Source organism: Macaca thibetana, chromosome 5, assembly GCF_024542745.1.
Source record: "Macaca thibetana thibetana isolate TM-01 chromosome 5, ASM2454274v1, whole genome shotgun sequence".
Classification (NCBI taxonomy): Eukaryota; Metazoa; Chordata; class Mammalia; order Primates; family Cercopithecidae; genus Macaca; species Macaca thibetana.
The window spans coordinates 106535365-106672897 of NC_065582.1; the positions used below are offsets into that span (position 1 = coordinate 106535365).

Here is a 137533-nt window from a genome sequence, read left to right on the forward strand (position 1 = left end):
AGACGCATTTGGACAATTGGTGACCATAATACCAAGAGGATCCTCTGCTCACTCTGGGCTTATGTTCAGATTTAACGTTAGGAATCTGCCTTTCTTCTCCATCCACTGAAACCACCACTAACACCCAAACTCAGTGGGTTTTGTTGTGTTTCTTAGTTCTGCAGTATTTGATATTTGACTGGTGAACTTTTCCTTCTTGAAATTCCTTGGTTTCTTTCTTTACCCTCAGTAGCCCCACAACATTATAATTTTATTTCTTCTAGGCCAGGCGTGGTGGCTCACGCCTGTAATCCCAGCATTTTGGGAGGTTGAGGCAGGTGGATCACTTGAGGTCAGAAGTTCAAGACCAGCCTGGCCAACATGGCAAAACCCCGCCTCTACTAAAAATACAAAAATTGGCCGGGTATGGTGGGGTGCTTCTGTAATGGGTATGGTGTACAGTATGGCCAGGTATGGTGGGGTGTTTCTGTGCTACTCAGGAGGCTGAGACACGATAATTACTTGAACTTGGGAGGTGAAGGTTGCAGTAAGCCGAGATCACACTACTGCACTCTAGCCTGGATGAAAAAGTGAGACTCTTATCTCAATAAATAAATAAATAAGCAAATAAAATATATAAGCCAGGTGCGGTGGCTCACGCCTGTAATCTCAGCCCTTTGGGAGGCCGAGGTGGGTGGATCACGAGGTCAGGAGCTCAAGGGCAGCCTGACCAATATGGTGAAACCCGGTCTCTACTAAAAATACAAAAAAAAATTAGACAAGCATGGTGGCACACGCCTGTAGTCCCACCTACTCAGGAGGCTGAGACAGGAGAATCGCTTGAACCCAGGAGAGGGAGGTTGCAGTGAGCCAAGATTGCGCCACTGCATTCCAGCCTGGGCAACAGAGCAAGACTCCGTCTCAAAAAAATAAAAATAAAAATGAAATAAAATAAAAATAAATATATAATTTTCTTTCTCCTAACAATTGCTTCTCTGTCTCTTTCATTGACTCCTTTGACTACCAAATTCTGACATCAAACTACATGGGATCAGGCGGATCTGGGTTCAAGTTCTGGTTCTTTACTTGTGAGTTCTGTGAACACGACAAGTTATTTAATTCCCCTGAACCTTAGCTTTCTGGTCTGCAATACTGAGATAACAACACTTACTTACACTGTACCATAACGACTGGGAGAGAAATATTTAGAATATTTAAGGCAGCTGTTGGAAGAAAGCAAGTCTCATTAAAAGGAAGTTATAGTTACAACTGTGGTTCATCATATCTTAGGGTTTCAACTTTCATTTCCATGCAACTTGACAGACTGCCGCCTCAAGTGCCCTTTCTACTTCTATGGCCTAATTTCTAACTACTGCCTTTCCCAGGTTGTCTTCCAGGTCTATCAGTGAAAAATATTAGGGGACGAGGTGGCTGGCGTCTCTAATCCCAGCACTTCGGGAGGCCAAGGTGGAAGGATCGCTTGAGCTCAGGAGTTTGAGATTAGCCTGGGCAACATAATGAGACCTCATCTCTACAAAAAATTAAAAAATTAGCCAGGCATGGTGGCATACACCTGTTATTCCATGTACTCAGGTGGATAGGAGGATCGCATGAGACCAGTAAGTTGAGGCTGCAGTGGGCTGTGATCATGCCACTGCACTCCAGTATGGGTGACAGAGTGAGTTCCCATCTCAAAAACCAATTTAAAAAATTAAAATTAAAAATATTTAAGGCCAAGCGCAGTGGTTCACACCTGTGATCCCTGTATTTTGGGAGGCCGAGGCGGGTGAATCACTTGAGGTCAGGAGTTCCAGACTAGTCTGGCCAACATGGCGAAACCTCGTCTCTACTAAAAATGCAAAAAATTAGCTGGGTGTGGTGGTGTGCACCTGTAATCTCAGCTACTTGGGAGGCTGAGGCAGGAGAATTGCTTGAACCCAGGAGGTGGAGGTTACAATGAGCCAAGATGGCGCCACTGAACTTCTAGCCTGGGCAACAGAGCAAAACTCTGTCTCAAAAACAAACAAACAAAAAAATAATTTAAGGCCAGGTGCGGTGGCTCACGCCCGTAATCCCAGTATTCTGGGAGGCCAAGGTGGGTGGATCATGAGGTCAGGAGTTCGAGATCAGCCTGGTCAACATGGTGAAACCCCGTCTCTACTAAAAATACAAAAAGTTAGCCAGGCATGGTGGTATACGCCTGTAATCCCAGCTACTTAGGAGGCTGAGGCAGGAGAATGGCTTGAACCCAGGAAGTGGAGGTTGCAGTGAGCCGAGATCACGCCATTGAACTCCAGCCCAGGAGACAGAGCAAGACTCCGTCTCGAGAAAAAAACAAAAAACAAAAAAAACCCCAACAATTTAAGACCAAAGCCATCATCTTCCCCTGAAACCAAATCTAAGAAACAGTGTCTCCTGCTAGGTAACAAGATTCTCAGGAATCAGGTTGAAACACTCCTGGCTAGCTTTGACTCATTCTCTGATTCTCCTCTCTCCCCATCCACATCTAATCAGTTCCAAATCTGACTTATTTTCTATGGCATGTTTGTGGATTTTCCTTCCTTTTATTGTGATTCTCAGTGCCACTGTTCTCCCCGCTTCTGCCCACCCCCTAACCCCCAGCTCCCATCTCAGTGTCCCATAAGCTCGTACTTGGGCTATTCCAGTAGTCTTTTTATTGACTCCTCAACCCACAAGATCTTTTGTGCCTGCTTCTGCCAGATTAATTTCCTAAGGCAAGACTCAAAAAGACCTTCAGAAACAAATAAGGCACAAACTCATTAGTCCGACTTTCAAAGCTAAAGGTTCAAGACTTTTGAAAATGACTTAGCCCACATCATTTGATTGCTTAATAAGTGCTTCTTGAGTGTTCAGATTCAAGCAATTCCTTGAGAAATACTATGATTATTTCCTCAGTTCAAATCATGATTGGCTGATCATGCCTGTAATCCCAATACTTTGGGAGGCCAAGACAGGGAGGACTGTTTAAGGCCAGGAGTTCAAGACCAGTCTTGATAACACAGTGAGACCCCCATCTCCATAAACAATAAAAATTAGTCAGGTGTGGTGGTGTACCTATAGACCCTGTTACTCTGGAGGCTGAGGCAGGAGGATAGCTGGAGCCCAAAATTTTGAGGCTACAGTGAGCCATGATTGCACCACTGCACTCCAGCCTTAGTGGCAGACTGTCTCCAAAACATTAAAAAAATCAGGATTTTGTCCCCACCCTCCAACAACATTCCTGTTTGCAAGTTCACCTGTAACCTTTCACTCCCAAATCCAATGCTACTCTTTTTTTTTTTTTTTTTTTTTTTGTTTAAGATGGAGCCTCGCTCTGTCACCCAGGCTGGAGTACAGTGGTGTGATCTCAGCTCACTGCAACCTCCGCTTCCCAGGTTCAAGAGATTCTCCTGCCTCAGCCTCCTAAGTAGCTGGGATTACAGGTTGGAGCCACCATGCCTGGCTAATTTTTCTATTTTTAGTACAGATGGGGTTTCAACATGTTGGCCAGACTGGTCAGATGATCCGCATGCCTTGGCCTCTCAAAGTGCTGGGATTACAGGCATGAGCCACTGCAGCCAGCCCCAGTGCTACTCTTCTTTGCATTCATGCTATCCCAACTCTTGGCTGTAGGGCCTCACCCTCCTTTACACATTTCCTCTCCTCTGCCACAAGGAATGGATCAAGAATGGTTCCAAAGTATTTGGTCTGAGCAACCAGAAGAATGGAGGTCCGAATATGGGAAGGAATGAGCTGGAAATATAAAAATGGGATGCTTGATTGAGGCTATAGAAAAAGGCTTAAGAAAATGTTAAGAAAGACAAAATCTAGAGAAGGCCATGGGTGTGTATGGTTAAGATAGGGTAGAGACAAAATATTAAAGGTGAGGAGATTAAGAAAATGAGCCGCGTGTGGTAGTACATCCTTGCGGTCCCAGCTACTCCAGGGGCTGAGGTAGGAGGATCCCTTGAACCCAGGAGTTCAAACCCAGGAGTGTGAGGCCAGTCTGGACAACATAACCAAGCTTCCACCTCTTAAAAAAAAAAAAAAAAAAGAAAGAAAGAAAAGAAAAGAAAAGAAAAAATGAGGCTGGAGGCTGGGTCCAGTGGCTCACATCTGTAATCCCAGCAGTCAAGGTTAGGAGTTTGAGACCAGCCTGGCCAACATGGTGAAACTCTCTCTCTACCAAAAAATACAAAAATTAGTTGGGCATGGTGGCATGCACCTGTGGTCCCAGCTACTTGGGAGGCTGAGGCAGGAGGATCACGTGAGCCCAGAGGTGTGCAGTGAGCTGAGATTGCCCTGCTGCACACCAGCCTGGGTGACACAGCAAGACTCCATCTCAAATAAATAAATAGACCGGCTGTGTGGCTCATGTCTGTAACCCCAACACTTTGGGAGGCTGAGCTGGTGGATCACCTGAGGTCAAGAGTTCGAGACCAGCCTTGCTAACATGGAGAAACCCCATGTCTACTAAAAATGCAAAAATTAGCCAGGCATGGTAGCAGGCACCTGTAGTCATAGCTACTCGGAAGACTGAGGCAGGAGAATCAGTTGGACCCAGGAGGCAGAGATTGCAGTGAGCCAAAATCACACCACTGCACTCCAGCCTAAGTGACACAGTGAGACTCCATCATCAGAATACTAATAAAAAAAGATGAAATTAATATTAACATTGTTAGTTTCTCATCTTCACACCCCATTCAAGTTTTGCCACTTAGGTCAAAAGGATTCATTTCCAAATCGGCATTATGTTTAGTTTATCATGGTCCTTTAATCTACTCCATTATAGAAAGTTTCCTTGGTCAGTGCCTCTGCCAGGCGGCCAACCGTCTGAGAAGTGAGGAGCACCTCTGCCTGGCCGCCGCCTCATCTGGGAAGTGAGGAGCGCCTCTGCCAGGCCACCCCATATGGGAAGTGAGGAACACCTCTGCCTGGCCGCCCCACCGGTCTGGGAAGTAAGGAGCGCCTCTGCCTGGCCGCTGTGCAACCTTCCAAGTGTGAAGTGACAGCCTTGCGTGTGAGCATTTCTCTCTTCCCCAAGTTTGCATTTTCAACATTAAAGTTTACTTTTTAATTAAAAGTTTTAAATTGTAGAAAAAATATATATATATTTATAGAATATATATATATTTATAGAATATATATATATATAGGTTCCTTGGTCTTCTATTGACTTTTATGACCCTGATAGTTTTGAAGCTTGTAGTTAGCTTATTTTGTAAAATGTCCTTCAAATTTGGGTTTTTCTGATATTTCCTTGTGATTAGATTCATGTAGCAGGATGATCACAGAAGCAATGTCATGTACTTCTCATTGTATGGTATCAGATGGTGCACAATTTCAATTTGTCCCATTACTGATGTCAAAACACAAAATCATTAGTTTAGTTATAGACCTAATTGGCTTTTATTTGGAATTTATGAGTTGAGATAGCCTCTATTCTACAAAATGGAAGAATAGATTGGCAGGGGGCAATAGAGAAGTGGATTTTGTAAGGTGAGAACAAGGAAACAGAACAATAGAAATGAAGCTGATTGGCCAATGTTAAGTTACTTCAGGTTACTTTTTTTCTTTTTTCTTTTCTTTTCTTTTCTTTTTTTTTTTTTTTTTTTGAGACAAAATCTCACTCTATAGCCCAGGCTGGAGTGCAGTGGCATGATCTTGGCTCACTGCAACCTCCTCCTCCTGGGTTCCAGTGATTCTTGTGCCTCAGCCTCCCCAATAGCTGGGACTACAGGTGTGTGCCACCACACCTGGGTAATTTTTGCATTTTTAGTAGAGATGGGGCTTCGCCATGTTGGCCAGGCTGGTCTCAAACTCCTGGTCTCAAACAATATATCCACCTCAGCTTCCCAAAGTGCTGAAATTACAGGTGTGAGCCACCACACCCGGTCCAGGTTACCTTTTTGCAAGGGTTAAAGCAGAGGGAACTTCCTTATCGTGCTGGATGAAACTGGCCTGTTTAGGGATTTGGCTATTTTTCCTCCTGATTTCTTGGAAGGTCAGATAAACAACTTAGTTTTGGCTTGGTTTAACTCCATTTTGGTCTGTTGGGCCTAGGGTAGGAGCCCGGTCTAAACAATGCCCTCCTATTAAGTTTTATTTAATTAACACTGATGATGTTCATTTTGTATAATTTTTTTTAAACACACTCTAAGAAACCAGAATAATGTTGTTGTTTTAGAGATAAGGTCTTGCTCTGTCACTCAGTCTAGAGTCTAGTGACATGATCGCAGTTCACTGCAGGCTCAAACTCTTGGGCTCAAGCAACGATGGTGTTCAGCTGGATCACATGATTACTGTGGTGTCTGCCAGCTTCTTCACTGTAAAGATACTCTCTTTTCCTTTATAATGAATAACTGTGTAAATCTCCCATCCCTTCAAACTCTTAATTTACTCATGTTTTAATGTACATCTGCATGGGCTCATGATCTTTATTTTAGCAAATAGATTATAATTTGTTACTACCATTATTTATTTAATGTTCAAATCCTGACCACACTGGCCAGGGGAAGCCCATTCAAGTTCACTTCCGTGTCCTTTGACAGACCCTCATCACTGTTGGGATACTGTCTTGATTTCTAGTACAAGATGTTCCAAGCTCATCGTGTGCATTCTCAGTCCTAACTCTAGAATCAGCCAGCTCTCCAAGAAGTCCTCATTCCTTTTAGTGAAAAACAATATTTAGAAACCAGATCTGAGCACTAGGTGTGTTCACTGCTCTTCGGGTATTGCTGGTCTCAGCACACGGAGCTAGGGAATAGAAATATATATGCATATATACACATTTAAAACTATATTATTCATTGATCTCTATGTATGAAAAACTTTAAGTTTTCACCAAAGCATCTAATTCCAGTTCAACAGTTTAGAATTTATCCTAGTTTTCTCCCTTTCCATAGAGACTTGACTATCATTATCCTTATCACATTCATTTATTTGATCAATCTTCTGGAGTACAGCTAATCTCCCATCTCATTCTCCCATGTGACAGGCTTTCTCTCCTGTTTGAGCCCTGACTCCCCATGCCAGAGACTGCTCTGCTCACCTCTCCTGGGCACTGACATTCCACATCTCTTCACCTGGCATCCCACTTATGCGTCCTGCCCAGGCTCTGCTTCCTCATGCTGGACCACTGTGGATTCCTCTCTCTCCCAACTATGGAGGTCTACCATGCTCAATTTACCTAAAAAATAGAGGGAAAGGGAGAAGAGAGAAGGGAGGAAGCAGTGTAAGGAAAGTGAGAAGTGGAAGGCAGATGAAGGAGGGAGGGGAGGGAATGGAAGTGGGGTGCGTAGAAGGAGAAAGGAAGAAAGGAGGAAGAGGAGGGAAAAGAAAGAGAATGAAGAGGGAGGGAAGGGTCAAGAGAAGGGTGGAAGAGAGGAAAGGTGAGGAAAAATGTGTAATTTTTTATCTCTTTAAAAAAGGCAATGGCTAGGCTTGGCGTGGTGGCTCATGCCTGTAATCCCAGTACTTTGGGAGGCCAAGACAGGTGGATCACTTGAAGTTAAGAGTTCGAGTTCAACATGGTGAAACACTGTCTCTACTAAAAATACAAAAATTAGCTGGGCGTGGTGGCGCATGCCTGTAGTCCCAGCTACTGGAAAGGCTGAGGGAGGAGTGTCACTTGAACTAGGAAGGTGGAAGTTTCAGTGAGCCGAGATTGGGCCACCGCACTCCAGCCTGGGGGTGACAGAGCTAGACTCTGTCTCAAAAAAAAAAAAAAAAAAAGGCAATGTCCAAGTGCAGTGGCTCATGCCTATAATCCCAGCACATTGGGAGGTCAAGGTGGGAAGATCATATGAGTTTGAGACCAGCTTGGGCAACATAGTGAGATCCTGTCTCTAAAAAAAAAAAAATGTTTAATTAGACAAACATGGTGGCATGGGCTTTAGTCCCAGCTAATTGGGAAGCTGAGGTGTGAGGATCCCTTGAGCTCGGGAGGTTGAGGCTGCAGTGAGCCATGTGGGCCACTGTACTCTAGCCTGGGTAATAAAGTGAGAGTCTGTCTCAATCAATCAACCAATCAATAAAAATTAAGGCAAAGGCAAATATGGTAAAATGTTAAAGTTTTTTTTTTTTTTGAGACTGTTTCTTGCTCTGTCGCCCAGGCTGGAGTGCAGTGGTGCGATCTCGGCTCACTGCAACATGTACCCCCTGGGTTCAAGCAATTTTCCTGCCTCAGCCTCCTGAGTAGCTGGGATTACAGGCACACACCATCATGCCCGGCTAATTTTTTGTATTTTTAGTAGAGACGGGGTTTCACCATGTTAGCCAGGATGGTCTTGATCTCCTGACCTCGTGATCCGCCCGCCTCGGCCTCCCAAAGTGTTGGGATTACAGGTGTGAGCCACCGTGCCTGGCCAAAATGTTAAGTTTTGACAAAGCCTCAGTAATGGCTAAATGAGTGTTTGGTTTTTTTTTTTTTTTTTTTTTTTTCTTTCTTTCTTTCTTTCTTTCTTTTTTGTATTGTCTGTGGTTTGCTTTTCAAACCGTGTGTGATAAAGTTTCCTTCTTCTTGAATTATTTCCATTCCATTATGGACTGATATCCTTGTAAATATACTAAAAATGAATAACTAGAAAAGTGAAATAGCAAACCAAAGACATGTAAAACATAGGCTCTCCAATTTTTATTATTAGATTCAACAGACATAAGATTATTCTGTGAAAGTGCTCTGAAATTTTCTAAATGCATTCTCTCAATTTCTTCATTTCTCCATTGACCAATAGTAAGAGTCATGAGAAGCACTGTCTGCTAGCAACACACAGTTTGAGTAACACTGTAGTCTAGATTTTTTCATGCTCAACATATGACCTTTAAAAATAAGATAAAAAACAGGTCAGGTGTGGTGGCTCACACCTGTAGTCCCAGCACTTTGGGAGGCCAAGGTGAACAGATCACGAGGTCAGGAGTTCAAGACCAGCCTGGCCAAGATGCTGAAATCCCATCTCTACTAAAAATACAAAAATTAGCCAGGGGTGGTGGTGGGTGCCTGTAATCCCACCTACTCAGGAGGCTGAGGCAGGAGAACTGCTTGAACCCCAGAGGCGGAGTTTGCAGTGAGCCAAGATGGTATCACCGCATTCCAGCCTGGGCCATAGAGTGAGACTCTGTCTCAACAACAACAACAACAACAAAAAAAGATAAAAAACAAAGACTAAGAGCCTGGATTCTACTTTGAAAAGTCACACCAATGTTCATGAATTTGTGGGTGACTAGATGAGGCCTTCTGCAGGCATTGATTCCATTGCCAAAGCATCCTGCCAAAATAATGGTATTTAGGGACTGGTAAGTTGCCCTGACCTTGACTTCCTGGAATCTAGGGATGAAAGAAAGGAGAGACAGAGTAGACTGGGAGAACCAAAGGGACAGAAGCCCAGGCAGACAGAAGCCCATTAGAAAGCTCCTTACAGAATACAAAAACTTCTAAGCAGAGAGAGGAGATGAGCAGGCCGTTGTAAAGAGATTACTTTTAAAAAACTGTGTCTGTGTTTCTGGATCTTCCCCAGACAAGGCAGTCTCCTTTCCAGTCATTCCCGGTCCATGAGCCTGAGTAACTTGGAGTGTTGGCAGCTACTCTGAAAGCCTTTGGCTCCACTTTTTGCAGACAGTGACTACCCCCTGAGAGCCTTGTCTCCTGTCATCCATGTGGAGATTCTGCAGTCCCCGTTGTTCTGGGATCCTGTAAACAAAATCACAGTGGAAGAGGGGAGATAAGGAACAGATGTGACCAGCACATCTGAAATACAAAACAAAGCACAACAGAAAACAAGGGTGCTGCACAGTTTTTTCCACAGTGGGGATCAGGTTTCTACGGGGTTTGACTTTGCTTTGGCACAGGGCGCTCTGAGTGGGTAGTGAGCGTGCTCAGCACAGGAAGAAACGGGCTCTCTGTGGTGTTCATTTTGAAGGTTTATGTTTTTAGAGCAGCCATTTTGATTTGAAAAATGTGTCAGCTTAATGCCCTCTCCCCAGGGGCCTAAAAGGCCATTTCTCTAAGTGTGAATTTCCCAGCAAAATATTTACTAGATTTTTGGGCTTTTTTTTTTTTTTTTTTTTTTTTTTTTTTAAGTACAGTTAACCTGGAATTTTCCCTAATACTTACAAGTGGTTTTTTCTTTAAATGAACCCTTTAGCTCAGTCGGGTGGAAAATATTATTCTTTATATTTCCTCTGCTGGAAGGCTTTAGGTTGCATTTTCCTTCCCCCGATGGCATTTTTATTCATGCTTGACAAGTCACTTTGACAGGTGGCCCTGGGAATTCTCTAGAGGCCAGGATGAGGTCTGGATACCATTCCTGGGTGGTCTGAGAGCAGGGTATTTAAAGCTAACTTTTCACATTCTGGGTCTGGAATCATTTCTGAATCCATTCCTCAGAGCTCTGCTGCTTGTTCTATGAGACTTCTCCTTCCAGTGCATGAATTGGGATTTGGGCTGCATGTGCTCATTAAGAAAACCCATGTCACTTGTCACAAGCGTAAAAAGAGTGTTTCAAATGTTCCTGGAAAACTTTCAGCTGGTCCACATCCATGCCTAGGTCCTTCTTATAATTTCCCATATTCCTCCCTGCCTGGGTTGTCCTTCGGAGTTATTTCTGAGGCAGAATGACTGCCACGGGTCAGCCAGTCAGACTGGCTGCCTGTAGGTAATGGGTAAAGTCATTGATGTGGATGATTAACTGACATTGGGGAATGGGCTCGGGGATGAGGGAGGTGTTCCTAGGCTGGATTTCTATTAATATGGCCAAGACACAAGATTTATAACAACCCTTCAAGGATTTAATACCCTTTTGTGAATATGATCCCAGAGGATCTTATTAATACAGAGGCTCATTCTGAAGCGAAGAAACTCAATGGACGTAAAAAAGCAGAGGGGGAAAAAACCTAGCCTTTATTCCCAAACATTTACTTAGGATGGATTTTCTTTTTCTTTTTCTTTTTTTTTTGAGATGATGTCTCGCTTTTCCACCCAGGCTGGAGTGCAGTGGCATGATCTCAGCTCACTGCAACCTCCGCCTCCCGGGTTCAGGCAATTCTCTGCCTCAGCCTCCCGAGTATCTGGGATTACAGGCACCTGCCACCACGCCTGGCTAAGTTTTATATTTTCAGTAGAGATGGGGTTTCACCATCTTAGCCAGGCTGGTCTCGAACTCCTCACTTCAGGTGATCCGCTCGCCTTGGCCTCCCAAAGTGTTGGGATTATAGGCGTGAGCCGTCGCGCCTGGCTAGGATGGAATTTTTTTTTTTATGAAGCCCCATTCACATGTAATTTCTTAAATGTTTTGAGCTTATTTATCCTAATTATTTTTTATCTTCTATTTTTTAATTGACAAATACAAATTGTATGTATTTATGGTATACAACATAATGTTTTGAAATTTGGAGTGTCTAAATCAAGCTAATTAGCATATGTATTACATTATGTTATTTATTATAATTTTTAATTACAAAAAAATGTTTGATGTCATCAGTATGGCTATGAACATACATAAGTAAGCACTTTGAGACTGTTCTGAGATCTTTAGGATTTTTTTTCTTTCCTTCCTTCCTTCCTTCCTTCCCTCCCTCTCTCCCTCCCTGATGGAGTCTCACTCTGTTGCCCAGGCTAGAGTGCAATGGTGCAATCTCGGCTCACTGCAACCTCCGTCTCCCAGGTCTGAGTGATTCTCTTGCTTCAGCCTGCCAAGTAGCTGGGACTACAGACACCTGCTGCCATGCCTGGCTGATTTTTGTATTTTTAGTAGAGACAGGGTTTCACCATCTTGGCCAGGCTGGTCTTGAACTCCTGACCTCAAGTGATCCACCCGCCTCAGCCTCCCAAAATGCTGGGATTACAGGCATGAGACACTCTGTTTTTTCCTTTCTCATCTATTTTGTGAAAGAAGGTAGTCTTAAAGTTATGGCACTGGGCAACACCGACCTCAGGGGATTAAGGAATGTTAACCTGCATTCAAAACAATATCACTCTTCTTTAAAATAAATAAATAAATAAATTGAAACAGGGTCTCACTCTGTTGCCCAGTTTGGAGTGCAGTGGCATGATCATGACTCACTGCAGCCTAGACCTCCAGGGCTCAAACAATTCTCCCACCTCAGCCTCCCGAGTAGTTGGGATTACAGGCGTGTGCCACCATGCCCAGCCAATTTTTGTTTTTTGTTTTTGTCTTTTTTAATTTTTTTGGTAGAGACAGGGTTTTGCCATGTTGCCAAACGGGTCTTAAACACTTAGGCCTAAGCAATCCACCACCTCGGCCTCCCAAATTGCTGGGATTACAGGCGTGTCTGGCCACAGTATGACTCTTAAGGGAATGAAAAGACAAGACTGGAAGAAATTATTTGTAAAACATGTATCTGATAAAGAATTTAGGCCAGGCTCAGTGGCTCATGCCTGTAATCCCAGCACTTTGGGAGGCCAAGGTGGGTGGATCATGAAGTCAGGAGTTCAAGACCAGCCTGGCCAAGATGCTGAAACCCCATCTCTACTAAAAATACAAAAATTAGCCAGGCATATTGATGGGTGTCTGTAATCCCAGCTACTCAGGAAGCTGAGGCAGGAGAATTGTTTGAACCCGGGAGGTGGAGGTTGCAGTGAGCCTAGATGGTGCCACCGCACTCCAGTCTTGGCGACAGAGCAAGACTCCGTCTCAAAACATATACATATACATACACATATACATATACATATACATATACATATACATATACATAGAATGTAGATACATATACTTAGAATGAGCAAGACTCTGTCTCAAAACATATACATATACATATACATATACATATACATATACATATACTTAGAATGGTAAAAATATATTTAAAAAAACACTGACACCACCAAATGCTGGGTGAGGATGTGGAGCACCAGGAAATCTCATTCATTCCTGGTTGTAAATGCACAATAGTACAACCATTTTGGAGGACAGTCTGGCAGTTTCTTACAAAGTTAAACGTTCTTACTACATGATCTAGCAATTGTGCTCCTGGGTTTTTACCCAAATGAATTAAAAACTTATGTCTACTCAAAAAGTTGCACATTGATATTCATAGCAGCTTTATTCATAATTGCCCCAAACTGGAAACAATCAAGATGTCCTTTTAGAGATCAATGAGTAAATTGTAGTACATCCTTAAAATGGAATGTTATGCGGTGATAAAAAAGAAATGAGCTATCAACTCATGAAAAGACATGAAGGAAACTCAAATGCATATTTCTAAAAGTAGCTAGTCTGTAAAGGTTACTTTATGATTCCACATATACAACATTCTGGAGAAGGAAAATCTTTGAGGCAGTACAAAGATCAGTGGTTGCCAGGGGTTGGGGAAGAGGGAGGGAGGAGTGGATGGGTGAAGCATCACTGTTACAATGGTGGATATATGATGGTATGCATTTGTCAAAACCCATAGAACTGTACAACACAAAGAGTGAATCCTAATATAAACTATGGCCTTTGCCGAGTGTTGTGGCTCACACCTGTAATTTCAGCATTTTGGGAGGCTGAGGCAGGAGGATTACTTGAGGTCAGGAGTTTGAGACCAGCCTAGCCAACACGGTGAAACCCTGTCTCTACTAAAAATACAAAAATTAGTCAGGCATGGTGGCACACACCTGTAATCCCAGCTACTCGGGAGACTGAGGCAGGAGAATTGCTTGAGCCCGGAGGCGGAGGTTACAGTGAGCCGAGATCGCACCACTACACTCCAGGCTGGGTGACAGAGTGAGACTCCATTTAAAAAAAACAAACAACAACAACAACAAAAAAACTATGGCCTTTGTTAATAACAATATGTTCATATTGGTTCATCAATTGTAACAAATGTACCACATTAATTCAAGACATTAATAATAAGGAAAACTAGGGGAGATGGGAGTATATGGAAACTCTTTGTACTATCTGCTCAATTTTTATGTAAACCTAAAACTGCTCTAAAAAGTAAAGTGTAATAATTTTTTTTAAAAAGAGACTTAAAATGATCAGCTTTCGTGATGAAAGGAAACTCTATCTTCTACTATATCTCATATCTTTGCTGGTTCCTCAAGGGCCCTGGTCTAGCTTGTTCACCATTATATCCGCAATGACACATAGATGCTCAATAAAGACTGTTTAATCAGTATATTCAAAAGGCTTAGCCATTAAAACCTGCTCTTGGCTGGGAGCGGTGGCTCATGCCTGTAATCCTAACACTTTGGGAGGCTGAGGTGGGTGGATCGCTTGAGGTCAGGCGTTTAAGACCAGCCTGGCCAACATGGTGAAACACCATCTCTACAAAAAAAATACAGAAATTAGCCAGCAGTCTAATTTCTGGTGGCAGAAATTAGTGGTGGCAGTAACCTGTGGTCCCAGCTATTTGGGAGGCTGAGGTGGGAGGATCGCTTGTACCTGAGAGGTTGAGGCTGCAGTGAGCTGTGATAACACCATGATCAGCCTGGGTGACAAAGTGAGATCCTATCTCAAATAACAACAACACTTTTGTTCTCATCATTTTATACTCTGTTTGAACAGACAGAGCTTGACCAAGCACAAACCACTGTATTAATAGTTATTATGTATGGAACATTTAATGTGTAACAGCCATTTTTCTAGAACCTTGACATGAAGTACTTAATAATTCATTTACTCCTCATAAGAACCCCATGAAATGGTACTTGTTTTCCAGGTAAGGAAACTTGGCCATAAAGAGTTTAAATAGGCCGGGTGCAGTGGCTCACACTTGTAATCCCAACACTTTGGGAGTCTGAAGCAGGTTGATCACTTGAGATCCGGAGTTCGAGACCAACCTGGCCAACATGGTGAAACCCCATCTCTACTTAAAAACACACAGACACACATACACAACAAAAATTAGCCAAGTGTGGTAGTGCGCGCCTGTAATCCCAGCTACTTGGCAAGCTAAGGCACGAGACTCGCTTGAGCCTGGGAGGCAGAGGTTGCCATGAGCCGAGGTCACGCCACTGCCACTCTAGCCTGGTTGACAGAGCAAGACTCCGTCTCCAAAAAAAAAAAAAAAAAACAAAGAGTTTAAATAACTTGTTCAAGGTTACAGAATCTGTGAGTTACAGAGACAGGATTCAAACCCACAGAGTCTAGCTCCAGAGGCCACACTCTTTGACAACTCACTACAATAAAGCTGTGAGTATAAAGATGTGTACCTCCTCACTTAAGGAGATTTCAGTATAGGATAGTGAGGCATGAAGACTAGACTACTGTGCAGAGGGCTGATCTCTGTCCTCTGAAGGGCTCACTCAGCACAGCTCTAATGAATACACCTCAGCGGGGTGGCTTGTTTATCTACATCCTGAGCCTAGTTTTTCCTTCAGACACTATCACAGTTGACATTACTTACTGATTGTTTCTTCTGTGTTTATCATTTCCCCCAATTAGACTCAAACCCCTTCAGGTCAGGGATGACTTCTTATAATTGGCTCTCTTCCTGCATGGTGAATGGTTGTCTTAGTCAGTTCAGGTTGCTATAATAAAATACCTTAGACGGGGTAATTTATAAACAACAGAAATTTATTTTTCACAGTTCTAGAGGCTGAGAAGTCCAAGATCAAGGCACTGGCAGGATCCTTGTCTGGTGAGGGCTGCTGTCTGCTTCCAAGATGGCACTTGTTGCTCTGTCCTTACATGGTGGAAGGACAAAAGACCCAGGCAGCTTTCTGAAACCTTTTCTATAAGGGTATTAATCATATTCATGAGGGCTCCATCCTCATGGCCTCCTCACCTCCTAAAGTCTTTAGCTCTTAATACTATCACATTGGCAAATAAGTTTTGACATATGAATTTTGAGGGACATATTCAGACCCTAGTAGTGGTTAATAAATACTTTTGGATTGATTCACTGTTGGAATGACACTGAGTAAGAGAACAAATTCAAGTCCAGTTTTGAATAAAAATAGAATTCAAAAGTTATTGGGTTTGTTTCTTAGGATGTTTGGTAGCAGATTTCCGCTTTATTTACATTTGGTTAACTGTGAAATCATAGTTTTTGATGTTAGCCATACCTTTGATAGCCCATTAGGGGGCAAATGCTTGTGTAAACCATTCATACAAAAGCAGAGAGGGGTCCCGACTGGATCCCAGAGTTAAGGGGTCAGGAATCACCAGACTTAGTAGAAGGGGTCAATCTTCGGGGAGTTAGAGAGCTATGTTTTAGCCTAATATTGTTACTGGCACTGTGTCTGGGGTAGGTCATTTAACTTCTCTAAGCCTGTTTTCCCATCCATGACATGAAAGGTCACTTTTCTGGTGGGGGTGGACAGAGTCTCGCTCTGTCGCTCAGGATGGAGTGCAGTGGCGTGATCTCAGCTCACTGCAACCTCTGCCTCCCTGGTTCAAGCGATTCTCCTGCCTCAGCCTCCCGAGTAGCTGGGATTACAGGCACAAGTCATCATACCTGGCTAGTTTTTGTATTTGTGTAGAGATGGGGTTTCACCATGTTGGGCAGGCTGGTCTTGAACTCCTGACCTCAGGTGATCCGACCACCTTGGCTTCCCAGTGTTGGGATTACAGGTGTGAGCCACTGCACCCGGCCAACATGAAGATAATTTTACTTGCCCTTCATACTTCACAGGCTTTTTGTGTCAACTGAGATTTTGGTAAGTAAAAGATCAGGATGTTATGTAAATTGAGAGAGAACATGATAGTAAAGGATAGTGATTAAATATTTTGTACTTCATTTGACACTAATTCTGCATTAGAAGCTTATTGTTTGAAATGGGGCATTGGCATAAATCATTTTTTTGGTGTTGTAGGATATGTTAAGAGCTTCTGGAAGAGGGTTTTGGTCATCTGGGTTAGCTGTTGAAGAACACCAAGTGAATGTCCTCTTTTCTCTCTAAATAAATTTCCCTCTGCTGGACATGGTGGCTCATGCCTGTAATCCCAGCACTTTGGGAGGCAGAGATGGGAGGATTGCTTGAGGCCAGGAGTTTGAGACCAGCCTGGGCAACATAAGGAGACCCCCATCTCTACAAAAAATGAAAAGAAAAATTAGCTGGGCTTCATAGCACACATCTGTGGTCTCAGCTACTTGGGAAGCTGAGGTGGGAGGATCGCTTGAGTCCAGGAGGTCAAGGCTGCAGTGAGCCGTGATTGCACCACTGCACTCCAGCATGGGTGAAGAGGAAGACTTGTCACAAAAAATAAATAAATTAATTAATTAAATTAAATAACATATATAAAACATCTAGCCCAGTGTCTCGCATGTAGTAAGAGTTCGCTGGTTGCTGTTTCACATGACAGCCGTGTTAGGGTTATTTGCATGTATGCCAGTCAGTCCTATTTGGTTATAAGTCCCCTGGGGGCAGGCTCTGAGTGTGCTCATCTTTGTCTTTCTTCTTCTGGAACTGAGAACTCCCTGAAGGCAGAGACCATTTCTTTTCCTTTTTTTTTTTTTTTTTTTTTTTTTTTTTTTGAGAAGGAGTCTTGCTCTGTCACCCAGGCTGGAGTACAGTGGCACCATCTCAGCTCACTGCAACCTCCACCTCCCGAGTTCAAGTGATTCTCCTGCCTCAGCCTCCCTAGTAGCTGGGATAACAGGCATTTGCTGACATGCCCGGCTAATTTTTGTATTTTTAGTAGAAACGGGGTTTCACCATGTTGGCCAGGCTTGTCCTGAACACCTGACCTCAAGTGATCTGCCCGCTTCAGCCTCCCAAAGTGCTGGGATTACAGGCATAAACCACTGCACCCAGCCCATTTCTTATTCTTGTAGACATTGTTCTTAGCAAATGGCAGGCACATGATAAGCAACATAGAAACTAGGTTGAAGGAGTGAATGAATGAATGAAGGAGTAAATGAATGGACGGAAACCACACAAAAATAAAGCGAATGGAAACCCAGGAATAGAGTGTGATTCCATATGCCTGTTATTTTTGCTTGAAGTTAATTCTCAGATCTCTGCTGGGATCTTGGCTGACATGCATTTGCTGGAGTTGACTGGATTATATAATTGCTGTTTTCTGTCTCTACTGTGATTATGACTCAAACAGTGGATACATTTACGGTGCTACATAAATAATAATTATTTTAATTATGGTTTGACCTGTACAACATATTCTAGCAATGTAGCTGACTGTGCATTTGTGTATGTGCTCCTCTGAGAGTCCTGGAGAAGACTCCTATTATGAGGGTACGAAGGAATCTCCCCTCTATGCACATGGTAATTTTACAATTATAACATGGAGAAGTACAATACCACTGTAATTACAGCAAGTTTTTAGAACAAAATGGCTTTGAAATAATATATAATCTAACTGTATTGTACATATGTAGTATAAAGTTTAATTTGCTTAACAATGTTTTATTTTTGGTGCCAGGAAAAAATGGGTGTATGGCCATTTTTCAGGCTTCCTATAAGAGTACGAAAGTGACTTATAAATTTTAAGTGAGACTTAAGCAACATAATTTGTGTAACATGCTTAACTAAGTGCCCAGCATGTAGTAAGTGCTCAATAAGTATTAGGTAACTGAACTTAACTGACAACAAGGATAAAAAAAAAATAGGTATAATTTGGCCATAGTGTATCTAAGTAAGCGTTCGATATAAATGATGGTGTCTCTGCATTTTAAAAATGATCCCAGGGAACTCGGATTTGGTCCACATGTCACCTGTAGACCCTCATCAATTCAGTGAACTTTTTTTTTTATCCCACTTGTAGTGCATAGGGGACCATGCTAGACACTGGAGGGGTTGAAGAATGGTTTAGGCCCATGGGGTCCATGGGTAGGATACAAAGATAAATATGATAATAACTGCTGCTATGAAACTGACAATGTAGTGAAAGAGACAAGACAGTCATGGAATAATAGAACTCTCACTGAGCACTTAGTACATGCCAGGCAGTGCTCTATGATTTTACTCAGGAAAAATCGTTTAATCTTCATACAGATGAGGAAACTGAGGCATAGAGAGTTAAATAGGGTGTTACAGATAAGAAGCAGGTGAGATTCCAACTCAGGCTGTCTGATCAGAGTCTACACTCTTGACTGCTACATTATGGTTTCCCCTTTACACCTCACACCTTTAGTGTGCAAATAGCAGTGATATGAATATAATTTGCAGAGAGGGGTTAGAGAACTACCGTGGGAACATTACAGCCAAGATATTGGGACTACTTCTCCGAGGAGTGGCATTGAGTAAGAAAGAATAGCTGCTTAGAGGTTTTAACTGACAATCCCCATTTCCACCAAGTCTGGGGTAGACTACTCCTATGGGGTCCCACATCAACTATAATTACCCCTATTGGAGCCCTAAGTACATTTTACTGCAATTGCCTGTTTATCTGTCTCTTTGGCCATTAAATATATAAGCTCTTTGACCTGCTTGTACATATTTGTATCCTGAGCATCCAGGAGACCCTCAAGAGTTCACTGAGGGCTGGGCAGAGGGCCTTGCACCTTTAATCCCAGCACTTTGGGAGGCCCAGGTGGGAGGACCTCAAGCCCAGAAGTTTGAGGCTACAGTGAGAAATGATCATGCCACTGCACTCCAGCCTGGATGACATAATGAAACCTTGTCTCTTAAGAAAAAAAATTACTGATATGACCTGTCACCTTTTTTTCCCCTGAAATTAGATATTTTACACAATAAAATGAATACATTTAATTTAAAAGACCAGATGCCTTGCAGAAATGCTCATTTATATAGCGCTAAGATGTGCTGAGCATGTAACTCAGGATTTGAAACAGTTTTGTGGCTAAAAATCAGTAGGATTATTGGAGCAAAAAGTAAACCTTTTAAATGCATACTTCATGGAGGATGAATGTTTCCCAATTATCTGGAAAGTTAATATGGCATTTTAAATGAAAATAACAATAAATCCTGCTCCTGCTGTCATTTGAACGCTCTGTGCTTTGCTATTCTATTCACACATAGAGGATGTTCAGCCTTTCCAGTCCAGTAGGAAATACATAGCCGTAGTTGTCAGATGGGTGCTATTTAATTGAGCAGACAATAGAGGGAAACCAGGTTCACACAAGACAGGATGACCATACTTCAGAAATGAACAAAATTAACAATTTATGATAATTAATGTATTCTCAAATTCCTTCCCAGGAATACTGTTTTTCACATTATCAAATTCTGTCTCCATTGTTATTGAAATGTTAGAATATTAGAAGCATATTCTTTCTCACACCAAAGTTACTGGCTTCAGGATATAAGCCAGCTGGTTTCTAAGGGCTCTGTCTTCTGGAAAACATTAGGGTGCTTTTTGGAGACATGGAGGGCTATTTGTTTATTTTTAAAAATTCATTTCCTAGGCCACGTGTGATGGCTCGCACCTGGAATTGCAGCACTTCGGGAGGCTGACGTGAGTGGATCATCTGACGTCAGGAGTTCGACACCAGCCAGTCTGAAGTGGGAGAATCCCTTGAATTTGGGAGGTGGAGGTTGCAGTGAGCCTTGAGCCCACCACTGCACTCCAGCCCCAGCAACAGGGTTAAGACTCTGTCAAAAACAAACAAACAAACAAACAAACAATGTATTTCCTAGAAGACCCAAACCCTCCCCCAGGACTTAAGCCACACTCTCCTTCTTCAAGAACCCTCTTTGGGTTCCCCTCTGACGCTTTTTTCTCGAGGCTCCTGGCTCACAGACAAGCTCTGAGCTGCCTGTCTATTCATTGCTTGGTCTGCCACTCAGCCCCTCGCCAAGTCCACTTTCGGCCATGTTTTCCATGTATCTTCAGTGAGTGTCAAAATTCCATACCCAAAGGTGATATTTGACATTATTTTGGCTGGGCATGGTGGCTCATGTAATCCCAGCCCTTTAGGAAGGTGAGGAGGAAGGATCGCCTGAGGTCAGGAGTTTGAGACCAGCCTGGATGACATAGTGAGACTCCTGTTTCTACAAAAAATTAAAATTAAAATTAAATGGGCATGATCATTCATGCCCATAGTTCCAACTACTAGAGAAGCTAAGGTAAGAGGATCGCCTGAGCCCAGGAGGTCAAGGCTGTAGCAAGCCATGATCACACCATTGCACTCCAGCTTGGGTGACAGAGCAAGACCCTATCTCAAAAAGGGTCAATGTACACATTGTCTGAAATACACTGGATTCATTCATTCTTTCTTTCAAAAAACATTTGTTGAATGCCCAGTATATGCCAAGCACTGTCTGGCAGGCACAGGCACTAGAGTGGCTTATGAAGTAATGAGGCTCCTTGTTTTCATGAACTTTATACTCTAAAAAGAAGAACAAACAAATAAACCAAGAGATCAATATGTACCTATAAACTGTGGGTCAGTGCCATGTGGTAGTCCTATGATGAGAATAAGAACAGGAAGGAGGGGTCAAGGACTTCCCTCCTAAGGACAGATATTAAATCTGAGATAGGAGGGGTAGGGAGGAAGGCTAGCGAAGAGGTGGGAAAGAAGGTGGATGGAGGAAAGTTTTCCAGGCAGAGGAAAGCAGTCTGCAGATCCAGATGTGGGAAAGAGCTTGATAGATCTTAAGAAGGAAAAGACCATTGTAGAAAGGAAAAAGAGTGGTATGAGATGACATTGGAGAAGGTAGGCAGAGCCACATTTAGATGTCTGGGTTTTGTTTTAAATTCAATGGGAAGCCACTGATGGCCACTAAGTAGGAGGTGACATTAATCAGATTTACGAAAGAGCATGCTGCCCATGAGAATGGCTAAGATTAAAAAAACATCAAATCTTGGCAAAATACAGAGCAAATGGAACATTCATATCTTTCCAGTAAGAGTATACATTGGTATAAGTACTTGGGAAATTGGCAATATCTACTTAAGTATGCATACCCCATGCCCAACAATTTCATTCCTAGGTATATTTCAACAGAAATGCATACATACACTCACCAGAAGAAAGGCATGAGAATGCTCATCGCAATATTACTCATAATAGTCAAAAGCTGAAAATTACTCAAGTATCCATCAAGAGTAGAATGGGTAAATAAATTGTGGTAAATTCATACAATGAAATACTTCCCAGGAATAAGACTAAACAATCTGCAACTATAAGCCACAACATGGATGAATTTCATCAACAAAATGTTGAATAAAAGATGCCAGGTACAGAAGAGGATGCATGGGATGATTCTACTACATAACGTTTTAAAGCAGGAAAAAGCAATCTCATGGTGTTAGAAGTAAAGATAGTGGTTCCCCAACCCAAATGCTCATCAATGACAGACTGAATAAAGAAAATGTGGTACATATACACCATGAAATACTATGCAGCTATAAAAAAGGGTGAGTTCATGTCCTTTGCAGGGACATGGATGAAGCTGGAAATCATCATTCTCAGCAAACTACCACAGGAACAGAAAACCAAACACCGCATGTTCTGAACACATGGACACAGGGAGGGGAACATCACACACCAGGGCCTGTTGGGGTGTGGGGAGCTAGGGGAGGGATAGCATTAGGAGCAAATACCCAATGTAGATGACGGGTTGATGGGTGCAGCAAACCACCATGGCACGTGTATACCTATGTAACAAACCTGCATGTTCTGCACATGTATTCCAGAACTTAAAGTATAATAATAATAAAAAGAGAGTGGTTCCCTTGGAAAGAGGTAGCATGGAAGGGGCATGAGTGGATGTCTGGGATGCTGGTCATGTCTTATGTATTGATCTGGCATTGGTGACATGAGTATCCTCTTTTACGTAAAACCACTGAGTTATACAATATACGTTATATTTCAATAACCTACATATAACTTGCATAAAAAATAAGACTTTTTTTTTTTTTTTTTTTGAGATGGAGTTTCACTCTTGTTGCCCAGGCTGGAGTGCAATGGCGCAATCTCGGCTCACTGCAACCTCCACCTACTGGGGTCAAGCGATTCTCCTGCCTCAGCCTCCCGAGTAGCTGGTATTACAGGCATGCACCACCACGACCAGATAATTTTTGTATTTTTAGTAGATACAGGGTTTCAACATGTTGGTCAGGCTGGCCTTGAACTCCTGATCTCAGGTGATCCATCCTCCTCGGCCTTCCAAAGTGCTGGGATTACAGGCATGAGCCACCACACCAGGCCAAAAATAAGACTTTATGTTTTAATAAGGGTACCCTGATTGCTGTGTGGAGAATGAATGGACAAAGGCAGGAGTTGATGTAGGTAAGCAATTGGAAGGTGATTCCTGGAGAGAGGAACCTCTTGAGATTAGATTGACGCTGTGGAGCAACAGAGGAGTGGACAGACTTGAGAGACTCTTGGAAGGTAAAAATCAATAAAACTTGCCATTGACCAGGCATGGTGGCTCACGCCTGTAGTCCCAGCACTTTGGGAGGTCAAAGCAGGTGGATTGTTTGAGGTCAGGAGTTCGAGACCAGCCTGGCCAACATGGTGAAGCCCGGTCTCTACTAAAAATACGAAACTTAGCCAGGCATGGTGGTGCACACCTGTAATCCCAGCTACTTGGGAGGCTGAGGCAGGAGAATTGCTTGAAGCCAGGAGGTGGCAGTTGCAATGAGCCAAGATCATGCCGTTGTACTCTAGCCTGGGCCACAGAGTGATAATCCACCTCACACAAAAAATTAAAAATTAAAAAAAATTAAAGCTTGCTATTGGCCTGAATGGGAGTTAAGAGAAAAGGAAGAACAAAGTAGACTACTAGATCTGGGGCCTGGGCTACTGAGTGGTGGTGTTATTATTTGAGACAGGAAAGTCTAGGGGAGAATCAAGCTTGGGTGAGAATCTACAGTTCAGGACTCAAGGCTTCCCATCACGTCTATTGGTGCAAGGCTGATTTTAGAGGAAATGGAGAAAATCAAAATGACTCAGGACACCTATAGCTTTGCCAGCTTTGACAAGGACTCTCTGGACAAAAAGAGGGAACATTCACATTCCAAAGAATTTTCTTCCTAGGATTTCACAGTCTCTCCTCCAACTCTTCTCCACTCCTTTAGCTCTGGATCTGACAAGCAAACTCCTGCCACCAGAAAAGTGATGAGGATATCCTTGCATTCCTCTCTCTTGGCCAGAAAGTGAAACATTCCCATGTCTTCTTTTTAGGTCAGGGAGTGTTGCAATTAAAGAAAAGACTTTTCCTAGGATAAGAAGGAAAGGAAACAAAAGTACCAGCCAGAGAACACAAAGTGGACGGAAAACGAAGAGTGTTTTCTGAGCTGCCCAGGTTCTGACCCAAACAACACAATGTTGAAAGAGCTGCGATGCTGGAGCTGCAGGGTGCAGGTGGGGGTGTCTGGGGCAAGGCAGGAGAGGGCATCGGGGATCCTGTATTATATGGTAGGCATGGTAGGCTCTGCAGAGGATTCTGGCACTCAAGCTTATAGTCATTGAACACCTTTGAATAGCACAGTGTGGTTCACATTTCAGAAGGATCCTTATGGTAGGACTGTGGGGGGTGAGGAGAAGAGGTAAAAGATTGGAGTTGGGAGATGTAGTTAAGAGGCTGTGACCATAGTCTGGACAAGCGAAGGCAAGGACTTGAACTAAGGCCCTGGAGGCAAGAAGGAATGAAAGAAAGACCTGGTGCCAAGAATGATTTGGGAGGTCAGTCTGGAGATTTCCCAGTTTAGGGAACTGGGCAGATTCTCATGGGGAGGGGGATGGGTTAGTCAAGGACAATGTCCAGGCTGAAGGGACCCTTGGAACTGTGACATCGACAACTGAGATAATACAGGACAAGAAGGAGATTTACAGGAGCTTGAATAGGATTTGTTGACTCCTGTGATCTGGTGAGAATCTAAATCCTGTCTCGCAAAAGTTGTCATTGTTCTGGTCAATCGATGCCCCACCCAGGCACTGAGTCACTGGTTCCATGCATTTGTTCATATGCTAATTTGTTCATGAACTTCTGGGAAATTACTTTCTATTTCTTATCTCCTCGCTGTTTCTTCCTGGTCACCAAGTACTCAGCCTTGCATGTAGAAGGTACTGTATCCAAATTACCTTTTGAATTTAGTGGCATTTATACAGTGTGAACCATGATGCTAGGAAAAAGACACAGGAGACCAGTTGTGGTGGCTCACGCCTATAATCCCAGCACTTTGGGAAGTGGAGGCTGGCAGACTGCTTGAGCTCAGGAGCTAGAGACCAGCCTGGGCAACATGGCCAGACCCCATGTTTTCAAAAAACACAAAAATTAACCAGGTGTAGTGGCACACGCCTGTGGTCCAACTACCCAAGAGGCTGAGGTTGGAGGATTGCTTGAGCCCGGGGGTTGAGGCTGCAGTAAACTGTGATTGTGCCACTGCACTCCAGCCTGGGTGACAGAGCGAGACCTGTCTCAAAAAGAAAAAAAAATAAAAAGACAAAGGAACACTAAAAAGACAAAGGAACACTAAAGCCCACCCCATTTAGATGAAAGGAGAAAAAGAATGTTTTCCTTTGAGTTCTTTGGTTAGCAACTCTGTCCCCATTATGTGCACATAAATTATTTCAAATGGCAAAGAGCACAATGATGTTTGAGATATCATTGCTGGGAGCCAGGAGGGTCCCTGTTCTTTCCTTATCTGAGTATGACAGTAGCTTGAGTAAATCAGTGACCTCTCCTACTCAGTTTCTTTTTTTCTTTTTCTTTTCTTTCTTTTTCTTTTTTTTTTTTTTTTGGAGACAGAGTCTTGCTCCATCACCAGGCTGGAGTGCCCTCTGGGCTCACTGCAACCTCTGCCACTCAGGTTCAAGCGATTCTTATGCCTCAGTCTCTTGAGTAGCTAGGATTACAGGTGTGCACCACCATGCCTGGCTAATTTTTTTTATTTTTTTATTTTTTAGTAGAGATAGAGTTTCACCATGTTGGCCAGGCTAGTCTTGAACTCCTGGCTTCAAGTGATCTGCCCACCTCAGCCTCCCAAAGTACTGGGACCACAGGCATGAGCCAGTATGCCTGGCCTTCTACTCAGTTTCTGTGTGCAAATGGTGATAAATCACTGCCCTTTCTTTCCGTGGCTGTGAGGATCATCAAATAAGCTCATATATTCAGATATGCTTTGGAAGGAGTAAAATGGCATTGGAAATACCGGGCCATATAAAATGGAATAGCAAAACTAAACTGAAAGGAAATGACCTGTATACTTCTATTGGTCCATCGGAATTTTGGAAGTATCAGGGTAATTGAAATGTTTATTTTTCATTCAACTTTCAAGTAAAATGTAGACCCAGCGGGTGTTTATCCTCTAGGTGGTGTGTGTGATTGCACGTGTGACACAAGGATGAGGTACTTGTCACACAGCTTTAGAATGAAACTTGAAAAGGTTACAGAGAGGGCTGTGAATTTTAACCTGTGCTCCAAGATGGAGTACTAAGCAGCACCTATCAGAAAAGCTCTTCCTTCATCCTCCGGGTGCGGTGAAAAGGGAACTCCTGAATCTCCAATCCCACTTTCTCAGGTTCTATTAGTGGCTTTAGTGAAAGCAAACAGGACTCAGACAGGCAGATAAGATAACCACTATCTGAAGTGTGAGCCTGCAGTTTTAAATTGCCTATTATTTGGAAATACTTTCAGTCTCATTTGGATGCTAAGGGCAAAACTTAAATCTGTGACACATAGCCCTAGACAACTTGTTTATTAAATGTGCAGAATAAAGATTTGATGCAAACTTCTATGGCAATAAACTAGGTTCATGGGTGGGTATTAGGTTAAACCAAACGAATTGCTGACATTCAAGGGATTTTTGGCTGCAACAGTTACATAGGCCAGAACTGCCTAATCTAATCCAGATTCTGTCACTGGCAAATTCGAATCACCCACAGGAATCTTTGACAGAATTTATATTAGTCATTCCTTACTTTTTGTGTGTGTGATAGTCTGGTATGTCTCTAATTGTCTCAAAGAGTATTGAAGTATACCTTAAATCAAGTTTACTTTCATGTATCTTTATAAATAAAAATATGTCATTGCACTCTTATTTAGTACAATGTGTGTTAATGTTAGAGAATAAACACAAATCTTGGAAATCATCATGATCATGCCTGAATTTGACCAGAATAGAGGCAGGCATTAAATCTGAATTAGCAATATCTTGTGTGTATGTGTGTGTGTGTGTGTGTGTGTGTGTGTGTGTGTGTGTGTGTATGTGTGGTGCTACTGGTGGCTGTAGCAACATAACCACAAATACATGAATCTTGTAGTTGGATAAATCATTTTGATTCAGCCAACCTTTATTTTCTCAAGTGAACAAAATGCGGCTTTCCACAATAACAATAATATCAGGTTTTTCACAGGGCTGCCATAGCATAGTATTTGATAATAAATATTTTCTATAATGAATGCTTGTTTTAGAATGTTGTTTTTATGGAAAAACCTCAGAAAGTTAAATCTTTTAATTCCACGATGAAGACTAGTCTGTCAAAATACTGTTTTTGTGATAATAAATGCAAAACCTACTATGCCATTTCTTACCAGCAGCCAAGTTTTTTTTTTTAAATGTTTGAGAATTTCAGCAGTTGATGCAAAGTGGACATTATGAGCCACGGATCTATGTTACAGGAGTCAATTTTAGACATTTAATTTGAGTGGAATTTGAGTTTAGCTCCTCCCTTATCTCTTTGAAGTTGCTGGAGCCCTGTTGCATTTTAAATCTACTCAAAAGTGCCTATAGGAGCAAGACCCGCTGGTCGCAGCCACTGATGGAGTTCACAGCCAACCCTCTCCCCACTCCTGTCCCTATGCATTTGTTCATGCAGTTCCCTCTAGAAGAAACACACCTCTGGTCGTTTTTCTCTCTCTCTTTCTCTCTTTTTCTTTCCCTTTCTTTTTTTTTTTTTTTTTTTTTTTTTTTTTTGAGACAGTCTCACTCTGTCGCCCAGTCTGGAGTGCAGTGAAAAACGATCTCGGCTCACTGCAACTTCCATCTCTCAGGTTCAAGCGATTCTTGTGCCTCAACCTCCCGAGTAGCTGGGACTACAGGCATGCGACACCACGCCCGGCTAATTTTTATATATTTAGTAGAGACAGGGTTTTTCCATGTTGCCCAGGGTGGTCTCGAACTCCTAGCCTCAAGTGATTCGCCTGCCTCGGCCTCCCAAAGTGGTGGGAATACAGACGTGAGCCACCGCGCCCCGGCCCGTTCTTCTTCTTCTTCTTCTTTTTTTTTTTTTTTTTTTTTTTTTTTTTGAGACAGAGTCTCTCTCTGTCGCCAGGCTGGAATGCTGTGGCTCGATCTCGGCTCACGGCAACCTCTGATTCTCTGGTTCAAGCGATTCTCCTGCCTCAGCTTCCCGAGTAGCTGGGATTTACAGGCACGCGCCAGCACATCCAGTTAATTTTTGTATTTTTAATAGAGACGAGGTTTCACCATGTTGGCCAGGATGGTCTCGAACTTCTGATCTCCTCCCGCCTCGGCCTCGCAAAGTGCTGGGGTAACAGGCACGAGCCACCGCGCCAGGCCCGGTTCTTCTTACTCTTAAAGGCAGCCCAGACAGCAGCCCAAGAAGCCCCCCGCCCCGCCCCCCCAAACCTTAGTTTGCGTAAAGCGCCTTGATTCCGTGTGGTCATGGCTTTATATTTGTCCCTCTTCCAGCTGAAATAACTTGTGCGCCTATATAGGGCCTGGCCCGCGGTGGAATGGTCGCGGCTGCAGCTGGAATCGCATCACTTCCTCCTCCCCTCCCCCAGCACTGACACACGAGCCCCAGTGTCCTGAGGATGACTCCAAACAGCGTCGGGCCTTCAAGTGGAACCTCAGGCTTGTTGAGGAGTGGCCTGGAACTGCACCAGATTTCAGGGGTGCCTGGGGAGGCTTAGAGATGGGAGACGCCCTGACTTGGTTCCTTTCCAGAACATTTGGGAACACTTGGCTTGGTTTCAGGCACCAAAATGAGGACTCGCCCACGGTGGACTTAGTTCTGAGGTGGCCTCTTGCTCCCTCTAGTGGTTTAGAAATCACAGCCCTGCAGGAGGGTCAAAAACGGGTCCGGTTTTTCTCCGAGGAGGAATCCTCATTAACCATTTAGACATCTACTGCACAGTGAAGTCAATTCATGAATACGTTTCTGAGCAATCCAATAATTAACCAAATGCACACACAATAAGGACTTTGGACCGTCTTGTGGGATCCTTGGAGGACCTTGGATTCATTTTGTAATGCAAACCTAACATGCTGTTAAGTACCCAAGGAATAATTGAAAATATGCTTTAATCAAAGCCAATCACCCTGTCATTGTCAGCCTGTGAAACATTAGCTCATGGAGCGGGATGACAGCACGCAGTTCTCTTATCGCTCCAAGATAACTCCACCAGGATGACAGAGAAGCATCAGATTTGGAGATGTCACTAGTCTGGAGTCTCAGTTACATTCAAATTTCATGATAGCCTATCCTTGGGGAACTGAATTGTCTCTTTTGAACAAAGACAATTTCCTAGTTGGGTGAGTTCAGTCATTTTGTGATTCAATATCAGATCATTACAGTTCCTTTGGGACATAAAAACTATCGTTTCTAGAGACAGAGGAGTGTACTTTGCTATGTATGTTCCTGTCCTATACATACACTTCTTATGCGACATATATTTTCTGAATGACTTAAAAATAATAGCTGAATGTGGCATCTTTCTTCAGAATTGCACGAAGCTTTAAATATCACCTACTGTGGGGTGCAGCGGCGCATGCCTGTAATCCCAGCACTGGGGAGGTTGTGGTGGGAGAATTAGGCTTGATTTTCAGAGTTTGAAACCAGCCTGGGCGACATTGGGAGACACTGTCTCAATTATAAATAAATAAATCACCTCCTCAGGGAAGATTTCCTGAGGCACCAGACCAGCCTGGGCTTCCCACAGTGACGATGGCCTCCCACAGCACTGGCTGACCACAGAGCACTGGTCGTGCCTGCCATTTAATCAGGGCCTGGTTTGTTTTCCGTCTGCCTCCTCTGTCCAAAGCTGAGCTCCATGGTTGTTTGTCCATGACAGCATCCCAGAGTATAGCACGGTGCCTGGTATAGGCGGTGCTGAATAAATATTTGTCAACTGATACAATCTAGCGGGGGTAAATGCTGAGGAGACAGACTGCAGAGGTGAGCTGGTGCTGATTTTTTTTTTTTTTTTTTTTTTTTTTGAGACAGAGTCTCACTCTGTCACCCAGGCTGGAGTGCAGTGGTGCCATCTCAGCTCACTGCAACCTCCGCTTCCCAGGCTCAAGTGATTCTCCTGCCTCAGGCTCCCAAATCGCTGGGATTGCAGGGGGCCACCACACCTGGCTAATTTTTGTATTTTTAGTAGAGATGGGGTTTCCCTATGTTGACCAGGCTGGTCTCGAACTCCTGACCTCAGGTAATCCACCTGCCTCAGCCTCCCAAAGTACTAGGATTACAGGTGTGAGCCACTGTGCCTGGCCTGATTCTTATCTTAGGGCTGTGAGGGAACCCTTCATTCAAATTATCAGCAAAAAGAAATACCTTATTAAAGACTCAGGATAGTGAGGTGCAGGGCTGAGATTAGCACCCAGGTGGCCAGTGCACATCTGCAACCACAGTGCAGCGAGAGAAACCCAGAATTCTCCCACTCAACTCCCAAGACAAGCAGGAATCACCATCCCCTGGCTCGTGGAGCTGCATTTCTTTGCCAAGGGCCTGACGGAAACTGTCCTAAGCTCTGGGGGATGGTTTACCAGCAGGACTGTCCTACTATCTTAACATGTGTGGGATGTTTACCTTTCCAAAGGCATTTAAAAAAAAAAAAAACAAAACAGACTGGAGTGCAGTGACATGATCTCAGCTCACTGCAGCCTCAGCCTCCCGGGCTCAAGAGATCCTCCTGCCTCAGCCTCCTGGGTAGCAGAGATGGCAGGTACATGCCACCACACCCAGCTAATTTCTCTACTTGTAGGTGAAATGGGGTTTCATCATGTTGGCCAGGCTGGTCTTGAACTCTTGACCTCAAGTGAGCCACCCTCCTTGGCCTCCTAAAGTACTGGGATTACAGGTGTGAGCCACCGTGCCTGGCCTCTAAAGGCATATTTTTAAAGCACTGAAAATTAAACAATAACATAAATACCTGGAAGCTCTGGAGGCAGCAAAGACAGAGGCCAAAAGTGTGCAGACTGTAAGAATAGAATAAAGAGTAAGGGTAAGACTATAAAGAGGAATGAAAATATGAGGCCAGGTGAAAAGATAGGGAAAAGAGAATGAATGTGTTCCTTCTTATGTCCTTCAGTTTTCCTTCAGTATCACTGACTATCCGAAGAGAAATTTAGTTAAACAGGCAGCATGTATGAATTGAATGCTGGGAAAGAAACACATAAATTTAAAATCCCACAGGAAAATTATAAATGTGAGCAGGTCAGCAGGGAGGCACCCAGCCTTGGTAGGCCTCCTGGGATGTCATGTAGCTGAGTGTGTGTTTTCAGCCCCGCTATATCCCAGGTTTCATTTTTGAGTGAGGGTGATTGTATCTGGAGTTAGAATGAGTAAACCCTTTTTGACTTTATTAGGTAGGATTGTTAAGGTTGGCTGTAAATAATAGGAAAAAAAATCAAAATAAGTGGCTTAACAAGAGAGAGAGAGAAGGTAGAATTTTAGGCCAGGCACTGGCCTACATTTGTGGCTCATGCCTGTTATCCAAGCACTTTGGGAGGCCAGTGCAGGAGACCAGGAGGTCGAGGCTGCAGTGAACCATGATTTCACCAAGGCACTTCAGCCTGGGCAACAGAGTGAAACCTGGTCTCAAAAAAAAAAAAAAAAAAAAAAAAAAAAAGAGGCTGGGTGCAGTCGCTCACACCTGTAATCCCAGCACTTTGGGAGGCCAAGGTGGGTGGATCACCTGAGGTCAGGTGTTCGAGACCAGCCTGACCAACGTGGAGAAACCCCATCTCTACTAAAAATACAAAAAAAAAAAAAAAAAAAAAAAAATTAGCCAGGCATGGTGACGCATGCCTGTAATCTCAGCTACTCGGGAGGCTGAGGCAGGAGACTCGCTTGAACCCAGAAGGCGGAGGTTGCAGTGAGCCGAGATTGCGCCATTGTACTCCAGCCTGGGCGACAAGAGCAAAACTCCATCTCAAAAAAAAGAGAGAGACAATTTTCTCTCTGCTCGCGTGGCTGACTCGCAAGGGCGCTGCAGAAAGACAAGAAGCCCAAGAAGTCAACCTGGAAGTTTCATTTGGACCTTACTCATCCAGTAGAAGATGGAATTTTTGATTCTGGAAATTTTGAACAATTTCTATGGGAGAAGGTTAAAGTCAATGACAAAACTGGATATCTCGGGAATGTTGTTCACACTGAATGCTTCAAGAAAAAAATCACATTCTTTCTCAGAAACAGTTCTCTAAAAGGTATTTGAAATACCTTACCAAGAAATACCTTAAGAAGAGCAATCTTCATGATTGGCTTCGAGTGGTTGCATCTGACAGAAGACTTACGAACTTCATTACTTCCAGATTAGTCAAGAAGATGAATCAGAGTTGGAGGACTAGGCAAAGGCTTCCCTTGTAGGGCTTTGCTTATTAACAAAATAAATGAAGTATATGTGAGAAATACCAAGAAATTGGCTTTTAGTTTATCACTGAATAAGAAAAAAATTGCACTCTTTAAAAAAAAGAGACAATTTTCTTTCTGCTACATTTTCAAGAAAGCAGGAGGAAGATTATCAGGCTTTGTTTGGTGCTTAAGGGTGAGGGATCTTCTACTTGATAGTACCACAGTGCACAGTTTCCCTTTTCAAGGTGGCCTCGTAGTCTAAGTTGGCTGCTGAGGCCCCACTCACACACCTGCTTTCTATTCAGCACAAAAGACCAGACTGAGAAGGATGCATCCTTTATTTTAAAAGCGCTTTTTAGCAGTTGTACTCACAACTCGTGCTTACGTCCTGTTGGCTGGAACTTTTCTTCATGACACATTGACCTGCAAAAAAGTTGGTGAAAGGAAAACTTCTGTTCCAGGGCCGGGGCGGGGGTGGGGTGGGGAATAAACTGAAATTAAAAATCAAGGACTCTATTACTGAGAAGGAAAGGAGAATGATTATTGGAGGACAATATGCAATATGCAGTCTTCATCACTGGAATCGAATATATATTTTTTTGTTCCTGAAAATGAGTCCTGCCTCACTCTCTCCAGGGCATGGTGAGGGGCGGGAGTGGTAGCTGGTAGAAAGCTAGTGTCCTTAAGACAAGGATTGGCTTTAATCCTGCTTTGGGTTTTTGGGTGATCTGAAATCCAAATGTGGACACAAATGTCTATTTTTGTGTTTGTCTTTGAGACAGGGTCTCACTCTGTCACCCAGGCTGGAGTGCAGTGGCGCGATCTTGGCTCACTGCAGCCTTGACCTTCTGGGCTTGGGTGATTCTCCTACCTCAGCCACCCAGGTAGCTAGGACTACAGGCGCCCGTCACCATGCCCAGCTAATTTTTTGTATTTTTAGTAGAGATGTGGTTTCACTATGTCACCCAGGCTGGTCTCGAACACCTGGACTCAAGCAATCCACTCGCCTCAGCCTCCCAGAGTGCTGAGATTACAGGCATGAGCCACCGCACCCGGCCAAAAGTCTATTTAAGAGCACAAATGAGGGAAAAATAATCTAGCTTTGCCAATTATATTATCACTAAAGCTCTTACGTTGTAAAAAGTCACCAGACATGTTGTATAATGTCACTTCTTCCTTCCTTCCTTTTTCTTTCTTCTTTCCTTTCTTTTTTTCTTTCCTCCCTCCTTCCTTCCCTCCTTCCTTCTCTCTGTCTCTCTCTCTCTCTCTCTCTCTCCCCCCCCCTCTCTCTCTCTTTAGAGACAGGGTCTTACTCTGTCACCCAGAGCTGGAGTGCAGTGGTATGATCATAGCTTACTGCAGCCTTGAACTCCTGGGCTTAAGCCTCCTCCCACTTCAGCTTCCCAAATAATGTTGAATTTAGACGATAAGTTTACACAAGTCTTTAAATTCAACAACTCTCATCCTGTGGATTCAGAGACAACAGCTGACTATCCAGGAGATAAAGATTCCTGGCTGTTCCTTTTCACTATCTTCTTTGCTTATTGGAAAATGCTGGAGTTACCCCAAATTCTGTCCTGTTTTTTTTTCTCTCATTTTAATCCTTCTTGAGTTTTTTCCAATTTGTCATGTTTAAAAGTGGACTCATCTTTTCTTTTCTTTTCTTTTTTTTTTTTTTTTTTTTGGAGACAAAGTTTCGCTTTTATTGCCCAGGCTGGAGTGCAAAGGCGCGATTTTGGCTCACCGCAACCTCTGCCTCCAGGGTTCAAGATATTCTCCTGCCTCAGCCTCCCAAGTAACTGGGATTACAGGCTACTGGCTGATTTTGTATTTTTAGTAGAGACGGGGTTTCTCCATGTTGGTCAGGCTGGTCCAACTCCCGACCTCAGGTCATCCGCCTGCCTTGTTCTCCCAAAGTGCTGGGATTACAGGCGTGAGCCACCATGCCCGGCCGATCCTTTCCTTTCTAACCTTGTTCCTGGTTGTCCACCTACTGAGTAGACAGCACCAGCCATGGCCTCAGCCAGGTACCCCACTCTCCCTCACAGTTCACATTTAGCCAGTGAGTGCTAGGCTTTCTACTTCTTTCTCTCTAATTCACTTTTCACTTTCTCCAAGCTCCTGCCATCCGCCAGGAACAGGGAAGCATCCTCTCTTGTTTGATTACAGCAGGAGCCTCCCTATCTCCTCAGATCATCCAGGCTGATCTCGCTAAAAGTTCAACTCTGCTCCTGTCTTGCCCCTCTTTAAACCAGATTCTTCCATAGAATTAAGCCCAGGTTCTTTTGTCAATTGTTTTCCTTTTTATTAATAATAATAATTATTATTATTATTATTTTTGAGATTGAGTCTCACTCTGCTGCCCAGGCTGGAGTGCAGTGGTGCGATCTCGGCTCACCGCAGCCTCTGCCTCCTGGATTCAAGTGATTCTCCTGCCTCAGCCTCCTGAGTAGCTGGGACTACGGGCACATGCCACCATGCCCGACGAATTTTTGTATTTTTAGTAAAGACAGGGTTTCACTGTTGGCCAGGCTGGTCTTGAACTCTTGACCTCGTGATCTCCCCACCTCAGACTCCCAAAGTGCTGGGATTACAGGTGTGAGCCACCATCCAGCCTTATTAATTTATTTTTTAGAGATGGTGTCTTGCTCTGTCTCCCAGGCTGGAGTGCAGTGGTGTGATCATAGCTTACCTCAGCCTCGAACTCTTGGGCTCATGCAATCCTCCTGCCTCAGCCTCTGGACCAGCTGGGAATACAGGTGTGTACCACCACACCTGGTCAATTTTTAATTTTTTTGTAGAGATGGAGTCTCACTATGTTGTCCAGGCTGGTTTTGAACTCCTGACCTGCAGAGATGGGAGGATCGATGGAGCCTTCCATCTCTGACTTTTAACATGGTCTAGAAGGCCTCCATGAGCTCTATCTCACCTCTTTTTTGCTCCTTCCCCGCGGACCTTTACAAGGTGCAGCCATTCCAAACTCCTTTCACTTCTGATTATCTCATGTTCTCTCTCACCTCCCGGCCCATGCAATGAGGTTGCTCCCCAACTACATTCTTACTCCTCTTAGATTTGCAGAGAAGCCTTCCCTGAAAGAAGCCCTCTCCCACCTCCCAGATTGTGTTAGGCTCCTCCTGTGGCTGACTTCATTGTCTCCCTCCAACATTGCTTAGAACGCTAAGTTGCAACTTTATGTCTAATTGATTGCTCCACTAGTCCATAAAATCTAGGAGGAAAGGGCTGTATCCTCAGCCCTTGACACACGGCCTTGTACATCTTAAGTATGCATATGAACCACTAGGACAACCCTATAGGTTGTGCATGATTATTCCAATTGTTGTCATTGCTGTTATTTTAAATAAAGATGGGGGCTCACTATGTTGCCCAGGCTGGTCTTAAACTCCTGGGCTCAGGTGATCCTCCCACCTTGGCCTCCTAAAGTGTTAGGGTTACAGTCGTGAGCCACCTTGCCTGGTCAATTATCCCCCTTTTAATGGATGCGCAAAGAGTCGAGGTTCCACTGGTTTTCCACTGCAGTGTCTCTGCTGAAGACTTAAAAATAAAAAAAAAAAAATAAAAATCACAGGGCTGTGCTGGACTGCTGGGACTTCCAGAGGACAAGGCCCTCTCTTCAGTGAGGCTGATCTCCACAGAGCCAGCCCTCCTTCCCCTCCCAGCCACAGCTGTGTGTTGGAAAGCTGGAGGCCTGGGCCCCTAATAAAGAGCAGACCTCCCAATCTCCTCGTTCCCTCCCCCTCCCCTCACATGGTTTTTCAAATTAAAAGCAACTAAAAGGAAAGACCTAAGGAGCAGGAGAGGGCGGAGGCACAACAACATGTTTAAACCGAGGAAGGGGGCTCTCTGGCGAGGGAAGGGGTATCCAAAAGCCAGATCCAGAGGGTTCCAGTCCTACCAGTCTGTCCCAGCCTCTAAGGAGTGTATGGCCCACCGGGCTGGACTGGACCAGGAAACAAGTTCTTGTCCTCAGGTCCGTAAACAAGCTGTGGTGTTAGGAACCCTCTGCTTCTACTTCTCCTTGGAGAGCGAGCCCCTCAAACCCAGAAGAGAGGCTGCACCTTGAGATCCAGCCAACAACCACAGAGAAGAGGAGGTGGGTGCGGAGTCCTGGGGAGGGTAACTTTCACCTCAAGCTGCACAGACCCATCTCGATCTTTTTGTAGAATTCCTCCTTTTTCAAGACTTGTGCCGTTCTGAATTCTGAGCGTGCAAAGAGACTCCTTAGAGCTAGCTTACAAGCCTCAGCTGGGGCAGACCCGAGGCCAGGGCGTCCCTCTCTCTGCGAGGATCCCTCACATCTGTGCGTCGCCTCCACTACCTCCGGGCAAAGGACCCTTCCGCGCTGGACCCAGGGAGGGGGCTATTCCAGATGCAGCCAAGGGTTAAAGGGGGTGAGGGAAGGAGCAGTTCGCACCATTTTCTTTTGCAAACCACCAAACGGGCCCTTCGTTTTCAAACTGTGAAGCCAGAAACATCCTCTGTTCCCTTGCCCCGCCCATCACCATTTGAAAAAAATAATTCACAAGTTTAAACGTGATTTTCACAACTAACGGCTTTGATAACTGTTACATTCGTAAGGCTTCTAGAGCAAACGGACTTGAATTCTTCGAGGAAAGTACAATTGGGGGTGGGGCTGGAGAGCAGTGGAGGAGAAGACACAAAAAGCCAACTCAGCGGGAAGCGCCCTCAAAGCCAAAGGTGTGGCCCTCGGAGCTGCGGCCGCCCTCGCCCGGGAGTTGGGGCCGGGAGAACGGGCCCTGGAGGCAGGGCAAGGCACGGCGAGATTTTGCTTTTGTTTATAGTGACCGTTTTGATCTGGTTGTAAAAAGTTTACGAGGCCCTCTTTTTGAAGGTGAGCTCATCGACTGCACCTTTTTATGCCCTTGCTCCCAATTTCATGTCGCCTGCTGGCGTAGATGCGCAAGGCCGAGGACAGAACTGTCACAGTCCCTACCCTTTTCTCCTAACTTCCCGGCCCGGCTCAATTCGGGAGTTGAGCCTCCTTCCTCTCCGCACGCAGCCTCCCCGACTCCCCGTTTGGGGAGAAAACCCACATTCTTAACCCCTTGATAATCCCTTAAGGAAAAAACAAAACAAAAAACCCCAAGAGGCTGAAAATTAGAATCCGGGCGCGGGTTGAGATCTGCGCAGAGCTGCCCAGGCCGGTGCAGGTCGCTCCTCTCCGGGTACACGTGATGGCCTGGTACCCTCCTCCCACCTCCCGCACGGCGCCCAGTCAGAAGCACAGGAAGGGGAGAAAAGACCCGCAGCCCGCCTCAGGAGGGCAAGCTTTCTGGCCCCCTGCGGTTCCGGGGCCATCCCGGACCCAGGGCGTCGAGGGACCAATCTGGAAGGATCTCAGAACAAACACTGGGAGAACGCGGCAAGAACTCGCCCCGCCTTCACCCGACGCTCCGGACTGACTGCCGGGCGCAGACCCGACTTCTCCCGAACCAGCCTCGTACCAGCCTTAGAAGGCGGAAAACAGGATTCAAACCCGCCTATGAGCAGTGGTAGGGGCGGGGGCTGTAGGGGCAGGACTCGGTTTAAGGAACCAACCGCCTCGGTTCGAGGGTCTCCTGTCCGGAGGTTGCTCCTGACCACTGGGTTTATTTTGTTTTGCAGAGGAGGCAGATGTTGACCTCTCTTCTTTGCACAGTCTCTCCGCGAAATCTTCCCCCAACCATTTGCTTTCTTGCGCCACCCCCCACCGGGGCACTATCCCCGGAGTCAGCTCCTCAGGCCTTTAAACCTTCCAGAATGTCACACATGGAAACCTTTAACAAATGTTTGTTAATGGTCATAACAAAGGCATCATTCAAATTAGGCAGGTAATTACTACCAGAAGGACAACTGGGTGCTCGCTTGCTCATCCATTGCTTTCTGCTTTAAACTCCTGAGGAGTCGCTGCCTGCAGCCACTCCCGCCCGGGCTGCTTTTCGGGCCCCATTAAACTGCTCTGAAATGAACTGTGAAGTTACCATTTGTGGGCGGAGAGCGCTGGGGCCCTGCGGACGGAAGACCCTGGCTTGACCGGGCTAGCAGTGTCTCCGAAACAAAGCAGTCCTTCTGGGTAGGCTCTCTGTCTCGCCTCCTACCCTCTGGGGCAACTCGCCTAAAAACCCGGTTCTCTTAACAGCAAGAAGCCCAGCAGCCGCGTTTGCCTTTTATTCCGCACTCTGATTTTTTGGGGGAATCGTTTGTCCCGCTCATTTTCTACAAACATTACGGTATCCTGTTAGCATTCCGAACAAGGGGCTGTTCATATATTTGCCTTCAATGATTTCCTGAAGGAACATGTGGAAGTAATAGCGAGCTGTGCAGTCACCCGAGCTGAAGATGCACGAGAGCAGGTCGCGTAGAAGAGCTGGGGCAATGGGGCCCCCAGCGCAGCCCCAGGCGCCCTATTTCCGAGGCTGATACCCCAAGATCCTGTCCTAATTAGACACAGCACCGCGCCCGTTGGAGTACTTCTCTGTGACTCTCCTCTGTCCACTGCACTGTGTCCACTCCTGGTGAAGGAGGAGACGGCTGTTGGACGTGCCAGTCCCAACCTGGCCACTTTGGCCATTTTCAGAGTGCTTGTGTGGGGGTGGGGTTGAGGGAGAAGGATGAAGGATGACCCCCAACCCCAACAAGAGAATTCAAAAATCAGAGAGCGAGAAAGGTGAACGCGCTCCCATCCCCCGCTGTCGCTGGGAAGCCCCACTCTGCCCAGGTCTGGTTTCTGGAGCATCAGCGCCCCCTTTCCCTCGCCGGCAGGATCGTTTCCTCCCGACACTGGCCTCGCGCCTTGGGCGCAGGGTTTGGGGCTCAGCTGTCAACTCCGAAGCATTCGTAGGGTTCGACCCACTCGGCGGGAGGGAACGGAGGGAGAATCAAAAGGCACCCTCTCCCACGACGCGGAGGCGGCGGGACGATTCCCCAAACGCCCAAGCTTGAACTTTTTTGTATGCGAGTTAGAAGCCAGGGCAACCTCGCCCAGATAACCCCCAAAACAAAGGCACGACCAGATAAGTGACTTAAAGGGAGTAAAGGTCGTTCTATCGGAGAACGTTCCAAACCTACACAGACCCTCTTTTCTTTGTACCCTATTTCAGACTCCACCCAGTCTTGCACACACACACACACACACACACACACCACCCCACACACAAAACAAAAACTCATCGTTGTCATATTGGACTCAACAGTTTGCCTAATCCCGTTAAAGAACTAGCAACTATATAGCCCTTAGCCCTTCCCCTAAAAGACCCTTAGTTCAAAACCGCGCAACCGCTTGGAGATTTCTCCCGAGGGCCCTATTTCTAGTTGGGCCGAGTTTGTAGAAGGGACGTTTCTTGATTCTAGATTTATATTCTCTCTGGGTATTAAATGCAATTTTGTATGTTCCTTTTCTTGTTTTCAAAGAGAACACAAAACTATAGCAGTCTAAGAAAATAACCCCAAAATGGGGAGGCAAACTCATTCTGGAAATGATGGGCTGCTTGTAGTTTCACAAAACCGCTTTCCCGGCAGAGCACCAACACCTCCCCCTTCCACCCCCCCATCCCATCTGGTCGGCTTCTCCCCGCCCCCCAGTTGTTGTCGAAGTCTGGGGGTTGGGACTGGACCCCCTGATTGCGTAAGAGCAAAAAGCGAAGGCGCAATCTGGAGACTGGGAGCTTCGGAGCGCAGGGGAGTTTGAGCGAAACTTTTATTTTGAAGAGACCAAGGTTCGGGGGGGGGGGGCTTATTTCCTGACAGCTATTTACTTAGAGCAAATGATTAGTTTTAGAAGGATGGACTATAACATTGAATCAATTACAAAACGCGGTTTTTGAGCCCGTTACTGTTGGAGCTACAGGGAGAGAAACAGAGGAGGAGACTACAACAGATCATTGGAGGCCGTGGACACGCTCTTTACTCCATGTGTGGGACATTCATTGCGGAATAACATAGGAGAAGGTAAGGAAGAAGAAAAAATGATTTTTTGTTTATAAGAGAAGTCCCTGATCAGACTCTGGGACTGGAGAAAGGGAAGTAACTTCAAACTTTGGGCGACAAGAAAAAAAAATGGAGCTGGATTCCAAATGTGTGTCCAGAGAGGAATTTTTTTTTTTTTTTTCGGAATAAACTTCACTTGGGGATGGGTGGGAGATAACCATAGAATTAGAAAGTCTAGGGATTTTTTTTTAAACACACATTTTCCAGACCTATTTTTAAAAAACAATGTTTTTCTAACAACCCTATGGCCTCCCAAAGAAATTGTTTAGGCTTACATTTTTGAGGTTTCTTTTGGGAGTGGGGGTGGTGTTCATGAATACTGGGCCGAACACCAAGGAACTGGGGGTGGAGGCAGAGGTGTTTGCCCTCTTCTTGGCAGTGGGTCCTGGAAGGCGACAGGTTTTAAATGAGTGTTTTCATTCCTCGCCTGCGGTTTGGCGGGACAGCGCTGCAGCCCGTGGTGTGGAGCGCGGCTGGGGGACCAGGGGAGGTGGGGAGAGGGGAGCGCGGAGGGGGGCGCGGGAAGGGGTTGCTGGTCGCAGGAGGCGGGCAGGGCTCGGCTGGAGACCGGACCTCCGTGCTGGCCTGCAGCACATGGAGCCGGTCGAATGCGCGTAATTACTGGACGGCGCTGCTCTGGGTGAGAGTCCGGGCCAGATTTGGCGCAGCGGTGACGCGGCTGCGGGACAAGCAGAGGGGCGCGGGCGTGGGCAAGGGTTTGGGGCGCTCTGGAGGGGTTTGTCGGGTCAGTGAGGTGCTAGGGAGAGCGGGTGCCTGCTCGGCTGTACGCTCGGGTTGCACGCCCTAGCGCGGGGGCGACAGCGGCAGCGCGGGCGGGCGGTCTGGAATAATGACAAACACATTTGGCCCTGAGTGAAGAAGTCGATGTCGCCTCGCATTCCAGCAACTGGGATTTGAGGAATTTCGAACCGCACACCAAGGGGTCCTCATTGTGCGCCGTGGCCCCCGCCCCCGCCCGTCTCCCTGCGCCCCCTCCTCGGTGGAACCGTTTCTGCATTGCCCGGGGCTCTGCTGCCGCTCAGTTCTGGCCTCAGGCAGGAAGAGAGGAAAGGTCTCCAGGAAAGTGTCGAACTTCTTGTAAGTTAGGGACCACTTGGAACTGGGGAAATTTGTTTGCAGGTAAGAAAAAGGTGGGAGGTAAACTACATTCTCCCCCGGGCAACTGAGCCCTGGGCATCCCCTACCCGGCGCCCCTCTCCGCGCGGGGGTGCACGGCATTTGCCGTCTGCGCTCGCCCAGCGCTGCTCGGTCCTCTCTAGTCGCCCTTTTTCTCCATTCTTCTCCCTGCCGGGTTCAGAGCCGTCTGTGCGTACTTCTCCTTCCTCTGCTGTCTACCCCCATGGAAACAAGGTTTATACACGATTAACTCCGCCCGGCTGCGTCCGGGGAGCGGGCTGCGTCCGTTTGACTCTGAATATGTGGGATCAGCTGTTCTATTCCGAGAGGGTGACGGCCAGGTCGGAGCGACAAGGAGTGTGGCCCGACCCGAGTCCGGTTGCCGGAGGAAGCCAGGAGCCGGGGCCGGGCCAGGTGTGCGGGAACTGCCGGTGACCTGGCCTAGAGTCTTGGTCGGGAGGGACTTGCTGCCCAGGCCGGCTGTCCGTTGTGCATCCCTCCTGCAGCCAGAGGGCCGGTCCCGCACTTCGCTCCCCCAGTTCTGCTAAGACCTCAGGATGTGCGCAAAGAGTGCCTGGAAGAACTTGTCACTCACTCCATCTCCCTGGGTGGGAGGCAAGCATGGATGGGACCCCTATCAGGTCCCGACCGCCCCACGTCCGAAAAGCCCCGGGCTGGGCGGTGTGGGAAATGGCTTTTTGGCTCCGAGGCCGAATTGCTCAATGTTTTGGACCGACTCGCCTCGCCGCGGTCGCTCCTGACCAGAACTAGACAGATTTTTGGAGCAGGGAGAGGCATCCAGGGCAAACGAGGCACGACAATCCTCCGCAGTGCATCTCACCCAACAAACATCCCTCAGCCACAGAAGGGGAGGAAGGGGTCCCGGGCGTGCGCACCTCACCAGCCGCCGCGCTGTCCCACCCCCGACCCCTAATCTGGTCAATCTGGACCCCCGCACTGCCGAATTGCATCCCCTCCCTCTTCTCCCTCTCTCCTCGGCCTCCTCCTTTCCACAATCCTCACTATGAGGAGGCCCTGCCTCGCCTTCCCGACAGGCGCGAGGCCGAGCAGCCTCGCTTTGACGCACAGGTCAGGCCCTACTTCGGAGCTTGCACAGTTTTGGGTTGAGCCAAGTGCAGCTGGACCTCGTTCACAAGAGTGAGGAGGAACGAGAGTGGGGGGACGCCAAGAATGAACCCGTCGTTAGCCCCCGGTGCCCTGGCTCTTGTTTAAATCCTTAGATCGAGAGGGACTTGAAGGAGAGCCCAGGCTCCCAGCTCTCCGCCCCTGGGCCAGTTTCCTCTCGGGACGCGGACTGAGGAGGGATGCAGGGGGAGGGGCATTGGGCTGGGCTTTCCAGCTGCAAACACGTCTGGCGCCGAGGCGGGCCCATTTTGTGCCTCCTGGGGACAGACCGTGGGCGGCGCGCAGCGGCGGGACGCATTTTGGGGACGTGGTGGCCAGCGCCTTCCTGCAGACCCCGCAGGGAAAGGACTCCCTCTGACCTCCGGGGAGCTGCGACCAGGTTATACGTTGCTGGTGGAAAAGTGGCAATTCTAGGAAAAGAGCTAAAAGCCTGATCAGTGACCGAAAGGTGTGGGTCTCAGGGTCCCCCTGGTCTAACTCGCCGGGTCCACCCGCAGCATCAGCCTTGGGGCGGCAGATAATCTTTCGGTCTCGCCTGGGGCGCAAGATACAGGATCGGGGCAAATGGCTTCTCCCAACTTCGCCCTAGTTCAGTTTCTGCCAGATGGTTGTCGTTTGCTGAAGTGGCTCGGCGGCATTTCCTTTTGTTTTAAACTGATCAGTGAGCGAACCCGGGATGGGCTGAAAAAGTAGATTGTAGGAGGGAATAATGGGAACCCCGACTTGGGGCGCCTCCTTCCCTGCCTCCTGCTGCAGTTTCTCGGCCCCCGCGAAAGGGTAGCTACAAGCGCGGGTGGGCGCGGACTTGTCAGGGGGCAGAGGCGGCTAAGGCGCGTGTCGGGCAAGCTGGCACCAGAGGGCACTTTTTTTTTTTTTTGGACAGAGTCTCACTCTGTCGCCCAGGCTGGAGTGCAGTGGTGCGATCTCGGCTCACTGCAACCTCCGCCTCCCGGGTTCAAGCGATTCTCCTGCCTCAGCCTCCCAAGTAACTGGGATTACAGGTGCCCGCCACCACGCCAGGCTAATTTTTGTATTTTTAGTAGAGACGGTATCACCATGTTGGCCAGGCTGGTGTCGAACTCCTGACCTCAGGTGATCCGCCCACCTCAGCCTCCCAAAGTGTTGGGATTACAGGCGTGAGCCACCGCGCCGGGCCAGGAACAGTTCTTAAATGCCGAGAGGGCGCAGGCTAGCTCTCTCCAGCATTCCATGTGAGCCGCTACCCACTGCCGGGCGGCTCTCGTGCCCATAGGAGGCGCTGGCGAGCGCCTGTAACCCTAAACCCCTCGGCCCCTTTTCCCCCACCCGCCCGGCCTCTCTTCCCGCTCTCCCCCCTCTCCCCACACCCTGCCCGGCCCCCTCTCGGGTCTCAGTTGAAAACAATGCAAACGCCGAGCTTTGTGCCTGGGGCGCGGCGGCCTTTGCAGCTCTGAGGTACAGAGTGCGGCGCGCGCGGACGCAGGTCCCGGGAGCGGCTGGGCATCGCCACCAACCCCAGGACAACCGAGCCGCCGAGGGCGTGGTGGAGGCGGGAGGGCGAGCCGACCGCGCAGTGTTCCTCTGGATCCCGGGGTCAGAAACCGGACGGTGGCTGGGGCTGGACTGTCCGAGCGCAGAGCCTCCCGGGTGAAGTCTGCGCGCAGCACTCCCGGCAGCGCTGTCGGGGACCAGGAGCCTGTGCTGTGGGCTAGCGGGCCGGCGAGCCGGGTAAGATTCGCGGGGCTGTCGCGCCCTCTAGTGGGCTCTGGGGGCGCATCCCGCTTTCCCCAGCCCCGGGCGGTCGGCGCCCGGATCTCAGTGGAGCGCGGCGCTGGAACCCCGGGGGCCCGGAGCGGAGGCTAACCTGGGTCACCTTTCCTTTCCTCCGGGCCGCCAGTGGACGCCTCGCAGGCTCTGTGTGGGCCCAGAAAGCGCCGGGTGGACGAGAGGGGGCCGAGGTCGCTGGGTTTGGATTGAGAATGGAGCGTCCTTTTAGTTCAATGTGGGAGAAGCAGGGGAGGATGGAGGAGGATGGGTCCCGTGCGTTCTCGGGGGACAGGCGCCGTCTTCTGCGTTCCAGCCCCTCGCCAGCTCCCTTTCCCCTCGGGCGGCCTGTTGCTGTTTGTTTGTTATACGACCCTGCGTTATTGTGCAACGGGAACAGTCGTTTCTAATGCGCCCGCGGTTCCCGGGCTGCGCGGCCGTCGCGGCCTTCGCCAGGCTGGTTTATGAGGGGCAGCGGTGTCGCGCGGACAGATAGGGCAGCGCAGCCCGGGAACGGCGTCGCGGCCAAGGCGGTCCCCCGCCCCGAGGGGGCGGAAATGCTGAGGTGTCGAGAGCGTGGGTTTTACAGAACCCGAGTAGCGAGTCCGGCTGAGTCTCTGCGGCCTGGCCCGGCAGCGTCGTCTTCCCGGCTCCTTCCTGAAGCCCCGCTGTCCCAGCGCACCCGCTCCCAGTGATGGGGATGGTGATGGGGACGATGGGGAGATGTCCGCCTACCCCGAATTCTTCTGGGTCCCGAGGAGATTTAGCCATTTTCAACAGCAGTTTTCGTATTTCTGCTCAAACCCCGCGGGCTTTCAACTGAGGTCGCCACGAAAGCTAAAAGTACAGCCTAAGGAAGGGGGAGACTGGAAGTTAAGATTTGGGATAGTGGAGCTCAGAATTCCTGGCAGACGCGTCTGTGTCGCAACCCCTGGACGCACGTCCTTCGACCAACACTGCCATCTGCTGGCCACTGGCAAGAACTACCGCGATCCGCTGTGAGAATGGGCTTTGCGGAGACTCCAAGCTAGTACTGGCATTAGGAGGTGCTTTTTTTTGATTGATTGATTGATTGATTGATTGATTGATTTTTTGCTCTGTAGGACCGTAATACGTGACTGATTTTCTTTTCCTGTGAGGCTACAAGAATTGCTGGAAGACAGCATTTTTATTTCGTGGAAATTTGTGTTGTGTTTCGCCTTGGTTATTAATGCTTTGCATTTACATAGTGAACATATTATCAGAGCAGGCCTGTGAGGAAGGTAGTGGGGGGTATTGGTGTTCCCGTTTCTGAGTGAGGAGACCTATGTCGGGGCCTTGGTGACCTCAAGATAAGGTTGTGCCATTAGGAGTCACACCCGTTTGGTGACATTCAAAAGGATATGTCATTTTATTCTCCCGTGGTTAAATATCTGGTGAAAGGAGAGCACCCATGTTTATGAGCCCAGATTGTCCCATAAAACGCTCCTGTGTAAAAACACTCCAGCCTCCTCCCCTTACTGGAATGTCTGATGGAGCTCCGGGAGATCAAAACAACAAAACAGGCTCTGGTAGGGTGCAGAGGTCCTGGTAAACACACCCTCTGCTGGAAAACAGGGAGAAGTTTCCATCAGTGTAGACCTGCACTTGGGTTGCCTGGGCTGAAGTTAGGAGACTGCGTAGAAAAAGGAAGATGTGTAATTTTCACAGTTAGAATTAACTTAGGAGAGCTGAATTAGCTGAACCTCGGAAATCTGAATCTTGAAGTCACCAGTGGCTTTGGGATTATGAGAGAGTCTCCTGTGGTCTTTAATCATGTGAGGGTGGGGTGAAATTAAATATTCAGTGGTTCTGCAATGGGATGCACTGTGCAATTGGTGATTGAGAAGCAAGCTCTCTGGCTTTAGGAGAAGAATGTCTTGCTCTTAGTCCTTCTGGAAATAGAGCCTTGCATCGCCTGCTGTCTCTTTACACTGCCTTGGGTTATACAGTCGTGTTCAATGGCTCTTTAGTGCTGTTTTAAGGGCAGGAGATGGCACCCTGTTAAAGAGAAAGGATAGTAGCTGCAAAAGCATTTGTTTCTCTGTTTCTGTGACTGTATATGTTGGCTCATCTTTGAATGGTCTTTATAGCTACACCAGACTGTAGGTAACAGGGTCATGGGAGTGGACTGCTGGTGTGGGCTGAATCACAGTTCAGATCCATGTCTCCAGGAGGCAGGAGGTGCAGGGCAAGTCATGTCGCTTCTGGGGCATCCGTCACTTTCTTAGTTAAGGAGATGTTGAAGGAGCTGATCTAAAATATCTTGGGAGTCTGCAGAAAAAGTTTTGAAAATTAAAGCACTTTCAATTAAAACTCTATAATTTAGTCCTTAAAATAATGCCACAAGGCAAGCAACCAGTCAGGCCTTACTAGTGCTTCCTAGAAGAAGAGACTGAGGCTCAGAGAATTTGAAAGAGTGTCAGATTTGGGATCAGTGGCTAGTCCAATGTGATTTCCATCCTTTCTTCTGAGAGAAAGCATAAGAAGGCCAAGAGGATGGGGGAAAAGCACAAGTCACCTGCCTTGGAGTCAACAGAGCAGGGATCTCTTTCTCAGTTTGTTTCTCTAAGTTATGGCAAATGCTTTTTGAGCTGTGATTATTGAAGATGGGGGCCGAAGTTCAACATGTAGTTGGCATGAGGGAAGTAATCATGATTGAAAAAAAGATTTGGTTGAAATCTATTGTTCTTCTCTGCAAAGGAGGCTGTTCTCATGGATTCTTAGTAGTGCCATGTTTCTCAGAATTTGTGGCTTCAATTACTTATATTTGCACACCTGACTTTAGATGAGCACTGGAATAGCAGTTACTAATTAAGGACGAGCATTTAGAGTAGAAAAAGTGGCAGGAACAGCCAGATTCACTCCCAGAGAGCCTCACTACAGGTCTGATAGGTGAGGAAAGTCCCCATTTTTCCCATTTTTCTTCATTACCTCCCTGTGGGGCAAGCACTGCCATTATTCGTGAGTCACCTGTCTGAGTTATAGATAAGTAATGACATGAAACTTCACAAACACGCTGAGCACAGTGGCTCACGCCTGTAATCCCCGCACTTTGGGAAGCCGAGGCGGGTGAATTGTTAATGATTTGCATTTACATAGTGAACATATTATCAGAGCAGGCCTGTGAGGAAGGTAGTGGGGGGTATTGGTGTTCTCGTTTCTGAGTGAGGACACCTATGTCAGGGTCTTGGTGACCTCAAGCCGAAAGCTCAAACTGCTACTGCTACTCCTAAGGTTGTGCCATTAGGAGTCACACTCGTATGCTGACATTCAAAAGGATATGTCATTTTATTCTCCCGTGGTTAAATATCTGGTGAAAGGAGAGCAGACATCTGGTGAAAGGAGACCAACATATACAGTCACAGAAACAGAGAAACAAATGCTTTTGCAGCTAGTATCCTTTCTCTTTAACAGGGTGCCATCGAGACCAGCCTGGCCAACATGGTGAAACCCTGTCTGTACTAAAAATACAATAAATTAGCTGGCCATGGTGCTGGGCACCTGTAGTACCAGCTACTCGGGAGGCTGAGACAGGAGAATCGCTTGAACTTGGGAGGCAGAGGTTGCAATGAGCCGAGATCACGCCACTGCACTCCAGCCCAGGCGACAGTGCGAGACTCTATCTAAAAAAAAGAAAAAAAAGAAACTTCGCAAACAGGCCTAGATTTCTACCCAGGGAGCCACTGTTATTGGAGACGGGAGTTTGGAATCTTAAGCAACAAACGTGTTTATTCTCTTGCTTCCTGATGGCTTGCTCAGAGGGCCTGTTTCCATTGCCTACTTTTTTTGAGACGGAATCTTGCTCTGTCACCTAGGCTAGAGTGCAGTGGCAAGATCTTGGCTCACTGCAACTTCTGCCTACTGGGTTGAAGCCATTCTCCTGCCTCAGCCTCCTGAGTAGCTGGCATTATAGGTACCTGCCTCCATGCCTGGCTCCTTTTTTTAAATTTTTAGTAGAGATGGGATTTCACCTTGTTGGCCAGGATGGTCTCGAACTCCTGGCCTCAAGGGATCTGCCCGCCTCAGCCTTCCAAAGTGTTGGGATTACAGGCGTGAGCCAATACGCCTGGCCTCATTGGCCACTTTATATGTCAGTAAATAATCTTTCCTGGCAGAGGGTCCACTGTATCTGGAGGCACTGAAGGAAATCTGGGAGTGTCTGGCGAGGGCAAAGCACTGCTTAGAGCCTGCACAGGAAAAGCAGTGAGCCCTTCTTTTAAGCTCAAGAATGCTTTAAAGATGCATCTTTGGCAAGTCTTGCCAAAGAAATATGGGATCTAAATGTGATAAAACCAAAGACATCAAGCTGGCTCTGGAGGCCTTCTTTGAAGTTTGCTGAGTGGATTGTCAGTGGGAGGCTGGTATTTACATGTACAAACACACAAGCGTGCGTTACTGCTAATTGTGGTAAATCAGGCTGGTCAGCCTGGCTCTGGGGCCCACTGTGCCTGCCACCGCAGCAGTATGGAAGCCCTGCATCCCAGACACATGACAGCATCCTCAGAGGCCATCAGCCAGTCAGCGTTGTGTGAATTGCATTTGGGTTCACAGCACTGTAATTGTGTTTCTCCTGCTATGGTGAGCAAAGGAGGAAAATGGAAGGAGGAAGTGTAATTTGCCCTAGGAAATAGTCAGGCAGGCGGCACACAGGGGTGGGATATGGCTAAAACACTGACCTTCCCTTGAGAGAGACCATATGGTGAAGTGGAGAGGGCATAGCCTTTGTATCACACAGACCTTGTGTTTGAATCCTGGCTCTGTCACTGGCTGTGTGACTTTGGGTCATTTGCAAAACCTCTCTGAGCCTCAACTGCCACTTCTTAAAATCAACTCTAAGTAATCTCTAAGGGTTATTCTTCACAAACACAGCATGTACATGCAAACTTTGGCTTAGTAAATAATGGTTTCTCATTCTCTTATTTTGTTTTCTACGTACCCCACTCCCCTTCCTGTTAGGAGCCTTCCACCTTTTACTCTGTGTTTTCTTCCTCTCTTATTTTCCTGGTGGCATTCAATAAAGCAGAAATCTGATTTCTGCAAAGCAGGCCACCTTACAGGAGAAATGCATGATTAGGCACCACCAAAAACTTTGTTTAGGCTATTATCTTCTGGATCCTCTCCAACCAAACTAAACTCAACTAGGGATAAACACAGCAGTACAGGAATACATTGAATTTCTCTCTTACTCTCTCTTTTTTTAAACTAGTTTACTCAGGAATCACATGCACATATATTTTAGCTTCCAAAGTCAATGATGGAACACATTGAGTCCCATTAGGCTCACTCCATTGTATGAGTTAGCATCAGAGGAGTTCTTACCAGAGTGTCTTCATCTTGAATAGGGCCTAGGTAAGAAGAGGATGAGACCTGCTGGGCTGCATTCCCAGGAGGTTAGGCATTTGTAGTCACAGGAGAGATAGGAGTTGGAACAGGAGTTGATAGATACAGGTCATAAAGACCCCAGTAATAAAACAGGTTGCAGGCCAGGTCTGATGGCTCATTCCAGTAATCCCAGTACTTTGGGATGCCAAGGCAGGAAGATTGCTTAAGCCCAGGATTTCAAGACGAGCCTGGACAACGTAGTGAGACCTTATCTCTACAAACAATAATTTTAAAAACATGAGCTGGGCATGATGGTGCAGGCCTATAGTCCCAGCTACTGGTCTGAGGGGTGGTTGGGGGTGCAGACTGAGGTGGGAGGATGGAGGCTGCAGAGAGCTGAGATCAGGCCACTGCACTCCAGCCTGGGTGATAGAATGATACCCTGTCTCAAAAATAAATAAATAAGCCAGCAAAACCAGGATGCAGTGAAGAAGCTGGCCAAAACCCGCCAAAACGAAGATGGTGATGAAAGTGACCTCTGGTCATCCCTACTGCTTATTATACACTAATTATAATGCATTGCCATGTTAAAAGACACTCCCACCGGTGCCATGGCCGTTTACAAATGCCATAGCAATGACCAAAGATACTCTGTACGGTCTAAAAAGGGGAGGAACCCTCAGTCCTGGGAATTACCTGCCCCTTTCAGGGAAAACTCGTGAGTCTTCTACTGCTTGTTGAGCATACAATCAAGAAATAACTATAGGTATACTCACTCAAGCAGCCATGCAGTTGCTGTGCCCATGGAGTAGCCACTTTTTTATTCCTTTACTTTCTTAATATATTTGCTGTTATTTTACTCTTTGGCTTGCTCTTGAATTCCTTCCTGCATGAAGCCAAGAACCTTTGTGACCTCCCAGCTCGAACCCCAATTTTGAGGTTCACCCTATGACATCTTGTCTGGTGACCAATGACAGGACAATGGTGACCTCCCATTGACTTTAAATTAAGACTGATTGGCATTGTGTGGGCTTCACTAGTGGGTGAGTCTCTCCTTGCCCAGATTCAGCTTGCTAACATTTTTTTCCCTTCAAATTGGCTCCTTTGTCCTTTCTAATGTTCTTTATTTTGGACAGATGAGAAAGTGGCTGTGAGGCCTCTGGCTTAGCAGCCTGATAGCGGCCTCCTGTTGTCTGGTTGCCCCAGATGGGAGCATGCCTGGCTGGTCACATCTTTTGCAACCCACCTTGTCATCCCTTCTCTGAGACCTTTTCTCTTTAGTTTTTAAAAAATTTTTTTTAATTAATTAATTAATTAATTAATTTTTAGAGATAGCATCTTGCTCTATTGCCCAGGCTGGAGTGCAGTGGCATAATCATGGCTCACTGCAGCCTGGACCTCACAGGCTCAAGTGATCCTTCCACCTCAGCTCCTGAGTAGCTGGGACTATAAGGCATGCACCACCACACCTGGCTAAATTTTGTGGGTTTTGTTTGTAGAGACAGGGTTTTGCCATGCTGCCCAGACTGGTCTTGAACTCCTGGGCTCAAACGATCTGCCTGCCTCAGCTTCTCAAAGTACTGGGATTATAGGCATGAGCCACTACACCTGGCCTGTCTTTAGTTTCTAATGACTGGCTGTTTGACTTCTCTGCTCTTCGGGCTGATATGCTTATTTCATGTTTGTTGTCTTTGCCTTGGCTATTTGGCAATTGTTTAAGGCAGGACACTTGTTTGTGAGAGTTCTCCTGTTGTGTTGACCATGGGACACCAGAGTCATCGTTCTGTAGCTCCAGTTATGTTAGGTCTCATACTTTTGGGGTTCACTACTGGCCATCCCCCAGATGCTCTGGGGTTTTTGGCATTTGGTGTGGGGACCCTTGTTAGCTGATTCTCCAGGTTTTGTGGCATTTGGATGCTCCAGGGTGTTTGGCAGTGGCATTCCCCTCTAGCATTGTGGGTTAGAGTCCCACCCAAGGGGAATCTTAGTCTTGCCTTTTCTTGTTTTCTACTCTAAAATTATCATTTTCTGTAAAAGCATTTTCTTATTGTCACTTCATTTAATTTTTTGCTCCAGGAGGTGGGAATTTGCAGGGGAAAATAATTGGACTCTCCCTACACTTAGAAAAACTTCTGTGTCTAGTAGAGATCCTTGTTAGACAAAGGGACAGTGGTGAGTCCCAAAGGACTCATCACTAGGGTGCCTTTTAGGCAATTGGAGCAAATTCAAATTAGCAAACAAAGTTTAGCTATTTGGATAAGTCCCAGTTTTGTCAGGGAAATAATTTGGGTCCAGCTATCTTTTATAAAATAGTGCATTTGCGTTTCTACATTATGGCTAGAGCTGAAAGATAAAAGCTATTGGATCTATGTTTATGTGTGTATATAAATGTCTAGATGTGTTTATGTGTATGTACATTTATCTTGTTATATATTGTGTCTACAGGGTACCAAATTGGCTTATAAATTAAAGAGTGCTCATAAAAAAAGTAAATAAGTCCAAGCATTTCTCAAGCTCATGTAACTTAAGTTTGCTAAAATTTAGAGTTACTAAAAATTCATATATAACTCTGTATAAATGTGCCAAAGAAGATATGCTCTTAGCGAAAATAAATTCTTTTTGGCCAATTCAGATGTCATTTATATGTGGGGTTTAAAATACGAGTTTAGAAAGAAAATAAAAACAAGTAGAAAGAAATAAAAAACAATAAGTAGTGGAGAGAGATGTGAGGAGAGTTATGAATATGAAGATGTATTTTGGTCAAGAAGGTTATAAATAAATTTTATGAGAAAGGATCTTATATGGTAAATTCTTGTCCTAAGGTAGAATGACTGTTTAGAGAAGAAGGAAATATAGGACAAATCAGAAAGTCCAAGCATGTTGTAGATGACCTGTGTAAGTCATGGTAAAGTTTATAAAAGAGAATTAATTAAAATTTAGACATAGCCATAACTGAAAGGAAATTAATTAATTAATTAATTAATTAATTTTGAGAAGAAGTTTTGCTCTTGTTGCCCATGCTGGATGCAATGGCATGATCTTGGTTCACTGCAACCTCCGCCTTCTGGATTCAAGTGATTCTCCTGTCTCAGCCTCCTGAGTAGCCAGGATTACAGGCATGCACCACCATGCTTGGCTAATTGTGTATTTTCAGTAGAGATGGGGTTTCATCATGTTGGTCAGGCTGGTCTTGAACTCCTGACCTCAAGTGATCCACCCACCTCGGCCTCCCAAAGTGCTGGGATTACAGGCGTGAGCCAACTCATATGCCCAGCCAGGAAATTTATTTATAATAGTCTATCTAAATTTTGGTGCCCTATGTTAAAACAAGTTTGTCTTAAAGTATTGGTTGGCTTTCAGTAAGATTGCAAGAAATACTGACTTTTAATTCTAGAATCTGTTTCCTTTGAAGGCCTCTCAGATTTATATCTGTTCCTTTTCCCTTCAAAAAGTATATCCTTTGTAAGCTCAAAACTGACTTCCCTAGACTCCTTTTACGAAAAGCAATACAGTGCTTGTTTCAGGCTGTGGCTCAATAGCTAAGCCTTTGTTCTTTCATGGTGGTGGCCTGGGTTCAGTTCCTGGCTTAGGGAATGAGAGGTTTCCAGTTTGCTACTTCTGGGACTTTTGTCATTTATTCTTTTTGTCTGCACTGACAGCTTCTGGTTTTTTCATTTGAATTTTTTTTTTCTGTGAGCTACCTTAGGGGTAATGCTGGGTCTTGTAAAAATTGCTTGTCATCTTTTTGGAGACACCTCTTGTGTCCATGGTTAAGTTATAACCTTGGTTAAGGCCTGTTGGTTTCACTGGGGAAAATACCTTTAAAAAAAGGCTGAAAAGCCAGAGATGTTGGCTATTTGTCCTGGCTAGAGTGTGGTATTAAGGGATTTAAAAGGATTTTTTAAAAGGACCTCTATAATCAAAAGTCAGCTTAATTAAAAATGGATATTCCATATTCATATATATATACACACACATATATGTGTGTGTATATATATATTTAAAAGAGCTTTATGATTTTTTTCTTCTTGGATCTTATTTTTTTAAGAGAAAGTTTTTTTTGTATGTTTGTTATTTGTTTTTCTTCTCAGTGATCTGAATTATTTCTCCATTCTGTCTTTTTGCCCCCTTTAATGCCCATATTAGAGGACCTAAGATAATTTCTGACAGCCTGGGACTCCTTGGGAGGAAACAGAAGGTGTCACAGACCTCATTTTGGGAGAAACCTCTGTTTTCTTCATGGAACCCCCAGAACTGTAAGCAGACAAGACCCCTCAGAATCCAAGGCTCTGCTCTGTTTTACCTCACATTACCTGACCTTTGTGACTTTTGGGGGCATCAGAAATTACTTTGCATTGTGAGAGAACCTTTAGCATTGGTGTGTATTACCTAGGTAGGATGTATACTTTTAGGGATGGCAGTTACTTACATGAGTGGTTATTACTACAGGCCAATACTTACTTCTTTTCACATTTAAATGAAAAAAAGCATGCTCTTGGGCATCCACCTGTGAATGGAGGATGGGCTGATTTGCTTTAGGTTGGCCACCAGCCTTTGGGGAACATCCTTGCAGTGAAATGCTTGGTGAAAGCATTGCACTGTCTGGTCGCATAGTGTTCCATTTTGGGGGATCCAGTATTTGGTATAAATATGGGATTCTTGATTTTTGGAGATCTGTTTGGCCTTCCAGCTGTGCCTCCTTATTTGGACCTAGAAGCTGCATGCTTGAAGGAAAAACTTAAAAACTGACAAATGAAAAAAAAATCCTACAACTACTGGATATTTATATGTGTTCTGTGTATTTAAATGTGTTCTGTGTGTGATATTTATATAAAAGAGCTCTAATTCATTGGTTTAAAGAAAAATAAGTGCTTAAATCAAATATATTGTCAGAAAAATGGCAACTTTAAAGCCTTTGAGTTCAAGTGACTTTAGTAATCTTTGGGAAATAAAGATAGTGTTAAAGATCATTGATAAAATAAAAAATGTCTTCAAAATTTCGACATGTGGTCTAAATTAGGCAGGTTTGATACTGTTTTCTACTAAACAACATAAACTGCTTCTCGGAGTTTTGGTAATTGTTCAATTTACCTGCTTTGGAACATTAGATGCTAGGTAAGGCCTGGGGACATGTGGAGTTAACCATGTCAGGTTTTTAATCAAAACTAAAAGTTACTAAGAGTTAGCACTGTAACATATGTACCTGAGATTACCGGAGAAACAGTTTTATATACAAGATATGTAAGGAAAGTAAAATGTGTTTTTGGTAAAAGATTATAGGAAGGCATGGGAGTACAGTTTTGTTTTTGTTTTGTTTTTGTTTTTGTTTTGCTTACTTTAGTGGATTAAAGGATTGTTTTAAGTTGAATAGGAAAAAGCTGAAGTATGAGCAAGTTGTGAAAGGTATATGAAAGATTAACATTGTAAAAGAAATTCTGTGTGTAAACATTGGCTAAAGTTAAAGGGATATTATTATTATTATTTTTGTAAGTTAAACATTAGGATTAAAAAGCACGGCAGAGTTTTCTAGAGCACTGATCTGCTCTGTAACAGAAAATTGTAAAGGGTTATAAAAGGTTTATGAGAATCTTACCTTATGGTCAAACTGATTAAGATTGGGAAGATTTGTCTATAAAGTTTTATTAAGAATTGGGTTTAATATTAACAGTACACTAATGCAAAGGTGAAATTTGGCTTTCTCTCTTGAATAAGATTTTCATGTAATATTACAAGATAATGAAAGATTTTTGTTTGATTTTTAAATAAACTATAGGAAAACTAAGGGTGAAAAAATGTGACAGATCATTTGGAAACCCAAGTCTGCCCTATATCAATGAGTAAACGTTTTTACCTTTTTGAACTCTTTGAGTTATCATTTTGGTTAAATAAATGCTTTATGGTAACCTGGGATTCTATTTTGTAATATCAACTGTTTAAACCTTTTATATTTGATGAACGTTCCAAAATGAAATTCTAAAGTAAGTCTTTTTCTGATCTGATTAGTCTTTTTAGATATCAGGTCCCCTAAAATCCAAAAGTGACATATTTGGCTTATTTGGTGTATTAAAATCATACAAGAAGCACTGTCAAATATAAAATACTATTTGGCTTTCTTTGGGCTATATTTATATAAATGTGTTATTGGTATGTGTTCCAAAATTATGCAAAACTCCTATAATTCTGATATGACTTAGTGTACATTATCAGTTATAATTATAGTTCTTATGTTACATTATTGTGTGCTACAGAGGTAACCAAATTTCTTTGTCAATTGCATATTTAATTGGCTGTCCTAAGACTTTTGTCACCCACAGACAATTGTTGTCTTGTTTTTAATCCTTTTCAAAAGGTGGTTTATAATCAGCTATAGGACTCTGATGGGTACTCTAAAATGCAAGCCTCTGATAACTTTGAAAATTGTGCCATTGGCTGGGCATGGTGGCTCACACCTGTAATCCCAGAACTTTGGGAGGCCAAGGCAGGTAGATCACTTGAGGTCAGGAGTTCGAGACCAGCCTGGCCAGCATGGTGAACTGCCATCTCTACTGAAAATACAAAAGTCAGCCAGGCATGGTGGCTCACACCTGTAATCCCAGCAATTTTGGAGACTCAGACAGGCAGATCACTTGAGGTCAGGAGTTCAAGACCAGCCTGGCCAGCATGGTGAAATGCCATCTCTATTAAAAATACAAAAATCAGCCAGGCATGGTGTCATGCACCTGCAATCCCAGTTACTTGGGAGGCTGAGGCAGGAGAATCGCTTGAACCTGGGAGGCAGAGGTTGCAGTGAGCCGAGATCGCACCATTGCACTCCAGCCTGGGCGACAAGAGGGAAACTCCATCTCAGCGGGAAAAAAAAAAAGAAAAAGAAAAAGAAAATTGTGCCATTGAAATAGAAAAGAAAACACAAAAAACTTCCAGGATTCTCATAGAAACTTAACATATTCATAAGGAATGTGGCCCAATATCAGGCAAAACAAGAGTTAATAGCATGGACTAAATTAATAAAAGATCAAAACAATCTTTTTATGACTTTTTGCTTAAAACATTGCTGATCCTTTCTGTTTTGGTTTTCAGAGTCAAGAACACTTTTCCTTTGGAAAGTATTAACTGCTTTTAACAATTGAATAAAGTATATTACTGTAGACAAAATTTGGAGCATGTCTTTCTTTTTACCTGATTTCTCCAGAATTTGAAAACTATTTGGGAGTATTCTTAACTAATATCAATACAGTTATTTACATAAGTGCAGTAAGAATCTTTTCTTTTGTAACAGGACACAATTAAAGAAACTGCTTATTTTTTGAAGGCTTTGACTAGAATGGTGTGCTTTCAGATACAAACAGACTGCTTTAAAGGATCAAAGTTGACTTACAGAGCCAATGAAAGCTACTTGGGAAAACTGACCTCATTCCTTGTCTATGCAGTCTCTGTATGGGGTTCCTGACCTGTGGTAAGTGAAAATGTCACTTTCTGACAGGCCCAGGAGCCCCAAGTTATCTTGGGACATCAAGAAGAAAGGAATGCACCCAACTTCTACAGACATTTTCAGGCACAGATAAATCTGTGGCTGACTCAAGGCTTTAAGAAGCCTAATTTGAGATTCTTTATAAATTAAAGTTCCATCAAAACCAATTTTAAAAAGAGCCTATGTGGCAAATAATTATTTTTGCTGCACTTTATATAAATAATCAGGCCAAATATAATAAGATTAAAACTTTATGGCAAACAAATTGGTCCCACTGTGATTTGTCTTTGGTAAAAATGGAAGCTAGAGAGAGAAGTTGTTTCAAAAACTGTGATACACCAGTTATTAGATTCTAGTCTCATCTGTTGTTTTTGAGTTTCTTCTGCAATTTAGACAGACCCTGCTTATTCCTGAGAATCAACCAGTGATGTATGGCTGTTGCTCAGAAGAAATAAGAGGGATGGCTAATGTAAAGATCTGGATCAGTATTCTAATTCTAGGCATGTATTGGAATTGGCTAGTGACCACATATCAGCTTGCTTTTAACAATTACCCAGTTCATGGAAAGCCTTCTTATTTAGTTTACTTGGGATAATTGTGCTGATTTTGCTTTACTGTTGTGGAATATATTGCTGTTGTCCTCTTTGTGTGGGAATGCAGGATAAACTTACTTAACATTTTCTTAAATTGAACACTTATTAATTCTTCCAGATTTCACTTTTGTCAGAACTCAGAGTTATGATTTGCCCTCACTATACTGACAACAGGCTCTGGTAGGGTGCAGAGATCCTGGTAAACACACCCTCTGCTGGAAAACAGGGAGAAGTTTCCATCAGTGTAAACCTGCACTTGGGTTGCCTGGGCTGCAGTTAGGAGACTGAGTAGAACATTTGCTGCAGAGAAAAAAGAAGATGTGTAATTTTCACAGTTAGAATTAACTTAGGAGAGCTGAAATTAACTGAGTCTTGGAAATCTGAATCTTGAAGTCACCAGTGACTTTTGGGACTGTAAGAGAGTCTCCTGTGATCTTTAATCATGTGAGGGTGGGGTGAAATCAAATATTCAGTGGTTCTGCAATGGGATGCACTGTGCAATTGGTGATTGAGAAGCAAGCTCTCTGGCTTTAGGAGAAGAATGTCTTGCTCTTAGTCCTTCTGGAAATGGAGCCTTGCATCGCCTGCTGTCTGTTTATACTACCTTTGCACATTGCCTTTGGTTATAGAGTCATGCCCAATGGCTCTTTACTTCTGTTTTAAGGGCAGGAGATGGCACCCTGTTAAAGAGAAAGGATAGTAGCTGCCAAAGCATTTGTTTCTCTGTTTCTGTGACTGTTTATATTGGCTTATCTTTGAATGGTCTTTATAGCCACACCAGGCTGGAGGTAACAGGGTCATGGGAGTGGACTGCTGATGTGGGCTGAATCACAGTTCAGATCCATGTCTCCAGGAGGTAGGAAGTGCAGGGTAAGTCATATGGCTTCTGGGGCATCCGTCACTTTCTTAGTTAAGGAGAAGTTGAAGGAGCTGATCTAAAATATCTTGGGAGTCTGCAGAAGAAGTAGTGAAAACCAAAGCACTTTACATTAAACTCCGTACTTTAGTCCTTACAGTAATGCCACAGCGCAAGCAACCAGTCAGGCCTTACTAGTTGTGCTTCCTAGAAGAAGAGACTGAGGTTCAGAGAGTTGGACAGAGTGTCAGATTTGGGATCAGTGGCTAGTCCAATGTGATTTCCATCCTTTCTTCTGAGAGAAAGCATAAGAAGGCCAAGAGGATGGGGGAAAAGCACAAGTCACCTGCCTGAGAGTCAACAGGGCAGGGATCTCTTTCTCAGTTTGCTTCTCTAAGTTATGGCAAATGCTTTTTGAGCTGTGATCATTGAAGATGGGGGCTGAAGTTCAACACGTAGTTGTCGTGAGAGAAGTAATTATGATTGAAGAAAAGATTTAGATGAAATCCATTGTTCTTTCCTGTAAAGGGGTTGTTATCTCTGATTCTTTTTTTTTTCCTCTTTCTCTTTTTTCGATGGAGTCTTGCTCTGTCGCCCAGGCTGGAGTGCAGTGGTGTGATCTTGGCTCACTGCAACCTCTGCCTCCTGGGTTCAAGTGATTCTCATGCCGCAGCCTTTCCAGTAGCTGGGACTACAGGAGTGTGCCACCACGCCTGGCTAATGTTTGTATTTTTAGTAGAGACGGGGTTTTACCATGTTGGCCAGGCTGGTCTTGAACTCCTGATCTCAAGTGATTCACCTACCTTGGCCTCCCAAAGTGCTGGAATTACAGGAGTGAGCCATTGCACCTGGCCTATTCTCACTGATTGTTATAGTGCCATGTTTCGCAGAATTTGTAGCTTCAATTACTTATATTTGTGCACCTGACTTTTAGGTGAGCTCCGGAATAGCAGTTACTAATTAAGAATGAGCATTTAGAGTAGAAAAAGTGGCAGGAACAGCAAGACTCACTCCCAGAGAGCCTCACACAGGTCTGATAGGTGAGGAAAGTCCCCATCTTTCCCATTTTTCTTCATTACCTCCTTGTGGGGCAAGCACTGCCATTATTCGTGAGTCAACTGTCTGAGTTATAGATAAGTAATGACATGAAACTTCACAAACAGGTCTAGATTTCTACCCAGGGAACCACCGTTATCAGAGAAGGGAGTTTGGGATCTTAAGCAGCAAACACATGTTGATTCTAAGTATTTGCCTCCCGATGGCTTGCTCAGAGGGCCTGTTTTCATTGCCCACTTTATATGTCAGTAAATAATCTTCCCTGGCAGTGGGTCCACCGTGTCTGGATGCACACAAGGAAATCTGGTGGGGTCTGGCTGGGGAAAAACACTCCTCAGAAGTTTTGCAGGAAAAGCAGTGAGCCCTTCTTTTAAGCTTGAGAATGCTTTAAAGATGCATCATTGGCAAGACTTGCCAAAGAAATACGGGATCTAAATGTGATTAAACCCACGACATCAAGCTGGCTCTGGAGGTCTCCTTTGAAGTTTGCTGAGTGGATTGTCAGTGGGAGGCTGATATTTTCATGTACAAGCACACAAGCGTTACTGCTAATTGTGGTAAATCAGGCTGGCCAGCCTGGCTCTGGGGCTGCCACCGCAGCAGTGTGAAAGCCCTGCATCCCAGGCACAAGCCAGGCTCCTCAGAAGTGATCAGCCAGCCAGCATTGTGTGAATTGCATTTGGGTTCACAGTACTATAATTGTGCTTCTCCTGCTATGAGGTGCAGAGAAGGAAAATGGGAGGGAGGGATGTCTAATTTGCCCTAGGAAGTTGTGGGGGAGGGACACGCACGGGGGCGGAACATGGCTAAAACACCGACCTTCCCTTGAGAGAGACCATATGGTGAAGTGGAGAGGACGCAGCTTTTGCATCAGACAGGTCTTGTATTAGAATTTTGGCTCTGACACCAGCTGTGTGACCTTGGGTCATTTGCAAAACCTCTCTGAGCCTCAACTGCCACTTCTTAAAATCAACTCTAAGTAACCACGGGGTTATTCTTCACAAACACAGCATGCACATGCAAACTTTGGCTTATTAAATAATGGTTTCTTTTTGTTCTATCTACTCCACCCCCCTTCCCATTAGAAGCTTGCTACCTTTCACTGTTTTCTTCCTCTTGTATTTTCCTGGTGGCATTCAATAAAGCGGGATTCTGATTCCTGCAATGTAGGCCACCTTAGAGCAAAATACACAATCAGGCACCACCAAATTAGGCTATTATGTACTGGATCCTGTCTAACCAAACCAAACCCACCTCAGGCTAAATACAGGAATACATGAAAACATTGAATTTCTCCCCTTTACTTTTTTTTTTTTTTTTTTTTTTGAGACGGAGTCTCGCTGTGTGGCCCAGACTGGAGTGCAGTGGCGCCATCTCGGCTCACTGCAAGCTATGCCTCCCGGGTTCATGCCATTCTCCTGCCTCAGCCTCCCGCCACCAAGCCCAGCTAATTTTTTGTATTTTTAGTAGAGACAGGGTTTCACCGTGTTAGCCAGGATGGTCTCGAGCTCTTGACCTCGTGATCTGCCCGCCTCGGCCTCCTAAGTGCTGGGATTATAGGCGTGAGCCACCACTCCTGGCCCTCCTTTTTTTTAAAAAAACAAAAAAAAACAGGAGGTTGAGGCAGGAGGATGGCGTGAACCTGGGAGGCAGAGCTTGCAGTGAGTTGAGATCCTGTCACTGCACTCCAACCTGGGCGACAGAGTGATACTCCGTCTTAAAAAAAAAAAACCCAAAACAACAACAACAACAACAACAATAAACAGTTTATTCAGTAATTACGTATACGTATTTTAGCTTCCAAAGTCAGTGATGGAACAAACTGAGTCCCATTAGGCCCACTCCATTGCATGAGTTAGCATCAGAGGAGGTCAAACCAGAGTGACATCATCTTGAATATGGGCTAGGTGAGAAGAGGATGAGGCCTTCTGGGCTGCATTCCCAGGAGGTTAGGCATTCGTAGTCACAAGATGAGATAGGAGGTGGGTAGGAATGGTTTCACAAGATACAGGTCATAAAGACCAGGATGCAGGCTGGGTGTGGTGCCTTATGCCTATAATGCCAGTACTTTGGGAGGCCAAAGCAGGAGGATTGCTTAATCCTAGGAGTTCAAGAGCAGCCTGGGCAACATAGTGAGACCTTATCTCTACAAATAATTTTTATTTTTTGAAATGGAGTCTTGCTCTGTCACCCAGGCTGGAGTGCATGTTGGCTCACTGCAACCTCCACTTCGTGGGTTCAAGCAATTCTCCTGTCTCAGCCTCCTGAGTAGCTGGAATTACAGGCGCACACCACCACACCCGGCTAATTTTTTTGTATTTTTAGTAGAGATGGGGTTTCACCATGTTGGCCAGGCTGGTCTTGAACTCACCTCAGGTGATCTGCCTGCCTTGGCCTCCCAAAGTGCTGGGATTACAGGCATGAGCCACCATGCCCAGCCTCTACAAATAATTTTTTTTTTTTGTGAGATGGAGTCTCAGTCTGTCACCCAGACTGGAGTGCAATGGCACAATCTCCGCTCACTGCAGCCTCTGCCTCCCTGGTTCAAGCGCTTTTCCTTACAAGTAATTTTTTAAAAATGAGCTGGGTGTGGTGGTTTCACAAGATACAAGTCATAAAGACCCCAGGATGTGGGCCAGGTGTGGTGGCTTATGCCTGTAATCCCAGTACTTTGGGAGGCCAAGGCAGGAGGATTGCTTAAGCCTAGGAGTTCAAGACCAGCCTGGACAACATAGTGAGACCTCATCTCTACAAATAATTTTTTAAAAATGAGCTGAGTGTGGTGGTGCAGGCCTGTAGTCCCAGCTCTTGGGCTGGGCGTAGGGGTCAACTCAGGTGGGAGGATTGCTTGAGCCCAAGAGTTCAAGGATACAAATGAGCTATGATTGTGCCAGTACACTCCAGCCTGGACAACAGTGCAAGACCCTGTTTCATAAATAAATTAAAAAACCCCCAAAACCCAGGATGCAATGAAGAAGGAAGCCCAAACCCACCAAAACCAAGATGGCGATTGAAGGTGACCTCTGGTCATCCTCACTACCCATTATATGCTAATTATAATGCATTAGCATGTCAAAAGATACCATCAGCACCATGACAGTTTGCAAATGTCATATCAATAACAGGAAGTTACCATATATGGTGGAAAAAGGAAGGAACCTTCAGTTCTGGGAATTTCCTCCCTGTTTCTGGGAAAACTCATGAATAATGCACCCTTTGTTTAGCATAAAATCAAGAAATAACCATAAGTATACTCAGTTAAGCAGCTCGTGTGGCTGCTCTGCCTATGGAGTAGCCACCCTTTTTGATTCCTTTACTTTCGTAATAAATTTGCTTGAATTCCTTCCTGGGTAAAGCCAAGAACCCATGTGGCCTCCCACGGGGATCTTCAATTTTGGGATTCACCCTGTGACTTTAGGAGCAACTTAGGGATCCAGTACATCCCAGGCCAAGACTAACGTGGTGATTTTCGGGGGGCTATGTTAAAACTAGGGGCTCTGCCCAGGACCCTTACTGTGGCTTCTTCAGTCAAGAACTTACTGGCCCCAGCCCCTACAAGTTCATTCACAGTTCCTTCTCACTGACTTCACCAGTGACCACTACCAGTGACTTCAAAGGAGAAATGACGGGGGAGATAAAATAAAGTGAATGGGGAAGAAATAAAGAAGAGAGGTCTTTTCACGGTGTGCCAGAATAGTCCCTCACAGTGGTTTTACCGTAGGGCAGCGGGGGCCCCCTTTTAATTTCTTTCTCTCTTTTAATTTTCTTTTCCCTTCCCTCCTTTCTTCTTTCCCACTTTTTGCCTTATTTGTGTCTTATGGACGGTCAATTTCCATCCTTTCTCTTCTTCTTCATTCCCAGATTTGGCTGTAGAAAATTAGAAAGTTCTTGAACTTGGTTTGCACAGGTGCTTTTACCTTAACATGAAAATGAATGATCAGCCTCCTGTTAATTTTATCCTAGAGTCTACTGCATCCCTCCTACCCCCTGCACAGGAATTTAGTCACACTTATCTCTCCCACTTTCTCTCCCTTCTTCACTTTCTGTATTCCTCCTCCTTTCATGCCTGTACCTGGTTTTCCATGCCCTGTTTAGCCTGGCTTGGGATCCAGCAGGTTCTCCGAGGGTTCCTGCGAGAACCCGGGCTGGGTGCCCAGGTCTGAGCCTGGTATGTGCCTCAGTATCACAAAGGCCTCTTGTAAATGACCTCCATTGTTGAAAGTTTCAGAAATTCTAGGTCAAAATGGCACTTAAATATTAAGGTATTTACTCCAACCCAAGTAACTTTTCTAAAAGTTGTAGAGGGTGTTACCTCTTTATTAATCGAAACGTGAAAATCAGCTCTAGTTTGGAAACTGAGAAAATATATATATATGTATTTATTTCTTTGTTGTTCTAATTCTTGATATAAAGGTTTAAAGGACCCTTGAAAGCTGCATGCAATCACAGAAGGTTTTGGCTTTAGGCAGCTCCCGCCATGATCTTGGGGCTCCATTGATTCTTTCATCTTTCAGGTGTCTTACTGTTTGAACCTTGAATTTTAACCTGGGACATGTTTGACTAAAATGATGCTGTTAATATTTTCTATTGTGCAAAACACAAAGAGAACTAGGCTCCAGGATTATTTCTATTTGCTAATGCTGTTTCTGTTGACTTTTGACTTTTCCAGTTTCCCAGAGCTATGGGGACTTCCCATCCGGCGTTCCTGGTCTTAGGCTGTCTTCTCACAGGTACGGAGCCCAGTCCTCTCTGAGTTCCTTGTTTGGGTGTCTTGTTTTCTAAGCTTTGTGCTCCATGGGTTTATTACCAGTACTCCACATGCACAGTCCAAAAGAATGAAATGAAATAGAAAACTACAGGACGTTATCCAGAATGACCACAAACCTTCAGTTCCCTTTGCTGTATTGCACTTACTCCATTTCAAAAGGAATGCTCTCTAGTGGCAGTTTTAGTAATATATATAATGTTGGCATTGAAATGTTGTTAGTAATAATGTCTAAATTTACTTACTACTCTCTTCCTTTTCCTAGGACAAGTCTTCTATTAGAGCTAGATTAGATAAATTCAGGAATGGTCAACTGTGGGAGGTAGCACATCTGTTGTCCCAGCTCCTTGAGCAGCCGAGGTGGGAGGATCCCTTAAGGCAAGGAGTTCCAGGTTGCAGTGCACTGTGATTATGCCTGTGACTAGCCACCACACTCCAGCCTGGGCACCATAGCAAGACCTCATTTAAAAAAATGTTTAAAGAAAATAAATAATAGAAAATTCTTGCCCAAGAAATCATACCTGTCTTAAATCATAACTCTCCTGATGAAAGATGCTTACATTGCTTCCAAATCTCAGAGTCACCTTTATCTTCTCTAGGAATCAAATTGATAGATAAATGTTTGGTTCTTGGAAAATCTTAAAAACTTTCCCATCAAAAGGATGCCATTGGGGTAATTTGTTGATGTACTGGACTTTCTTAGTTTTCCTCCAGATATTTATGCACTGCAGATGTTTGCCATGGAACCAGTGCTCTTCTATTCTGAGGAGTTAGCTCAGCCTGTTAGTGTCTTTGTCTTACTCATTTGGATATGGTAGAATTGAGCAAGACCAGAGATTTAACAGATGTAAGCTCCACTAAGTATACCCCATCTACAGAGTAACAGGTGATCCAGATGTGCTTACAAATCCTACCTTAACAAGCTTCAGGAATTATGGTGGTCATATATTGAAGTTGGGTGGGAGTCTCACATCAGGCTCCAAGGGAGATTACAAATCATTAATTAATAATTAAGTCAAAATATCTCTTCTATCAGTCTTGGGTTTCTTGTTTTCTAAGTTCTGTGCTCCATGGGTTTATTATCTGTACTCTGCATACACAGTCCAAAAGAGTGAAAAGAAGTAGAAAACTGCAGGACGTTATCCAGAATGACCGCAAACCTTCAATTCCTTTGCTATATCACATTTACTCTATTTCAAAAGGAGTAAGTTCAGTTTCAGTCTAAATAAGCGAGACTGAAATTTGAGGTTCAAAGATGAACTGAGAGTTTTCACTCGGGTTTTACTTACTAATTGTGAATTAAAATCCATATCATCTGGCACCACTGCACTCCAGCCTGGGTGACAGAGCAAGACTCCATCTCATAAAAACAAATAAATATATAAACAAATAAATAAATCCACATCATCCTGCTTTGGCCCTGGAAGTCATGAGGGAGAGACAGCATGCCCAAGGGCTATAAGAAATGGAAAATGTGGAATTCTTGAGCACAGATGTGCTTTGTGTTTTGTTCAGTCCATATCCTTGCCTCTGTTCTCATTCCATGTGTTTTGTTTTGTTTTGTTTTTTTGAGACAAGGTCTCTCGCTCTATTGCCCAGGCTGGAGTGCAGAGGCTTATTGCAGCCTCAATCTCCTGGGCTCCAGTGATCCTCTTACCTCAGCCTCTGGAGTAGCTGGGACTACAGGTGTGCACCAGCACACCTGGCTAATTTTTTTATTTTTTATTTTTTGTGGAGACCAGGTCTCACTATGTTGCCCAGGCTGGTCTCAAACTCCTGAACTCAAGCGATCCTCCCACTTCCACCTCCCAAAGTGCAGGGATGACAGACATGAGCTGCTGCACCCCAGCCTCATCTCATTTTAACTAAGGGAAACCTCTGCAGTGACTGTGAACCATAAAGAACCCATATGTGCCTGAGCCTGTGCCATCTTGGGATATTTTATGGTTACACATAAGAGTCTGAAATATGGAATTCGAATCAGACATCCTCTGTCCATTTGAGTGTTTGGAGGAGTGAATCTAGTGGGGCTTGGTGGAGCTATCTGGAACATTTGCTGCTCTCAGCAGATGCAGTGGCTGTTATAATGGGGGACCTTTCATGGGCATCCAGGCTAACGGATTTTTGTGTAGAAATGGTCATTGTTCATCTAAGCTGCTACTGTTGCTTCTCTCAGTTCTCGGGATGAGACCGTCCTTTCTGGTTGCATCCTATTCAGAACGTGTTTCCTTTTGCAGGGCTGAGCCTAATCCTCTGCCAGCTTTCGTTACCCTCTATCCTTCCAAATGAAAATGAAAAGGTTGTGCAGCTGAATTCATCCTTTTCTCTGAGATGCTTTGGGGAGAGTGAAGTGAGCTGGCAGTACCCCATGTCTGAAGAAGAGAACTCTGATGTGGAAATCAGAAATGAAGAAAACAACAGTGGCCTTTTTGTGACAGTCTTGGAAGTGAGCAGTGCCTCGGCGGCCCACACAGGGCTGTACACTTGCTATTACAACCACACTCAGACAGAAGAGAATGAGCTTGAAGGCAGGCACATTTACATCTATGTGCCAGGTGAGTGGGATGGGTCCCCAGGACCGAGCTTCTTCTCTTCCTGTCTTTCCTGTTAAATGTACTAAGGTTTTAAACATATATATAAATAATTAATATTTATTGCAGGAAGTTTGAAAGATGTAAGCGAACACACAGAAATAAAAATCATTTGTAATATTATCAAGAAATATTCATTGTTAGCATTTCAGAGCTGTATTAAGTTTGGAAAGTCATCTTTGTTATGACATGTCCTGTATTGGTACTGTATAAACAATCTGAAATATACTCATCTCTATTCAGTTCATTCAAGTTGCACACATACTCACAGTGTGTCCAGCACTGGGCTACGTGTTGAGTATACAAAAATTAATAGGTAAGCCCGGTCTTGGAGTTGCTGATAGTTCATTATAATATCTTCCAAATAAACACTCGATTTTTCAGATTCACTATCAATATACATTTATTCTGAGAGTTGGAAGGTATTTTCTTTTTCCTTTTAAAAAGTTATATATATATATATATATTTTGAAACAGGGTCTCACTCTGTTGCCCAGGCTGGAATGCAGTGGCATGATCATGGCTTACTGCAACCTCAACTCCCCTGGTTCAAGCAATCCTCCCACTTCAGCCTCCCAAGTAGCTGGGATTACAGGCATGCACCACCACGCCTGGCTAATTTTTATATTTAAAAAATTTTTGTGTGTGTGTATTTTCATTTGAGACAGGGGTTTCACCATATTGACCAGGCTGGTCTTGAACTCCTGACCTTAAGTAATCTATCTGCTTCGGCCTCCCAAAATGCTGGGATTACAGGCGTGAGCCACTATGCCGAAATTTTTGTATTTTTTTTGTAGAGATAGGGTTTCACTGTGTGGCCCAGGCTGGTCTCGAACTCCTGGGCTCAAGTGAGCCCCACCCACCTCAGCCTTCCAAAGTTCTGGGGTTACAGGCGTGAGCCACTGGGCCCGGCCTATTCCTACATTTTAATTAAAAGGACAAAGGATTGAACACAAGTGGTGGCAATTTCAGTATGCAGTTGGGTAAATTAAAAAGGACTGTGGCTAGAATCCTTGGTTTTAGAACAAAACAGAAACCGCTTAGGATTCTTGCCATCCTTGCTGTTTTGGCATAGGTCGAGGAAGGGGGTTCTCACAGAAGTGTGTCTTCCTACCTTTCTGCCTTTTCTTTTTCAGTTTTTAATGGGCTCCTCTTCCTACCCTCTGTAACTATGGGTGTCCCCAGGGACCTAGACCCTCTTTACTTCTTTCATGATACTCTTATTCGTATGAGCCTTCCTTCTTAACAATTAAGGAAAAAATAAACAACTTTGTTTTGAAAAGGTAAGACATTTAGAATGTCACCCCAACTTCATTCACACTTAGATTCCTTCAGGAAAATCCTCTAGGTGTGGAGGGATTTTCCCCTGCTGTGAAGAGAATGGTAGGATCGTGAATATGTTAAAGGCACACAAGTCCCTGAAGTTTTAATCCGTGTAAGATTGTCCAAAAATTCTTCTTGTTCCCTATCTTTTTCCAGCACAGACGCCATCCAAGTAGCCCCTGCATCGCTGTCTGACAGAGATCTTTTGATTTCACAATAATGGAGATTTAGGGGCCTTTTCTGCAGCTGATGTTTGAGACTCTTAGAACTTCTTACCACCGTAGCTTAAGTAGCTGTTTTTCTTTTGGAAAGGAAATTCTCAGGCTCCTTCTCCTTCTCCTTCTTTAAATTTTATGTATTTCTCAAAGGATTACTTTTTAACAAACACATTTCTGTGCTACTTTTCAATCGTACTGACTACAGGTGATAAGAGTTTTTTGAAAGTATTTCATAATAAAACTAGAAATATTTTTTCCTGTTTTGAACAGAGTTGGATTCTATTAAATATTTTATTGTTCATTTTTGTTTTTAGTTGTTTAAATTTTGATTTAGATTCCTGGTTAGTATTTATTTATTTATTTGTAGAGACAGGGTCTCTCTATGTTGCCCAGCCTGGTCTCAAACTCCTGAACACAAGCAACCCTCCCACCTTGGCTTCCCAAAGTGCTGGGATTAAAGGCATGAGCCACAACTCTTATCCAGTATTAATATTTATCATCAGTATTATCCATCAGGAGACAGGCAATTTGATATTATTCACACTTAAAAATCACTTTGTAGCTGTCATGATAACTAATGCCAGTGGGGCAATTCTTCTGGATATATGTGTAAAGGTGAACTTCATACCTAATATCAATACTGCCAGTGGGATAGTGTTTCTGGATTTATGTGTAAAGGTGAAATTAATGTCTAATGCAGTCTTCATTCTTTTTTAAACCACAGACCCAGATGTAGCCTTTGTACCTCTAGGAATGACGGATTATTTAGTCATCGTGGAGGACGATGATTCTGCCATCATACCTTGTCGCACAACTGATCCTGAGACTCCTGTAACTTTACACAACAGTGAGGGGGTGGTACCTGCCTCCTACAACAGCAGACAGGGCTTTAATGGGACCTTCACTGTAGGGCCCTATATCTGTGAGGCCACCGTCAAAGGAAAGAAGTTCCAGACCATCCCATTTAACGTTTATGCTTTAAAAGGTACTCGTATCATCTCCTTCCTTCTTTAAATAAGAGTAACAGGCATAATCATCAGGTGCATGTATGATTTTTTTTTTAAAATCATCACCACTGGTGATCCTAAATTCTGATTTGGGGATTTAGGACCCCAGCTAATACAGTGTCAAGGTGACCTCTATGGCTATAATAATAAGCTTAAAATTACTAAAGGCTAAAGCTTGATTACTCATGCAAGATTTCATGTTTCATCAGTTGACTTCAAAATACTGTAAGGAATTCTTTTCTTACATAAGCCTCTTACTTTCATTCACATTCCTGACTACGGAGGCCCTAAAACAAGCATACACCTCGGGGGTTAGATTCCTAGATTAATTTAGTAACTTAAGGAAAATGATTTCAATTCTGAAGAAAGTAGTTGTAGACTTCAACCCTTTGATGTCCACAGTTAGTACGCTTGGGGAAGTATAATACATGCTGAGGTCAACAGATATTTCCTGACCACTATTCTATGTGGAGGAATGGGTAGCAGCAAGAGTACACTGTTTTAAAATCAGAGCACAGCTAATTTTGTGCCAGGCACTGTGCTGGGTTCTGGGAAAGTACTGAGAATAACTGAGGAGCAGAGTGGAAGAGAAGAAGAGAAGAAAAAATTGGATAGAAACAAAGTGTCTAGAGCAGTGTGGATCATCAAAGGTTGGTTGATTAAATGAATAAGTATGTCAGTCAAGGTGATTGTAGACGAGTATAACCATAACTAACGCACTGCTGAGGAATGCAGTGATTGGAATTTATTTTTATTGTTATTATTTTATAATTCTGTATTATAACTATACACCTAATTGTTGTATACCATCTCAAAATCAAGCCTTGTGAGATTTTCTAAATTTTATCTTGATCAGGGCTTTTATTCATAATTGGTTCACAAATTATTTTTCAGGGTTTTCTTAAAAAAACAAAAAACAACACCACCACCCAAACTTTATAAGATCCTTACTGTCCTATGGATTTTTAGGCCCTTGTATTTGTTCTTTTTTATAGCAACATCAGAGCTGGATCTAGAAATGGAAGCTCTTAAAACCGTGTATAAGTCAGGGGAAACGATTGTGGTCACCTGTGCTGTTTTTAACAATGAGGTGGTTGACCTTCAGTGGACTTACCCTGGAGAAGTGGTAGGTACCCTCAAAATGTGCAATGGCTTGGAGCAGAGCAGCAGGGCTCAGAAGACCTGCATTTGTGCTGGGTCTGTCACTGATGGGCACATCACTGAGTTTCTCTAGACCTTAGCTTCCCACCTCTATGATGAACACATTTGATTAAAAAGCCTTTAGGGCTCCTTGATCAATGAGCAAGTTTGAAACGACAGTTGCTGGACCAGGGCCTTCAGAATACATAAAGAGTGTGCACTAAGCCTTCTTTCTCAGAAGTCAGACAGAAATAGGAAGGTTCTCTGGCTACAAAATATCAACCAAAAAATTAGAAGAGCAAAAAAACCGCTGGATTTTACTATTGCGGAGAGTCATTAATTGTCATTGTCTTGGCTTCTGTGCTTCTGACGGTTGATTCATTTGATAGTGTTTATTGCCTGCACTCCTTCCTGTTCTGCCTTGTTGACACTGAGGACAGTGTGTCTTCCTGTTCCACCTCCTATGTGCCTGACCTTTGCATGGCTCACGTTCAGTGAACAGTCACTATGTAATCATTCAACAAAGGTTTAATGATGTTTTACTCAATCTCAAGCACCGTACCAGAAGCTGGTCCAATATTGCCGGATGAAGGGAGGAGGGGAGATGGAAGTGGGGAAAGGGAGCCACCATGCTGCCTCTTGGTCACTGGAGATTTACACAGAGTCTCAGTCATTCGAATGCATTGTCACTGAGTAAGAGAGGCATGTGTAAGAGGCTATGAATGCCCAAATGCAGGAATGACTAACATTCTTATGGAGAACAAAAACCAGATATATATATTTCTTCCCTCTTCTCCTGACTTGTAAATTTCTGCTCCCTGTTCTTTTAGGCATTTGACAGCTTTCTGTCCTTCTATCCATTGATCTCCCTCCTTATATACATTTCTCTCTCCCATGCATTTGCCACTGCTTTTCATTCGTCCTGGAGCATCTGATTGGAAGGTGGGCATTTTCACTATTGCCTCATAAACTTCACATGGTAAAGGGACATTTACAGTCCAACAAATGTACATCTTCCCTGAAATATGGAGTGATTTGGTTCTTCTGTTCACACTTGATTGCCATTAATCCCTAACACATAAACACTGCTTTTTATTTATAGGATACAGTATTTTTTTCCCAAACCAAAGTACATGCTATTTGGCTTACAAATATATAATCAAAGTATTGTTTCATACAATATGTTTTTTTCTGATTGTAAAAGTAATGCAGGTTTAATGCAGATACTTTGTAAAAATACGGAGAGACAAAGGAAAGGCTACTTCCCAGAGCATCGCTGTTTATATTTTAGGGAGATAAAACTTTTATTTTTTATTTGTCTTTCTTTCGGTTTTTTTTTTTCTTCTTCTTTTTTTTTTTTTTTTTTGTAGAGATGAGGGTCTCACTACATTGCCCAGGCTGGTCTCGAATTCCTGGACTTAAGTGATCCTCCTACCTTGGCCTTTCAAAGTGTTGGGATTACACATGTGAGCCTCTGAGATTGACTGAGATAAAGTTTTTAAATATTTCTTATCCATAGATAAACATTGAATAATTAATAGGTGTTATTCTTTAAACAGTAGTTTGTTACATTCTTTATCCTTCAGCAGTATAGCACAAACACCTTATATGTGTCATTAACTATCCTTTTAAAAAATTGGCTGGGTGTGGTAGCTCATGCCTGTAATCCCAATACTTTGGGAGGCCGAGGCAGGAGGGTCACTTGAGGCCAGGAGTTTGAGATCAGCCTGGGCAATGTATCGAGACTCCGTCTCTACAAAAATGTTTTAAAAATTAGCCAGGCGTGGTGGCATAAGCCTGTAGCCTCAGCTACTCTGGAGACCAAGGTAGGAGGATCGCTTGAGCTCAGGAGGTTGAGGCTTCAGTGAGCCATGATTGTGCCACTGCACTCCAGCCTGGGCAGCAGAGCGAGATTCTGTCTCTAGAAAAATTAAAAACAAAATAAAAAATCTCATGATTTTCTAAGCAGCTAGCTTTTTTTCTTTAGGTTTTATCTTTTAGAGCAGTTTTAGGTTTACAGCAAAATTGAGTGAGAGGTACAGAGATTTCCCACGTGTTTCCTGCTCCCACACATGCATAGCCTCCCCGCTTGTCAACATCCCTGCCATCCATTTGCTACAACTGATGAACCTCCATTGACACATCGTATCACCCAGAGTCCATAGTCTACCTTAGAGTTCACTCCTAGGAGCGAGCTTTTTAAAAGTCGGTTTTCTTCCCCTTTTGCTGTAGAAAGGCAAAGGCATCACAATGCTGGAAGAAATCAAAGTCCCATCCATCAAATTGGTGTACACTTTGACGGTCCCCGAGGCCACGGTGAAAGACAGTGGAGATTACGAATGTGCTGCCCGCCAGGCTACCAGGGAGGTCAAAGAAATGAAGAGAGTCACTATTTCTGTCCATGGTACATTCCGCTTTCTAAAATGTCAGTCGTCCATGCTGCTCGGGATCCATATGTGGTAATCTTTATTTAATGGAAACTCTTCCCTGTACAGAGAAAGGGTTCATTGAAATCAAACCCACCTTTAGCCAGTTGGAAGCTGTCAACCTGCATGAAGTCAAACATTTTGTCGTAGAGGTGCAGGCCTACCCACCTCCCAGGATATCCTGGCTGAAAAACAATCTGACTCTGATTGAAAACCTCACGGAGATCACCACTGATGTGGAAAAGATTCAGGAAATAAGGTAAAGAAACACTCTGCCCAAGTATGCCTTTTTTTAGTGTGCATCAGAGGTGGACTGAGGTTTGTGTGTGTCTTACAACCCAGACCCAAAGTCATTCTAGAAAATGTAGCAATCTGAGTTCAGAGATGCTTGAAATCACATCCCTTTAATGATAACATTGCAATATGGTATTAGTATGCTGGTAAGTATTTAATGAGAAGATGAGAAGAAAGAACTAAAAGCTCTGGCTCCTGGGGAAAGACAGGTCACTGTATTCAGCTAGGGTGGAAGAAAGGAAGTAAAATCGGACTCACCAGGATTGAATAGATTGAATACATTCCCTGATGTTCATCATCCATATTGCAAGTAGACATGTATGGTGATTACACCCATGAGGTAGTTATCACATCACCTTACGTGAAAGTTAACATCGTAGGCTTAATCTGGAACCCATTTGCCCTAACTGAGGACTCCACAGGAAAGAAGAGTAGAGCCTGGCTGACTTTAGTCAGGAAAGAGATGTGCAGTGAATCACTTGGATCCCTGCCTTTTAATCAGAATGGTCGATTGCTCTCATCTCTTAACTGGTGGTGGCGTTTTGAGTGAGTCACCCTCAGCCACAGTTTCCTGATCTACAATGTAGGGTAAACAATACCTTATGTCCTTCGAGGCAAGGAATTGGATCAGATGATATCATGGGGCTTCTTGAGGTTTTAAGCTGTGATTAGAATCCAAGAGTCAGAAGGTACATCCTGCAGCACCCAGCTAACCAGCCCTATACTTTTGTCAGAAATCATCTCAGAAAGACAAAGTCAGTCCTCTATTTCAAGCCTTCAGGAGGAGGAAGAACAGAGCCTTTCTCATCAGTTCAGTTCACCTCATGATTTGCTTGCTTCTTTCTGAACTAAATTCCACGTGTAATTGAGAAGCAGTCTGAGAAAATGGAATTTTACAATCTCTATAGAATAGTAAAGGAAAAACGAAGTGGGGTACTGAATCTGGTAGGCTTTCTGTTGACACAAAATGAAGGTGCACAACAAGGAGGGCAGCTTTCCATAAGGAACTTCCATGAGGCTGTGCAGCCAGAGAGGAGTAGGGTAACACTGGTACAGCTAACACCTCCAACACATGTGTGAGCATTGTCTGCAAGCCATAATCCACAGCAATGGCAGGACAGGCTTGCCAACTGAGTGGTTCTGGAAAGCTGCGTTTTCCTTTCAGTGATTCAAGGATCCTTCGGTGTGTATTTTTTAGTTCCTATTATGAACCAGTGAATATAAAGATGAACATGGTAGGTGGGGGATCTGGCTTCCTGGAGCTTAAAACTAGTGGACCCACTGGTTTTCTTGGCTGAAGAAGTGTAGACAACAAACAGCAGAGGATAATTTGGTAATCAGCATCCCAGTGTGCCCTAGGGGACTCTCTAAGGAAATCCAGTCCTGGAGCACGCCCAGTATGGTTCAGCCTGCTCTCTTCATAGGTCTGAGTGCCCCAGCATTTGCAAAGTGTTTTGCAGCCTATGAAATCCTTTCACACATACAATCTCCTTTAATTAACTCTCACAACGACTCTGTGCTATGTGTACAATTATCACGTTTTACACACAAGGAAACTGAGGCATGGAGAATTGTAATAATGCCTGAGATCTTCTCACTCCGTGACCAGTGCTTTTCTTTTCCATTCCAGTTGCTTTTTCACACTGTGATGATTTATAAAGGACAATCCAATGGGCACATACTATGTTTATGCACACGCATGCACGCGCGCACACACACACACACAAAAAACCAGATGTCATTTATAATCCATGTAAAATATTTTTGGGGAAGCTTCTCTTTAATAAAATTTGAAGAGGCATATTTTTTCTAACTTTTTTTTTTTTTTTTTTGAGATGGAGTCTTGCAAGCTCTGTCACCCAGGCTGGAGAGTGCAGTGGTACGATCATAGCTCACTGCAACCTCTGCCTCCTGGGTTCAAGCAATTCTTTAGCCTCAGCCTCCTGAGTAGCTGGGATTACAGGTGTGTGCCACCATGCCTGGCTAATTTTTTTTTTTTTTGTATTTTTAGTAGAGATAGGGGTTTCACCATGTTGGTCAGGCTGGTCTTGAACTCCTGACCTCAAGTGATCCACCCGCCTTGGCCTCCCAAAGTGCTGGGATTACAATGTGAGTCATCACACCCAGCCTATAACTTTTTTTTTTAATAGGTGATAGAATCCCATGCTTGAAAAATAATCAAACATAAAGAGAGTGCATTGTAAGAAGCCTTACTGTACTCCTGTCCCCAACTGCCCAATTCTCCCCTCCTTCCCACAGGGAAACACCTTTATTAGTTTAATTAGGTTCTTAGGAAACCTTCCAGAGTTTCTTTAAGCAAAATACAAGCAAGTAGGAATGTCATATCCTGTGGACCTCTCCATACCAATATGTAGAAAGTATCCTTATTCAGTCCTCCAATGGTATTCCATTGTTTTACTGAACCACCTAAATGATGGATATTTAGGGGAAGCAAATATTTTTTTAAAAAGGTAAAAATCAAAGGGTTTGTTTTGTTTTGTTTTGTTTTTTTAAAGAAAAGCTGGTAGGCTGTGTTTATTCTTTCAGAAGTCAGACCCTGGCTGAACTGATAGCTCTTGGAGATGACCACTGCTCATCTCTGAATGTCTGATTTTCTCTTGTAAGAATTGTGTGTATGATCCAGACCTTCAGTACATGCACTGAATATTGAGAATTCCAGAAGAGATGATATGGACAAGGAAAAAAAGATGACTTTAGTTTTTACAGTAAAAATAAAACTTAAATTGAATAGTACAATTGCTTAAACAATTGGAACTTACTTAGCTACTGCTTGTTGAAACAAAATCCTTTTTTTAAAAGGTATCGAAGCAAATTAAAGCTTATCCGTGCTAAGGAAGAAGACAGTGGCCATTATACTATTGTAGCTCAAAATGAAGATGATGTGAAGAGCTATACTTTTGAACTGTTAACTCAAGGTATGTAAAGGGAGTATAAAGATAATGCTAGCTCTGTAGATGAGTGTCTTCCAAGGAAAGCCTAGCACCTTCCTCCTGGGTCATGGAAGAAAAGCAACACTTAGGGGAGAAGCAGTGTCTGCAGATGTCACATATTAGGGATACCTCTGCTGGACTTAGGAATTCAGGTATTTCTTGGAGGTTCTGGGTTACTCTAGAGTTGGCGGGGAATCCCTAGGCTCCACTAGCTTTCTTTATTTTTGTAGAGATGGGCTCTTGCCATGTTGCCCAGGCTGGTCTCCTGAGTTCAAGCTGTCTTCCCACCTTGGCCTCTTAAAGTACTGGGATTACAGGTGTGAGCCACTGCACCTGGCCTCCACCAGCTTGCTTAGCACCTGCTTCTCAATCTGAGAAGACAGAAGTGATACTTTTTGGTCCAGATGATCTTAGATTGTTCTGGAGAGTTTTGCTACAAGTTTTCCTTATAGACATTGTACACCAGTCCCTACCAGAATGGAGTGCCCAAGTCTGTTTACATTCAGGCTCAGCACCTATCCCCAGTCCCAGCCATGTGCCAGGTGCCGTCTGAGGTGCATTCATGTGATCCTCACAGTAAAACCTGTGATACAAGCATCACCGTATACCTAATTTATTTGACCACAGATTTAGGAATGAATCTTTAAAACCTAATAACATACCACAGATGCATTTTGGTAAATGCTGCTTTAGATTATACTTTAGCCGAATCCATTAGTTGAATCCTAAGCTATAATATAATTTTAAGAACTTCCTTGCCTTTCAAGCCAAATAACCAAGGGACTTTCTCCCTCCCTCCCTCTCTCCCTCCCTCCCTTCCTTCCTTGCTTGCTTCCTTCCTTCCTTCCTTCCTTCCTTCCTTCCTTCCTTCCTTCCTTCCTTCCTTCTTCCCTCCCTCCCTTGTTCTCTCTTTTCCTTTCCTTTCTCTCCTTCCTTCCCTCTTCCCTGACTCTCTCTTTTCTTTTCCCTTCCTTCCTTCCTTCCTTCCTTCCTTCTTTCTTTCCTTCCTTCCTCCCTCACTCTCTCTTTTCTTTTCCTTTCTCTCCTTCCTTCCTTCTTTCCTCCCTCCCTTGTTCTCTCTTTTCCTTTCTTTTTCCTTCCTTCCTTCCTTCCTTCCTTCCTTCCTTCCTTCCTTCCTTCCTTCCTTCCTTCCTTCCTTCTCCTCTCCCTTTCCCTCCCCTCCCCTCCCCTTCCTTTCCCTTCTCATCTTTCTTCTCACCATGTTGCCCAGGCTTGCCTCAAACTCCTGGGCTCAAGTGACTCTCTTCTACCTCAGCCTACCAAGTAGCTGGGGTTACATGTGTGAGACATCACAACCATGGACTCTTCACTTTCTTCACTCCAGGTTAAAAACATCACAGGGATAAATCTCAAAACGCCAAAACTGTGAAAATGCTGCTAATCATGTGGGTCTGTCTAAATTGGAGTGTTACTTGTACAACTGGTTTCAGCCCCTCTGGAGTGGTTTGAATGCCACATGGATGAGTTGTGAACTCATATTCCACTTTGTAGTCCCATATGTTCTGGGACACGAACTCTTCCATTCTGACTTCTTTCTGCCTCTTGCAGTTCCTTCATCCATTCTGGACTTGGTCGATGATCACCATGGCTCAACTGGGGGACAGACGGTGAGGTGCACAGCTGAAGGCATGCCACTTCCTGATATTGAGTGGATGATATGCAAGGATATTAAGAAGTATGGAAAACAGATGTATCTTCTTCCTTTGTGGTAGAAGCTTTCTCCCTTGACACAAATGATGTCAAATACATTTTACTTATTGACTATAAGATAGGGTTGTGGGTGTGATAGCTTCAGGGTGTGTATCTTTTGTCACAAATAGCTGTAAGGAGAAGGTCCATGGCTTTCATTAGACCTTCAAAGTGTCTCCAATCTAAAAAAAAGAATGAATTTTAAGAACCACTGTCCTAAGAAGATTTTTACTACCCTGGCTCACATACCTTATTTGGTGAACTTTGTTTGGTGGTCGGACTGCATGTAAACATAAATGTGACTGCTTAGTCCCTTATCTGCCCACCTGCTGTTTGGTGGGTTAATTCGCCAGTGCCTCCTCCTTCCTCCCAGTTCTCAGCCTTCTTAAATGGGCACGTGAGCGGTGTGTTTACACTTCATCCCTGGTAACTGGTTGTGTTCAGAAGCCTCAGTTGTTTCTTCCTCTAGACAGAGACTCCTCATCTTAACTTCTCCTAGGGCTAAGGATGGACTTGGATGTTGACTGGAGTTTCTAGTAGATTCCAGTGTGGAGCAGGAATCTAGCTCTTATAACTCAATCAGAGGATCGTCGCAACCCTAGTGACACCTTAGGGGCTCTTCCCAGAGTGGGTGTTGAGAAGGAAGGGTTCCAGGCCTTTTTGAAGGTGTGGGAGATTGAGATCATTAAATATGGTTGAAATTGAACTGTTCACTTTGCTCATGGTTCAAGATTGGGGAATGGTAGTCATATTTTATTAAACTTGTTTATCTCTGCCTGCTATGTAAACACTTTCAGTTCATGTGTGAATTATGCCCTCTTTAGCACATGCAGACAAGTTTTAATGTTCATCTGCATGTAAAATAAATCAGTGTGTAGTGCCCCAAAATGTAGACAAGATCCCAACACCTTGCCATCTTAGAGTGTTCCCTTGGCTCCACTCATTGCCATGACTCTCAGGAATTGGCCCTATACTTAGGCCCTTTTTCTCTCTAGATGTAATAATGAAACTTCCTGGACGATTTTGGCCAACAATGTCTCAAACATCATCACGGAGATCCACCCCCGAGACAGGAGTACCGTGGAGGGCCTTGTGACTTTTGCCAAAGTGGAAGAGACCATTGCGGTGAGATGCCTGGCTAAGAATCTCCTTGGAGCTGAGAACCGAGAGCTGAAGCTGGTGGCTCCCAGTGAGTTCCTCAACAGTCAGGACAACTCATCAGCTGAGCCCCATTTCCCCCAGGCGGAACTTTGAATCCCAAATAGGAGTCATATAGAAATGAAGGTCCCAAGGCAGAAATTCAGTTATGAATGCTCTTAAAGGCAGGCATGTGGACTTTGCTTTATTTTGTTTTGTGTTTTGAGACAGAGTCTTGCTCTGTTGCCCAGGCTGGAGTGCAGTGGCACAATATTGGCTCACTGCAACCTCTACCTACGACTTTGTTTTAGATTCAGATCCAAAACAGCATTTTGCAGAGGCTCCTCAACATTTTGCTTGTCTAATAATATAGCTACAGTTTCTACTTTGAATGTCTGTGTATGTGGATGCAGTGTGGGGAAGAAGGATCTTCTGTCTCATTGCTCCTTAAAAGATGGATGAAGCCAAAAGCAATATAAGCAAAATGCAATTTACAAAATAAGCTTTATAATAAAGCATATGAAGTAGAAGTGTCTGCCCATATAGTAGCTGTCAATTGCATTTATCCATCTTTATTTTTCCTATTCAAATTCTGTCCACAAGGTTAGTGTTGGAGCAACTTTGGAGAAAATACTGAGTTCTCCTGATTGAATTTTGTCCCCTTCTTGTATAAGGAAAGAGTTGATGTAGTTTCCTGGGTGTAGATAGTTTGAGAGATGGTACTTCCTATCCCTAAAATGAACCAGACAGCCCTCACATTTCCCCACCAGCAGTGAGAGATTCCTGGCTCAGACACAGCCACACTACCTTGCTGCCCCCATGCATGTCTGCCAGGAAACTTTTCATTGTACCTCTCTCTCTTGTCACGTAGCCCTGCGTTCTGAACTCACGGTGGCTGCCGCAGTCCTGGTGCTGCTGGTGATTGTGATCATCTCACTCATTGTCCTGGTTGTCATTTGGAAACAGGTAGATATTTTCTCATAAAACTAAAGATCTTTGAAGCCAATGAGAACAAGAACAGCAACCTGGCTCAGTGCTTGGCACAGAGAAGGAGCTTAGTAATTATATGTGGAGTGAACGTTGTTGGACTCTACTGTGTCCAGTCACTGTGCAGCTTCATTGAAGCTCTGGTGCACTGGGACTTTGGTAATTCACCAGTTACCTGTCCTGGTCATTTATAGAAACCGAGGTATGAAATTCGCTGGAGGGTCATTGAATCAATCAGCCCAGATGGACATGAATATATTTATGTGGACCCAATGCAGCTGCCTTATGACTCGAGATGGGAGTTTCCAAGAGATGGACTAGTGCTTGGTAAGTTCCATGGGGTGACCTCCCAAGACTCCCTTTTCCCTTGCACACAGCTTTACAATTTATAGGCCTTGGCAGAATAGAGACCTGAGCTTGTGCTTAGTAAGAACTAGGCAATAGAAATTTGCTTTCAGAAATACATTTCTGTCTTGACAATGAGTTAATTGGATCACTGCAATGATTTTTTAAAATCTCGTTCTATAACAAATTATAGTTAAGGAAAATTTTACAAAGGGAGAAGAGAATATGAAGAGGGCTGGCAAGGATACCCACCAAAATTGCTTTGCTTTAGAAATGACACGAATTGAAAATGAGATGAATTTCTGTGACTAAAAATGAGCAGATGAGAAATGAATGAGGACAACCACAAAATGTGTTTTGATTCAGTACGTTTTAAAGATGCATTAGATACTCCTTTTTATATATTTGGAATATGGAATATAAAAATATAGGTACATTTTAAGGCAAAATATGTAAAAATAAGCAAGCCAACTTACCACAAGCATTTCAAATATTTCAATCCTGGGCTAAGACCAAGAATATGAAGCTTTAGTCCAAGGCAGTATTTCTTTTTTTAAATCACACTCCTAATGAATGAAAGCAAGACAAAGGCAAATGAAAGTATAGGTAGAGGCTGTGTTATGATGAATGATCTAACAGTATATATGTTAAAGAATGCCAAATGCAGGTTTTAATTACTTACCTGTCTCATTCCAAAATACAGAAGTCTGCTTGGAGAGTTACTTAAACTGAAATCAAGCAAGGCAGCAGAGTGAAATCACCTTTCCAAAAGTTGCAACGGAGGAAATTATGACAGTGAATGAGATATGATCTAACCAACTCCATTTTGCTTTAGCCTCCAAGTTGTCCTTGTTCCTTCCTGGGCATAGGCCAAACTAACTTTGAGAGGAACTTATTTTATAGTTTGACTTTGAAAAAAAGACAATAATAGCCCTTTGCCAAACCCTCTTCTTGCCTGGGAACTAGACTGCCTTTGTGGGACTAACAAATTAGCTACAAGATTAGAAAGCACGGTTCAGGGGTCACTGTTGTGAAACCTGAGGTCAGTGCTTGAGATATTTTGGAGATCCTGTATTTTGATGCATCAGCTGACACCACCCAGGTCAATACAATAAACTGGCTCATCTGATCTTGTGGCCCCTACCTAGGAACTGACTCAGTGCAAGAGGACAGCGTCAGCTCATGATTTCATCTTTGACCCAACCAATCAGCACTCCCCATTTCACCCCCTACCCACCAAATCATCCTAAAAACCCCATTCCCCCAGTTTCAGAGACACTGATTTGAGTAATAGTAGAATAGTAGAAATTCCCCAGTTTCAGAGACACTGATTTGAGTAATAGTAGAATAGTAGAAATTCCCCAGTTTCAGAGACACTGATTTGAGTAATAGCAGAATAGTAGAATAGTAGAAATTCCCCAGTTTCAGAGACACTGATTTGAGTAATAGCAGAATAGTAGAATAGTAGAAATTCCCCAGTTTCAGAGACACTGATTTGAGTAATAGCAGTAATAGTGGAATAGGTCTCCTGTACAGCCACCTCTGTATGAATTAAACCCTTTCTCTATTGCAATTCCCCTGCCTTGATAAATTGGCTCTGTCTAGGCAGCGGGCAAGGAGAACTCATGGGGCGGTTATAAGAGCTGCTCCCAATTTCATATATTTATATCTGAGCTTTCTTTATTTTCCTGCCTATTTCCCAAAAAGGGATGAGGAGCTTAGGGAGTTAAAAAGTAGTAAAATACGGGGAAAGGGGCATAATTCCCATTATACTGAGAGGCATTGCTGGTGAAGCAATACCCTTCCAGGTACAATTTCCAGTAACACAGACATGCAGTAAGAGTCAGTGTTGGCTGTTAGTGTCTATCATGAGCCAAGTCTTTCCTGGGCTTGGCTATCCGCGGTGAGACTGACACCCTGGGAAATGTTTCTCTCAGACTGTGAGCCCTTTCAGGGTGGGACAACAGCTTCAGTGTCTTTACGTAAATCTCCTCCCAACATGAAGCTAATTGCTGTGCTCTCGGGCGTGCTTAGCTCTTGGTGGAGTGGCTTTCCTAATAAATAGGGAGCAGTGAGCCCAGCCTGAAGTTTTTACTTAGTCACTCCTTGGAATCAGTGATATTTTGAATCCTGAAGTATTTCCAGTGGCTAATAATTTATTAAGACAAAAGATGCCCCTGTTTGCATATGGAAAACAGAAGGGGAGAGAACCAGGGGCTATGGGTGAGAGCCTCCAAAGGCAGAGGATCCCAGGGGCTGGCCCAGCATGGAGCTGGTAGACAGCATGCTCACACCAGGGCATGCACCCTCCTTTCTCCCGTCTGTGTTTTCTTTCCCCTGCAAATGTTATTCGACAAAAGCAATTATGCTAATTTCCTTCCCTGTGGGCTCAAGTCCGTTTTTGACACGATGACTTGGAGGAGTCATTATGCTTATTCCAAACAGGAAAGACACCCGCCCAGCTGTCCACCCACAGAGAGCTGGCTACGGTGCAGAAAGCTGAGGAGGCGGCTGGAGTTTTTGGGTATTAATGATTCTGCCTGCCCACAGGTCGGGTCTTGGGGTCTGGAGCGTTTGGGAAGGTGGTTGAAGGAACAGCCTATGGATTAAGCCGGTCCCAACCTGTCATGAAAGTTGCAGTGAAGATGCTAAAACGTAAGTGCTCCTTCCTGGGGATTTTTTGAGCACGGGGATATTAAAGGAATTTCTCAAAATCATACAGCTAGTAAATAAGACATTTAGGACTAGGTCCTGATTCTTTTGACTCCAGGTTTTATGTGTATTTAGACAATTTTGTCAATTAGGTTTATTTAGATTGCTCTTGTTGCCCATATGTTGGAAAATTAAGAGCTTGTTATTTCCAGACTTCATTTTGCTAGAAAGACCAGGAATTAGTTATTAGCATTGAGGCCAAGTAGCCGTCTACTTCATTTAGACGTTTGGTAAATAGAATGATATCCAATCACAGGATTAGCCATGTTCTTGGTTTTTTTCTGAGCACGGGAAGTTGGTAGCTCAGCTGGACTGATGTGTGATTTATTCCTTCAACAGCCACCGCCAGATCCAGTGAAAAACAAGCTCTCATGTCTGAACTGAAGATAATGACTCACCTGGGGCCACATTTGAACATTGTAAACTTGCTGGGAGCCTGCACCAAGTCAGGTGGGCTCACTGACCTGGAGTGAGGGTTTTCATTGGACACATGTGGTTCTGAAAACTGTTCATTCAGGCTTAAATCCTCCACTTTCCATCCCCACACATGCCAGGGAATAGAAGTCCCTTGAATGGAGCTGACCGGTCCCTTGAATTGATGGAAGCTCATTGTTTTTTGAGCGAAATCTGTTGCCAGTCCAGTCATAGCCATTCATGGCTCTTTTTTTAAAAAAAAAAAACAAAAAAACAAAAAAAACCCACTTATTTGGTATCTTGTTTTTTTCTGCCCCATATGGTCTGCAGGATAATTCATGACTTTTCTGTTCTTCATTTTCATACCCATCTCCTAACGATTTTTGTCTCCATAGGCCCCATTTACATCATCACAGAGTACTGCTTCTACGGAGATTTGGTCAACTATTTGCATAAGAATAGGGATAGCTTCCTGAGCCGCCACCCAGAGAAGCCAAAGAAAGAGCTGGATATCTTTGGGTTGAACCCTGCTGATGACAGCACACGGAGGTGGGTGCAAAGAGAGACGTTGCTGTCTATCATTATCTTACAGGCATCACAAATGGAAAGACCCATGTCCTGATAGATTCCATGTCTGCAGGTTCAGTGCCCAAGGTAGCAAGACTTAGAGTCAAACCATCCTGCCCAGTTGACTATTCCATGATCATGCAGAGAGATTCATGATGTCTACAGGTGTTTTGGACATGGGAAGGCTTTGCTGATAGGTTTGAATGAGAGTGAGAGTTAGAATGATTCTGGGAGCTCTTCTGCTATTTACATGTGATCCATTTAGACCTATAAAATGCAACTCTGGCCAGGGATGCTTGAGTTCTGGAACCTTGCGAGAACCGTCTGTGGATCTCCAAGCTCGAGGTCCTTGCTGAACCTGGACCTATAAATGACGCCAATGATAGTGATCCCTACTGCAGAAACCTACAAGTGGCTGTAAAGAGCTCTGTAGATAGGAAGTTCTGTAATATCACAATAAATCACTACTTAGTGGACACCAAATGGGTGCTAAATTGATTGGGTAGAAGGAATTATATGCCCAAGCCACATGGCTACATGGCTCCGGTTCCAAGGCCTGTGAGTTGAAAAACTGAGAAAGAATAATGACAGACTTAATGTAGTGAATTCTTCAAACTTTAAGTGTAATGGACTTACAGATCCATGGGAGCACAGCCCCACTGTCTTAGATGAGGCTCTACAGGATGTGCGGGCTCCTGCTAAAGATGTGCAGGGAACTGGCTGTGAAACCAAGTGGACGGTAATCATCATGGCAACTGACATTTGTGGAGTCCTTTGTATGTGCCAGGTGCCATGACAAATATTCCTCCAGTCTTTCCCATCTTTGTCAGTGGGATTCATTCTACGTCTTCTGAAAAGTGCTTTCGTGATCCCCCAGATCAAGTCATTTTCCTTACAGGCTATTGAAACCATTCTTCCTTCACAGCACATCAGAGTTTGAGTTGATCTGTGTATTTATTTTGTTTGTTATGTTTCTTTTTTCCCCTGTTTAAAAAAATTTTTTTATTTCCATAGGTTTTGGGGGAACAAGTGGTATTTGGTTACATGAGTAAATTCTTTGGTGGTGATTTGTGAGATTTTGGTGCACCCATCACTGGAGCAGTATACACTGAACCCAATATGTAGTCTTTTATCCCTCACCCACCTCTCTTTTCCCGAGTCCCCAAGCCCATTGTGTCCTTCTTACGCCTTTGTGTCCTCATAGCTTAGCTCCCACTTATGAGTGAGAACATACGATGTTTGGTTTTCCATTTCTGAGTTACTTCACTTAGAATAATAGTCTCCAGTCCCATCCAGGTTGCTGTTTAGAATAATAGTCTCCAGTCCCATCCAGGTTGCTGTGAATGCCATTAATTCATTCCTTTTAATAGCTGAGTAGTATATATATATATACACACCTATACATACATATGTATAGATACACTGCAGTTTCTTTATCCACTCCTTGATTGATGGGCATTTGGGGTTAGTTCCACATTTTTTCAATTGTGAATTGTGCTGCTATAAACATGTGTGTGCAAGTATCTTTTTCGTATGACTTCCTTTCCTCTGGTAGACATCCAGTAGTGGAATTGCTGTGGTGCATGTATTTCTGTGACTATTTGATTAATGCTCATCTCCTTGACTAGATCACCTCATGTGAAGGGTGTGGATTGGTTTTGCTTTTACCTGGTTAGCTCCCATGCCTACCTCAGTACCTGGCACGTTGTAGGTCCCCCAAAATCATCATCTACTGAAAGTGGAATGACCACTTCAGAAGGGTACCCTGGGTAAGATTTCTCTTTCTGTTTTTACAGCTATGTTATTTTATCTTTTGAAAACAATGGTGACTACATGGACATGAAGCAGGCTGATACTACACAGTATGTCCCTATGCTAGAAAGGAAAGAGGTTTCTAAATATTCCGACATCCAGAGATCACTGTATGATCGTCCAGCCTCATATAAGAAGAAATCTATGTTAGGTAAAAGTGTCTATACTCACTCTGGGTATTGGGACTGTCCAGTGGTTTATTATGATACTTAAAGTATTTAGGGGGGAAGTGTATAGGGATGGTAAGTGAACCTGGCAGCCCACGTGGTCTCTAAATTCAGGTCTGCACAGCCAGTTCTGTGACATATTTCCAGGTTTGTGGCCTGTAAACTGAAAAGAATAAAAGCCGACAATGTAACAAATTTTTTAAACTTTAAATGTAATAGTTTTAAAGAATTTTCCTGGTATGTTCCTGCAGTAAATATGTTTTAAAAAATAATTACTTATTCTGATATAATGAACTTCCTTTTTTGTTGCTAGCATGTCTTTCTTTTTTAATGAAAATATGGTGACTGATATTGTTTTTAATGCCCTTACTTGGCAGTAATGTAATACCCCTACAAGTTGGCAGTCTTATGTTGGTTCCTCACACCGTTTTTTTTCCTTAAGTTTTAGAAGTGTCTGATGTCTGTGAGTTCAGTAACCCTTGCTTTTACTTTTCCTAACATTCAATTTGTGATAGGGACTCTAGAGTAGATAATTTGCAGTTACATTTTCTGGACAAGTGTTTCTGGTGAATGTTTTTTGAAGGTGGGTCTATCTGTGTTTGAAGCACACGAATATATGGCAGGGTTAAATTGATTTATAAACTCCAGGGAGTCTAGCTGATGCCCAGACCAGATGGACCACTTCACATCTGCTCAGGGTGGTTCCTCCAGAGCCCTGGACTGGTCAGAGACATGAGGTTGGAAGTCTGACATTGGCTTGTCCTGTGAGCTTGTCTTTTTGGGTCTGAGCCCTCCCATTAGTCAATGCAAAAAAGTGTTGAGCTGCCATGGACACTGTTTTGGAAATTATTGATGTGCTCTGAATGTTTTCAGGGTTCTTAAGTGAAAGGTACAATCCATTAAAAAAAGGAATTTGTTTGTTTTGCAAAGCTCAGTACACAATATTTTCCATTTCTGCAGTTCCAAGTTCCATTCACTTCTCATTGCCAAATGGGTGAACTTCCAAGCGCTTTTAAAAGATTAGCCAGTGAGAGTTATCGGAACCAGTACTTCCTCTCCCCTCCCATATTGTTAAAAATAGTTTGCATTGCTTCCCAGGCTGGGCTGGTGGAGTTGGCACAAAATGTCAGAGGAACCTGAGTCACGCTCAGGCCCAAGCCCTTTTGGCAGGCAGACCACTGCTTTCTGGCCTTCCGTGGCTATCTGAAAAAAATGTGAATGGCTAGAGCTACTCTTCACTTGCCTGAACATTTTCAAAAAGAATTGAGAACTTCTGGATTAAATTGCCTTCTTCCTCGAAAACCCTGGGACCCTTCCAGATGGGACTAACTGGGGAAAGTGGACAAGTTACAAACAAAGAAACTCAAAGCAAAGTCATTGGCACTGATCTCTAAGATGCTATCACATGTGATTGGTGTTTGATTTTATTAACAAACTATAAGCAAAGTACTACAAAGGTGGCTTTAAAAAGAAAATAAAGCAATTCCCAGAAGCTACTTTTTCATGTAGCTTGTATATGTGCTCCTTGTATTTCATCATGGAAGATTTTAGTGTGTGTTTATGTGTATGTGTGTTTTAAAGGTAGCTGAGATGATTTGCTAACTATGGTTGAAAAAAAGAAATTTAGGAGGCAAACAAAATAATTGTGTGAGATTTGTCTTTGTGGCTATCTGTGTGTGTGTTGTGTGTGTGTGTATGTGTATGTCTGTGTGTGTTTTAGGCTGTTCTTTTATTGCTATAAAGAAATCCTAGAGACTGGGTAATTTATAAGGGAAATAAGTTTAATTAGTTCATGATTCTGCGGCCTTTACAGGAATCATGATGCTGGTAGATCTGCTCGGTTTCTGGGGAGGCCTCATGAAGCTTCCAGTCATGGCAGAAGGCAAAGTGGTGCAGGCACATCACATGGCCAGAGCAAGAGCAAGCGAGACAGAGAAAGAGAGAGGCGCCACACACTTTTAAACAGTCAGATCTTACAAGGAGTCACTTACTATTTGCAAGGACAGCACCAAAAGGATGGTGCTAAATCGTTCATAAGAAATCTGTCCCCATGATCCATTCATCTCCCACCAGTCCCTACCTCCAATACTGGAGATTACAATTCAACATAAGATTTGGGCGGGGACACATATTCAAACTATATCATATTGACCCTGGACCCTCCCAAATCTCATGTCCTTCTCACATTTCAAAATACAACATCCTTCCTCAATAGTCCCCTCAAGCCTTAACTCATTCCAGCATCAACTCAAAGTCCAAAGTCTTATCTGACCAAGGCAAGTCCCTTCCACCTATGAGCCTGTAAAATAAAAAACAAGTTATTTACTTCTAAGATACAATGGGGTTATAGGCCTTGGGTCAACATTCCCATTCCCAAAGGGAGAAATCGGCCAAAAGAAAAGGGCTACAAGCCCCACAGAAGTTCAAAACTCAGCAGTGCTGAAAGCTCCAAATAAACTCCATTGACTCCGTATCCCATATCCAGAGCACACTGGTGCAAAGGGTGGAGCTCTTGGGACGGGTGGAACTCCCTGTGGCTTTACAGGGTTCAGCCCCTGCAGCTGCTCTCAGGGGCTGGTGTCAAGTGCTTGGGGTTTTTCCAGGTGCAGAGTGCAAGTTGTTGGTGGATATATTATTCATGGAGGATGGTGGCGCTCTCTTCATAGCTCCACTAGGTAGTGCCCCGGTGGAGACTCTGTGTGGGGTCTTCAACCCCACATTTCCCCTCTGCACTGACTTAGTAGAAGTTCTCTATGAGGGCTCCACTCCTGCAGCATGCTTCTGTCTGGGCACCCTGGTTTTTTTAATATATCCTCTGAAATCTAGGCAGAGGCTCCCAAGCCTCAACTTTTACACTCTGTGCACCCACAGACTAACACCACATGGGAGCTGCCAACGTTTATGGCTGTCACAAGCTGAAGCAGCAGCCCAAGCTGCACTTGGACTCCTTTGACCCATGGCTGGAGCTGGCATCACAGGGATGCAGGGAGCAGTGTGTCAAGGCTGCACAGGGCAGTGGACCCTGGGCCAGGCCTATGAAACCATTTTTCTCTCCTAGGCCTCTGGGCCTGTGATGCGAGGGGCTGCCATGAAGGTCTCTGAAATGCCTTCAAGGCCCTTTTTTCATTGTTTTGGCAATCAGCCTTTGCCTCCTTTTTAGTTATGCAAATTTCTGTAGCAAGTGGTTGCCCAGCATCCCTCTTTAATTCTCTCCCAAAAAAGCTTTTACTTTCTCTGTCACATGGCCAAGCTACAGTTTCCAACCTTTTGTGCTCTGCTTCCCTTTTATTTTTTTTATTTTTTATTTTTTTAAGAGATGGGGTCTCGCTGTGTTGTCTGGGCTAGTTCAAACTCCTGGACTCAAGCAATTCTCTCACCTCAGTCTCCCAAAGTGTTGGGATTACAGGTGTGAGCCACTGCGCCTAGCTTCTGCTTCTTTGTAAATGTAAGTTTCAACTTCAAGTCGTTTCTTTGCTTTTGCATCTGAGTGTAGGCTATTGGAAGCAGGCAGGGCATGTCTTGAATACTGCTGCTTAGAAATTTCTTCCACCAGATATCCTAGGTCATCACTCTCAAGTTCAAAATTCCACATATTCCTAGGGCATGGACATAATGTGGCCAAGTTCTTTGCTGAGGCCTAACAAGGGTGACCTTTACTCCAGTTCCCGATAAATTCTTCATTTTCATCCGAGACCTTGGCAGCCTGGATTTAATTGTCCATATCATTTTCAGCATTTTGGTCACAAGCATTTAACCAGTCTCTAAGAAGTTCCAAACTTTCCTTCATCTTCCTGTCTTTTTCTGAGCCCTCTAAACTCTTCTAATCTCTGCCTGTTACCCAGTTATCTTTACAGCAATTTCCCATTCCTTGATCCCAATTTTCTCTATTAGGCTGTTTTTGCATTGCTATAGAGAAATACCTGAGACTGAGTAATTTATAAAGAAAAGAGGTTTCATTGGCACATGATTCTGCAGGCTATACAGGCATTTGCTTCTGGGGAGGCCTCAGGAAGCTTCCAATCATGGTGGAAGGTAAAGGGGGAGCAGGCATATCACATGGCCAGAGCAGGAGCAAATAGAGAGAGAGAGTGAGAGAGAGGGGGAGAGAGAGAGAGAGAGAGAGAGAGAGAGAGAGAGAGAGAGAGAGAGAGAGAGAGGTGCCACACAGTTTTAAACAGGCAGATCGTGCAAAAAGTCACTCACTTTTGCAAGGATATCACCAAGGGGATGGTGCTAAACCATTCATGAGAAATTCACCCCTGTGATCCAGTCACCTCCCACCAGGCCCCACCTCCAATACTGGGGATTACACTTCAACATGAGATTTGGGTGGGGAAACATATCCAAACTATATCATTTTGTGTGTGTGTGTATAATTTTTAAACCAGATATGTGTTTCTGCATATCTCCTTCTTTCCTTCCTTCCTTCCTTCCTTCCTTCTTGCCTTCCTTCCTTCCTTCCTTCCTTCCTTCCTTCCTTCCCCTCCCTTCCTTCTCTTCTTTCCTTCTTTCTTCCTTCTCCTTCCTTTCCTTCGTTCCTCCCTCCTACCCTCTCTCTCTCTTTCTTTCTTTCTTTCTTTCTTTCTTTTCTTTCTTTTCTTTCTTTCTTTCTTTCTTTCTTTCTTTCTTTCTTTCTTTCTTTCTTTCTTTCTTTCTTTCTTTCTTTCTTTCTTTTCTTTCTTTCTTTCTTTTTCTTTCCTTTCTTTTCTTTTCTTTCTTTTCTTTCTTTCTCTTTCTTTCTCTTTCTTTTCTTTCTTTTTTCTTGACAGAGTCTCACTCTGTCACCCAGGCTGGAGTGCAGTGGTGTGATCTTGGCTGACTGCAACTCACTGCAACCTCCTCCTCCCTGGTTCAAGCAATTCCCCTGCCTCAGCCTCTCTAGTAGCTGGGATTACAGGTACATGCCACCATGCCTAGCTACTTTTTTTGTATTATTAGCAGAGACAGAGTTTCACCACGTAGGCCAGACTGGTCTCGAACTTCTGACCTCAGGCAATCCACCCTCCTCGGCCTCCAAAAGTGCTGGGATTATAGGCATGAGCCACCATGCCTGGCCTATATATCTATTTTCTAAGATAGAACCTTCGCATAGTGATATTCACCTGTGAGATCTAAACATTCTACAAGAAAATTAAGAAAATACTTTTGGATGTGTTCTTTGGGCATGCCTCTGCAACCTGATGACTTCCTGCTGCCTGCCAGCACCAATACATTTAATTTCTTTTCTGCAGACTCAGAAGTCAAAAACCTCCTTTCAGATGATAACTCAGAAGGCCTTACTTTGTTGGATTTGTTGAGCTTCACCTATCAAGTTGCCCGAGGAATGGAGTTTTTGGCTTCAAAAAATGTAAGTTCAAGGAACAGAGACCTTTTCAGACCCAGCCACAGATTTCAGAGTGAGTGGAGTATGGAAGGAGATGCTAGGAGATAGATCTTGGAAAGGCCATTAATAACAGGGGCCTCTTACTTACCTGTCTCTCTCCTTCATCCCCTACACAGGGCAGGGAGTCCGAAATCAGACATCTACTCTTCTCTAGAGCTTTCTGTTGGGAGTGGGTGGAGTGAGAACCTGGGAGAAGGCCAGCCCTTTATATCCAGGCAGGCAGCTCCAAGTACCACCATGGATCGGGGATTGGCCAGTCTTGCAGGGGTGATGCTGGTTCAGCCACAGATGGCTTGACCCTGAGTCATTTCTTCCTTTTCCGTGCAGTGTGTCCACCGGGATCTGGCTGCTCGCAACGTCCTCCTGGCACAAGGAAAAATTGTGAAGATCTGTGACTTTGGCCTGGCCAGAGACATCATGCATGATTCGAACTATGTGTCGAAAGGCAGTGTACGTCCTCACTTCCCTCAGTGGGCATGCTCACCGTCCTTCACTTTAATCTCTGAAGTCAGGTGTTGCTTCTAGAGATTCGGTGCCTGTTTTTTAAAACATCAGTACACTACAAGGGGTCAGTACACAGCCTCGACAGCAGATTGCCCAGGTGTGAGTGCCAGCTCCACCACTTACTTGATTTGGATTCGGGGCTAGATACTTGACTGTTCTGCCCCTCTATCTCCCTGACTGTAGTGGGAGGTGATAATAGTACCTATTTGCTGAGTTGCTATGGGGATTAAATCAATGAATTCATGTAAAGTGCTTAGGACAGTGCCTGGCATATAGAAACAACATTCAATAACTGTTAGCTATTTTATTTATTTATTTTCTATTTTTTTTTTTTTTTTTTGGAGACAGAGTCTCACTCTGTCACCCAGGCTGGAGAACAGTGGCGCAATCTTGGCTCACTGCAAACTTCTGCCTCCCAGGTTGAAGCGATTCTCCTGCCTCAGCCTCCTGAGTAGCTGGGATTACAGGCATGCACCACCATGCTCAGCTAATTTTTGTATTTTTAGTAGAGACAGGGTTTTGCCATGTTTGCCAGGCTGGTCTCGAACTCCTGGCCTCAAGTGATCTGCCTGCCTCAGCTTCCCAAAGTGTTGGGATGACAGGTGTGAGCCACTGCACCTGACAAGTGTTAGCTATTAATATGTCAATTCCGTGTATGCATGGACAAGCATGCATTCCCAAGAATGATGTCTCTATATTTTAAGCTTTTATCAGATTTTCAAAAGCCATCTGTGACCCCTAAAATATTGAAACCATTTGGGTTTATATATCTTGGAGGCACAGTTTCCTTAAAGATATTCATTTTGTTGTCTACTTGGACCACTCTCCCCATTCCTTCCGCTTCTCAGCAGATGACACAGCTCCCTGTAGGGATACATCTGCTCCCTGTAGGTACAATTCCAAATCACCTCAGTGCACTGGACGTGAGACAGCTCATGGCAGCTGCTGCTTCCACCTAGGGAAAGACATGGCCTGCATCCATGCTGTGTGTGATTCATGTACTCATGTGGCCATGATAGCTGTAATCGGCTCATAGATCACTGGATCTGTTCTTAATTTTGTTCCCAGGAATATCTAAATAGAGGAAACAGGTCCCTTCAGGGCTTACACCTTTTGGGTGAAAATTCAGGATTAGTGTTTTTGGATATTATTCCTTTGGCGGACATAAAAGGCAATATTGATCATTCATCATTCATCTAGTATTTGTTGAACACCTACTATGTGCTAGGCACTGAGAGTTCAGCAATGAACAAAACACATATAAGAGACACTCAAATGGGACAAGATAATTAGCACAAGTTATTAAGAGCCCAAAGGGAACCCTTTTCCATTTCCACTGCTGTAGATCATCAGTGAGTAGACATGGGTTTAACTCTCTCCCTCCTTCCTTGCAGACCTTTCTGCCCGTGAAGTGGATGGCTCCTGAGAGCATCTTTGACAACCTCTACACCACACTGAGTGATGTCTGGTCTTACGGCATTCTGCTCTGGGAGATCTTTTCCCTTGGTATGGGCCTGACATTGCTGCTTGTTTGGGCTGTTCTGAAACACCACTGGAAGGAAAATGTGTTCTTTCAAGCCCCAGCATGTATACAGTGTTAAGATAACCTGGTGTGAGGCCAATACCCTTCAGCTGCCTCATACCACACGTTGTGCCTTATTGTGTCTGAGATAGGCCCATGAAGGTGGAAATGGGGTCTTTGTTGGGGGTTGCATCTCACTCCTGACCTCTGCCCCTCCTCTCCTTTGGGCTATGCCAGAGTGACTTCCTCCCATTGGAAGTGGTCCCAATGATATTTGCATCCCAGCTGCTTTTTCATTTTGGGCTTTGGGTCACATGGGTACACCCTTGGAGAGTGGGCCCTCTGTCACCTGGTGGTGATTGATGATTAAGTGAAAAGGGATATGTGGAGGGAAGGGCAGGGCTCTCATTCCTGGTTGTCATTGGCCAGTCTTGACAACCCAGGTGGTGAACAACCCAGGTGCCCTGGGCTGCCCGGTGAGGTCCCTAAGAGAAGGATCAGCCATAACCCTGACATCTGGATGGTTCATCTGGGGAGATGAGACTTACACACTTAGGATAAACAGTGTGGTACTGATTTAAAATTGCAATTCGAATCTTGAGTAAAGAGAAAGGAGTCCTGGAATAGTGTGGGAAGGCTTCAGAGAGGGAACTTAACTTGACCTGCCTTGGCTTTGAATATGTGAAATGTTTCATGGATTTATCTGTGATCAGGATGTAATAGGAAAGTGTGTCTTCCTGCCCCATCTCCCTTTTCATCCTAGTTCTCCCTCCATGGATGATCACAATGGATCATCCCCCAGTGGTTTAATGGAGTCTCGTACTCCCTTAAAAGCAGAGAGGCCCCCACTTTGATTTTTGCTTTAGCGATTTGAACATACCTGGTGAAAAAGACTCTCTGAGTTTTAATGATTCAGAATTTCTCCTTGCTTTTCTAGTTCATTTTGTCTGTGTTGATCCAATAGTCATACACATTGAAAAACACTTGAATGCTTGTTTCTAAAGATGTAGAATTTTTTTGATGGTACTTGGACTTGACCAACCTGCAGTCCTAATTAAATTTAAGATTTGAGCTGGTCTCTGAAGTCAAGGAGATGATGACACTGAATTTTCTTGAAAAAAAAAAACAGTGTTTCAAGGCTATAGGATCTGAAAGGTGTTCTAACGGTGTTCTATCATGCCAAGTGTTTCAACAATGCACTGAGCATTTGTTAGTCCTGGTGTTTATTGTTTGGCTTGTAGGTGGTACTCCTTACCCTGGCATGATGGTGGATTCTACTTTCTACAATAAGATCAAGAGTGGGTACCGGATGGCCAAGCCTGACCATGCTACCAGTGAAGTGTGAGCTTCTTCCCCATCCCGGGGGCCTGTGTTCACACTCTGTGGGTCTAGGGGGAGGGAGGGGCCCTGAGACTTCCCCCATGTGCCCACTCTTGAGTTCTGTCCCTCAGCTACGAGATCATGGTGAAATGCTGGAACAGTGAGCCAGAGAAGAGACCCTCCTTTTACCACCTGAGTGAGATTGTGGAGAATCTGCTGCCTGGACAATATAAAAAGGTGTGTTTGGATCTGTGGGTGGAAAGGTCTGGATAAAGCTGAAAGTTATACCAGTGAGCTGTGCTGTTTGGCATTTCTAGAGGAGCATTTTCAAGAGAGGCAAAAGATGGTGTGATCCAGTTGCTGGGCTTCATGGCGGTGCTCCACACGACCCTAGTAGCAATGATGAATGAAAACCCTCTCCTTCCTGCGGGCCTTTCCTTTCATCTTAAATGTGCAGCACCTACTCTTCTCCAGATGTTTGAGTATCAGAAGTTAGTGTGCAGTTAGAAGACTCAGGGAATCCATGGCCATTACATCGCTAATTTGAATGCACTTAAATCCATGCAAAATTGGCTTTTACCAGCTAACTGGAAAGAAGAACCTCAGCTGTTATCTGTGGCACCAGCTGGTTTTTGTGGAATAGGAAGCATTGTTCAGAGGAACAAATGTAATTTCATGGAACCAAGCACGATATGTAAATGAATAAAACAACTTTCTGCTGAGGTGTTGAGAGGAAAACTCAGACATAACCTCAGTTTCTTAGATTCAGATTAGTCCCTGTGTAGACTTTTTATACTTATCATTGTTCTTCATTTTTCTCAAGGAGGAACAGCATTAGGAGATTGTGTGCTAAACTGCAAATTAAACACTTCTGTCTGTTAATTATCTCACTGCCCACTACAGCTTTCACAGTTGAGGCAGTGAGGCAGTGAGGCAGTGAGGCAGGAGGCAGCAGGAAATTAACCCTCAGTTGGTCAAAGAGACTGATTGGTGGAAATGTGTTGGTGGGAAGAGATTGAAGCTATTGTTGAAAATAGGGTCTGTTCACATCCAATGTTAGACCTCTCCAATGTTTAAGGATCATGAAGGCTTTGGGTATTATCCCCCCAATAGAAGTCCTCACTGCCTCTCTGTGGGACCCATCCAAGCCCTGGAAAGGCAATGTGATGAGGACCAGAAGGGTTCTCGGTTGTAGCTACTGACTTGGAGAAGGGGCCACTGGTATCTTAGCACCTACTGGCAGAAGCTCTTTACCGTTGGTGGCCACTTCTTCATGTTCTACGTCTCTGGGGATAGTTGACATGACTCTCCTTCAACTAAGTCCCACATCTTCTAGATAGTTTGGAAATATGTACAGTTAAATAATAGTAAGTTCTGAGTGTCTCTATTCATTTTTGAGGTTTGGTCATTAAAACTTGATTAAATATGTTCAATGAATGTTTATAGAGTTATGAAAAAATTCACCTGGACTTCCTGAAGAGTGACCATCCTGCTGTGGCACGCATGCGTGTGGACTCAGACAATGCGTACATTGGTGTCACCTACAAAAATGAGGAAGACAAGCTGAAGGACTGGGAGGGTGGTCTGGATGAGCAGAGACTGAGCGCTGACAGCGGCTACATCATTCCTCTGCCTGACATTGACCCTGTCCCTGAGGAGGAGGACCTGGGCAAGAGGAACAGACACAGGTAGCTGTGGGGGCAGCGTCAGTGTCTCACCTTTCCCCTCCCCCACAGGCCATGAAGGAGAGGACCTGATAATGGTGCACTCCTGGGTAGTAAATCTGTACTTGGGGGCAAGTTGCAGAATCCTCAGGAGGTCGGTGTGGTTTTGAAAATGCTTCCCAGATGATTCTAATATATTCCCCCTGGGGCTGGGAGAGGGGTGTGCATGTTGTGGGGAGAGGGTCATGCTTCTCTGGTGGAGAATCTTTGAGCTAAGTTCTCAGGTAATTTGATCAAATTGATACAGAACTGTGATTATTGAGATCATATAAGCCTCTCCTGCCATTGTCTTAAATAGTCATTGAACTAGGGAAAAAGTGGAGAGAGGCGGGACTGGGTCCTTTGATGCTATACCCTACCTGTGAATTGGAATCACCTGCAGAGATTTAAAAACTATTGATATACAAGCCTCACCCAAAACAACAAATTAGAATCCCTGGGGGTGGTGGCCAACTGCTCCCTGGCTAATTTGATTCTTCTTTCTTTTAAATTTTATACTCTGGAAGATTTCTAACATGTGCACAATTCACATAGTATAGTGAGCTGTTCAGTATCCATCACCCAGTTTCAATGACTATGCACTCTGCCAGCCTGGATGCATGCATGGCCATGTCTGTCTCTCCTCAGCCTCCTCTGGATTGTTTGGAAGCAAATCCTAGACACCATATCATTTCACCCATAAATATTCTAGTGTGTGTCTCTTAAAGATAAGGGCTCTATTTTAAAGAATAGCAACAGTTATTAAAAAGTTATTAAAAATAACTACAATGCCATTATCTCACCCAAAACAGGGACAATAAATCGTTAAGGCATCAGACAGCCAGTTAAAGTTCAAATTATCTCACAAATATTATCGTACTCCATTAAAAAGTGGGCAGAGGACATGAGCAGACACTTTTCAAAAGAAGACATACATGCAGCCAACAAGTATACGAAAAAATGCTCAACATCACTGATCACTAGAGAAATGCAAATCAGAACCATGATGAGATACCATCTCACACCAGTCAGAATGGTTATTATTAAAAAGTCAAAAAATAACAGATGCTGGTGAAGTTGTGGAGAAAAGGGGATGCTTATACACTGCTCTCTGGAGTGCAGATTTCTCAAAGAACTTTTTTTTTTTTTTTTTTTGAGATGGAGTCAAAGAACTTTTTTTTTTTTTTTTTTTTTTTTTTTGAGATGGAGTCTTGCTTTGTCACCCAGGCTGGAGTGGATTGGTGAGATCTCCGCTCACTGCAAGCTCCACCTCCCGGGTTCACACCATTCTCCTGCCTCAGCCTCCCGAGTAGCTGGAACTACAGGTGCCTGCTACCACGCCTGGCTAATTTTTTGTATTTTTAGTAGAGACGGGGTTTCACCGTGTTGGCCAGGATGGTCTGGATCTCCTGACCTTGTGATCCACCTGCCTTGGCCTCCCAAAGTGCTGGGATTACAGGCTTGAGCTACTGCGTCCGGCCTCAAAGAACTTTTAGCAGAATTACCTTTCGACGCAGCAATCCCATTATTGGGTGTATAACCAAAGGAATATAAATCATTCTACCATAAAGACATGCATACATATGTTCAGTGCAACACTGTTCACAATAGCAAAGACATGTAATTATCCTAAATGCCCATTGACAGTAGATTAGATAAAGAACATCTGGCACATATACACCATGGGATACTGTGCATCGATGAAAAAGAACAAGATCTGAGATACCATCTCCCACCAGTCAGAATGACTATTATTTAAAAGTCAAAAATCAACCAATGGTGGTGAGGTTGTGGAGAAAAAGAAACACTTTTACAATGTTAGTTGGAGTGTAAATTAGTTCAACCACTGTGGAACACAGTGTGGCAATTCCCCCAAAGACCTAGAGGCAGAAATACTATTTGACCCATCAATCCCGTTACTGGGTATATACCCAGAGGTGACAGAGGTATATAAATCATTCTATTACAAGGACACGTGCACGTATATGTTCACTGCTGCACTGTTCACAATAGCAAAATCGTGGAATCAACCTAATGCCCATCAATGATAGACTGGGTAAAGAAAATATGGTACATATACACCATGGAACACTATGCAGTCATAAAAAGGAATGAGATCATGTCCTTTGCAGATGGAGCTGGAAGCCGTTATCCTCAGCAAACTAATACAGGAACAGAAAACCAAACACCGCATGTTCTCGCTTATCAGTGGGAGCTGAACAATGAGGACACATGGACACATGGAGGGAAACAACACACACTGGGGCCTTTCAGGGGTTGGGGGTTAGGTGGAGCATCAGGAAGAATAGCTAAAGGATGGGTGATGGGATGATCTGTGCAGCAAACCACCATGACACATGTTTACCTATGTAACAAACCTGCACAAACTGCACATGTACTCTTGAACTTAAGAAGTGGAAAATACAAAAATGAAATAAAAAAAAGAACAAGATCATGTCCTTTGCAGCAACATGTACGGAGCCGGAGGTCATTATCCTGATTACATCCTTGTAGTGTCCTTCTCAGGTGCTTCTGTCCTCTCTATGTGTTGCAAACTGGTAGTTAGTCTAGGAACTTAACCTGACTCAGGATAGATCTTTGGCAAACATGCTTCAAAGATGGTTCTGTGTGCTTCTGTCAGGAGGTTTGCACTGTCCAGTTGTCTGCCTTTTGTAACATTAGCAGTCATTGGATGATCATTACCTAGATTTTCTTTCTTTCTTTTTTTTTTTTTTTTTTTTTTGAGAATCTCGCTCTGTCACCCAGGCTGGAGTACAGTGGTGCAATCTCGGCTGACTGCAACTTCTGCCTCCTGGGTTCAAGCCATTCTTGTACCTCCGCCTCCTAAGTAGCTGGGATTACAGGCACATGCCACCATGCCCAGCTACTTTTTGTATTTTTAGTAGAGATGGGGTTTCACCATGTTGGCCAGGCTAGTTGTGAACTCCTGACCTCAAGAGATCCACTGGCCTCGGCCTCCCAAAGTGCTAGCATTATAGGCATGAACCACCTCGCCTGGCCTAGATTCTTTAACTCAGCACCAAGGTGGAGCTAATGCCCAGGCAGGACTGAGAATCACTAGTTCACGTGGTTGGATGGAGGAGACTATGCCCCAGTTCTCTGCTCTCTTTGCATGGCCCTTGGACAGAGGTAGGAGAAGGTGATGATAGTGGCCCCTCGTTCAAGGTCCAAGTTGCTTGTGTGTGTGTGTGTTTTTCCCTCTTCTTTCCCATAAGAGCATTATTTTGAAGGCTTATGACTATGACCTTTGTTAACCAATTTAGGTATAATATGTAGACAGCCCTTGTTTATTTGTATGAACTGGGTAATTTTAAAAGTATGGCTTTTCTATTTTGTTTTAGAATATGTTATGTGATTTGAAGATGGGACAAAGTGGCCTATCAGTCTTTGGTTTTTTATTATGCTTTGCTCAGGCCAGTTTTTATAATGTGTTTATATCCCTTGAGCAAACGGTGTTCCTCCAAGTTTTAGGGGTCCGTGGTGGAACTTCACAGGGGTCGGGGAAGGCTGAGCAGGGAATCTAGGGCTCTCTGTCTCAGATCTTTTCTCAATTTGGTTACTTTGTATTTGTGGGCTCCGAATAATATTTGAGTTGTAAGAGGGTTCTGCTTTTATATAAAGTTAGAAAGTCACATTGAAATAAATAACATGAGAAAGGTGCCCAGAAATTTTCTAGGGCTACACCAGGCTGAGCTGCAGAATTTGACACACCAGGAATTGAACTTTCCCAGTTGAAGTTCAAGTTCAAGTTAAGTAACTTGTGTAGCATCACACAGCTAGTAAGTGGGGGGACCATTCCAGACCTAAGGCTTTCTGACTCCAGAACTCCCCTTTCAGCCACTGCTCCAGTACGTAAGGAGCCATCACCTGGGCCTTCAAGATGGGATGGGGGCTGCGGGCATTGGATGTCAAGAGAGAGGGGAAGAGGGCATTCCAGGCAAGTGGCATGAGATCCTGAGAACACAGTTTGGATGCCCAGGAGGCTTCCGGGAGAGCACCTGATGGGCCTGGCTGCGGCTTGCAGCTGACTTCACCCCCTGCTCTACCTTCCCGGGCCTTTGGATCAGGCATTGCTTATTTTCTCTTCCATTAGGATTGAGTAGGGCAAGTAGAAAATTGTTGCAGCTTGTCAGCAACTTTGATGAAAGACCTGGCAGAAAAGCAGGAAAGCTGAAGTGTAAAAATGACGGGTGGACCTTGGTTTTCTATGTGGCCTACCACAGCATGTCAGGCCTGGGGGCAGAATCTTGCCATACCGTACAGCCCAGATCTGAATGCCAAAGGCTTTCCTTTGTCTCTAGGGGGCCACAGTCTAGTTCTAGTTCTTTGCAGGAGTTGTAATCTTTGCTCTTCTCTCCCTCCTCCAGCTCGCAGACCTCTGAAGAGAGTGCCATTGAGACGGGTTCCAGCAGTTCCACCTTCATCAAGAGAGAGGACGAGACCATTGAAGACATCGACATGATGGACGACATCGGCATAGACTCTTCAGACCTGGTGGAAGACAGCTTCCTGTAACTGGCAGATTCGAGGGGTTCCTTCCACTTCTGGGGCCACCTCTGGATCCCGTTCAGAAAACCACTTTATTGCAATGCGGAGGTTGAGAGGAGGACTTGGTTGATGTCTAAAGAGAAGTTCCCAGCCAAGGGCCTCAGGGGGCTTTCTAAATATGAATGAATGGGATATTTTGAAATGAACTTTTTCAGTAGCATCTCAGCGGTGTGTGAAGTTTGGAGATAGATGGACAGGGGAATAATAGGCCACGGAAGGTGAACTTTGTGCTTCAAGAACATTGGTGAGAGTCCAATGGACACAATTTATACTGCGACAAAACTTCAGCATTGTAATTATGTAAATAACTCTAACCAAGGCTATGTTTAGATTGTATTAACTATCTTCTTTGGACTTCTGAAGAGACCACTCAATCCATCCATGTACTTCCCTCTTGAAACCTGATATCAGCTGCTGTTGAACTTTTTAAAGAAGTGCATGAAAAACCACTTTTGAACCTTAAAGGGTACTGGTACTATAACATTTTGCTATTTTTTTTAGTGTTAAAGAGATAAAGAATAACAATTAACCAACTATGTTTAATAGATTTGGGGCATTTAGAAGCCTGGCAACTCATTTTCATATTGTAATCTACATTTATAATAATACTACTGTTATCAGTAATGCTAAATGTGTAATATGTAACATGATTTCCCTCCAGAGAAAGCACAATTTAAAACAATCCTTACTAAGTAGGTGACAAGTTTGACAGTTTTTGACATTTATATTAAATAACATGTTTCTCTATAAAGTATGGTAATAGCTGTAGTGAATTAAATTTAGTTGAGCATAGAGAACAAAGTAAAAGTAGTATTGTCCAGGAAGTCAGAATTTTTAACTGTACTGAATAGGTTCCCCAATCCATTGTATTAAAAACAATTAACTGCCCTCTGAAATAATGGGATTAGAAGCAAACAAAACTCTTTTTTTTTTTTTTTTTTTTTTTTTTTTGAGACAGAGTCTTGCTCAGTCACCCAGGCTGGAGTGCGGTGTCGCGATCTTGGCTCACTGCAAGCTCCGCCTCCCGGGATTCACGCCATTCTCCTGCCTCAACCTCCCAAGTAGCTGGGACTACAGGCGTCCGCCACCACGCCCAGCTAATTTTTTTCTATTTTTAGTAGAGACGGGGTTTCACCATGTTAGCCAGGATGGTCTTGATCTCCTGACCTCGTGATCCACCCATCTCGGCCTCCCAAAGTGCTGGGATTACAGGAAACAAGACTCTTAAGTCTTAAAAGTTCTCAATGTAGAGGCATAAACCTGTGCTGAACATAACTTCTCATGTATATTACCCAATGGAAAATATAATGATCAGCAAAAAGACTGGATTTGCAGACGTTTTTTGTTTTTTCTTTATGCCTGGTGAAAGCTTTGATGACCCCAATATATGCATTTTTTGAATCTATGAACCTGAAAAGGGTCAGAAGGATGCCCAGACATCAGCCTCCTTCTTTCACCCCTTACCCTAAAGAGAAAGAGTTTGAAACTCGAGACCATAAAGGTATTCTTTAGTGGAGGCTGGATGTGCATTAGCCTGGATCCTCAGTTCTCAAATGTGCATGGCAGCCGGGATGACTGGATCCTGGGTTTCCATCCCTGAGATTCTGAAGTATGAAGTCTGAGGGAAACCAGAATCTGTATTTTTCTAAACTCCCTGGCTGTTCTGATCTGCCAGTTTTCAGAAACACTGACTTAGGTTTCAGGAAGTTGCCATGGGAAACAAATAATTTGAACTTTGGAACAGGGTTGGAATTCAACCATGCAGGAAGCCTACTATTTAAATCCTTGGCTTCAGGTTAGTGACATTTAATGCCATCTAGCTAGCAATTGCGATCTTAATTTAACTTTCCAGTCTTAGCTGAGGCTGAGAAAGCTAAAGTTTGGTTTTGACAGGTTTTCCAAAAGTAAAGATGCTACTTCCTACCGTATGGGGGAGATGAACTTGCCCCGTCTCCCATCTTCTGCCTCCCACTCCATTCCCCGCCAAGGAAAGGCATGTACAACAATTATGCAATTCAGTGTTCCAAGTCTCTGTGTAACCAGCTCAGTGTTTTGGTGGAAAAAACATTTTAAGTTTTACTGATAATTTGAGGTTAGATGGGAGGATCAATTGTCACATCTATCCACACTGTCAAACAGGTTGGTGTGAGTTCATTGGCATTCTTTGCAATACTGCTTAATTGCTGATACCATATGAATGAAACATGGGCTGTGATTACTGCAATCACTGTATGTGCTATTGGCAGGTGATGTTTTGGAAGATGTAGAAGCAATAACAAAGTACTTGACTACCTACTGGTGTAATCTCAATGCAAGTCCCAACTTTCTTATCCACCTATTTCATAGTAAGTGCCAAGACTGAGCCAGATTGGCCAATTAAAAACGAAAACCTGACTAGGTTCTGTAGAGCCAATTAGACTTGAAATACATTTGTGTTTCTAGAATCACAGCTCAAGCATTCTGTTTATCGCTCACTCTCCCTTGTACAGCCTTATTTTGTTGGTGCTTTGCATTTTGATATTGCCGTGAGCCTTGCATGACATCATGAGACCGGATGAAACTTCTCAGTCCAGCAGTTTCCAGTCCTAACAAATGCTCCCACCTGAATTTGTATATGACTGCATTTTTGTGTGTGTGTGTTTTCAACAAATTCCAGATTTGTTTCCTTTTTGGCCCCCTGCAAAGTCTCCAGAAGAAAATTTGCCAATCTTTCCTACTTTCTATTTTTATGATGACAATCAAAGCTGGCCTGAGAAACACAATTTGTGACTTTTTAAATGATCAGTGATGTCCTTAAAATGTGGTCTGCCAATCTGTACAAAATGGTCCTATTTTTGTGAAGAGGGACGTAAGATAAAATGATGTTATACATCAATATGTATATATGTATTTCTATATAGACTTGGAGAATACTGCCAAAACATTTATGACAAGCTGTATCACTGCCTTTGTTTATATTTTTTTAACTGTGATAATCCCCACAGGCACATTAACTGTTGCACTTTTGAATGTCCAAAATTTATATTTTAGAAATAAAGAGAAAGATACTTACATGTTCCCAAAACAACAGTGTGGTGAATGTGTGAGAAGAACTAACTTGATAGGGCCTACCAATACAAAATGTATTATGAATGCCCCTGTTCATGTTTTTGTTTTAAAACGTGTAAATGAAGATCTTTATATTTCAATAAATGATATATAATTTAAAGTTATGCTAAGGTTCCAGCATTTTTGTTTTTAGTTTAATCATAAGAATTAAAGCAATCCTGTTCAATTTACTTTCTTAGCAACATTTGTAGGACTCTATATTAGGCCTTTTTTTTTTTTTTTTTTTTCTGAGATGGAGTTTTGCTCTTTTCATCTAGGCTGGAGTGCAGTGGTGCAATCTCAGGTCACTGCAACTTCTGCCTCCTGAGTTTAAGCAGTTCTCCTGCCTCAGCCTCCCCAGTAGCTGGTATTATAGGTGCCTGCCACCATGACCGGCTTATTTTTGTATTTTTAGTAGGGACGAGGTTTCATCATGTTGGCCAGGCTGGTCTCAAACTCCTGACCTTAGGTGATCTGCCTGCCTCGGCCTCCCAAAGTGCTGGGATTACAGCCGTGAACCACCATGCCTGGCCTATGTTAGGCTTTTGATGAACCAATAGAACATCTAAGGTTTAAGACATTATATGAGCTAGATTGTTCTACAACACAGTATTTGACTTAAAGGTGATTGTAACTTGACTCATCTTTGGTCTCATCATTTTTTTGATTGTTTGTCTTTATCCTGTGGTGTTTTCTTCCCCTGCATGAGGAATACAGGACTGCATTTACTCTGTACAACATTCAACTTTCGTAAACGCGTAGGAGGTAAAATGTTAATTTTTTCACCGTGTCTTCTTCCGTCTCCCTGTCCTGTTTCCAAGAGGCAGTGCTGTACCACTTGGTGTGTCTTTTAACCTTCTAGTTCCCTTTCTATGCATCTGTGTATATATATTCCTCCAATACACACATCTCTACGTTTGCTTCATATCTACCTAAATGGGATCTCACTTCATGTAATCCTTTGTAATGTTCTTTTTTCCTTTTCTTTTTACAACTATTTATCAAAGCAGTTTTAGATGTGCAGCAAAATTGAGTAGAAGGTACGGAGATTTCCCATGTGTCCCCTGCCCCCACACCCACAAAGCCTCCCCATCACTAACATTCTCCACATTTGCTACAGCTGATGAACCTACATTGCCACATCATCACCCATAGCACAGTCCACAGTTCTGTTTTTTTTTAATGCTGTTTTAGGGATCTCTGTGAAAAGTATATAGAGGCAGACTGCCCTCATTTTTATTAGCTTCATAGGATCCCATTATGTAAATGTACCATAATTTATGCAATCATGTTCCTATAAAATGGATTTATAGTTTCCAGTTCTTTGCTATTAAAATGATTTCATGAACATCTTCGCAACATACATATTTGCACACAGTATGTGTTTTGTAGAATGGATTTCTACAAATGAAATTGCTAGGCCAAAGGGTGTGCAGAAATAAATTGATGTTGAGCTCAAGTCTTCAGACAGGATTGCTACGTAAGTTCTTGAGCGTCTGCACATGAATCACTGGCTTTGCACATTACATGCAGTTTTCTAGTCTCCTCTGCCCCACATTGCCCAGGAATCATGGTCTTATGGTCTTCAAAACAGGATTGGAAGAAACACAATGTGGTAACTATGAGAGAATGTGGGTTTTGAGTTCTGAAGCATACTGAAGCAAGTGACTTTAGGAATTTTAAAAATGGTACAACTCACCTTATTTTGAGCTCACGGACAACGAAAATTGATTATGTTGTTAATAATCAGAATATAGCACCCTATTCCAACATAACTCCTTATCCAAATTCAAATAGCCTGCAGCTGGAAGCATACTTCTTTGGAGTTAAACCTCCAAGGAGGGATTCAGAAGATCATAGCGTATGAGACGCAGGACTAGATTGCAGCTCAGGACAGAGCAGCATGCAGAGGCTTACATTGTGAATTTTAGCTCCAGATTGATTGCAAGGACAAACCAGCAATCCTGAGAGGACCCATAGACCCTCTGATGGAAGTGGACTTCTTCTGCAGGACCGGGGAGACACCCCAAATACTGTGAGTGCCCCAACTGCGGAACTGGGATAGGGAGACCCTCCTTTACCAAATGCACAGTCCCACTGGAGAAGCTGAAGGTTTGCTTGCAGAAGTTTCCTACTTTACCTGGAGCTGAGTCAAGTTAGAGAGCCGAGCAAAATACAGGGGTAGAGGAAGCAGCAGAAAGGCCCTGGGAGCTTGCTGGGTCCCCAAGCAGCCCATTCCTGCCCGGCACCACAGGGATCCATAGGGAAGGTGGACAGAGGAGCAGGGGGTAAAACTCTACAGGGAGAAGGAAATCTCTAACTGAACTTTGCAACAATTTGAACGGGGCAAGAAGGCTCCTGGCCGGAATTCAGGGGAGGGTGCAAATCGGTGTGTGCAGACTTCACAGGCAGGGGAATAGCTAAAGCCCTTTTCTCTCCCAGCTGGGTGGAGGATAGCCTCAGGCAAGTTTTCAAGCCCATCTTGCCCTCTGCCTGGAAACAGACTCAGGGCTGTGGGGGGAGGGGCATGGTGGGAGTGAGACAAGCCCTTCGGTTTGCTGGGGAGCTGGGTGAGGCTTGTGGCTGCCGGCTTTCCCCCACTTCTGTGACAACCTGCATGACTCAGCGGAAACAGCCATAATCCTCCTAGGTATACAACTCCAGTGACCTGGGAATCTTACCCCCATCCCCCAACAGCAGCCTCAGCAAGACCTGCCCAAGGAGAGTGTGAGCTCAGACATGCCTAGCCCCGCCCCCATCTGATGGTCCTTCCCTATCCACCCTGGTAGCATAAGACAAAGGGCGTATAATCTTGGGAGTTCTAGGGCTCCGCCCTCCGCTGGTTCCTCTCCACACTACTATAGCTGATGCTTCCTGGAAAGTACCGCCTTCTGGCAGGAGGTCAAGCAGCACAAAGATAAAGCATTGAACCACCAAAACTAAGGACCCTCATGAGTCCATTGCACTGTCCACGACCTCCACCAAAACAAGAACTGGTATCCATGGCTGAGAGACCTACAGACAGTTCACATCACAGGACTCTGTGCAGACAACCCCCAGTACCAGTCCGGAGCTGGGTAGACTAACTGGGTGGCTAGACCCAGAAGAAAGAAAACAATCACACAATCACTGCAGTTTAGCTCATAGGAAGCCACATCCATAGGAAAAGTGGGAGAGTACTACATCGAAGGAATACCCCGTGGGACAAAAGAATCTGAACAACAGCCTTCAGCCCTATACCTTCCTGCTGACAGAGCCTACCCAAATGAGAAGAAATCAGAAAACCAACCCTGGTAATATGACAACACAAGGCTCTTCAACACCCTCCGAAAATCACACTAGTTCACCAGCAATGGATCCAAACCAAGAAGAAATTCCTGATTTACTTGAAAAAGAATTCAAGAAGTTAGTTATTAAGCTTATCAGGGAGGGACCAGAAGAAGGTGAAGCCCAATGCAAAGAAATCTAAACAATTATATAAGAAGTGAAGAGAGAAATACTCATGGAAATAGATAGTTAAGGAAAAAACAATAAAAAAATTCAGGAAACTTTGGACACACTTTTAGAAATGTGAAATGCTCTGGAAAGTCTCAGCAATAGAATTGAACAACTAGAAGAAAGAATTTTAGGGCTCAAAGACAAGGTCTTCGGATTAACCCAATCCAACAAACACAAAGAAAAAAGAATAAGATGCAACCTTAAAAAAGGATGAGTTCATGTCCTTTGCAGGGTCATGGATGAAGCCGGAAACCATCATTTTAAGCAAATATCATGAGGACAGAAAACTAAACACTACATGTTCTCACTCACAGATGGGAGTTGAATAACAAGAGCACATGGACACAGGGCGGGGAACATCACACACTGGGGCCTGTCAGGGTGTTAGGGGCCAGGGAAGGGATAGCATTAGGAGAAACACCTAATGTAAATGATGAGTTGATGGGTGCAGCAAACCAACATGGCACATGTATACCTATGTAACAAACCTGCATGTTGTGCACATGTACCCTAGAACTTAAAGTGTAATAATAAAAAAAAGAAAAAAGAATAAGAAAATATGAACAAAGCCTCCAAAAAATCTGGGATTGTGTTAAACAACCAAATCTAAGAATAATTGGTGTTCCTGAGGAAGAAGACAATTCTAAAAGCTTAGAAAACATATTTGGGGGAATAATGGAGGAAAACATCCCTGGCCTTGTGAGATACTAGACAGCCATATACAAGAAGCACAAAGAACACCTGGGAAATTCACTGCAAAAAGATCTTCACCTAGGCACATTATCATCAGGTTATCCAAAATTAAGACCAAGGAAAGAATCTTAATAGCAGTGAGACAGAAGCACAGAGGAAAACCTATCAGATTAACAGCAGATTTCTCAGCAGAAGCCCTACAAGCTAGAAGGGATTGGGGCCATATCTTCAGCCTCCTCAAACAAAACATTTTATCAGCCAAGAATTTTGGATCCAGCAAAATCAAGCATCATATATGAAGGGAAGATACAGTTGTTTTCAGACAAATAAATGCTGAGAGAATTCACCATTATCAAACTACCACTACAAGAACTGCTAAAAGGAGCCCTAAATTTTGAAACAAATCCTGGAAACACATCAAAACAGAACGTCTTTAAATAATAAATCACATAGGACCTGTAAAACAAAAATACAATTTAAAAAGCAAAAACAACAAACAAAAAACCAAAGCACACAGGCAACAAAGAGCATGATGAAAGCAACAGTACCTCACATTTCAATACTAACATTGAATGTAAATGGCCTAAATGCTCTACTTAAAAGATACAGAACCACAGAGTGGATAAGAACTCACCAACTAACTATCTACTGCCTTCAAGAGACTCCCCTGACACATAAGGACTTACGCAGAATTAAAGTAAAAGGATGGAAAGAGGCATTTTGTGCAAATGGACACCAAAAGCAAGGAGGGGTAGCTATTCTTATATCAGAAAAAAAAAAATAAACAACACACTTTAAAGCAACAGCAGTTAAAAGAGACAAAGAGGGACGTTATATAATGGTAAAAGGCCTTGTCCAACAGGAAAATATCACAATTCTAAACATATGCACCTAACACTGGAGATCCCAAACTTACAAAACAATTACTAACAGACCTAAGAAATGAGAGAGACAGCAACACAATAATAGTGGGGGACTTCAATACTCCACTGACAGCGCTCGACAGGTCATTAAGACAGAAAGTCAACAAAGAAACAATGGATTTAAACTATACTTTGGTTGGCCGGGCGCGGTGGCTCAAGCCTGTAATCCCAGCACTTTGGGAGGCCGAGACGGGCGGATCACGAGGTCAGGAGATCGAGACCATCCTGGCTAACACGGTGAAACCCCGTCTCTACTAAAAAATACAAAAAGCTAGCCGGGCGCGGTGGCGGGCGCCTGTAGTCCCAACTACTCGGGAGGCTGAGGCAGGAGAATGGTGTGAACCTGGGAGGCGGAGCTTGCAGTGAGCTGAGATCCGGCCACTGCACTCCAGCCTGGGCGGCAGAGCGAGACTCCGTCTCAAAAAAAACAACAACAAAAAAAACAAACAAACAAAAAAAAACTATACTTTGGAACAAATGGATCTAAGAGATATGTAGAAAACATTTCATCCAACAGCCGCAGAATACACATTTTATTCAACAGTGCATGAAACTTTCTACAAGATAGACCATATGATAGGCCATAAAAAAAGCCTCAATATATTTAAGAAAATTGAAATTATATCAAGTACTCTCTCAGACCACAGTGGAATAAAACTGGAAATCAACTCTAAAAGGAACCTTCAAAACCATTCAAATACATGGAAATTAAATAACCTGCTCCTGAACGAGCATTGGGTCAAAAATAAAATCAAGATGGAAATTTTAAAAATTATTTGAACTGAACGCCAATAATGACACAACCTATCAAAACCTCTAGGATACAGCAAAGGTGGTGCTAAGAGGAAAGTTCATAGCTATAAATGCCTATATCAAAAAGTTTGAAAGAGCACAAATAGACAATCTAAAGCCACACCTCAAGGAACCAGAGAAACAGGAACAAACCAAACCTAAACTCAGTATAAGAAGGAAATAACCAAGATCAGAGCAGAACTAAATGAAATTATAACAAAAAAGGATAAATAAAACAAAAAGCTGATCCTTTGAGAAGATAAATGAAATACACCATTAGCAAGATTAACCAAGAACAGAAGAGAGAAAATCCAAATAACCTCACTAAGAAACAAAACAGGAGATATTATAACTGACACCACTGAAATACAAAAGATCATTTGAGGCTACTATGAGCACCTTTATGCACGTAAACTAGAAAACCTAGAAGAGATGGATAAATTCCTGGAAAAATACAACCCTTCTGGCTTAAATGAGGAAGAATTAGATACCCTGAACAGACCAATAACAAGTAGCGAGATTGAAATGGTAATTAAGAAATTATAAACCAAAAAAAGTCCAGGACCAGACGGATTCACAGCAGAATTCTACCAGACATTCAAAGAAGAATTGGTATCAATCCTTTTGACATTATTCCACAAGATAGAGAAAGAAGGAACTGGAACCTTCCCTAATTCATTTTATGAAGTCAACATCACCCTAATACCAAAACCAGGGAGGACGCAACAACAACAACACCACCAAAAAAAAAAAAAAAAAAAGAACTACAGACTGATATCCTTGATGAACACAGATGCTAAAATCCTTAACAAAATACTAGCTAACTGAATCCAACAACATAAAAAAGATAATTCACCATGATCAAGTGGGTTTCACACCAGGGATGCAGGGATGGTTTAACATATGCAAGTCAATAAATGTGATACACCACATAAACAGAATTAAAAACAAAAATCACATCATCCTGTCAATACATGCAGAAAAAGCATTTGAGAAAATCCAGTATTGCTTTATGATGAACTCTCAGCAAAATTGGCATACAGGGGACACACCTTAATGTAATAAAAGCCATCTATGACAAACCCATATCCAACATAATACTGAATGAGGAAAAGTTGAAAGCATTCCCTCTGAGTACTGGAAAAAGACAAGGATGCCCACTCTCACCACTCCTTTTCAACATAGTTCTAGAAGTCCTAGCCAGAGCAGTAAGATAAGAGAAAAAAATAAAGGGCATCCAAACAGGTAAAGAGGAAGTCAAACTGTTACTCTTTGCTGATGATATGATCATTTACCTGGAAAACCCTAAGTAAGGACTCCTCCAAAAAGCTCCTAGAACTGATAAAAGAATTCAGCAAAATTTCTGGATACAAGATTAATGTACACAAATCAGTAACTCTTCCATACACCAACAGCGACCAAGTGGAGAATCACATCAAGAACTCAATCCCTTTTATAATAGCTGAAAAAAAGTACTCAGGAATATACCTAATAAGTAGCCAAAAGGCTTCACAAGGAAAACTACAAAACACTGCTGGGAAAGAAATCATAGATGACACAAACAAATGGAAACACATCCCATGCTCATGGATGGGCAGAATCAATATTGTGAAAATGACCATACTGCCAAAAGCAATCTACAAATTCAAAGCAACCCCCATCATAATACCACCATCATTCTTCACAGAATTAGAAAAAACAATTCTAAAAATCATATGGAACAAAAAAGAGCCCACATAGCCAAAGCAAGACCAAGCAAAAAACAAATCTGGAGGCATAACACTACTTGATTTCCAACTACCCTATAAGGCCATAGTCACCAAAATGGTGTGGTACTGTTATAAAAATAGGCACATAGACCAATGGAACAGAATAGAGAACCCAGAAATAAACCCAAATACTTACAGCCAATTGATCTTTGACAAAGCAAACAAAAATATAAAGTGGGGAAAGGACACCCTTTTCAACAAATGGTGCTGTGATAATTGGCTAGTCACATGTGGAAGAATAAAACTGGATCCTCATCTCTCACCTTATACAAAAATCAACTCAAGATGGATTAAGGACTTAAACCTAAGAGCTGAAACTATAAAAATTCTAGAAGATAACATTGGAAAATCCCTCCAGACATTGGCTTAGGCAAGGATTTCATGACCAAGAACCGAAAAGCAAATGCAATAAAAACAAAGATAAATAGCTGGGACCTAATTAAACTAAAGAGCTTTTGCATGGCAAAAAGAACAGTCAGCAGAATAAACAGACAACCCGCAGACTGGGAGAAAATCTTCACAAGCTATACATCTGGCAAAGGACTAATATCCAGAATCTACAACCAACTCAAAGAAATCAGTAAGAAAAAAATCAAAAAGTGGGCTGAGGGCATGAAGAGACAATTCTCGAAAGAAGATACACAAATGGCCAACAAACATATGAAAAAATGCTCAGAATCACTAATGATCAGGGAAATGCAAATCAAAACCACAATGCGATACCATTTTACTCCTGAAAGAATGGCTATAATAAAAAAATCAGAAAATAGTAGATGTTGGCGTGAATCCCATGAACAGGGAACACTTCAACACTGCTGGCAGGAATATAAACTAGTACAGCCACCATGGAAAACAGTGTGGAGATTTTTTTTTTTTTTTTTTGAGACAGAGTCTCACTCTGTCACCCAGGCTGGAGTGCAGTGGTGTGATCATGGCTCACTGCAACCTCTGCCTCCTGGATTCAAGTGATTCCCCTGCCTCAGCCTCCTGAGTAGCTGGGACCACAGGCGCCTGCTGCCATGCCCAAGTAATTTTTGTATTTTTAGTAGAGATGAGTTTCATCATGTTGGCCAGACTGGTCTCAAACTTCCTGACCTCAGGTGTTCCACCCACCTTGGCCTCCCAAAGTGTTGTCATTACAAGTGTGAGCCACTGTACCCAGCTGAGATTCCCTAAAGAACTAAAAGCAGAACTACCATTTGATCCCACAATCCCACTAGTGGGTGTCTATTCAGGGGAAAAGAAGTCATTATTCAAAAAAGATACTTGCATATACATGTTTATAGCAGCAAAATTTACAGTTGCAGAATTGTGGAACCAACCCAAATGCCCACCAATCAATGAGTGGATAAAGAAACTGATATATGTATATATATGCATATATATATATTTTATATATATATATATGAAGGAATACTACACAGCCATAAAAAGGAATGAATTAACAGCATTTGCAGTGACCTGGATGAGATTGGAGACTATTATTCTAAGTGATGTAACTCAAGAATGGAAAACCAAACATCATGTGTTCTCACTGATATGTGGGAGCTAAGCTATGAGAATGCAAAGGCGTAAGAACTTTGGGGACTTTGGGGGAGGTGTGGGAGGGGCCGAGGGATAAAAGACTATAAATACGGTGCAGTGTATACTTCTCGGGTGATGGATACACCAAAATCTCACAAATCACTACTAAAGAACTTAATCATGTAATCAAATACCACTGGTACCCCAATAACTTACAGAAAAATAAAAAATAAAATAAAATAAAATAAAAACCTCCAAGGAACTGGCTGTAGGTGGGATATTGGCTATATCTCAGTTCCAGCTCCAGGAAGAAGACAGATCATTGGGAGCAAGAACCATGCTGATTAAACAATAGCTGCTTAATATGGTAGCAACACAGGTTACTCCAAACTTGCTTGGATAGTTTTGTCCTTTTAAAATGTACAATTCTACTTCTTAATACAATGCAGACAACTCCATCTACTTTATACTTTAGTCATAATAAAATAGAAATGACTTTTACTCTTAGAATATTTAAAACTTGTTCAAAGATTCTTTCACATTTACTTCTTTTGATTCTTAAAATGGCTTAATAGCTTTTTTTTTTATTCTTACAAAAGAAGGGAAGACATTTTATAGACGAGGAAACCAAGATAGCACAAGACAAATGACTTTTTAAAAATCATATAACTGAATACTGACAGCACTAGGATTAGAAACTGCAAATATACCAATGCCTGTGTCATTTACACTACAACAAACCATGGGAAAAGGAAGAGGTACAGAAAAATATCTGCCCTCAGAAGTAGGTTGCTTGCTTCTTGAGATATTTCAAAAGACAAGTGATGAGCTAGTCAGCCTGTGGAACTATTCTACATGTTTATAATCAGAACAATTTCTTTTCTGAAATACACCAGTTCTAATAATGGATATTATGATTTTAATAGCTATGTGCTTCACAAAATGCAGTTCAGGAAAATGGCTGAGAATATCTGAATCCATCATAAACTAGGCAATTTTCCCTGGGATAACAGTGATAGAAATGCTTCATTATCTCTCATTCTAAATACATGTAAGGATTAAATCCAACTACATTGTTATAGCAAAATTAATATACTGCATTTAGAACAGACACAATTTTTCACTCCCTCCCATTAAGATATATGTGAAAATACATATGTGGCTTTAATTAACAGATTATAACATTCTGTTCCACGCAGTTAGATACATAGCACCTGTGTCCTAAAGAATAATGAATATATTCTCCAAAATCTATTCGTCTGTGAGTAAGGTTTCCATCACCCACACTTTCGTTTACATATAAGTGATGGAGACATCAAGGACACATGGTCTCACATGGCAGAGGGAGCATATTTGCTCCCTGTTTCTGGTTTATAGGCTAATTGGAATTTTAAAAAGATTTGCCACATTATGCTGGCAGATGGTATTTTGCTTTATCATTATTCATGGGTATTAATGACTTCCCTCTGGAGCATGTGTATCCTGTCTATTTTGAATTTCATTACATTTCATGCTGACTGCTTCGAATAGAATCGGATCCAGTATTTTCTGTGTGGTGTTTGAGCTGTAGATTGTGTGATTGGTCAAAGTTTTAGACTTGATTAAGAATTAAGTAACTCTTTGAAATAAAGAAATCCTTTTTGGTCACTTTCCTGAGTGTTCCATCAGACTTCTCATTTTGTTCAGCTTGCTATCCCACAGGGTTGCATATAATATCAGATGTATATGAAGGCAATTCCAGAGTAGATGCATCTTTCATTAGCCTGAGATTATTAGACATCCTTTCTTTCTTCCTAGAAAGACTAGGATTTGGTTTCCTAAAAGGAGAAAATGCATGAGAACGTGCTGTCATAATCCAGCCACAGAAAGTCACTTTTAATTAATTCCTTCAACAAATATTTATTAGAGAACAGCCTCCTCTTCGTTTAGTTGATCTCTGAAATGCCTAAATGTGACAGCTGGTACAGTTGATTTCAACCAGCTAATTACCTGAGGGAAACACTACACCATAGAGAAGAAAATTGTGGTAGGTGGAGGCCACAGTCCTTCCTTAGAGTGAAAAACAAGAAAGCCAATGCAGTAGGATAAAGAATAAAGCTTACTGGAGCCTTCTGATAAAACTGAAGCATTCCTGCAACCAGAGAACACAAAGTATGGTTGCAGAATTTGAGAACAGGGAACTAAGTAAGGCTGGTGTAACACCTGGTAGCTTTACTTCTGCAGTCTCTGTCTTTGCTTTAATTCCAGACACTTTCATGGCCACCTTCACATCCATCCTCCCCAACTATTCTTCCATGTTATTGAGCTCGGCACTGTTTTAGGTCCTGAGGTTTGGTAATTCATACAACAGACAAGATTCCTCTCTATCATGGAAGAAAGAGAGAGTCCCTCTCTAGAGCAGAGGGCAGATTTGCTTTGTGTGCAATATAATAAAGACGATGTCTCCCTCTGGGACTAACGTTTGTCAGGTTTGCTTGCAGCTCATTATAAAAGATTGGGGTTTCCTAAATGTTGCAGTTTTTAGTGCATATATATATATATACACACACACACACACACACATATATATATAGAGAGAGTTAACTTATTTATAAGTATTTCATGTTTTTAGCTGATGCTATTGTAAATGGTATTTTTAAAATTTCTATTTCTATCCAGTTTATAGAAATGCAATTGACCTTATCTTCTGCAACCTTGTATATTCCTTAGAATTTTAGATGTAGACAATGATGTTAACTGCAAGTAAAGACAATTTTGCTTCTTTCTTCCCAACGTGGATGTATTTTATTTCTTCTGCTTACCGTATTGCACTGGCTAGGAACTCCAGCACAAAGTGGAATGGAAATGGCAAAAGCCACATCCTTGCTTGATTCCTGATATTAAGGGGAAAGTAGTCAGTCTTTCACCATTAAATATGATGTTAGTTATAGAGTTTTCATGGACATTGCTCATCAGTTTAAATACGTTTCTTTCTGTTCCTAGTTTGGTGAGAGGTTTTTAACTAGAATGGATGTTGGGATCTGTGGGAAGCGTTTTCTGCATCTATTGAGATTATCACATAGTTTTCTTTTTTTCATTTCTTAATACAGTCAGCCTTTCAATCTGCAGGTTTCACATCTCTGGATTCAACAAACTGTGGATGAAAAATATTTTTTAAAAACCTATGAAAAATAATAATGCAGCAATACAAATAATACAAATAAAAAAATCTAGGATAACAATTATTTGCATGGCATTTACGTTGTATTAGGTGATATAAATAATGTAGAGATTTTTAAAGTATATAGGAGGATGTGCATAGGTTTTATGCAACACCACACCATTTTATATAAGGGACTCGAACATCCTCAGATTTTGATATCTGCAGAGGGGTCGCAGAACCAATCCTTCACAGATACTGAGGGATGACTGTATGGTAAATTATATTGACTGGTTTCCAAATGCTAAAGCAATTTTGCATTCTCCAGTTTATACCATCTTAATTATGATATGTTTATATATTGCTAGATTCAACTTGCTAATGTTTTGGTAAGGAGTTTTAACTCTATGTTTATGACTGATATTGACCAGTAGTTTTCTATTCTCATCACGTTTTTGCCTTCATTTGATAACAGAGTAATAATGGCATCACAGAATGGGTTTGTGTAGAATTGGTATTTCTTCCTTAAATGTTTGATGTAATTTACCATTGGATCCACCTGGACCTGGTAATTTTTTGTTGAAAGTTTATAAATTACTAATCCAATTTCCTTAATAGACATAAGGCTATTCAGGATAATTAATTAATTAATTAATTACTTTTTAGTGATGAGCTGTCCCTCTCTCACTCAGGCTGGAGTGCAGTGGCACAATCATAGCTCCCTACAGCCTCCACCTCCTGGGTTCAAGCAATCCTCCTGCCTCAGCCTCTCGTCAGTAGCTGGGACTACAGCCATGTGCCACCATGGTCAGCTAATTTTTAATTTTTTGGAGAAACAGGGTCTCGTTCTGTTGCCAGGGCTGGTCTGAAACTCCTGGCCTCAAGCAATCCTCCCACCTTGGCCTCCCAAAGTGCTGGAATTACAGGCATGAGCCATCATGTCCGGCCAGGATATTTACTTATTCATGAGTAAGATGGGATAGTTTATGTTTTTCAAGGAATTTGTTGATTTCATATGTTATTGAATTTACTAGCATGAAGTTGTTGATAACATTATTACTCATTAATATTGTAGAATCTGCAGTGTCCCTTCATTCATTCATGATACCGATAATTTGTGTGGTCTTTCTTTTCCTTTTGACGATTTTGCCTAGAGGTTTATTAACTTTAGCAATAATTTCAACAAATCAGCTTTTGGTTTCATTGTTTGTCTACTCCCTATTATTCCTCCCATTTTATATCATTGATTTCTACTCATTATTACCTCTTTCCTTCTGCCTACTTAGGTTTAATTTGTTATTTTTCCTTTACTTTCCTATGGTAGAAGCTTATATGATTTATATGAAATCATAATTTTTCTTTTTTTCTCTTTTTTTGAGACAGTCTCACTCTGTCATCCAGGCTGGAGGGTGGTGAGCGATCTCGGCTCACTGCAACTTCCAGCCAAGTTCAAGCGGATCCCCTGCCTGAGCCTCTCAAGTAGCTGGGATTACAGATGTGTGCTACCACGCCTGGCTAAATTTTGTATTTTTAATAGAGATGGGATTTCACCACGTTAGCCAGGCAGGTCTCAAACTCTTGACCTCATGTAATCTACTCGCCTCAGCCTCCCAAAGTACTGGGATTAGAGGTGTGAGCCACCGTACCTGGCCCATTCTTTCTAATATAAGGATTTAATGCTATGTTTCCGTCTAAGCATTATTTTAGTTGCCTTCTACAAATTTTGATTAAATGAAGTATGGTAAGTAATTCAAAGTATAATCAGACTACAAAGGAAAGAGCTTTTAGTCAGGCTAGAAGTTGAAGAGAAGCATTTGAGTTGAGGTTTTTTTGTTTGTTTTCTTTTTTTTTTGAGACAGAGTCTCGCTCTGTCGCCCAGGCTGGAGTGCAATGGTGCCATCTGGGCTCATTGCAAGCTCCACCTCCCGGGTTCACACCATTCTCCTGCCTCAGCCTCCCAAGTAGCTGGGACTACAGGCACCTGCCACCATGCCTGGCTAATACTTTGTATTTTTAGTAGAGATGGGGTTTCACCGTGTTAGCCAGGATGGTCTCGATCTCCTGACCTCGTGATCTGCCCGCCTTGGCCTCCCAAAGTGCTGGGATTACAGGCGTGAGCCACCGTGCCTGGCTGAGTTGAGTTTTGAAGGATTTTTTTTTCTAGTCAGAGAAGAAGGTAAGAGTATTCTAAGCCAAAAGAACAATAAGCCATAATTCATTAATTGATATTTCTATTATAAAGTGGGCTCATGAATATTTAATAACTATAATCTACAGACAGAACATCTCTTTGAAAGGCAGGGACAGAGCCAGTCATTCCCATAAACCAAAAGTGATGATGGAGCTGCAAGGTGTTTGACTCTTGAAGTCATCCTCTTGAACTGATCTCATTTTAAATGAGAATGGTATTGGTCCAATATAGAGTTAAAACAAAAGTTCTCACATGTGAAATTCTTGGATGTTGATCAGAATAAAAACAAAATGAGGTTCAAATGGAAGCAATAGGGTAGTGGTCTGGTTATAAGTCTCAGATACAGGTACAAAGTCTTTTAGATACATTTATTTATCAGAGAGATATTACCTTGGACACTCCAGCTTTCTATTTATTTCTACAGCCATAAGATCCTTGTTGTATCATTTCTTACCCTTTGCTGCAGATGCTGTATACATGACCGAGTAGATTGGCTCACTAAACATATGTTCTAAACATTGCCATTGTTACTTTTTTCTAATACAAGTGTTGGAAAGCAACATACTCAAATTCCCTTGCAGATGGAATTTTATTCTGGCCAGTAAGATGTAGGTGCAATTTCTTGGGAGGACTTCCTCAGTGCATTGAAAAAGTAAAAGCTTGAGGAAAAGGTTCTGTCTTTCTCATTTTGCTCTTCCCATTTCTTTCTGCCTGGAACTTAGAATCACTGCCTGGAGTTGCAGCAATCATCTTTTGACCATGAAGTTAAAAATTACATACTAAAAGTGGCAGTCCAGGAGACAGAAGACAGGCTTTTAAATGACATTCTTGCATAGTTGTATTAGCCCTGACCTATATACCTCCAGATTCTTTTTTGCATGAGAAAAATACTTCTTTAGGTGGCTCTTTTCAGTTATCCATCCTTTGTAACAAATAACATTTATAAGCATAAGGGATACAACTTTTTTGCAACAAACTAAAAAGTTGTATAGGGATGTCTGTCATTTTAATCTTTAATGCAAGCTTTCTTCATTGGGCTTCCAAGACATCAAACTCTTGTTATTTCTTCTGCATTACAGGTTGCTTTTTACTCAGTTGCTTTGCTGATCCTTTTTTTTTCCTGGCCTCTATTCATGTTAGAGTGCCCCAGGTCGCTAGGTTAGGTGCCGCAGACTCTCTAAGAGTCTTTGAGACTCTTTTTGTCTGTTTGTTTTTCTGGTCTCATCTAACTTCAGGGCTTCAAATACTATCTATATGCTGGCAGATCCTAGATGTATATTTGTAACCCAGGCCCTCTCTCTCTCTCTCTCTCTCTCTCTGTGTGTCTCGAGTTGTGTGTCCAATTGCCTACTCAACGTCTTCATTTGGATGTCAAAAAGTTGATCTATCGATCTATCTATCTATCTATCTATCTATCTATCTATCTATCTATATCTATCATCTATCTATCTATCTATCATCTATGTATCTGTTTTAGAGATGGGGTCTCACTACATTGCCCAGGCTGGACTCAAAGAGATCCTGTGCTCAAGAGATCATTCTACTTCAGCTTCCCAGTAGCTGGGACTGCAGGTATGCCAGGATATAAAGTAGTTGACCACTTATCTTCAAAACAATTTCCATCACTTGAGCCCAGGAGTTTGAGACCAGCCTGGGCAATGTGGTGGAACCCTGTCTCTACTAAAAATGCAAAAAATTAGCCAGGCATAGTGGTCTATGCCTGCAGTTCCAGCTACTCAGGAGACTGAGGTGGGAGAATCACCTGAGCCCAGGAAGTCAAGGCTGCAGTGAGCTGTGATCACGCCACTGTGCTCCAGCCTGGGTGATTAGAGTGAGACCCTGTCTCAAAATGAAACAAACGAAAAAATTAACTTCCGAGCCAAACGTGGTGACTCACGCCTGTAATCCCAGCACTTTGGGAGGCTGAGGCAGGCTGATCACGAGGTCAGGAGTTTGAGACCAGCCTGATTAACATGGTGAAACCTCATCTCTACTAAATACAAAAATTAGCTGGACATGATGGTGCGCACCTGTAATCCCAGCTACTCGGGAGGACGAGGCAGGAGAATCACTTGAATCCAGGAGGCGGATGTTACAATGAGCTGAGATTGTGCCATGCACTCCAGCCTGGGCGACAGAACAAGATCCCATCTCAAAAAACAAAACAAAACAAAACAAAATCCCAAAAAACAAGAAACTTAACTTCTTCCTTCTCTCAAGCTTGATCCACCATCAGTGTCCATCATCTCAGTTGATGGTGACTCTAATTTTCCAGTTGCTCATGCCCCAAATCTTGGAGTCATCCTTGGCAATTCTCTTTCTCATGTTCGGCGTCTAATCTGCCAAGATTCTGGTTCTACCTTAAAAGCATACCTGAAATGCATTCAGAATCTGACCACTCTCACTCTCTCTAGTGCTACCATCCTGGGCCACGCCACCATCACCTTTCACCTGTTTGACTGCAGTAGGCTCCTCAAAAGTCTCCCCACTTTGCTCTTTTCCCTCCCATAACAGACTACTTTCAAAGCAGCGGCTAGAGGAATCCTTTTAAAGCGAAGTCATGATCACTCTTCTGCTCAAAACCTTGCAATGTCTTTCCATCTTACCCAGGGTAAGATTAAAGTCTTTAAATTACTTGTCAAGGTCTGTCACGATCTGGCCTTCATCACCTCTTCAAAGTTCTCTTCTGTTCTCTTTGTTTACTTCCTTTCAACCTCACTGGTCTCATTGCAGTTTCTAGAGCACAACAAGAACACGCCCCTGTTATGGCCTTTGAACTGGCTGTTCCCTTTGTATGGAATGCTCTTTCCCTAGATGTCTTTGGATAATTCTCTCACTTCCTTAAAGTGTCTCCTTAATTTTATTTTTTCCAAGAGGCTGACTTTGACTGTCCTATTTAACCTGCCATCGGCACCATCCCACCATGTCCACCTCTATGCTGCCCCCTGTCCCCAGCACATCCCATCCCACCTACCCTGCTCAACTTTCTCTTTCTTCCCCTGACGTATAATCTTCTAACTTACTGTATAGTTTATTGATGTGCTCTTGGTTATTTTCTGTCTCCCCTTCTAGAATGTAAGCTATGTGATGACAGAATTTGCATGTTTTGTTCACTGATACATCCCTGGTGCTTGGAACAGTACTGGTTCAGAGTAAGTGCTCAGTAAATATTTGTTGCAGGATTGAATAAATTACCCATTCACAGAAGGATTTATGGGGGAGCTTCAGGGCAGCAGACTAATTGAGAAACCAACACTCAAATCTGGCAACTCCTGAAGCCAAATTGAATGTTGACCCCAAAGTTCCTTCCCATGCGCATCAACTCAGAATGCTTACAGCACAATGACTGTGGCCTTCTCTAGTGAAAAAAGAACAACAGTCATGAGAGTGACTGTATGGGAAGCTTTTAGTAGGGACACAGCTGAAAAGCATCCTTTGCAGTTAATTAGAGCTTCTCTTAAATCTAGAAAAACCAAACACTCCATAGAATGCACTCATTTGCCATCAGACTTATGGGAATAATTGTATTGCAGATTTTAAACAAAAGCCAGAGTTTTACTGGCAACCTGTCCGAGCCTGGAGTGAGTGAGGCTAAAGGAAGAAGAACTAGATATAGGGAAATTTTTGATTCCAAGCACTACTGGAATTAAATACATGTGTGATCCTGGGTGGTGGCTACTTTCATAAAATGTGTTTTTGTAGAACTTGTGAATTTCTCAGAAACACTGACTTGCTAAGGTTGAGAATTTGTTCTACTTCTGGTCTGAATAAGCAAACGTTGTTTAGTTTCAGTTCCTCTTCAAATCCAAGACTCTCGTTAGATTTCTATGAAAGCTGCTTGGCAAAGGACCCAGTCCATCCATAGAGGCCTGCTTCAGCGTGGAGTACAGCACACAATAGTCTGTATTTAGATTATGCTACAGCTGAGGGCTAGCCACTTGATAGAGCTCCTCTATGTTAATGGCGTTAGAATGGAAATTCTTTATCCTTGTAGCTGTAACACAGGGTGGGGACCAGGGACACTCAACAGAGTTGGGAGTCCGTGTGCCTCCTTACATTTTGCACCTCGGGCATCTCACATGCCTCATCCTGGTTGTGATCCTGCTGTAATCTGTTCTCACTCTGAACCACATGGAGTTAGCATTAAATGCTATGGGAAATCTAGAAATTTTCTCATGCTGAGTTCCCTTAAAGAGAGTCACCATCTTGGTTCTGATACTCTCTGACTGGTCTTGGACAAGCCTTTCTTTGTTAGCAACTTGAAACTGTGGGAGGCTCTCTGTGGAATTACTGTTATGTTTTGGAATAACAATAACAGTATTTTGCTGCTGGAAAAGGCCATTTTCCTTCTGTTTACCTTTTTTTTCATGTATTGCCTTTCTTTTCTTTGTAAAACATCTTTTGTTTCATTTTTGTTCTCAAATCATTGTGTTTAGAACAACAATAATTGAGAGTCTAGCGGGAAGTTTTTATAAACTAACAATTGGGTTTAAACAAAGGCTTAATAGTCAAGTTCTGAAGAGTTGGACTCCTGTAAAGTTCTAGCTAGAATGATCATAAAGATAGCCTTTTTAAAAAGTATACTAGGGGAGTCCTTTTTACTAATTTTTCTTTTTTAAGTGAAGAGTTTTGTATGCATTAGTTTTGTATGCATTAGTTTTGTATGCAATCCAGTTTCTCATAGCTCTATATCTGTTGCTTGGTCAGATCACAGTGAATTTACCTGGGTTATAGGATACCCTGCACCTGGACAGGGGTGAAGTTTCATGAACATGGATTCATTGACTATATGGTGCGTGTAAGAGGCTGAGTTTGCTGGGAAAAAGGCACTAGCAGATCACATTCTTGAGAGTTAGTGATAATAATGAACATGATTATGTTCATGATTAATGTGCAAAGACTGTTATCACTTTTTTTTTTTTAAGAGATGGGGGCTGGGTGTGATGGTTCACACCTGTAATCCCAGCACTTTGGGAAGCCAAGGTGGGTGGATCACAAGGTCAGAAGTTTGAGACCAGCCTGGCCAATGTGGTGAAACCCCATCTCTACTAAAAATACCAAAGTTAGTCGGGCATGGTGGTGCGTGCCTGTAGTCCCAGCTACTCAGGAGGCTGAGGCAGAAGAATTGCTTGAACTTGGGAGGCGGAGGTTGCAGTGAGCCAAGATCATGCTACTGCACTCCAGCCTAGGTGACAGAGCAAGACTCTGTCTCAAAAGAAAAAAAAAAAAAAAAAAAAAAAAAAGAAAAGAAAAGGAAAAAAAAAAAAGAGATGGGTGTCTCTTTATGTTGACCAGGCTGGTCTCAAACTCCTGGTCTTAAGTGATCCTTTCATTTTGGCCTTCCAAAGTGCTGAGATTACAGGCATGAGCCACTACAACCGTCCTGTATTGTATATTTTAAATAAGCCTCATGACAATCAAATAAATTCTTTTTATTACTCATATATTTTAGGTGAGCAAAAGAAAATTCAACGAAGGTAGTAACACATCTAGAATTACAAAGGAAAAGGTGTGATTTGTGCTCAGGTCTTACTTTTTAAAGCAAATTGAGGCCAAGCATGGTGGCTCAAGCCTGTAATCCCAATGACTTGGGAGGCTGAGGCAGGAGGATTGCTTGAGGTCAGGCGTTCCAGACCAGCCTGAGCTGGTGAGACCCCCGTCTTTACAAAAAAAAAAAAAAAAAATTAACTAGTTTTGGTGTTGTTGGTGCATACCTATAGTCCCAGCTACTTAGGAGGTTGAGGCAAGAGGAGCGCTTGAGTCTGGGAGGTTGAGGCTGCAGTGAGCTGTGATAGCACGACTGCATTTCAGCATAGGTGACAGACTGAGACCTTGTCTATAAAAACAAGATAAACAAAAGGAATTGAGTGGTGTCACACAGAAGTTAATGCCATTGAAAGATTTTTATTACATTTCCCAAGAGGAGAAGGCATGTCATGTCACACAGGGTCACATGGGGAAGTATTAGAGGTCAAGAGGTAGAAGGGGAAAGCATAGGCCACAGCCTGGACTGGGATTTCTGCAGGAAAGGCAAGGCAGGGCAGGGTAAACAGTGTAGGACTGGCTAGTCTGCAACCTTCTAGCAGGCTTTGGGGCATTGGGACCGTCCCTAGTCATCTGGTGCTTGGCCCTTGGGTGTGTGAGTTTGATAGGGGAAGTGATTTGGGGTAGGAACTGAGGACTGGTTGGAAGGTTTGTAAATGATTTTCATGCACCTGTGAAAACTGGATTTCTGGGGAGATGTTAACAACTTTGGTCATTAGTTTGGCCCTCTGATTAATGGATGCCAAATAGAAAACAGAACAAAATGGCATCAGGGCAGGAGCCTTACTCCAGAGGCAAAGCTCTTTCCAAGAAACCATCTAAACTCATCCAATTCCAACTAAAGCCACTGAGTTGCTTTAGTTGGAAATCTGGCCATTTGCTAAGCCCTTCAGTTCTCGTCACACTTGTCTCTTCAAGCTCTCTTTTTCTTTTTTTATGCCTCCCTCCTTGCCTTGGGTCAGACTGTCTTGACATCACAGTGTCCTAATCCATCCTTCTCCTCCAGCGCAACCAAGCTGCACCCTGTTTCCAGGAAGATCTTTTGTAAATGATAGGTTTGATCGTGTCACCTCCTTCCTTACATCTTACATACCTCCCTATTGCCTTGAAATTTCTCAGCAGAACACAAAGAGCCCTTCATGAGCTGACCTTTGCCTACTTCCTGACTGTCTATCTTACAAAACTGTGGTATTGTGTCCATTGATTTACCTGAGCACAGATTTTATGAAACGTTTGGAGAACCGGGGAGACAGAGATTCTTAACTCAGTTGGTTCTCTTACAGAATGAGCTTCACTGCTGTGCAGAAAATGGATGCATTGCTAGTTTCTTTTTGGCTACTGTGAACTTTTTCTTGAAAGCTCTATGAGATTCTTGTGCCTAGAAGAGGGATTCTAATGCATCTGAGGTATCAGTTTCTTAGCGTTCAAACCTCTTGCAGCTAAGAGCGGGCCCTGGAAGAGGCACTAGGCTGCAGATTGTTTCAAGTACCACAAGGGGCTGCTAGAGAGCAACAGAAGCGCCAGAGAAATTTCTTTAAAATTTCCCCTTTTGGTCACATCCTCATTTCCTTAGTCTTGGTAGGAAGTAAATTGCTTTCCTCTTTTTGGAGTTATATTAGTGGCTACAGCTCTGTCACAGGTTACCCATACCTGTCTACTTGTAATAAATTTCTGTATACCAATCCCTCAAAGTGCTCATCTGCCTTCTTGGCTGTTTGGAGGGACTCTTGATAAGCCTTCCCATGACTCAGCTCGAATGGATATGCCTTCCCATGTCTCAGCTCCTTGAATGCCATTTAGAGGAGCAAGATGAGTGCATGTATCTACCAGGGGACTTACTAGCGTATTAGCATCTCAGTGTCAATTGCCAAAGGATGCCTCTTAAGGGGGACAAATTGTAAAAAGTACTGCTGCCTCCAGGCCAAACTGGCCCTACCCCTAGGTAGTCTTCCGGCAGAAAGACCCAGTTGGATTTTGGCCTTCACTTACTTCTTTTGTCAGGTAACCTGGAGACCAACTTCTAGAAGAATTAGTGGACTAACAGGAACTGAGAATCACATATATATACACACATATATACACAAAATATATATATATACACACACACACATATTTATATATATATATACATAATTTTCTGGAAATATTGCAAGCAAACTTTGTACAGAATGGGTATGCATCCCAAGCAGTTGAGATACCTGCACTTTCTAAATTGTCTGAAACAAACTTTGCAATTATTCAATTATAGTTGTTAGGTCTTAATCACATTGAGCACAATTTTTGTATTTGCTTTCAGTATATGGAATTGACATGCCCTTGTGATTTCAAAGATGCAGTTACTAATAGACTCCCAAGGGGAGGTACTTGGGACGTTCTGCTTTGGTTGTTGCACTCCCAGTTCAAGACATTGAAAGAAATGTGGAAAATTTCCCTGATGATATAAGACAGAACATTTTCTTCTTTCATGCAGCAACCCAATCTGTGTTATCTTTTCTTGTGTATTCCTATACAGTCTCTTGAATTCATGTCATGTTTGATTATTGTACCTATCAGTTAGATTAAGTTTGACTGCATAAATCACACAATCCAAATATCAGTGGCTTATACAATGCAGAAACTTATTTTTAATTTCATGTCACAGAAACCTGGAAGTCACCCAGACTGGTAAGGTAACTTCACAGTCATCAGAGACCCAGAAACTATTTTTCTGCTCATTCTTCCACCCTTAGTGTGTAGCTTCCATCCTCAAGTTTACTTCATGGTCCAAGACGGCCAGTGGAGCCCCAGCTGTCAGGTCCAAGTTCCAGGGAGAAAATAAAGAAAAATAGAAGAGCCAAAGGTTATATGCCTCCTTGCTGAGTCAGCCCCCTTAGGACATTTTTTAAAAGTCTCATTCAACAATTTCCATTATACCCCACTAGCCATTCCTATCTGCAAAGGATGCCAGGAGGCCTAGTTTTCTAGCTGGGCACATTGAGACCTTTGACAATAGAGGAGTCTGTTGCTAAGGCAGAGGAGAGAATAGGTATGGGGTAAGCAACCATAGCCTCTACCACATATGAGAATTTAATTATCTGATGCCCAGGAAAATGCAGACTAGAAAACAAAATGCAGGAGGAGTTGCCACACAGAGTTGCTGCATTGCCCTAGACAGTCATGGCGGCCTAGCCACTGGCCGGTCGGTGGACTCCCTCAAGATCCTCTTACCTGGACCCGTCCTGTTCATTTACCATTCACGCTCTCTCTATTTCCAGCACTACCCTCTTTCAGTCTCCAGACTCACATAGCAATTACTGACCATATGGCACCTCACAGGACACTAAATTCAAGATGCTCCCAAATGAGCAAGGAACTGGCTCATTCTCTTAGCGCCCATGCACCAGCTGCCCAAACCACAAACCTGGGTGTTATCCCTGACTCCTTCTTCTGACTCATATACTTTACAAGTTCTTCCTAAATTACTCCCGGATCCTCCCTGTCCTCCTCATTTCTAGGACTGCCACCAAAATCAAGCTTGCATCACCTTTCACCTGGACTGCCACCACAGCCTCTTGACGGTCGCGCCTTCTTTATTTTTCCCTCTCGCCAATCCATTCTCCACACAGCAGTCAGAGAAATTAATATTTTTTTAAAAAAGAACAAACTTGATTATGTCACTGCATGGCTTACTACGCATCAATGGCTTCTTACTACCCTTAGAGAAAAGCCCAGCTCAGTAAGGACTGAAGGCCCTGTGTGATCTGGCCCCTGCCCCCTCACTCCATGCCCTTCTCCCCTTTTCTCTGGCCCAGCCACAGTGATTTTCTTTCTCTCTTGCTAATGAGCTAATCCCTTCCCTGCCTCGGGCCTTGGCATACACAGTTCTGTCTGCCTGGCACTCATTTTCCTCAGATCTCCATCTCTTTGTTCAGTGCATTAAACAAAGCATTTTTTGAGGCATTAAGTCCATGTACCCCCAAAACCATGCCAGGTTGCTAGAGACTCTCATAGGTCACTGCCCTTGTGCCTTGAAGCATTCCTCAGCCTTCTAATTACTTGCCCCACTGTAAGATCCTTGAGGCCAGGCATCCTCTGTCTATTCCTCTCTGGATCCCCTGTGCCCAATACAGCCACTGAACACCTATTCATTCAGTAATACAGCCCTTCATTCAATCACTCATTCACTCAAAGACATTTATTGTCATCTCTGTCCGCATTTCTGGTTTGGTACTGGAGAAAGACTTGGTAAAATAATTACCAAAATAGTTTCTTTATTAGAGTCAAAATCAGGACTGCAAGCAGAAAGAGAAGGCATTATGAAAGATGTAAACAGGACACAGGAGGTGCAAGGAGGGTGGAAGGTGGATTTTCTATCAAGAACATGAATGGGTAGATTTTCTGCCATCTCAACTCTAATTTTCATCTCCATTTTCACCCCGAACCTTACACTAGACCAAGTTACATAAACCCAGTGTGAGACAAGTTTAGTTGAAATATTTTTTTAACCAATTAATTGCCATTAGTGCTGCCTCCTTGGAGCTTCTGACTTCAGAAAAATAATCTAGGAAGGTTCTGCCACTAATTCTTCTACCTTGCCCACCACCATTTTTCTGATTATTTTCCTACTCTCAGACACTGTGTCCATCATAGGCTGGCTCTGTTCATCTTGGAGTCAGTGTAGAACAGGACTCCATGTGCCAAGCTAAATCTACCCTGCTTCATCATCGCTCAGACTCCCAAATTGGGTCAATATAGTTTTAGAATGTAAAAGTATATTTCTATTCAGTATATATATTATATATATAAAATATGTATTTATATATTCCAGTATATATACACTAAAATACATATTTATATATTCTAGTGTGTGTATATATATATACTGAAATATACATATGAAATTTATAAATTGTATTTATACATACGAAAGGAAAGAATAGGAACACCAAGGAAGGCCTGAGGGCAGCTTTGATGAAGATTATAGGATGGTTAACCACCCATATTGTCCAGTCATCCTGGACAATTGGCCATTGCTTTCAGTCTATTAACACCCTCAAGATGCACTGAACATATATTGACAGTCAAGCACTGATGTGTCTTAGAGCATCAGCCGGTGAACAATGTTAAGTTTCCTGGCTGGAATTTGGAGATCAGAGACTATTTTGGGGGCCCTAATCTTCAAACACCCAGATTTCTTGTGGGCCAATCTGTCCTCCACCTGCCTTGCCCACGAAGGAGTAGAGAGTGGATGAAGAAGCTAGATTTCTTCAGGTGAAATCTCTGAGCCTGGGGCATGGGAGAGCCCACCCAGGCTCAGGCCCCAGCCCAGGCATCTTACCTGCCTAGATGGTAATCCCTGAAAGGGGAAGACCTTCTGGAGAATTCTTTACTTCCTGTCCAAAGCGGCAAGTTGGCCACAAGGGGGAAGCATCACACAGAGAGAGTGTTCTGACCGATCTGCTGTTTGCTCTGACTTTCCTATTGTTATCTGGGCCAGGAAGGCAGGTGAGGAGGGGCCACTGCAGACGGCTGTGGTTCAGCTGAGACCATGCCCACCTGGTGTCTTGAATACAGCCATGAAACCAATGAACACTCGATGAATAGTAATCGACATGTGATGAATATTCAGGATTTAAATTATTAATGAAATTAAGCAGAGCACTGGAAAAGATAAGTGTAAGTGGCAAAATTCTTAGATCTGAAGATTCATCATATACTGAAAACTGGGAATTGAACAGTCTGGTTCCAACATGGGCCCTGTGATGCAGTCACTGGTCGTGCACTTTTCAGGTCATCTTTTGGCCTCATCTGTCACATGGTAGCATTCACCTTTCTGTCTTTATCACAGTGCTGCTGTGAGGATGAAGCAAGAGAATATGAAACTGGTGATGAGGTATTGCAAATGTACAAGACCTACAACTCAGGCAAGCAAAAAAAAAAAAAAAAAAAAAAAAATGCAGCTGACTATTACTGTAAACGGTCATGACCTTCCTGAGGTGGGGTGCATGTGTGTGTGTACATGTGAGATTCAGCCTGGCATAACTTAGTTTAAATCTTGGCTCAACTTAATAATTGAAATAGCCTTTTAAGGCTATGGTGCCAACCTTCCTGTTTTCCAGGACTTTTCCAGTTTTAATACCCAAAGTCCTGGGCCCTGGAACCTCCCTCAGTCCCAGGCAAACCAAGACTCAACTCAAGTCTCCTCAGGCTCTCTGATCCCCTCCCCATGTTCATTTCTTCTCTAAAAAGACTAGGTGTAATGGCGGAAAGGCGTGGCTCCCGGACTCTCAGCAGGAAAGAAGAGCCCAGACTTTGGGTCCTTGTGCAATACGCTGAACCCTTTCTGCCTCTCTTGAGGGTGGCAGGACTGGCTTTGCAGACTTCATGAGCTCCCATGCTGGGACCCACTGCTAGAGTCTGTGGCTTTTGCTCTTTGATCTCAGTCTCCACCAACTCCATCCCCTTAACTCTGCCCTCTGGCCAGGCCAGCAGCCCTCATGCCCACCAGGGCCGCTCCCTCCACCTGTGCACTTCTGAATCATCTGCTCACCATGGGGAGGCCTTGGGCAGCTGGAAGTGCTGCCTGTGGCTCATTTGATTATCCACCTCCACAACAATGCCCATAACTGCTCTGTCCCATTACAAGCTGCTGTGGCAGACAAGGGCTTTTCCCGAAGGCTTGCGGCCTCCCCAGAATGCCTGGGGCCATGAGCACTACAAACATGTCTCCAGCCTTCCCCACACATCACTGGGTACAAGTGATGGCTTGTGCTGGGCAGAACTTGAAGATGACCCCCAGGATTCCAGGCCCTTGGTGCACACACCTTCTCCCAGTATTCAAACACTCATGTAGGTGCTGTGTGTGGTGAAGGGCTTTTGTGGATGTGATTAAAATCCCACATCAGTTGATCCTAAAAGAAGGAGATTACCCAGGTGGCACAGACCCAGTCACATGTGCCCTTTAAATACATGTTCAGAGGTTAGGAACAGATAAGTCAGAGAGATTGGAAGTGTGAAACAGCCAGAGGGAGGGGCCACATGGCAAGGAGCTGAGGGCATCCTCTAGCAGTCGAGAGCCATCCCTGCACAAAAGCCAGCAAGACATCGGTCCCACAATGGCCAGGAAAGGAATTCCAGAATTCTGCTAACAACTGGAATGTACTTGAAAGTGAACCTTTCTCAGCTTGGTCCACCAGATGGAAATACAGCCTGTTGACACCATCTTCTGCCTTCTTCCCTTGGCTGAGGGTCCAACTGGAACATGCAGTCTCCTGACCCGTGGAAACTGTGAGATAATAAACGTGTGTTGTGTTAAGCCACTAAGTTTATGATAATTTGTTACATGGTATAGAAAACAAACACATTGCCCCTCCTTTGGGTAGATGGGAAGAAGAAGCACCTTTACATCTTTCTTTCTCCCCAACTCCTTTCTCTCTTCTCCTTCCCTACAATCCTTCCAATCGAACAGGCAGACTTTTCCTTCCTTAGTACAGCCAGACCTGTCGTCTTACTGCCATGTGGGAAGAGTCTTTTCTCAACAATTCCAAGGATGTACATGATTTGAGACCTCCAGGTGTAAAATGACTGTGCTCTGAGTACGCTAGCATGACTTGGAATTGAAGACAACTGAGGATTAATATGGTGGTTTACCATTCCCCAGATACTATCCCCCTTACACGTTATGAAGATGCAAATGTTATTTATGATAACAGCAAATGCTGCAAGCTGGTGGTCTGAACAAGTAGCAAAACAAATTTTACTCCTTGACATTTTCTGAGTAGGTGTTCAAACCTACTATTCCAAATTTATTTATTTCACTAATATTGTCTATTCCAAATTAATTTACTTCACAAATATTGTCTCGACTTTCTGTTACTGGTTGTCAACACAGACTTAGTATTGGCAAATCATCTACTCATATTTGTGAAATGTGTGTCCATTACCAGGGGCCACTAGGCTATGTGTTAAGGCCAGTTAGAAGCAACAGAATCAAAGCAACACTTTAAACCGGAGGGTCAATTTTATTTGAAGATTGTTAGAAAAAGTTAAGTACTTTTGATTTGTAATTCATTTTATTATTTTTTTGAGATGGGATCTTGCTCTGTTGCCCAGGCTACGGTACAGTACAGTACAGTGGCATGATCATGGCTCACTGCAGCCTCAACCTCCCAGGCTCAAGCAATCATCTCACATCAGCCTCTTGAATAGCTGGGATTACAGGTGTACCACCACACCTGACTAATTTTTTTTTTTTTTTTTTTTTCCAGAAACAGTTTCACCGTGTTGCTCAGGCTGGTCTCGAACTCCTGGGCTCATGCGATTCTCCACCTCTGCCCCCCAAAGTGCTGGGATTACAGGTATGAGTCACCACTCCTGGCTTGATTTCTAATTTAAAGCTTATTTGTTACATTTAAAAGGAACAGTGATCAGTTGTGGAGGTGAATGGAACCACGTATGAAATTTCAAGACAAAAACAAATGTTTTCAGAGAATGTATAGGCTTGATTTAGCCTGTGCCACAGAACTCAGGGGCCATGTGACCATTCTCTTCTATCATTGGCAATCCACTGGGAGATTAGAAGACCATTACCTAACCACACGTAGAAAATGGATAGGGGAGAGAGAAAGGAGAAAGAAGTATCAGGGTGTATGAGAAGAATGAAAAAAGATGGTGGTGGTAGGGGTCTACTCCCATGGTAGGAATACCAAAGACCCAAGGCTGGTTAGATTAAAGTCATAGAATCATAGCACATTTGAACTAGAAAGCTTTAGTTAGTCAGTTTTTAGATGTGTAAATGGTACTATGTTTTTATTTGTACATTATTTTCACATATTCAACCAGAGGTACAGTCCCTCAAGGAGGACTGGGATTTTTACAGTTGGGATACAAAGAGAATTAAGAAGTTAATGTTAAAATTTTGACAACCAGAATTCACTCTCAATGCCCATTTCAGGAATAGTAGTTGGGAAAGCCACACATTGAATTGCAAGAGCCAGATACTTGAGAGAAAAAATAGCATATTTTTCAAATTTCAACAGCTTTTCTTTAAATATTTAGTAACAGAGCTTGGAGGACCAAGCATAAATTTTTTACTATAAACCAAAAAGCTAGAAGAATGTAGGATATGACAAATTCAATTTCCTGCCACACAGGAAGGCAATTTTAAACTTTCTGAAGTGGAAAGAAGAGCTTGTGGGGAGAGGAGAGGAGAGAGCAAGAAAAGGCAAATGACCCTGGGAAAAGGTGAGCATTGGACACTCCCTAGGCAGGTTTGAGGGTGAGAGGAGTGAGGAAATGTCTATGCCATATCCTGACTGAAACTCTATGAGGATGGAGCTCATTAAACACCCTGAGCCTATGCAATAAGATAATTAAATTAACATTTAAAATTTTGTGTGATCTTTCAGCCCTGAATTCTATGATGATAAATCTTCCTATGCAGATTGGATGCATATTTTGGAAATCCAGATAACTGGCTTTACTGAAATTTTTTTGAGTTTCTTCTGATTGTGAAATGTTTGTTAGATTATGGTTACAGCACTTTAGAGAAGTGTGAGGTAGGGATGAGTATTCCTCTGCTCACAACCCCTTTTTCTACTGTGGGCTGAGGGTGGGTCGTCAGCTTTCGCAGATGACTTCTGTGAACTTCTGTGAACTTCTGTGAGAACTCTGACAGCATGAGCCTTTGGGTTTCCTTCTTCGTGCTGAGAAAGTAACTAGGAAGAAAAACCAGTGACCAATGGAAGACAATCCCAAAGGGGAGACCCATATGAACTGCTGGTCATTGCCTCATCTTATACTTCATTTTTAAAAAGGGTCTTATTGCAATATAATTCACATACCATACAATTCACCCAAAGGGTACAATTCAATGCTTTTTAGTATATTCATAGATGTGCAGTTATCACTTCAGAACGTTTTCATAACACCCAGAGGGAGCCCTGTAATGCTTTAGCTATAATTTTTTTCCTCTCTTTGACCCACCTCCCCCAACCCTAGGCAACTAATAATCTACTTTATTTATTTAAATTGAATTATATTTATTTATTTATTTATTTTATTTATTTATTTTTTAGAAACGGGGTCTTCCTCTGTTGCCCAGGCTGGAGTGCAGTGGTGCAATCACAGCTCCCTGTAGCTTCAAACTCCTGGACTCAAGTGATTCTCTTGCCTCAGTCTCCTGAGCAGCTGGGACTCCAGGTCCATGCCCAGCTAATTTTTAAAAATATTATAGAGATGGGGTCTTGTTATATTGCCCAGGCTAGCCTCAGGCTCCTTGGCTCAAGCAATCCTTTCACATTGGCATCTCAAAGCACTGGGATTATAGGCATGAGCCATTATGCCTGGCCTACTTTCTGTCTCTATAGATTTTTCTGTTCTGGACAATTTATATTTAGGAATCATACAATGTATACCCTTTTGTGACTGGATTCTTTCACTTAGCATAATATTTCAATGTTGTAGCATCCAACAGAACTTTATTCCTTTTTATGAACAAATAATATTCCATTGTATAAATATGGCACATTTTGTTTATCCATTTATCAGATATGAACGTTTGGATTGTTTCCTCCTATACTACATTTTGTGTGTCCCCTAGTGTCTGGGGTTTACTACTAAGCTCCTAACAACGATCTACTTCCCTTTTCTGAAAACGTAGGTGGACTAAGAAACCCTGTTCCCTCTGGAATTCAGACAAATCAAATTATATATGTGTTGAGTGACACTTGCGGTGATGCCAAAGAGAGAGACTTAGAGAGTACCTTGTAGTGGTTTGTAATGATGGTGATCCAGGCAGAACCTGAGTGGTTCAGAGTCTTACATTCCCTCAGAGGTGATCAGGCTCAGGAGGCCTGACTCACATCAAACTCAACTGAAACCCCAACCTAAAGCCAAACCACTTTATAAACCAGGACGCTAATTTATGATTTTACAATATTTCCAAACAGACCTGGAGGCCAGAGTTGGCTGATTTACATATGACCTTCCTGTAGGAAAGAGTACAGGAGATGTCAGGTTACTATCAGATAGTTGCCTCGCAGTGCAGGCATAGGGGACTGGATAACTTTAAATAATTGACATTTAAGCCATAACATTTGAACATGCTTCCATATATGCCTGATAAGCTTTCTTCTGGTCATGACACTGCTTCTCAATAGTACTGGGTAAACACTGACCACCTCTTGCCATTTTCACCATCTCCTTCTTCTCATTCCAAGTTGAACACTAGCCTTTTATGTAGGCTGAAATTTTAGAATGCATTTAGAACAGTAATAGCCAAAAACATTTTGGGGAGTGCTAATCCCATATATATTTATTTATGAATTATATACATGCACTAAAATTTATTTGTATATTAATTTATATGTTAAATATTTTTCCAAAAGTCAACAAATGATGGATATTTCTACAAATAAATAAAAAAACAAATTGTCTTGTCCTCCCCATTTAAGGATCCCTGTTTTGCATTTTGTTGTTGTTGTTGTTCTTGCATTAAATCCATCTCAGGTCTACAGTTATATTTTAACCATCTGATCTTTTGGTTGGGTTTACTTTCATTTGTACCAGCCTTAGAAGCCTATCTTTTAAGGGAGGTTATTTGGAAGAGAGCAGAAAGGCTATCTCATCTGTTTTATATTGATTCCGTTAGTCTCAATTTTAGCTGAGGTGACATTTTTTGTGTACCTCCCAAGATTCCAGAGAGAAGCCCTCTGCAGCCTTCTAAGCACTGACTGAAACCTTGCATGAGAGTTATGTTATGGACTTAGGCTTCTCTGAGAAGAGAAATGGTAGGAGATGAGTGTCTGGAGTGGGCAGGGAGAGTTACTCCTAGCCTAGCAGAAATGTGCGTTAATGGTACCAAGATGGTGAAATTGGGGGTAGTAGAAGAACATGGGAATTGGCAAGAATGATTGAGAGCCAATGCTCATTAGCAGTTAGCCTGTTGGAAGTAGGCACTGTGTTCTGCCTTTGAACTACACACAGTAATGGATCGATTGGACTGTGGAGATACTCAGAAAAATTGAAGTGAGACTGGATCCCCTAGAGCACAGAACATGATGATTCCAGAAAATTATCTGGTGGCAAATAAGAGACACCATAATTGAGAGATACCAGTAAATTAGAATTTGGGTTCTCTGGAGGGAAGAGTTTTGGCTTAAAAAAAGAATGAGTTGGGTTTCAGATGAAAAGGAACCTGCTTCCTGGGAGATCAATGTTGCTAAATGAGAGAATTCTATCCTTGAACTGTCAGTGGTTTTTAAAGTTGCAAATTGGAATAACCTGGGAAGCCATAAAAATGCTGGTGCCTGAGTCTCACTTCTAGACTTTCTGATTTCATTCATTTGAGATGAGGTTTGGCCATTGAGATTTTAAAAACCACACACAGAAAACCTCCAGATAATTCTAATGTGCAGCCAAGGTTGGGAACCACTGCACTAGAGGGTGAAAGAATGGAGTGGCTTAAGGAAATTAGAGAAGGAAGCTTGGGGAGGAAGTGGAGGGGCCTGGAACAGCCTAAGTAATCCTAGAAGGCTGAACCTCAGAGGCTTTGTGACTTCATCCGCCTCACTCCCATAGACACTGTGGAGAAGGGATTCACAAGGAAAAGGAAACAGGAAAAGCCTGGGATTTCTATTGCATGTCAGGAAGGTGACCACGAAACTGAATCGTGCAGCCTTCTGTTTAAGAGCTGACCTCCATCTTGGTTACAACAGCAGCTGTTACTCAATAACTCCCTCAAAAGTCCAGTGCTGGAAGCAGCAAAAGTGCTCTGTAATTGGTGTCTCTCATTGGATCCTTTGCCTTCTCTCCCTTCCCTGCACCAAGCTCCCCACCCCCACCCTTGCCTCTCTGTACAGGGAGCCCTCCAGCCCAACCATGGGTTTCCCTTCAATTCTACCACTCTCCAGGCATGAGAAGGAAGGGGAGGGAATGACTTCCTTTGGCCTAGAAATATCTGGGAGAACCTCCTATATGGTCCTTGAGCAGACACAAAAAGAGAATATTCTGGAGCTGCATTTTCCAAAGTGTGTTTCTTAGATGCTGGATCCTCAAGGTGTTTCCCCTGTACCCACGCAAGCTTGGGAAATGCAGCAGGCTTCTGCGCCCTCGTTGAGATTCACACCACCTGTGAGTAGAG

General features: G+C 43.3%; 1 protein-coding gene across 2 annotated transcripts; it reads left to right on the top strand.

Moving 5' to 3' along the window:
• Window positions 1-40032: 40032 nt before the first annotated feature.
• PDGFRA (platelet derived growth factor receptor alpha) lies at window positions 40033-104465 on the top strand. 2 transcript variants are annotated; one of them, XM_050790525.1, is made up of 23 exons: window positions 40033-40305; window positions 64356-64416; window positions 66689-67006; window positions 69308-69568; window positions 70586-70716; window positions 72963-73134; window positions 73226-73415; window positions 76271-76386; window positions 77971-78097; window positions 79107-79300; window positions 80120-80214; window positions 80430-80562; window positions 83131-83235; window positions 83632-83742; window positions 84102-84255; window positions 86070-86236; window positions 91484-91599; window positions 91963-92085; window positions 93534-93645; window positions 94903-95002; window positions 95113-95218; window positions 96428-96669; window positions 101073-104465. In XM_050790525.1, the coding sequence occupies exons 2-23, from the start codon at window positions 64368-64370 to the stop codon at window positions 101218-101220; spliced, it is 3270 nt and encodes a 1089-aa protein (XP_050646482.1). In that variant the 5' UTR covers window positions 40033-40305; window positions 64356-64367; the 3' UTR covers window positions 101221-104465. The 2 variants fall into 2 exon arrangements, with proteins under 2 accessions (XP_050646482.1, XP_050646483.1); XM_050790526.1 differs by lacking the exon at window positions 40033-40305 and adding an exon at window positions 42934-43075.
• The last annotated feature ends 33068 nt before the right edge of the window (window positions 104466-137533 follow it).

Excerpts from the sequence above, each read along its gene's own strand:
- PDGFRA (XM_050790525.1), top strand. The coding sequence starts at position 64,368 with ATGGGGACTTCCCATCCGGCGTTCCTGGTCTTAGGCTGTCTTCTCACA. Across the intron at positions 83,743-84,101 it reads GGGAGCCTGCACCAAGTCAG|GCCCCATTTACATCATCACA; the intron begins GTGGGCTCACTG and ends TTGTCTCCATAG. Across the intron at positions 96,670-101,072 it reads GGCAAGAGGAACAGACACAG|CTCGCAGACCTCTGAAGAGA; the intron begins GTAGCTGTGGGG and ends TCCCTCCTCCAG.